The sequence below is a fragment of the Haliotis asinina genome, chromosome 3 (assembly GCF_037392515.1).
Source record: "Haliotis asinina isolate JCU_RB_2024 chromosome 3, JCU_Hal_asi_v2, whole genome shotgun sequence".
NCBI lineage: Eukaryota > Metazoa > Mollusca > Gastropoda > Lepetellida > Haliotidae > Haliotis > Haliotis asinina.
The window spans coordinates 2,273,908-2,418,086 of record NC_090282.1 but is presented as its reverse complement, the minus strand read 5'-3'; the positions used below and the strand labels follow the sequence as shown (position 1 = coordinate 2,418,086).

The window sequence follows — 144,179 nt, the reverse complement described above, 5'->3', positions numbered from 1 at the left end:
CTACCCGCTCATTGTAGGATGATAAAAGTGGTGACAAAAATAGCTGTTGAGTTCATGTCACCGAAGCATGAAATGTATTCATGATTATATGTAACCGGGGTGGTTTGGTATTTACCACCCAGGCATAGATATCTCCATGCAGTACAATACCAATGACGCTTCTTTGGCCGATACATGTTAGGCTTAACGATAAATGCCACAATCATATACAATCAATACAATCATTATCGGCTACCCAACTCATGGAGTAGATGTGTGTGTGTGTGTGTGTGTGTGTGTGTGTGTGTGTGTGTGTGTGTGTGTGTGTGTGTGTGTGTGTGTGTGTGTGTGTGTGTGTGTGTGTGTGTGTGTGTGTGTGTGTGTGTGTGTGTGTGTGTGTGTGTGTGTGTGTGTGTGTGTGTGTGTGTGTGTGTGTGTGTGTGTGTACTTCCCAACAAAAGTTTAGATACACTAGTGTAAATGTATCGATTCACTTCAGGCAGTTGTTCCAAACTAGATTGTACACTATATCCAACACTGTCAAAAGGTACTGATTATATATGAACTGATGTGCTGTAATTCGTAACGTTGGAGGATTATTGTCATGAGCTCAATAAATGATGAAACCTGAAGTACAACATGAAAACTGAATACAATATGAAACCTGAAATACAATATGAAAACTGAATACAACATGAAAGAACCCAAATCGAGTGTATGATCGATTCCTGCTGTTCGACGTCACAGACATCAGGAATTATGTCGGCCACATCTGAACATCAACATATACAAAATCAACACTGTGTAACGCAACATATGTCATTTGGGATTTCACTTTCTTATTAGAGTACAAATTCTAGAACTTTTTTCGGCTGAGTCCCATCCAGGATTCGAACCCGCACCCTCAGAGTCAGGCACCTAATCGCCAGCGCACAAAGTCAGCCGCCTAGCCCGCTCAGCCACCGCGATTTTCCACAAAAATGAAAGTCGGACAACTGGTAGTCTAGACTGCGTACTTTGTGTACCCCTCTGGTGAGGGTAAATTGGCACGGCTCCCACGGCCGAAAGCTATGATTACACGATGCCATTTAGAAAGTGGTCAAATGCAACATATGTCATATTTGGGATTTCACTTTCTTGGTAAAGTACAAATTCTAGTACTTTTTGGTTGAGTCCCATGCGGGATTCGAACCCGCAGAGGGGTACACGGAGTACGCACTTTACACTTTCATTTTTGTGGAAGTCGCGGTGGCTGAGCGGGCTAGGCGGCTGACTTTCTAAACGGCGTCGTGTAATTAACACTATGTGACGTTCTACAGCAGTATATTATCACTGTACTGTACATACAGTATCTGTTCTAATATCGGTTTACATCATACATGCAAAGTAAGGTGCATTAATTTACAGAAACAGATGTCTGAAATATATGTACTCATTATGCTTACCTACACAATTATCTATTTTAAGCTAGATAACATCTTCGTGAGAATGCTATTTAAGATTACCTGCAATACATTTACAAGTAGACCTACTAAGTAGACCTAGTGATAGTCCGTTTTCAGATAGCTAATTTGGTGTATATCTACCACACATAGCATGAAACATGTTTTAAAGGAAGCTAAGAAATAGTACATACACACTAAAGATGAAGTCATAACATACACAATCCAAGTATAAACTAACCTGCCGTATGCTCTTGTGAACGATTACCAGTGACCAGACAGACTGATGTGAAATCGGAAGCTGACCCACATACCACCCTGCAATAGAGACACTCGATCACGTAAGCGCAAGAGTGACTCTGTTTTCGTGAAAGTGAAGCAGGTTAGATTGAGTAGTGGAACTGCGGCTAGACTATATTGTGTGAACGTTAGTGAACACGAGATTGAGAGTTGGTTATCCAAATGAGAATGATGCACAAGTACACCTCACCTGCACTACAGTTGGTAGTGTTGCCTTATCATGGAAAATGACGGAGAGATTGTTCCTTAACTACCTTTAGTATTTTAGACAAGACCCGGAGGCAAGCGCTAAAGGTCCACGTACATTTACACACCAGAACAAAAGACGTGAACGAACACATTCAGTGTACAGGAGACTGTGAAAAAAATATCCTCTGAAAAAATGCCTAGGAAATACGGTCCTCTAGAAAAACGTCCTACTTTTATCTTTTTTATGACAAACGTGTCTGCATCTTGATGGAGACAGTTATTGTTTATCAGAGGTACATTGCCGATGGTGTCCGGAGTGAATACAGTCCTTACTGTTTTTTGTTCCTTCTGGGGCCATTCGATGGTTCGCCACACAGATGGGTGATGGTGACCAAGTTAAAGAACTTGGGCCCCAATGATAATTATTACTGAATTAATAACAAAATATACAGAAAATATACACTCGTAACACCCCTCACATACATTGTTGGATTTTGGGTCACCTGCTATGGTACCTCATGACTTTTTGTCGGTACTTTACCAAGGGCTGGCTTTTTAACGGAGGACTTTTTCCTCTAATCCATGGGACTAATCCGTGTTGCTCGGCGATTATGAACAAAAAGCCTTTATCTCTGTAACCCATTAGATTCACATCGATATCTGCACACATCCTTTTACTGCAAGTACATATGAGAAAGCATGACAACATGAAAGCCCAAATACACACATATACTAATACTATTACTGTCAGGCTGTAGTGCTTCAAATGCAGTGTTTGCTGTAAGGAAAGTCAGTTACAACTGGTATCTGCAAGACCAAGACAAGAAGTCCTCTGTTAAGCTCTACCTACTTGTGCTTTAAACTAGTATATATCAAAACTCTCCTGTCACTATGTGGAAACTGAACGGGAATAGGGAGTCTCGGCTATTAGCTGAGGGTATCAATCATTTTCCTAAGCTCTGTAACATGAGTTGATAAAGTACAAAAGAATGGTTTGATAAAGAACATACAAATAGCATGGTACGGTGAAGGACACACAAATGGTATAGCGTACTGCCCAGGCCCGTTTTGATGTATTTATTCCTGTCAGAACGAGGTAATCATCAGTCAATTACTAGTCAATCTGCGTGTCAAAACAAAGTCATTTAATGGAGATGCATGTTAGTCCGACACATGAACCCGGAAACCAGACATACAGTTACTGGTGAGCTGAAGAAGGTAATGCCACACAAGACCCCATGTGAACTGCAATAACGCTCTCTCAATCCATATGTCACTATCACACATATTTCATAATATATAGTTATTTTACACAGGTCGAGTGGTGTAGAACGTCATAATTTCAAATAGATTCATACTCATTATCTTCCGCGTTTTTCATCTTACCGACGGAATACCTGGATGTCAATCAATTTTGGCGTCCCTTCAACTTTCAACTTACTTATAGTGAAATACTGCTCGAAGTGACGTTTTGCCAAATCATTACCAACTTTCTCAGTGAATAATACACGTCTACTGTTTTTCTCATATCCCTTGCAACTGCAAGCCCAAGATTCTCATAAATGTGCTAAGCAAGGAATAGTACTCAATTACATCTATGACAACCAGTAATTTTCATCCCATTTCTTAACTTACAGAAAAAAATGTCTGTACAATAGAAATCAGTCGTGTATGTTGAACGAGTTCATGTATCTTGGTTATTGAGTGAATTAACGAAACAAGCTTACACATCTCAAAGACAAAAATAGGAACGTAATAGTATGTTAATCAGTGCATGATCTTTCAGTTTCTTCCGTTAAGAAGATATATCACATTGAAATATTCCCCTTCGGCATTTAAAATGTTCTGTCCTGTCCACTTCGTGCCTGACCGTATATACTGACACCTGGTGTATTGAACTACTACCTGTGAATGTTTAGTGTATGCTAACGTGTGATGTTGTGTATCCTGGACTGAAACTGTGGTATTCTTTGATGAAAGCATCATAGCCCCGTCGGGGCTTTTCAGACTTAGAGGAAATAAGCAAGATAGTTTCCAGAGAAAGGCACAAACCCCTTTTGCTTCTTTCGGAAACATGGGCATCTTACAATGGCACGGTCTCTTATTGTTTGTTTTTCAACTTTCAATTTGCTTTATTTCAACCACACTGGAACAAAATGTCGCTTGGGAGACTGTCGAAACCAGTAAAGCGGAAACTCTGACCTTGCTGTCTACCTTCTGCAAATATGTTTGATATCGTGCACAACAATCAGAAAAAGTGACTTTTGTTAACTGGAACCTTCGTTGCCTTAAACCTATACAATGCGTTGCTGCCAAATTCAGCTTAAACATGCTGAGGCGACAATTTGAAAATCTTCTCGTTTAGACTGAAACGTTTTTATTTGGTGATTTTGGTAGCTCCCTAAAGACACAATGTCACACAATTTCGACAATATGTTTGCTTATTGTATACATATTAGGTCTTTGCACTCACTTTAGCTTCCTGTTGATGCAATGACAGGTGATTATCCCTTAGGACGTGCCCGAAATCGCTAACTGAAAGGTCGAGGCGAACACCTTCCAAACAGATCGCACTTGCCATATATAATTTGTAAACAATTGTTGCATACATTGAATACCGTCGGAAGCGGGGTTGTCGGTGTTTGTGGAACTGTTTTAATCATATATTGTGCATAGGGTATTCGTAAAGATGGCTCCGAGGGACATAACTATATAGGATTCCCTTGAAATAATGCCCGGTCGGCAGGGGGTCGCTAGTCGATTTAATGCAACGTTCCAAGAATCCATTCGAACGTTTTCATTTTGTAACCTCAGCTATGTTTATGTTTTTGTTCGCATGAAACACACATCTGTTTGTAACTATCATGGAAAGGATGGAAAAGAAATCTCCCGAACAGAAACAAAATTAACTTAATGACCCCACAGCCAAGCCAGAGTTCTGTCCTGGCAAAATTATGTGATGACCGATGACTGCTGAGAGTTTCAGATCTGCTGACAGGTGCCATGTCATGGAACAATAACCGAGCACACAAGCAGATCACAATCCCAAGTTCGGGATTTATGTGTTTTAGACCTGATTATATTACCTTAGACGTCAATGTCAGCTCATTTTCTTGAGTTATAGGCTTTGATTTCAGGTATGCCTCGGGAGGAGCACGAGTGCCTTGTGAAGCAATTTTCTTATTGACTTATCTCTCTATTTGTGACGTACATATCTTGAGCTGACAGGCTTTCTCTGTGATTGCATAGATCCATGCACAGTGAACATTCTTCATCTTACTGATACCGGCATTCTGCATGCTGCGTAAGCAAATACTTTTAACTTACTGGAACTCAGTTTTGTTTATCAATTTCATGAAACTGTATATTCTCCAGAACATGTTTGCTCGAGCACAATGTCAGTATCAATAATAAAATCCCAAACTCTGTCAAAGTTCTGTCTTGTTAGTAACATCTGAGAAACACGAAAGAATGTTCGTAATAACATTGTTTAAGTAGGAGTTGCAAGATGTGCGTTGGAGAAGATGAAACGAGGCATGCTGCAGTGTGTACTTAACTTGATTGAATAGAATAGTCCAAATGTGCGTTGAAAGTACTGGTCCATATATAGTATTCCCAAATGTTACTGAGGAAGTTGTTTCGTCAAACATCTATGTAAGCTATAGACGGGTTACTTAAAAGAATATGTTCAGATATGATTCTCTTTCAGTCTACGTGTATTTTCTGTACTTTGTGCGACTCCTTGCCCGACTATACACGACTTATTCCAGTTTTGTGATTTTCCTGCCATGTCACTTATTGCCATTTAAAGTTTTCACGTGTCCTAGGTTCCTCCAAACCGCAAATGATAATTGCATTAGACGCTGGGAAGTAATGTAACAGATGAGAATTTATACCTACAAAATGATGCATTATACCTATCAAGTGGGACATTACACCAACCATGTCAGAATTTATACCTACAAAACGATATATTATACGTATCAAGTGAGACATTATACCTACCCGGTGAGACATATTACACCTACCAAGTGATCCATAATCAATGAAGTCAAGCACCCTATTTTGACACGTTGGTAAATCCCCTTGAGGTTCAGCGTTAATTATCACAATGCGAATGGCCCCCATTTCCATCTATATTGTCTCCCAGAAGACACGTCTACCTATCTGTTGCAGCTGAGTGCCCAGAATTCCTATTTACACGGCACAGTTGTCCCTCTCTGCGACAGAAAGAGTAAGACCACGACGAAATGAAAGATCGCTTGCATTTGGAACTCAAACAAGTATGTTTCGAAAAACCATCGTAAGTTACGCTCAATAAAGTGTATAAGAAATCTCCTTTGAAGCAGTAAAAAATATATAACACAGACAAGTCTAAAATATTCAATAGGATACTGAGCAAACAATGACTCAGTTACAATGAATCATAATACATATTCCTAGTACAAAGTAGTTGAGTCACAAATCAAAGGTAATGGGTCACAAACACAAAATATTCTCACCGGAATCTTGGTATTATAGTGACACCTGATATACTAAATGAAGCTTGTTTCCAATGAGAGAGCAGATGCTTGTTGATAGATAGGGGCACACAACTTCAGTATAATTCCTAGTGTAAGTCGGCGAACGTGTTGGGAACGTTCGAGCAAAACGTAGCTGCATCGTCATTCACTTTACCGATAGGTGGAAGACAATAAGAACAAATTGCAAAAACAAACAAACAAACAAACAAAAAAACACTCACTCGTAACAGTTTCCACAAGTACTGCACACAATAGAAAGTAGCTTCGCTGGAAAAGAGATAAAATAGCGTAAAAAATATATGTCAAATAAAAGAAGAAAAAAAAAGAAAAGAAAAAAGGACACAAAGATAGGTGTATGATATATAACAGTACCAATACAGCTGTATGCAGGGTGTCATTCCTGATTTTGCCATTTTCAAGTAATTCCCTGTCTGTCCTACAGTTGTAGTGTGGTTGATTCAAGTCAGGGTTTGAATTAGAACTTGATCATGTTGCGTTTATGTAGAGCGTTTACAGTCACCTGTGGAAAACTGGCAGCTGGAAACGTGCAGGGTCTAATTCATTACTTGATTCAGAGTTTGTGTTCTGCAGAGTAAGGAAGAGGAGCCACTGAACTTCAGATAAGGACACGTCGGCCCGGTTTAGGGCGTTCCAGGTTAAGGACAAGAGCACAGGATCAGTCGATCCCAAACTGGGCTGGATAAATGGAGTTCAAATAGCTGAACAAATTACGGAAAAACTTTCATCAACTGACTGCTTCACTGCGATAGCTCATGGGTTAGACATGCAACTCGCCTCCCCCGTCGATGGCCGAATGTGCTACCCCAAACAGGCGTCAAAGATGTACACCGCGTCGAAGTCGTTTTGATCATTGCTGGTCAGACGTTATGCTTCCAGATGAACTGTGATCAACGTAACGTTGGCATCATAAGCCGTGTCGTATTTGACGACACCGAAAGAAACATCAAGCCAATGTAAACATCAAGCCGATGTAAATATCAAGCCAATATAAACCTAAAACATGATATATTTGGCGGTTGATTATTAAATGTATATTGTGAAGTTTATCATCTGCTATATAAATTAAATAGGCCTGTTGACCAAATGACTAATGTATGCTATAAAACACTATGTTCAAGTATTATGTAACTACAATTCCAGAATTCATAGAGTGAGTGAGTTAAAATGTATAGTCATGTCGGCAATATTTCAGCCATATCATGACTAAAACAAGTTGTAAATTCACCATAAATACATGTAAATAATAAAACCTGTCGAAAAAGGGCAGTAAAACAAACTAGACTATCGCAGTATTTGAGAAGTGAAATCAGCAACAGATTCAGAAAAGCACACGATGTTTGGTGATTTTATAACGACAGTTTCACAAAGTACGTTTGTATTATATCATTACTCCAGGGATAATTGATACAGCGATATATTGTACACGGTATTTATATTCCCCTAAACAATAGCAACTGCTGTTCGGAGGATTAACGTTCAAGAATCATTTACAGACAATAAAATGAAAGCTTTCTTTTTTTTGTCATACCTTTGCATTCCCACAGACCACACATTCTAGAGGTTAGGTGATATCTTAGTATCAAAACTGTCAAGAATGTCGTTAATGCAATATATGGAACAAATCCGCAGGAACAAATTAAATTTGATGTAAAGAACAAAAATGGTGTGAAAGTTGTATCACTGGGTTCCTGAATGTGATGAATGTCAGGGGATTTCCGCCGTTTCCATTTCATAAATTATGAGGCCGCCAAAACACTGCTGTCAGCATTACGTGTGGGTTGTTTCAACAGGATATAACACTCAAATATATATCTGCGTCTACTCTTTTGTCATTGAAAGGCCACATTTCGTGTTTTACAAGTATTACCTTCAATGAACCCAGTAACCTTAATTTTCCCTGTATTTACATCAAGATCCCGGAAATAAAATTATGCGTCTAATTATAGATCATACATCAGCTAGAACTAAAACAAAGGAACAAAGTGATAAATGAATAAAACTGAAGGGCAACAATAACTATCAGCAAGACTCTATGACACGAAGGATATCTTCAAACTGTACAGAACGACAAACACACACATTGTATGTATATATCGTGAGACTTTAACAAAATCAAAATCGTTATTGCTTAATCTCAGTACTTAACTAAGGTGTCCTGCTGAAGGTATCTAGCCCAGTCAATATTAGTCATTTAAGCCCTTTTCTGTTTAGACGTGCTCATTAACAAGTTTAAGTTTGATTGGTGATTCATCTTTGCTGTCGTCCTTTCGGTCACAACCACAGCTCAACTTTGATCTGCATGCGGAAAATGCAGTTTTTCGTGCTCCCGACCGAATACGAGATAATTAATCCCAAATCGAACTTGCTACCTCCAGTCTTAGCTAATTACTTTCCCATGTGTTCTCTTTGGCTATAATTGTTTTCGGATTAACATGAAATTCCAAGTAAATTTTTAAGGACATCAATTAGAACGACCGTTCAAAATGTCTAGGTAATTTGTCACCGCCCCTTGATATACAGCAGCACTCCGTCTGTTTTACAGTGTGTCCCTTTTATCCTCTCGCGATGAATTGTGGTCAGTTTTTCTTATCAATGTGTTTGAAGGGAATGAAATGAAGATGCATTGGGGCGAATGGGACACAGAGGCACACAATGTCATGTCACTGGGATGAATGTTAGTACTTGTACAAATATCAGGTGTGTGAACTTGATATGCATGCAAAAAGCGAGTTCACTGCGCACAAAGTGCACGTGCGACGAGCGATACGTAACATAAAATTTCATGCAAAGTGATTTGCTACTAGTTTATCTAGGAATTTGTACATAAGGAAAACCTACACCAAGTTTACTGAAGAAAACGTCCAAGTGAAAGTTGGAGGTGTCGTATTCTTACAAAGAGAATGCATCCCATGGACACAAACTGCTCTTCCCTTGTGGATGATCTGTAAAGTCATAAACGTGAATTGGAAGTTTATGCTGAACAGTAACTGGCTAAAAGCCATATCGATGTATAGAGGGTCGGACATCACTGTACGATGAATCCTATCTCCTGCATGATGAATACTCTACTCTGTGACATGAACCGTCCACTGTGTGCCATGGATCCTCTATTGCGTGTCTTGAATCGTCTGATACGAGCCACGAATCTTCTGTTCTGCACGGTGGCTTTTCTAGTATGTAAGACAACTCTCTGTGCCAAGACTCCACTGTTCTGAAAAGTATCTTGCGCAAAATGAGACCCTCTTGTCCGTGATGTTATTTTGAGGTTATTTGTGGTGTTACGGATTGGATCCTAATTTGAAACTAATGCAGTAGGGAAATGGAAATCAGTCGCACTGTGAGACTAAGAAATATCAAATAAGGTGACATAACTACTGAACTATCAACATGACTAGGTTTATAGTGTAAAACAAATCATTAACAGTGTAATACAGTTACAGTACAAAATGTAGTCTCAGAACACATTCGAAGACAATGTTGTAAAAAGTCAGTGATAATCTACTATTCACCCCTACAACAACAACAACAAAACCCGAGCTTCCAACGTTTACCAAGGCAGCGTATCCATGGTGTAGCAATCATCCCACACAAAGTTTTCTTGCAACTTGAGACCCGAAAAGGTCCGGGGTAGAACAGGCCTTCAGCAACCCATACTGGCCATAAAAGGCGACTATTCTTGTCGTAAGAGGCGACGGATGGGCAGTTTAGTTGACTTGGTTGACACATGTCCCAATTGCACAGATCGATGCTCATGCTGCTCATAGCTGGATTGTCTGGTCCAGACTCAATTATTTACAGACCGCCGCCATGTAGCTGGAATATTGCAAAGGGCGGCGTAAAACTAAACTCACTCACTCTTGCAAATTGATGTCAAGTGAGATAGAGTTAGCTCCCTTCATACACTGTAAAAGAAGCCTCTATGGTATCTTTCGGTAATGTTCTCACTGTCAGCGGAGAGTAGGAGTACATTCCAAAAACAAAACCTGTGAAAGGTCTGAAGGTCTGAAATGAGTTCAGTCATTTTAGTCTGTAATCTGCATTCTTATAACTCGAGTTGTTAGAAGTACGTCACAAACACGACGAAAGCAATTGGATGATCACATGAGAGTGAGAAAAAGATAACAATTAAACATCCCTGAAGGCACTGAAATATGGTGACAATCGTAAGAACGAATAGAATCTAGGAGGAGAAATACAATACACATGTTAAAACAGCCCATAGTTAAATGTTTAGGGCAGAAAATCATTGTATCAATGTATATACCCCAGAAGAAAAAGTCGACGAACTATTATAAACTATGTTCATAAGTTGCTTTTACGTTGTTGTGAGAGTGTACGATAACTGTGTGCCAAGGTTAATACTGTCAGTATACTGACGACAAAAGTTTCTTTGCGAAAACAAATCTATGTTTCAAGAAACGGAAACACGCAACACAACGTGCATCATCACTGCACCTACGGGTTTATGTATGCGCGGAGTGGAATACGCATGATGATTGAAAACAAGGCCAACATAAAGCAGGGTACGGATTTAAGAATCTCACAGACTGTCTTCTGATCTAAAAGCATCTGAGGCTTGCCACAATTAAATCAATTGCTGGAGGTTGTGGAAAAGATATGAAACTGGCCTCGGGGGCAGAATAGTGCACCTGAACATTTCCCATGTATGTCGTACACTATTTGATTCAGTTACATCAAATGCGAAGAGATGATGTGAGCACATAACTAGGTATCTCTGTTTGTAAAGATAGACTAAGTTGGATAAAGCTCGGGCATTATGTATCTTCAACTGATATTGCGCTCTTCAACAGTCGTCCATGGTGTTAAATTTTGGAAATGCTCCTGCTTTAATCACCGACCAGAAGACTTCGAAGATGATAGACGATTAAAAATGTTTGATCAAAAAGTAGAGGCATCGGTCGTGAGAGGATCGAGAACAGTTTGATTGAAGGAGACCCTTATTTGTTGGCTTGTGGCACTTAACCAATGGATGAGTTTGGGATTTACCTCTATCATCTGGGAACTAAGCAACCGTCCAAGCAGGAGAAGCATCCAACGCCCACTCATCCAAAGACGACTGCATGTGTCATGTGACCAGGTGGTAACTTTGGTTTTCCAATATATACTTTGTCTCTCCATCACAATACTCAGTCTCGACCATCCTCAGAAACACATTCAATTTGGTGAAAAGGGCAAGGCATAGCGTGGACAAATGAAACGGACAAACCACTGATTGGAATCAGTCGTGTGAAGTGCCCACAGAACCACAGCTCACAAATGACCACTGATCTGCTTTGGGTATTGCATAAGTGTATCTGCACAGACCATCGTGAATGACGCCGCGTGATAACGAGGCACTTGAGTGTACATCGTCTTTGTTGTCTCCTTGCTATCTCTAAGTACCCGTATCAACCAGAGACTGTGTCGTTTCAACTAACGTATCACCCGACGATATTCTTTCAATTTGTTCAGTTTGTAAGTCGTAAAAAGCAGTTTGGCCAGAGAATGTGACGAAACGCATGTCTTTGGACGTTACATTTTATGCCCGGATGTGTATGCCAGAGTTGATAAAAATACAGTAAAGCTTAATATTGCTCTTATTCTATGCGTCATATATAATATGACCGTATTGTATGATTAAACGGACTAAAGAATTAAACATGGCTCAAAGAAAATAATGCTAAATACTGTCTTGTCAGTTGATAATACCGTACGATTTCCTGTCCTGCTCGGTAAATGTCGGTGCGTACAACAGGCAACACCTTTACACTGTCAACACGTCCTTGTGGGCATTTACCCGTTTTATGAGCTCTGTGACAGCAATAAAGATTCAAATATAATCACATGGCCCTTTATAATGTCAACAGTTGCAATAAAAGGATATACTGAAAACCTGCTGTTTTTGAGCGCTTGTTTGTCTCGCTGATACAACTCTTCTTCAATTACCATCTATTTGGAGAATGTTAATTTGCTCTTTGCGTTTTTGAAATTGTCTGTTGTATCGGTCTGTTATTCATAATACTGATCAATTAGATATACCTGGTTTACGGTATCAATGCCAACTAGATATATATTGTTTTTGTTTTATGGTATCCATGCCGACAAGATATATGTGGTTTACGATATCCATGCCAACTCGATATATGTGGTTCACTGAATCTATACCAAGTAGACATATGAGGTTTACGATGTTTTTAATAACCGAACACTAACTACACGTCGTGAACAAGTGTAGACACTGTATCCGTTACAGCATTACCCGTGAAATTGTTCAGCAGGAAATAGTCAAGGTTAGTGAACTTCCTGTTTGTTGATGACGCAGCTATAAAGGCATGGTGGTTGAAATGCTGCTTCCGCCAGGATACTAGGATGAAGGACGACGTGTGCTATTGAAGGATCAACTTGTTGGCATCAGTGTTGGAATCTGTTGTCATAGCTATGACGTCGTGCTTGACTTATATGACAGGGCATATGGATGCCAGACTGTTTATGTGAAGATGAGTAGATGCTGTCACAGGTAATTATAAGCATACACAGTTCGTGCGTAGTCAGTGTGTTTTCGAGGTAAGTTCCCAGTGCATGTTTAGCTGAGAATGTATGTTGCGCTCATGTAAGCAGTGCCAAGCCTTGCAAGTGTCGCGGTAGTGTTCATGGGCTCATTTACTAAGATATAACTGGTGTTTATATCTTGTTATATAACACTTCTCCATAGATCCAAGTGTAATTGTCCATTACGTAAAGTCGCAAACGCCACAATCACAACAGTATCATACATGGCCTGACTTAAACCGATACTAGAAGTTAGTATCCCTACTGTGTGAGTTATATGGGCGTCCGTTTAGGGCAAGCATCACCTTCAGTGTGTACTGTATGGTTGTTCTTTTAGGGCAACCGTCACAAGCAGTGTTATACTATATAGGTGTCCATTTAGGGCAAACATCACACTCAGGGTTATACTGTAAGTGTGTGTTTTAGGGCAAACATCACCTCCAAGTGCAATGCGTACTATAACGTCATTGTGGGGCCACCGTAACCTTGACTGCACATGATAGGGGTGGTTCTATCTTGCTTGTATTGTGAAGGCAATCATCAAATCATCGTTGCATATGTGAGTGCAAGGGTTCTCAGCAATGCACCGTAGACGTAAATGAAGTAAAGGTAGACAGAAGCGTCAATATAGCTGCAGGTACGGTAAAGATGGAAGACACCTCACTATAGCTGCAGGTACACTAAAGATGGACAGACACGCCACTACATAGATGGAGGAACAGCAAAGATGGACAGACACGTCACTACATAGATGCAGGAACAGTAAAGATGGAAGACACCTCACTATAGCTGCAGGTACACTAAAGATGGACAGACACGCCACTACATAGATGAAGGAACAGCAAAGATGCACAGACACGTCACTACATAGATGCAGGAACAGTAAAGGTGGACAGACACCTCACTATAGCTGCAGGTACACTAAAGATGGACAGACACGCCACTACATAGATGAAGGAACAGCAAAGAAGCACAGACACGTCACTACATAGATGCAGGAACAGTAAAGGTGGACAGACGCGTCACTATAGCTGCAGGTACACTAAAGATGGACAGACACGCCACTACATAGATGAAGGAACAGCAAAGATGGACAGACACGTCACTACATAGATGCAGGAACAGTAAAGGTGGACAGACGCGTCACTATAGCTGCAGGTACACTAAAGATGGACAGACACGCCACTACATAGATGAAGGAACAGCAAAGATGCACAGACACGTCACTACATAGATGCAGGAACAGTAAAGGTGGACAGACGCGTCACTATAGCTGCAGGTACACTAAAGATGGACAGACACGCCACTACATAGATGAAGGAACAGCAAAGATGCACAGACACGTCACTACATAGATGCAGGAACAGTAAAGGTGGACAGACACCTCACTATAGCTGCAGGTACACTAAAGATGGCCAGACACGCCACTACATAGATGAAGGAACAGCAAAGATGCACAGACACGTCACTACATAGATGCAGGAACAGTAAAGGTGGACAGACGCGTCACTATAGCTGCAGGTACACTAAAGATGGACAGACACGCCACTACATAGATGAAGGAACAGCAAAGATGCACAGACACGTCACTACATAGATGCAGGAACAGTAAAGGTGGACAGACGCGTCACTATAGCTGCAGGTACACTAAAGATGGACAGACACGCCACTACATAGATGAAGGAACAGCAAAGATGGACAGACACGTCACTACATAGATGCAGGAACAGTAAAGGTGGACAGACGCGTCACTATAGCTGCAGGTACAGCAAATAAATTACGATGCAGGTTCACAACAACATGAGACATATTTTGCGTTGTACAGGATTTAGGTGCTTCACTGCTTAAAATGATTTAATAGATCCAACTCTCTTGTTGTTGTTGCCTTGTTGTGATTATGTCACTGTGACACAGAGTATCTGTAACAACTCTGACCAGTGTGTTAAGTGCTGCTGCTTTGAAATTCATTACTCATGCCTCAATATTAAAATATGTTGTCATTCGGACAGCTTTAATGTTGTCATCAGTGTGGATTACTGACACGAATATCCTGTTTTGATTATATGTAGTCCGCGATCTAAAAGCATGTTAGAAAATGCATGTTGAATATGTATGAGGTTTCGTTATCAATGCAGCTCGATATGAGCCGAGCAGCGCTCTAGTTTCCATAATTCACTCTCCGTTGATTAATGGAGTGAATGCCTGGCAGTTATTCAGATGGAATATAGCTCCATTGAAATAACAGGTCTGCTTGTAAGAGGCGAACACAGGAATGTGTGTTGTTACCTGTGTGGAAAACTGAATTTCATAGGATCATATAATATCGCCCCGATATATTTGAACACTTATTCGGTTGTATGCGTTTACACTTTCACGCATAATGAAAAATGTAAAGTTGATTATCATTACAAGTTGATCAATTACACATTGAATCCTTCATATTCCGGTTCACATGCTGACATCGAATAGGTTTGTGCAACTTTCTCACATTGCCACATCGGGAGCACCCTACTCATCTCCTCTTAGAAATCAATAGAGAGGCTATATCCAGTCCCCACTACTTCCGGGGAGATTGGCCCTGTCATGCCCCAGCTCAGCCCCAATTACCGAAAGGTTGCTGTAGGTTCTGTAATCAGCGATGTGTTCACTCATGGTCGGGATGGCTAGTGCGAGAATCATTGCAAATACTGCCTGCTAAAGGACCTCATGATGTATCGGGGAATCCACAGTTATTACTAACCAGCTGAATGTTTCCGCACATAAATATTTGGTATCATAAATATGGGGTGATTCAGTTCAGTTACATCAGATCGTTTGAAACCGTTCCCAAAACATTGCTATGGAAGCTTATTTTTAATCAGTCAGTGGCAATCACACTGGGCTAGATTTGATTTAGTTTCTGTACAACACCACCAGGGACCAGTCATTCACAATTGCGTTCTTGACTTCCGGGGATAGGAAGCCGTCATTGAATTAAATCAAACGTCTTTTCCATTGAGTCCTCGGGGGTTTAGTTTGATGCTACCGTCTGTTTTTTGCTGTCAGGTCCCAATTTATCTATACAGAGCCTTGTCATGACACATTTTATCTTCACTCTGTAGTGTATTCAGTCTAATTTAAGACTACATTATATTTGATGGAGATCATTCTACCCTGTTGTTCAACGGAGGAACATGCGCTCGCAACGTATGCATGAAACAAATAACAACATCAACAAACAGTGAATATTGATGTTTCAAAATACGTGTTCATTGTTTCTTACACTGAAACTGAGAGGCTCAAAATATGTGTGGAAATAGGTGTGCCATTTTACATTTCACGTTATCGTTTTCCATCGAAAACAGGTCGGAATGGGTATCTAGCTGAACAAGGCTCCTGTCTAGTTCCGATGCAAAATATATCCGGAGTGAAATTACTTATGGAATAAGATGTTCAGAAGAACACGATGTCTACTGCCATACATAATCCGAAATATGTGCAACGGTTTTGATGTTCACCTGTTTATAGAAGTATAGAGTCTGGAATAGACAGAATAGTGATCAACATATTTACACTAGCCCACGCACCTGGGAACCAATGCCATGTGTTGACCAACACAGCCAGTCTGACCACCCAATCACTCTTGTGACACAGCATGAGTTGCAGAACGCCAATTCTAACCAGGATCAGCCCGGGTTTCTTGTTATGTGGTAACGTTACACAATATATATATATATATTGGAAATAAAGAATCTCTATCTATTCTACCAGTGACTGACGTTCACAAAACAATTGCTTGTTCAATGAAGTAACACAAGTAACTTCCTGGCCTATGATTTCTCACCTGTCGTTCTTTGTGACAATTATCCGGCCTACGATTCCTCACCAGTCACTCCACGTGACAGCTATCAGGCCTACGATTCCTCTACGTGACAACTGTCTGGCCTAGGATTCCTCACCTGTCACGCTACACGACAACTGTCTGGCCTAGGATTCCTCTCCTGTCACGCTACACGACAATTGTCTGGCCTAGGATTCCTCTCCTGTCACGCTATACGACAACTGTCTGGCCAAGGATACCTCTCCTGTCACGCTACATGACAACTGTCTGGTCTATGATTACTCTTCTGTCACACTACATGACAACTGTCTGGCCTAGGATTCCTCTCCTGTCACGCTACATGACAACTGTCTGGCCTAGGATTCCTCTCCTGTCACGCTACATGACAACTGTCTGGCCTAGGATTCCTCTCCTGCCACGTTACACGACAACTGTCTGACCTAGGATTCCTCTCCTGTCACTCTACACGACAACTGTCTGGCCTAGGATTTCTCTCCTGTCACGCTACATGACAACTGTCTGGCCTAGGATTCCTCTCCTGCCACGTTACACGACAACTGTCTGACCTAGGATTCCTCTCCTGTCACTCTACACGACAACTGTCTGGTCTAGGATTCCTCTCCTGTCACGCTACATGACAACTCTCTGGCCTAGGATTCCTCTCCTGTCACTCAACACGACAACTGTCTGACCTAGGATTCCTCTCCTGTCACTCTACACGACAACTGTCTGGCCTAGGATTCCTCTCCTGTCACGCTATATGACAACTATCTGGCCTAGGATTCCTCTTCTGTCGTACTATGTGAAAACAATCGGGCCTATGATTCCCCTCCTATCACTCCTCGTGACAGCTATCTAGCATATGATTTCTCACCTGTCACTCTACGTGGCAACTTTCTGGACTAAGACTGCTGCCCTATGGTTTTTCTTCTGTCGCTCGACGTGACAACTTTCTGGCCTATGATTTCTCACCTGTCAACCTACGTGACAAATATTTGGCTTACGATTCCTCTCCTGTCACTCTACGTGACAACTTTCTGGCCTATGGTCCCATTTGACCGTTGAGAACTGTCACTTTACTAGCAACAAATAAGACATCTGTTGGACCGGAATCAGGATTATCGATACGCATCAGTACAATGAGTGGAATCCAACTGAACGTGGAAAGCACCTGAATTGTCCCACTGAATGTTAACTTAATGACTAGAAAACGTCCTTCTAAACGTGGGTCACCTCTAGCGTCGTGGGGAAATTTGTGCGTTGTGCATTCAGCAACATCAAGCTAGCTATACTAGTAGTTATACTGAAATGATGTATTCAAAACTGTATTCATACATGACATGTGCTAAATCTCAGTCAACTCAATCAACTGTCACCATTCAAGAAAGGTTTCGGTTTTGTCGATTGTACTGCTACAGTCAATTTAATTCACATGTATATAATAAAATAAATAATAAAAACCCAAACCTGTCCATTTCCAAGAAACAATAGTAATTTTCAAATTTCATTCAATATTGAGATGGTAGATGCGGGTCAATAATACAGCCAGGTGCTGGATAATCATCAGCTGCGTCATTATTAGGTTGGTTCCTACTAGAGACAATACACATGAGTGAGTGAGTGGGTACCGGTGTTTTTGGATGGACACATTGGTCATGGTTTTGCAACTTGAGGCATGGGTTAAGGGTGGATGATGTTGGCGTCAAGAACTTTGCTGAAGCCTACGAGTATTGGATGTTCCCATGATCATCGGATCATAGTAGTGTAAACGCTGATATAGACATCTTAGAGCATTCAGTGACTGGCATCTTCCCCAGGACAAGTGTGTGACTGACGGACAGCCAATTCCAGCAGAATACGACATGGGGCACATGATGCTGTCACATCTATCAAGTTGACGAATGACTTTTGACTTTTGTGGCCTTGCCAAGGTCCTGTTAAAAATTGATCTTGTTGAAGCTACTCTCTGGGATCAATAATAGAAGTGAATTACTTTGTTAACGGCCATCTCGCGATACTGCTCGCCTTCAACGTTGACACATCTACATATCTTGTGATAGAACCTGTTTTGAAATTATGCCTCCACGAACTCCGCTTGAACGCCTAGATCTTGTTCGCACAGATGGGATTGTTGGCTGGCTGTCGCAGGATGACGCATAAATAGATATGGTACTATTCCTGTTACACTCTGTGAAATATTGGCTAAGAATGGCTTATATCACATTTATCATTTATATCGACGCAAAGGTGTATGATTTTGTCGACCTCTGTATAGCACGAGACTTGGAAATATCTTTGTCAACAAATTAGACAATACATGTTCCATAAACACATAAGTAATAGTGCAATGAGCTAACTGTTGCTATAGTAACCTGACACTTCTCACAAACCATATTCCTGTTTGTATAACACCAGAGCTCTAAAGTATCCGAGTGTATCAACCCCTGACGTATGGGTGTATGTGAACTGAGTGAACAAGGTTGTGACGTCATAGTCATACAACACCAGGATGAATGTGGAAGGTATCATGTCTGTAATAATTAGAACATTAGAGTAATTAGAGTGTGTTTCTATCGTGGGATTCAAACTCAGTGTCAGCGGATCAGTGGACGAGTAAAGGACTTCGAATTCATTCGACATCCTGAAATAGTGTTCTATTATACTTCCTGGAAGTAGTTTTGCTGCGTTTGTACTCAGCGCAATTAACAGGCGTGATAGTGTTGCATAGTGAACATTTACTGACCCACATCAGTGCCAGATGAACTATTTGAAACACGTTTCCACTGCAGTTTGTTTCACATAACTGGCTCGCAAGATATCGATTTTCTGGGATACATACAGTAAGTTACATTCTTCTGTCTGGCAATGCTGACCTGAAAGTTCGATCCATGATCCTATAGCCAGCAAGATGATTAACCAACAGTTTCACAAGACCTGTGTTAAGCAGTTGGGGAGAAACGGCGACAGGACACGTAAACGCCGTATAACGTATGTGTAGTTGTATCACTATATAATAAGTAGGCTTCCTAGTCTAGTGGGTAGGTCGTCGTCACAGAGAAGGAAGGGTCGTTGGTTTGATCTCCTGCCACGATTCAGAAAGAGCCGTTAACACCTTGTACTCTTTGTTGCCCTACCTTGTTATTTTGAGGTTATGCCGCATAGACGTGTTGACATGCAGTACTGGTACTGCATTCATCGTTTCTACGGCCGTGTACATAGTCAAGAACACACACATACAAGGACCTGCATATTAGTGCAATACTCCTGGACGCAACATTTCATCATTATTTGATATTACGCATCAGAGACCGTCACTATTTTCAAATCATACACGCTGTTTAAGTACTGTTAGGTAAGCCGTAACATTACCCAGTGTGTACACTATCGTGAGCACCGGTCACATCTTACACGATCCACTGGTTTGAATCCCTGTAGGTAACGGAGATATAGCGGCAGTTGTTGTCCCCGTGTTCGTGACATGGAAATAACATACTCAGTTTATCTTCCATCATGCTTGTAGCTTGTAAGATTGTAAGATGTACATCACAGTCACAATACTATGACCCCAAGAGAATACGTCAGTCACCAAACAGAGACGTATCAGACTACAATATGTGACCGGTGCATATATATACTGGAAACGGCAGTCTTCGCTCCATTCGGTGATATAGGGCACAAGGTATACAAACATGATACAAACTGATATCCTCGCTTAACAATATAGACATATCGTTCATTATCTCGTTTCAGTGTATAAATCACAGTTGTATTTGCGCATCTGTTTGTGTGCTGGGTATTGTTAAAATTCCACTTTAGATTTAAGAACGGTTACGAACCAATACTTTACGCTTGGGGTTGTATAATATATTGTTATATCTGAAACTAGCTATAGAGACAGAATCATTGGTACGAATGTAACCAGAGGACATGCTGATATGCACCTGCGTGATGTGAAGCCACAAACACCCAGCTGAAGGTTCACATCGGCCGGTACACAGGGAAATCATTCCCAAGTACATACTAACACTGGCCGGCCCTGAATTATTCTAAAGATAACGGTACTTATTATCAGCTTGCAGACAGTTGACGTGATCGTCATGTGGATCACCATTCATGTTACTGACGTTAACACTGACACCCATAATACAAGTGTCATTTGGAATGGCACAGTTTGAATAAAATGAAGCTTCTATGATAGGGAACCTGGGCTGTAAGCCCATTTGGCCACGAGGATTCAGGGACGACATCGATACCAGCTACTGAAAACTGGCCACGACTGCTGTTTCGATAGTGGCTACTAACGACGTTTCAAGACTACTGTTTCGACAACAGCTACTGAAAACAAACGTTTCGAAGATTGGCCACGTCTAATGTTTCGATGGTACCTACTGAAGACTGATCAAGACTAACGTTTAGATAGCGTCTAGTGAAGAATGGCCACGACTAATGTTTCGATAGCAGCTGCACTAGGGTCTCCATTGCCGTTCCCAATACTTTAAGCCAGCAATGGCTGTGTGCATTTGTCATCACTTCGCTGTATTTCTTTATCCATTACAAAACAGATAACCACCTCGTGAGTCAATGATATTCTCGCAGGTGAACACATCGCTTAGCAGTCGTCGTAAGTACTGGAGCAAAAGTGGTATTATGGTCAGTAAATAATACGGAGGGACGATTCAGGTTAAAACCACCGTATTCCTATGGGATGCAATCGGTTTGTCCCGTTGAAAGATGAATAATGAAACACGTCCCTCTCCTCATAGTGAGCAGTCAATTAAATGATGGATTACGGAAGTGTTAATGCATTGAGTGGTAATTCCGACACTCAAGTGACTGAAAACAGACAGAAGAACAAGCGACAGCACACATTACGCCCACAGTATGCACAGACATGCAACAATTACTGTGCAAAGAAATGTGCATTTTCCGATGCTCTACCTAGCTATGATATAATGGCAGCAATAATGTATCGTACAGGAATAGAACAAAACTGCCTATCCACTATTTTCAAATAGTCTTGGGTATACTTGTAAGAACCGCTGAAATCCATAAATCAGCGGTTTTTGCCCAAGGGATCGTGCGCACAGAACTCCAATCTCAGTGAGGTGTAGCGCCGGATATATGCCGTTACATGCGTATCAGGGCTTGGAGTAGGGCTGCCGCTAATAGTATACGTTGTTAGATATCTGTCAGTCTTCACGTGAAGATTGATACTGAAGAGTTGACATTGATGCATTACTTTGCATCTTGATGACCTATTGCAGAGAGGAAAACACCCCGCATTGTTGTGCCTGGTGCAGTAATGCACACGTTTAGCATTCAGACGGTTGCTCAAGACGGACGTCTATATGTGCTGCCTTGTACACATTGTACCCATTGTATCAGACTGGGCGGGGCACTATCTTGTGCCTTTTGAGTGGTTAGTGGTCATATATCCCATGGTCACTCAGAAATTGTATATATTTTGACATATCGTTGTGGCTATCCATCTCAGTTACTAATCTTCCAGCAATGATTAATATTCGAGAGAAGCAAGCAAAAAACGATAATTGTTTCATACTGCTCTGCGAAACCATCTGATATACATACTGAGATCATTGCAGAGTGTTCAGAATAATGAGTATTATCGCTGTTGCATGTAATGCAACGCATGCTAATCGTGTGGGCACTCCCCCCCTTCTACAAACATTCAATAACCACGTACAGTTACCATCGAATAACGACAAACGTCCTGAGTTATGCCGTTTCTAACGTGACTTCACTGGACCCTACCTCACAATATGATTTCGGTGACGTTTACAGTGCCCCCGGATGACCAATCCACAGTTGTGTGTCAAATGGTATCGTCCCCAGTGTGCACGTGCTTTTGTATCTAGTCGGACATGTCTTCCCCTGTAAACATGTAAACCTGTAACCTTGTTACCCTGTAACCTGTAACGCTGTAGTAAACCTGTAAACCTGAAACCCCGTAACCCTGTAACGATAAACCTGTAACCCTGTAAGTCCGTAACCCTGTAACCCTCTAAACCTATAAACCTGTAAACCTGTAAACCTGTAAACCTGTGACCCACAAAGAGGAGTAAATGATGATGCATGTGTCGGTGTCAGAGGAATGTCTTGTGTTACATTATATTGTGTTTGTAGAGTGGCATTATCTATTGTACCAACACAAGGTTAAGTTCGTCGTTATGCTAGGCATTTATACGCACTGACTGGTATAAGAAGACAGCAGTAATCATTTCCAGTAATAGGATATGCTCAGAATATCCATTTCATTCTTTCCAAAGAATCAAAATCGTGGTACAGCATTAGTCACAGATTTCACTCCAAGCTGCACCAAACGTGTCCAGATCGACTGAGTTATGAACCTACGCTCAATCACCTGGTGCCGAACAGCTACTTCCTGTCACCCGTCACAAACATGTGCAAGTCAGCTATTCACGATAAAAGCAAGACGGTGATACAGCTGACTTTGGTTCCGATTCATCACGCACGGTTTTGTCCGTCACATATGCATGTCCTGTACAGACCTCCACGAAAGAATCAGATGTGGTAGTGGCTTCAGCCATTGGTCAGAAATAATCTTTTGACGCTGTTTTCTATCTGCTTAGAAAGCGTAACCAGAACTGTCTACTGTTACATGTAGACCTCAAAGATTGGACTACTGCTACGTTGCTCAACAAGAAGGATACCATAGACAATCGTTGAGTAAAGTTGTTTTTTTGTCACTGTTAATGTTAATGTATATCTCTAAAGTTTGAACAAGGCATTTAGCTGTGCAGTGTTGATGTTGACATCCAATTTCAGCTTCTACTGACATGTGCTTTGACATATTGTCAGAAACATTTGGATTTGAAACAATACGGCTACCACATTCTGTACTCAGTACCCGATAGTCCATGCAAGAACGCCGGTACTGAAATGTCTCAGTATGAAATGAAACATATCTCCAGATACATTTGACATTGCAAATCAAAGAAGAAAGAAGAAAAGGAGTTTTGGGAATCAGTACTAATGCCATTATTAGTGGTATTAACAAAGAGCTTCCTTGACAGTATTCGTGTACATGGTAAGTCTTTGAGACAGGGTTTTATAGAACGTTTCATGGACCCAGCAATAGTCTCTCTTTGTACATGTATTTATGGGGCATTGGAATCAATTGCAGAAGAGATATGGAAATATACTGATGCGTGGAATTTTTCTTTACGTGTCATAGTGGTCTTTTTATGTGGCAATATTTATCTAACACGCATACAACATTCTTTGATCATACGTAATGATCAAACGGGTAACGATGTGATGCTTAGGCTTTATGAAGATGTTTTTAGGCGCTGGCAATATTAATGGGAACAACATCCGAACTTAATATAGCGTAGATGAGAGCTCGCTGAGACAGTTTGTGCATTCTACAAATGGTTACGTCACGGATTTTCTGAACTCACTTTGAAAGACAAGAGGATCCTCCTGTATATGCCTTTTAAACTTTTAAAGTTGTGATCCCAACTGATAAAACACTGCTTGTGAGGAGTTCGCCATTTCTTTTGTATCTGGCGATAGTTGTTCTCGTCAACAAGAGATAAGCCTTCTGTGATTATCAAGATGTTGGTAGCAGTAGGGTGATCCTTGAAGCCTGAAGTAGTGGCACTTGCATCAGAAGTTGACACGACTTCTGCAAGACGTCCCTATATTTGTACAACTTGGATTTAATAGTACTGGTACAGGGAGAAGAAAGGGTTGGTGTTTCTTGAGATCTGAGAAACGATGGGACTTTGGGGACCCGATTTAAACCCACGGAGTCTCATATAATTAGACCAGTGTTTAAAGTACAATGGTTTATGTCATACACCGAAGGTTTGGACTCCTAGTTTCCTTTGTGTACCAGGGCGTGTCGCCACTGTGCCATTTGTCACAAAGCTGGTGTCTGTGTAAGTGTAACAACACGTCTTCAAGTACTAATTATTAGACAGTGTAGAGGAGGATCGCTGTTTAATGTACGCGAAACGCTGGGTAATTCCCATTATAAGCCCCGCGAGGGAGGGCCTTCAAGTTTATGGTACTAGTTCCCTGATACTTTATGTGTCAGCCTGCAAACCATCAGTTCCCTTACTAACCATTTATCTTCGCGTGGCTTATCACTTCATCGAGGAGAGGACGGCTTCTCTGGTAGACACAGAATTCAGTCTAGCATCGAGCCTAGATTTGTATCATGTCTCTGACCTATTGCCCTCTACTGCATGACTGGCATGTGAGGTTTCTAATTAAAATTTTACATTACGTTTACACTTTGACTAGAGCGGTATATGACCAGACAATGAGTATGCACTCGCCATTTGCTATATATAAAACTGTTTGACATTCAAGGACGCTACTTTGACAAGTCTCTGATTAAAATTAGGTCTGGCGTCTGACCACGAGGCTTTAGCTAAAGTATTGTGTAATTTAAAAATCGAACAATGCTATTGATTTTCCGTGAGAATTCTCCAAATGCTGTTTCGCACTTTCAAGTCTGTTCTCAACATACAGATGTCGGTTTTGTTGAAGAAGGAATGAGACCGCAGCTTGGATCCCATCATGTTTGTTAAGACAGATTCAGCTTACTTTCTCGTAAAATCGTACTCACTCACTGAGCAGTTTTTACCACATGTTTTGGAACATGTAGATGTCTGTTTCCATCTATACATGAAACAGTAATAACGAACATATCTATGAGAATTCACCGGCTGGCACATGAGCCCTCATGGAACCTATGGGGCAGAGACAGAGCACCAATGCGATTATTGCTCAAGCCTCACCATTCAGTGCTATACAGCGGATATTGGTCAGACTTCAGCGATAGCTGAAAACACTTACCAATACAAAATTTCTTTTTCGTTAAGTCTAACGGATCCATGAAAATATGGAGCAACCATTCTTAATGGTTACACCTTACCTGAAACATTCTGGCATGCTGCAGACACTGTATGATCTGCCCAGCTAAACTAACCCACAAAGACCATACAACTGTTCATTGTATCCAGATCTATTCCAAGCAGAACTATCCACATGGTATTTTTACAAGATTTTTCCAACCATTACGATTCACAACGTCATACCTTCATGATATTTCTTTCCTGCTCTTTTTGGGCCACGGCATTCACGATGTTCGCTAAGTTTTCATTCGGGATATGGGGACATGTCTGCATGTGACACATCAGTGACAAAAATATTGTTGGATTCCCTGTTTATGCTTGGTCCATATGTCTCCTTGATTATTAGGATGAACACATCCTTCTTCATGTTTGTTTGTTCTTCCCGAACACCATATTTGATAGACAGTCATAAATACATACTTCTGAAGACGTCGCTATCGCATAAGGGACTCTCTCCCTTAGATTCCTTTGATCATTGAGGGGATTTATTCGCTTTTAGATTATTGACTAATAATGCTATTGCCATGATATTTGCTAAACGAATTACACGAGAATGTTATTCAAGAATCTTACTGGAATGTGCATAGTGTGTGTTGTAGCATGAATTTTAGTACTAACCTTATCACTGATGGTTTTGACTAGGACACTCTCAATAGCGCTTTCTGGGTACACATAACGTCAACATCAAACATTAGGTTGTTTCTTGCGTGCTCAAGTAAAGAGGACAGGAATGGCTTTGAACACGTCTTTAAGGCTAGTGATATCTCGCAGTTTACTCGCAGCGTCAGGTTACATACATAGTTATGTTATTTTGTTCCCGATTTCCTGTCGTAAATGATGATTTCTTTTCATCTATGTTGCGTTCCTCTCATGGACGTGTTGCCTCACAGGAGTATCTATTTTCGGTCCATCATAGTCTGTAAACAGGACTTCGCCGTCATTTCATGCATCTTAGGACTCCAAAGTATCAAGTTCGATTTCTATCCAACATATGTCATATTTGGGATTTCACTTTCTTAGTAAAGTACAAATGCTAGTACTTTTTTCGGTTGAGTCCCATCCGGGATTCGAACCCGCACCCTCAGAGTCAGGCACCTAATCGCCAGCACACAAAGTCAGCCGCCTAGCCCGCTCAGCCACCGCGACTTCCGCTGAGCGGGCTAGGCGGCTGACTTTGTATGCTGGCGATTAGGTGCCTGACTCTGAGGGTGCGGGTTCGAATCCCGGATGGGACTCAACCGAAAAAAGTACTAGCATTTGTACTTTACTAAGAAAGTGAAATCCCAAATATGACATATGTTGCATTTGACCACTTTCTAAATGGCATCGTGTAATCATCGATTTCTATCGCCTCTATTTCTATTTCGCCTTCTATTTATACGAGCGACTATTAACACAGGTAATAACTTCAAGCAACATTCTTACAAATGGACAATATTGTAAGTCACGTTTACATGAAGAAAACATATTCAATCATTTGTAGTGATGATTTGATGAACTGTCGTTTCCAGACTGATTACGGTTGTGTTACATCACTGGAACAGACGAAAAACAGACGTGTTTAAGTCTGTCAAGGGACATCTATAGTCCTCTTGACAGCAAAACCATGGAGCCAGGTGAGGGACGTATCTTCGCCAAGGGCATAGAAATAGGATCACATTAATGTGCAGTTCTGTGTTCTTGCTTCAGTTGAGATCAAACTTCACTTTCACTGAAGCTTCCAGGCATATTATATGTCATCCGACCACTGCTTTGTGAAACACAATTTCACAATGTCGATTAAAACTTTTGACATAGTTTTTGTACACATGGACTTCAAGGTTCAGTATCAGTTATTTAACCATAAGTGTAGTATTCTCTGTTAAGAAGAGTTATTACTACAAGTCCAATTCACTTTCAATGTGCAGTTCGTTAAAAGATACCTTTGCCCACTCACGCCTCAGGCTGCCTGGAGGTGGATTCAGACACTCACGCGATGACCATTCTTGAAAGTGGCCAAATGCAACATATGTCATATTTGGGATTTCACTTTCTCAGTAAAGAACAAATTCTAGTACTTTTTGGCAGAGTCCCTGAGAAAGTGAAATCCCAAATATGACATATGTTGCATTTGACCACTTTCTAAAATAGCTTCGTGTAATCATAGCTATCGTCTGTGTGAGCCGTGGCAATTGACACTTATCAGAGGGGTACTCAAAGTACGCAGTCTAGACTACCAGTTGTCCGGCTTTCATTTTGTGGAAGTCGTGGTGGCTGAGCTGGCTAGGCGGCTGACTTTGTGTGCTGGTGGTAAGGTTCCTGACTCTGAAGGTGCGGGTTCGAATCCCGAATGGAACTCAACCAAAAAAGTACTAGAATTTGTACTTTAGTAAGAAAGTGAAATCCCGAATATGACATACTGCAGCATCAATGTTATAATTCCATCTAAACTCGTGATTATTCTACTGTTCAGAAATGTCACCGACAGAATGTCAGTAAAAGGAAAGCAAGTGTTCAATGTACTTAGTACAAAGTAGATGTGACTTCTTGCAGATCTTGTGTCTATCCTGGCTGATATAGCCTGAGAAGACCACAGAGCAAGAGGCGGCATGGAGTAGCAGCACACAGTATCGTGCATCGTTTTCCCCGCACACCCATTGAAAGTACGCGACCGGCTCCTCTGGGGGTGTCGGTCAAGAGACAGGTGGGTATACAAAAAGAGTACTCTAAACCTAGCCTTTAATGGCCTTTTTTGCAAGACTTGTTCTTAGTCTATATCGTCCACTGCTTAGGATATTAGACCTGCCAGGCGTTCAAATCTCACATTTCTCTTTGTCTGCAATTAACGGTGGCCGTATATATAAGAATTGGTCTGAACTATAGTTTCACCATGTGTCAGAGCGTGCACCTAACTCTGTTCCCCAGGCTCCTTAACTGACATGATTTGTTAACGGCTATTTGTCGGAAAACCTGCCATTAAAATGACTTATTAATTTCCGTCAAAACTGTTATGATCGATGTTTTTATTACCTCAAGTCGTGAAGATTAAAGTATATTTATTGAGCGTAAATAGCTGAAATGTATACCGTCCGTCTGCTTGAATGGATTGCCTATCACTGTCAATGTTGCAGATACACGCCACACCAGGATATGTTCATTGTCAGCCAAGTGAAAACGTCAGATCGGCTAACATGGAATTCATCTCTCCTGTCTAAATATCAATCCTCTGGCAATCCATAGACATTCATGACAGCAACATAGACCAGACTACCAGGGAAAGAATTAATAAATACCACAATATTGTTAAAATCCAAGCCTGTTGTTTTCATTTCTTTAGCTCAGCAATTTAAAGATTTTATTCTCCCACGAGGTATGGTTTGTTGGCATGAGAAGCCGCAAGCGCATCTGAGTCGGTTGTACAGCCGACTGACGACGTTAAGAGTGGAGCTGATCAATACTACAATCGGAATGGCTAACTCACTCTGACTTTGTAGTAAAAGACAAGACATGGTGCTCAATGTATGACCTGTAAGTCACGAAAGTTAGTTGTTGTGGCACAGGGAATGTTTGTCTTGCGTGTGACTGCAATGGATGCTTGGAAGGCAACACAGAAGTACTGGACATAACCATCAAGACGAAATGTCATCTGGACTCGTGTGTTCTAAAGTCTGAAACACGCAATGTAGTTACAGGTAAACAAATAAACAAGAACAATGTTCGCTGCATTATTGGCGGACAGGTATGGCCTGAATATATGTAAGTATCCTTCAAACGGCTTCATTGTTTACGCAGAGTATGATGAACGTTGTAAAAACATTAACGGAAATTGAGTGCCCTTTGAAGCAGGACTTGCATTTCTTGAGAATAAATACTGTGACGTTAAAATTAACATTGTGCTTCTATCAATAAGCCCCGTTACGAGGTGAAAATACTCCTGTCTCATTACAGAGTCAGGGTGCCGACTTGTTTATAAAGAATTCAATACATGTTATTGTGCTGGAGATTAAAACAGGATGCGACCGTGGGGAAGCGGAATAACGAAAATACACTTGTGCTACTGACCGTTAGATTCCTGTAAACATCCCGAGCTCCACTCAGAATATCTGAATAATAAGACGACTCCTTTGTATATTCTGATTGGTTTCGATCCTTTGAAAATATCACATTAACAGTTCATATTATTTGAAATAATCGTAACATGAATCTTTCCTAGTCTCATCACATTGCCATAACATCGTTATGTTTGCTTGAAAGATGCCTTTGTCTGTTGACTGGAAGTTCAAGGCTGAAAAACACAGACATCTGTCCTAGGGAACAGAGAAAAGGTAACACGTGGATTTAGACATTTGAACTGTTTATTTATAAAACAAACACAACTGATCGTCCCAGGTTGTATGTACAACAGTCTGAGTGATACATCGAATATTGGGACAGATAAAGTAGGAAACTCAGCTACATTCAACCCTCGTTTAAACGGACTCTGGAACACCGGATCAATACCGTTTGGAAGGTCTTAAGGTATGTTTAAAGATATCATGATATTACCAGGTGTATGGTGTCCTTTAATCCTGACTCTTGTCTTTCTTAACCATTTTACTACAGAAATATACTAGTTTGCTTCCTCTGCTTTTCCGGCACTTTGTATTCTTATCATCAATATCTCAACATAGTGTTTTCCTATTCTACGAAACTGTATTCGTATCCTGCAATATTGTATAGCTAATCTGAAACATTGTATTACTATGAAACATTTGTTTCGTTGTTATTGTCTGAATTAAATGCAGATACCCGTGAAATACTTCATTCAATCAAATCTTAATAACATTAAGTGGAAAATGATAACTTGAATAACACATCAAGAAAGTGTATTTGTACAGAAGCAGATAGGGATCAAAGCATGACCACAAGAGATCAGATTGTGAAACATTCTCTAATCACATAGTGTTATCTGTCAGTATTCCTATATGAATGTGACGCCATTTATATCAGTTAGTAATACATAGCCTGCAACTTCGGCGTTTTGAAGAAGAGTAAGGCACGTTTCTAGTGTCAGCAATATATATACACATTTACCCAAAAGTACTAAATGTCAAGGCCATCAATATTGCGCCCATTTACTGGTGAACAAATGCATTAATATTCATTGAGAAGTGTGGGAACATCTGACTGGGAAAATGTTGGTCGTGTTCACGAAGCCTCTATGTTTTACAGGAAGATGACAGTTGTGTCTACAGATAGCAAGAAATTATGTCTGAATATTTAAAAACCCAAACAGATTTGGGCAAAACTGATACAAGATATTTTAAACAGTTTGAAAAGGAGCAACGTAAAGCTTCTGGGGTCCTGATTATATCATCTCAGTGAAGCAGGTTCCACAAAGACTTACTTACTGTAACAGCTTGACTATTAAGGTACGAAACATGTACATATTACATTATGTCTGTATTACTGTGAGATAACATGTATGTACTGCTCTATGTCTGTATTACTGGAAGCTAACATGTATGTACTGCTCTTTGTCTGTATTACTGTAAGATGACATGTATGTACTGCTCTATGTCTGTATTACTGTAAGATAACATGTATGTACTGCTCTATGTCTGTATTACTGGAAGCTAACATGTATGTACTGCTCTTTGTCTGTATTACTGTAAGATGACATGTATGTACTGCTCTATGTCTGTATTACTGTAAGATAACATGTATGTAATGCTCTATGTCTGTATTACTGTAAGATAACATGTATGTACTGCTCTATGTCTGTATTACTGTAAGATAACATATATGTACTGCTCTACGTCTGGATTACTGTAAGATAACATGTATGTACTGCTCTATGTCTGTATTACTGTAAGATAACATGTATGTACTGCTTTATGTGTGTATTACTGTAAGATAACATGTATGTACTGCTCTTTGTCTGTATTACTGTCAGATAACATGTATGTAATGCTCTATGTCTGTATTACTGTAAGATAACATGTATGTTCTGCTCTATGTCTGTATTACTGTACGATAACATGTATGTAATGCTCTATGTCTGTATTACTGTAAGATAACATGTATGTACTTCTGTATGTCTGTATTACTGTAAGATAACATGTACTTTTCTATGTCTGTATTACTGTAGGATAACGCGTATGTCCTAAATTATGTCTGTTGTACTGTACAGTAGCATGAATGAGTAACAGCAACAATGTGGACATTGTTGTCATATTGCATATACATCATATATAGCATATACTCTATCATATCGGACCCGTGAAGGTCCCGGGGTAGAACAGGCCTTCAGCAACCCATGCTTGCCATAAAAGGTGACTATGCTTGTCGTAAGAGGCGACTAACGGGATCGGGTGGTCAGACTAGCTGACTTGGTTGACACATGTCATCGCTTCCCCATTGCGCAGATCGATGCTCATGTTGTTGATCACTGGATTGTCTGGTCCAGACTCGATTATTTACAGACCGTCGCCTTATGGCTGGAATATTGCTAAGTGCGACGTAAAACTAAACTCACTCACTCACTCACTATCATATCGTGTATGTCATACAGCCAGATTCTCTTTACATCCCTTTTAGGTATTGAAGCAAATGATTCTACAGCAACATGAGCTACAACATGTCTGTAATACTGTATCATACCGTGTATGTGTCATTGTAGTAATCGATAATAATATCGATATTATACAGGGCATCATGTATCGGTTACTCTATTACATCATGTTGACTATACATATTGTCAATGTGCTGTATGATATTATGTATGCAGTTTGTATAAATGCTTATGGCTATCGAGCGTGTACAGTAACACTGCTTATCTGGCTGTCCATGTGTCGTCAGTGTGTTTACTTTTGTAGAATACACTGCATGTATTAGAAGGATAGTGTTAATGTCTGCCATACCGTGTAGACTATATCGTGTACATATGTGCTACTTAAATACATCACCGACACGTACATTTAAGATATTGTTTAACGTTTATATTCCAGGGTGATTTGACCTATAAAGTACACTTCTTGTAGATAGATGGTACCACACAGAGTCATGGAAGAACAACTCTCACGCACCAGGATAAGCTGCAAACAAAGCGATGTGCAATTTAGTACACCCACAAAAAACTCCACTCTCACATGAAACACTCGTATACACTTTGCTGGGTTCATATGCTGGAGGAACTCCATAAATACATGACAGATCTACAATGTGCAATAGCCAATTATAGACATTAATCTTCGTTGAGTCATAAAGCAATGAACTGCAAGCCATAATTGTAATTTCAACTGCATAAGCCCAATTCAGCTGTCCGATACACGTAACAAATTGCCAGGTGTGGGACAGGATCTATACTTAGATACTTAAAATGGCATTTTGTTCCTGATTAAAATGGCATGGCCGAGGGTTTCGCTCTTACTGTATATGATGCCGGGTAGGACCACACATAAGTTCAAGCCTATATGAATAGTGTAGAACTATCGGTGACAGATGAATACCTGTACGTGAACGTGTCGAGCGAGCTGTCTGGTTGCGGTAGGTCTAGGAACGGTCACTCTGGAAATGTTAATAAAATAATGAAGAAAGATTCATGTGTGAACACATTTTAGCACATTCTTTTGATTGCTTCAAGAATCAATAGGAATATTCAATAGTACCGATTGTATATGTTCATGGTTTTACTTCAAATCTTATGCTCTTGACTTAGATGACGTATACGGCTGCATTCATACATGACCACAGCTGTGAAGATATTGTTCAAAATGGTATAGAACCAAGATGTACATCATCGATTTGGCACCACCCTAAGACAGAATTACCGGTAGACACAAGCTGACACCGGTGGTTTGCCACCACCCTAAGACAGAATTACCGGTAAACACAAGCTGACACCGGTGGTTTGGCACCACCCTAAGACAGAATTACCGGTAGACACAAGCTGACACCGGTGGTGTGGCACCACCCTAAGACAGAATTACCGGTAGACACAAGCTCACACCGGTGGTATATGATGTTTGAGTTTTGAACATGATGGTTGGATTTGTTCTCATCAGTGCACATATCACTCGACAAGATATAGTGATCAACAGTAGGAAAATGTCAGTGACGAATATTAACTGCTGAAATAGGCTGACGGAACAACAAACGTATGTATTTAAGATGTCATGCAAATATATCTGGTCTACATGAGCTGACATACCATTATGTCGGGAAGTGATCACGTTGTGCATCAAGGCCGAGGAACTGTTCGACTTCCCGAACACATGAGGAAGGTTCTGCATGGTGTCTTTTCGTTTCCCGATCACAGGAGGAAGAAACTTTAACTTCTCGGGGACAGAAGGATGGTGTAGCACGTCGTGGTGTCCTTGCCCGAGAACAGGGATGATGTATAACTATGGTCGCTCGTCTCACGGGTACAGAAGGATGTTGTATTTCGACGTGGTGTCCCTGGCCGACTACAGGAGGATGTTGTATTACGACGTGGTGTCCCTGGCCGACTACAGGAGGATGTTGTATCAACACGTAGAGTCCCTGGCCGACTGCAGAAAGCTGTTGTACCAGGGCGTGGCACACTTACTGGGCTTGTGGGGAGGTTTTCCTTCTCGTGCACGGTTGAATGGTGTTTTGGCTGGAGATGATGTACCATGTGTCATTCGTCGATGTTGACATGAATAAACTTTGACTTGATGACGTGAGAGAGTACAATATCCCTCAATCAGAACTCTCTTCATGCTACTGATGGAGGGGAGAGCTAGGTGGATGAATTGTTCAACGAGTCCTACAGCCCAAAACTGAAGGTATATACTGACAACAACAGTTCTTCTGGTCCCATTAATGTTTCTAACGTCACTGAGCGACGACTGACTGAAAATGAGGTATCGAATGCTGATGTGCTTATATATATATATGATAGGGATGAATAAATACTAGGGACAATGATGTGAAAATATATTCAGGTCCATGTCTTTGATATCGATGAGAACTCTTACTCCCATGTGCTCTCACTTTCGGCACACTCGTGTTGGAGTTATCCCGTTTAATCCATTCAAAATATCACAAACACAAAGGTTAGAATGACGGTGAGGAAAGACGGAGTAGTGGCGTCGTCAAGTTCGTCACCTTGGACACCAGACACATATTTTAAAAACTGTCAAAACAAGCATGAGAATTAAAAATGTAAAATTGTGGGAAGAATAAGTCCCATTGTTGGAGCTAGTTGCTCCACTTGTAGAATTTTTCGGATCTGTACCTGAAACAGAAACAGCGAATATGAAAACACTCCCCCATCAGCGTGTACATTCACAAGGCAGCTTTAATATAAATTTAAACAAACGATCGTCTTATAATTAAAATTAGAATATTTACGTGATAACATTAATAGTACGACTATACTGCATGGATGAACCAACACGTGGAACATTAACATGCACGTCTGTTGAAATGTTTTCACCAGGTTTAGATACAACCGTACGAACTTTATACGGCCTAACATATCTTACACCTACCTCTTTTCCAGTTGGAAGTATCGGCTGAAAATGAATAAACTCAATATTAATAGAAATGAAACTAAGGCTGTTGATTATTTCATAAGATAGTGAATGAGATTGTTTCAACGCCGCTTTAGGTGACCTTGACGAAATGCTCACGTCGCCATCATTCTCTGTGTGTGCTCCCTGCTTGTGAGTCAGTTCGTACAAGGACTTATGACCACTGTTTTGTGGCATTTAATGTATTGGAGGTATGCCAATTACAACACAGCGTTTTTGAGGAAATAACTGTTTTTGTAAACACAATGTTGCTTTATACATGTGTTGATGGAGTAACGAAACAATCATGCCTTTCCTTACTTTTTAATACGTTGACTCTCGCACTTGTAATCTGGAGATCAGACGTCCGGCAAACGTACATTCCAGCATCCTCTAGAGTGGCGTCCTTTATCTCCAGAATGCTTACAATTGTCCTAGTTGTCAACGAAACAAACTTCCGGATATACACCTTATTTGCATATTGGGTTAAAAGTTTATTCCCATTTTTGAACCAGTCCAGATCATCGGGTGGGTGGTCCTTGCCTGTAGCATTGCACATGAGAAGGATTGTGTCCCCTTTCTCTACAAACGGTTTACCTGTAATTTGTATATCTGAAAGTAAATGTACAGATAGAAAACAGAGGAGTTCATGGCGTTATTTTTCCTTGACAAACTAAATAGATGATTGAAACAAACATGTTTTTGCAGCATAGCTTTTAAGTGAGAAAGCAAACGTTAATAGGACGAAAGTGGCAAATACAAATCATGATTCACAGTCACGCATGTGATAGAAAATACGGCATTTGACGGCCAAATAGAACAACCCTTGAGTTACACATTTAACGTATCGATGACGTGATATATAATGTGAAATGTTTTTGCACTGACCGTTTTTCACTTGAGCCATCTTTTACACTTTGCTTTGTCCATCAGTGGTCACATATCGGGGACAATGCTTACAGTAATAGACATTTCTAATGGGCAGTGGCTTTGTTGATATTATGTACCTCACAGGGTCAGTCACCTACGAATGCCTTGAAATCATTGACCTTACAACGAACAACAGAGACTCCTTTTGAACAAGTAAACATGTCAAAGATTTATACTACAACCGCTCTCATCGCTAGCTAGAATAGATAGTGACGCGGTATGAGATATGAATCTAACAATAGGATCTTGATAAAAGACACAAATCACGGAAATGTCAGTCATGGAAACTCTATGACTCATAAAGCGAAGATAAGCAAACCAACCAGATAAACTATTACCCATTAGCAACCGTCTACTGGAGGAGCAAAGACGTTGATCATTTACTATGTTGAACTAAAGCGGATGGTGAAGTGTTGATGAAAAGAAAGCGCGCGACAAATGTCGACGGAGTGTTCTTCTTCACAAGGGCACTGTGAATGGTTGCAATATGTGGCTGAAGATACGAGCGTCTGTCTCATCTACCGTATTGTGGACAATGTCCCTGGGGACAACCGTGAACTGGTTTCAGGTTGCCTTGCCTTTACAAGTATCGACGGGTGCCACCGATCCGGCACGGTACGAACACGTTTTCGTTACCACCAATATTTCGTAATGAGTGACTGTTGTTTTAAGCCAATTCAGACATCTTGCAACTATTCATGGCAATATCAGTGATCCATAAACACATTCTCATCATAGAGTAGGAACTGTCCATCAGCGTTCTTGTGACTTCGGGGTAGTACTGCGTTCATGTACCTGCAGCAGGTTCCAAGTTGAAACAGCAACAAACAACAATATTTCGGTCATCTTAGACTCACACTGTTTTGATGCTGTATCGGAATGACATTTTACGATGTATTACAAAATATATATTCAGTAAAGTGACAAATTACGAATACAACAGATACATATGCATTACAAGACTAATGCATTACAGCGATGTTTGACAAGCACATCAAGCCACGATAGAAACTAGTAACAGGGAAAGACCTCGTGGGAATCCATCGAACTTTCAAAGTTCAGAAACTATTGAATGAAATAATGTTCTATGACGTTTCGCTATCGATAACGAAATCAAGGTGATGTTTTTTTCTCCAACTACAAAACGCAATGCCACACTTACACACAGACGCAGTGAAGCACATAGTGACGATGCACAGCAGTTGCAAGAACAGCAAGCACGGAAGAATGTGATTCACCGTGATAAGAAAACTATGTTTGACTGATTGCAAATATGATTTATGCGAAACCCCGAATGCCATGCAACAGAAAGAGAAGTTTCAACACGACACTGATGAATTACCGTAAAGATCACCCAGAATTATCCCAGGCCTCCCCGACAGATCTGTAAATGTTGGTTTCAGAGCGCATTGGTATTAGCCAGCGGGAACATTTTAGGCAGTGAGTAATAGGAATCACCTAAAACGTTTTAATATGAGTGTGGAAAGTTGGAAATGTCAACACACAGATAAGCCCAGGGATTACATATGGACAACTGAAGTGATAACGAGGTAGCGGTGAAGTTAAGACATTGGATAAAAACAGTCAACTGACGGAACCATTTCTGCTTCACGAACACACAGTGTTGCGTCAACGTGCCACTGTGTAGCATATACTAAGTTGAACATGACACAGCTACAATAATGTGTCATGACATGACACAGCTACAATAATGTGTCATGTTGTAGACCACAGGGCAATGCGTCATTGTGTAGCATATACTAAGTTGAACATGACACAGCTACAATAATGTGTCATGTTGTAGACCACAGGGCAACGCGTCATTGTGTAGCATATACTAAGTTGAACATGACACAGCTACAATAATGTGTCATGTTGTAGACCACAGGGCAACGCGTCATTGTGTAGCATATACTAAGTTGAACATGACACAGCTACAATAATGTGTCATGTTGTAGACCACAGGGCAACGCGTCATTGTGTAGCATATACTAAGTTGAACATGACACAGCTACAATAATGTGTCATGTTGTAGACCACAGGGCAACGCGTCATTGTGTAGCAGATAATATGTTGAACATGACACTTCTACAGGAATGTGTCATAGTGTAGTGTAGACCATAGCGAAGATGGTGCAGTTACGTCAACAAGTCATTGTGTAGGATGTACACTGTTGAACATGACACAGCTACAGTATTGTGTCATAGTGTAGACCATAGCGCAAATGATGCAGTGATGACAATGTGCTGTTGTGTAGTATAAGCCACGTTGAAGATCATATTTCTACAGCAACACGTAATAGTGTAATAGATGCTATATTAACGATGCTGTTGTCACGGCAACTTGCCATAGTGAAGTATATACCACGCTGAGGTTCATATTCATATTCTAGTAAATGCTGTTCTGTTTGTTTTACAAGACACCAATCAATATCCTACGTGTATGCAGGTACACTGCCTGGTGAACACTACTAACAAATAAAGCAGGTGTTTTCCACAGCACACGGGTAGGTGACGTGGAGGTCATGCGGATCTGCTATACGTGTACCTACCTAACGATGTTTTTATCGTCCGGCGCTCTGAAATATAGAGATGAAACAAGCTAGTTACTGGTACCCGTATACAAAACAAAGCAGAGATGCACGGCATGTTTGGACTAGACAATGATTTGACGTTTAGACGTAAGTTATTATAGTGGATATGTTACCATATACGTAAGTAGTATTGAAGTTCGTCAACAAATTGCAAGCACATATTTTCATTCATGTTGAACCCAACACTGTGCTAAATGTGGTGACCAGCTCTCTAAATCAGTGACAGAATGTTTTCATTAATGAAATGAGACTAAAGAAACAAATGTTACCTTAAAATACTCACCTCTAACAATCAGTAAGATATGTGATCTTAAATGTCGAACCTTTGATGGAACCTGACATTCGTAAATACCCGCATCGTCCAGCTGCACCTTCTCAATGACCAGATGCCATTTTGTCGAGCCTTTAGGGTGGCGTATGCTAAATCTATTATCGTCTATAAACGTAAGAGTCCCCACTGTCAGAGGACTGGACTCGGCGGCCCTTCGCCAGCTCACCTGTAAGGACAATATACATACTTGAAGAAGGCGACATTAGTTAGTTTTGTCTGCCTGTGGCAGATTACATATACCCTGAAGTGAAAAGGTAAGTCAAAAGGAGCACATACAGTGATTGGCCACAAGTGAGTTGTCTTTAGTGAAATGTCCATAGACTTAATTGATTAGAAGCCATTATATTTTGATATCTTGTGTTACGGTTAATGATTTGTCGTGACAAATGGTACAAGAAATCCCCTCAGAACCAGCAAAATATAACACTGGCATGACAAGGTCTAAAATATCCAATATTATGTATTGACAAGAAAGCAAGATACGAAGACTCACAACAGAGGTTTCTAGAACAATGCACCTGAATCAAATCTAAAGAAATGGGCCACAAACGTAATATCAACGCACCAAAGCTTCGGTTTTCAGTGAAACAGTTTTGCCAAATGTTACAGCGAGCCCTTGTTAACGTCGGTTGAACGTTGATAAAGTGGCAGACAGATGGATGTAGGCCGAATGATGACACAACTCCAGGAAAGCTCGGTGTGTAATTCAGTGTGTGTGTCGTCAACACAACAACTAGCCTTATATATGTACAGTCACAGATCCTTGAGCATTCCAGCGAAATAAGGAACCCTCACGATCGCCAAGTCAAAACACACCAAAGGGAGGTAAGTCTAAAGCGTTACCTTAAAGATGTGCCGCTAAAATACTATTACCGTGATATGAAATGTGACCCATAATAACTATCACTCTAATTTCTAAACACTGTGACCCAATAATAACTATCACTCTAATTTCTAAACACTGTGACCCAATAATAACTATCACTTAATCAATAATACTACAAATAACAGAAAAAAACACACTTTCGTAGCACTTGCAAACATCTTGGAAATCATCTTGAGCTACGTGTACATATATTTTCTTTGCTCCTACAGGTGATTAGTTATCGAATAACACGTGAGTAAGCACCATGTATAAGGACAACTTTTAATCTATCCCAAAGACAACCATGTTAAACTTGATTGTTATGTCTATTATATATTGTTTAAATAGATGCAGTTTTCTTAATACTCATCGGAAGTTTGAATGGAACTGATGTGTGTGTAGCTGAGATGGTTTCCCAGCTGGGAGACACGAATTGAAAGCAATTCGACCGACACTAAACTTATTAAACGTATCCTTGCAAGAGTTAACTAACATGCAAGTCTACGGAAATTTCACTAATGATGAATCACTTATGTCCAACTGCTGTAGCTAGTCTTGTTGACCTGTGCATCGAGGCTCACAAGAATCACTGGAATGCCTGATTTATATCTGCGGGATGACGTCAGATAAATGGAATAAACAACACGCAACGCATTTGATATGCACATTGAATGACATCAAATAGAGATAAGGGGTGCTTCTGATTCACGGGATAAAACTAACACACATATCAAGAGATATCCACTAGTCGTGTTATTACTCGAAAATTATTATATTTCTTCAATTACAAGAAACTAAATTTAACGATACAACATTAGGGAAATGCTTTTCCTCCGAAACTTAAAATTGGTTGAAATGTAATAACAACAAAATCCCTCCCTCTGTAAGGTAAAATACGCCACAACGGCAAAAAACCATCTCATGTCACTACTTGATCTGATAAACAAATTCTTAACATCTTCAGAACATCAGGAGCACCACGTTTTGGAAGATATTTTTCTCGACAATGAGAGGAACGATCAAATAAACCATTAATCTTCTGTAAATCCCGACAAACACTGCCATTTTCTTTACATGTAGACTGATAAATTTGGCTCTTTGTACATTCTTTATTAACACTGCAACGTTCCCATTCAACGGCATCTCGTCTGTAGAATCGACGCGATGTTGTTTTACCATCACAGCCTGCTTGTTTTCTCCTCCAGTCTTATTAACCCTTGTTACCTTACACCGTTAAAATTCAAAATGGTTCCTGCTATTCCAGGCTATGATAGCCATTTAATACGACTTCTTTTTATGTTTTAGGAAAATCAAAGGCTGCAATTCTATGTCACTGGGTAATATGGACATTGTCTTAACGCTGAGTCTGCTTGATGGCCCCCGCATCTTCAAGAACTATGCTAAATGACAAGATGAGATTACAGGCACCTAATGCACACATCTCAAGTGATTCCTCGCTTCCTCAAACCAGATCCCCTGTGAGTTATGTAAGAACGAATTAACATCATTGACACTCGGTAATGTAAATTGGCTCTTCAGTGTTCAGATCATGAGACAACAAGGATCAAATCCCAAATTGTTGTTATTCAATTTGTCTGCATGCGTTTGAGACAAACCTGGTAATCAAGCAAAATACACCACAGCTTTAGAATAATGCAAATGTATAGTTCATTATCTCGATGCTACTGAACGACACAAATTACCATCTCGAGATCTGTAACACAAATTATAATCATAGGATTTGCCAATTAAGGACTGATTTTCTTGAGGAAATTATTATACTGTAATACGTATGTGTCAATAGTAAATTATTGGATTTACTGAACACTTTTCAGATCTACGATGCCCTGATTACGGCATCCAGCTAATATTCTTTTAATGAAGCGATGTAACAGCGCTAGACGTTGCTGCCATTATGAACTGTTCCAAAAAGAGCTCTTTCTTGTGGGGGTTTTGGCATTTCCACCGCGAGTCAAGTATTCAATGGAATTCCGGCAAGATCTGCACCGTGTCTGACCAGCATTCAGTTGAATTGTGTAGTGATCATTACGAGCTCCTCCCAACATTCTTCACGGAGTCTCGGGGGAAGCATTAGGGTTCAGTTGTGTTAATTTGAGTTGCAGTGTTACTCTGTTAGTTATAATGCAGTTCTTGTCTGCGGTGCTAGCACGCTGTCAGCAAGTTTTTGTCAAGCACCTTTGTTCCCTCACTTCCAGAGTGTCGTAAAGGAGAAGTTAAACACACCCAAGAGGTGTTACTTCCACATGATGTGCTTCAACATTGAGATGCGGAAATAAGGCAATTTCGTTGGAAAAAAGACACATGACGGTGATAGCCCCGGTTTCATATGTATGAATTCGTTTCCACAAAGTTTGAATGAAGATTTTGTGTGGTTGATTTTGCTTCATTATTATTACCTACTTCTTGTGGCAGGAAGCAAATATGAAGTTCGGAATACACGAGATAACATAAACAAAAGATTACAAACGACGAACTCATCTATTAATGCATAAAAATGTTTAGTCAAATCCATGTCTGTCCGTGGCTATCGTAGTGTCTACACCGTCCTGTATAAGTGTTCCTATATGACTCGTGTGTATGGTCACAGATCACCCGCATACAGGTAACGTGTTTTCCTTTCGTTTTGTGCTCACAAATACACCAGCATATAAATACACAAACCACGTGATGTGTGTATGACCACATGGGTACATTCCTTTGTATGGCAAGGGTTTAAATGAGCAACACACGTGTATACACTTACCTGTAAGACTAGTGTATGTGTGTCACACACACTGTATCAGCACGTGACCACACCTGTATAAACACCCATATCACTGCACAAATCACACACATTGTATCAATACATGATCACACCTTTACAAGTACCTGTGGCACTGCCAGAATCACACATATTATTTCAGCTCAAGGTCACACATGCACAAGCATCTATATTACTGCTTGAATTACACATATTGTGACAGCACATGACCATGCCTGCACAAACACCTATATGACTGACTCTATCACACATATTGTGTCAGCACATGATCACATCTGTACAAGCACCTGTGGCACGGCAAGAATCACACATATTGTATCAGCATATGGTCAAACCTGTACATACGCTGATATGACTGCTTGAATCACACTTATTTTGTGTAGCACATGATCACACCCAATTTATTCCGGGAGGTGTGTGTGTGTGTGTGTGTATCATCAAATCTGTACACATGTTCAGTTAATTTAATTTACACATGACAGAGGGGGAGTCACTTACTTTGTAACTTTGCGCATTAATTGGGTGTGTGGGTGTGTGGTCACGTACATTGCACATACAGCTCAGTACAAATCATCGTCTCTTCCCTTAACCATGAACGGTCCCTAGGTAGATTCTCAGTGCAATAGTACGTGACCATTGCTGTTTGTTGGGGTGGTGGGGAGGATGTGCTACCTAACAGGAATAACAAATCGGTTCCAGGTTAAATAGGGGAAGTATCGTTGACTCAAGTGTAGGATTTCTTGCAGCCGACATAAAATACCATTAGAACTTCAAAAGAGAAATGAAATGAACAATCAGTTTCCAAGTGTATCTACGCTTATGTTTTCGACACAACCACTCAGTTCGGAGGAGGACCACACTTGAAATCCTACTCACCCTCGACATTTGCCAGCTGTTGAGATGCCCTGTGATGCATGCACATGGGAGCGACATAAACACTGGTGAAATGTGTTACATTAGCAATATGTTACTCTCTGAAAACAAACCATTACCGCTTTGGTTTACAAAGAAAACAATCCTTCGCAGGTGCAATTAAACAAGCTGGTGTAGATTTCCAAGAACTGGCAATTGTCGTTTCTCACCAGAAACAAAATGTACGATGCAGAAAGATCATGTCACATCATATTGGCAACGTCACATTCTATTATCCTGTCAAATATAATCACCGTTGTCAAACTTTGAAGGGACTTATTATTGCAAAAGTGTCACAGGATTTGGAACAAATATCTCACTCATTAAAAATGTACATGTTGTATAAGCAATTATTCCTTCTGTCAAGAATGTGACAAAGCAAGATATAATATTTATTCACTTACGTCTAGGTAAAGGTTGTTAGTTGTACATACATCTTTGAACCAGAGTGATCAATTCTGGCTGGGGTTCAAGAATCTCGTATAGTATCAAAGTCTTTCATTCACAACTTATTACGAGCATTGGGTACATTACACAAACACAGATGGCATGTTTCAATACTACTGAAACCATATACTTAGTAACAAAACTCCACAGCTGAAAACTTGACAAAAATGTCAAAGAGTGTCGTGTACGTAATGCGTATGCCTGAATCAACAACTCTTGTTGTCCGTTGAGGATGGTGCTCTCGCACATGCTGCTGATAGCTGCTTATGAATGATACCTGCTACAGCGGCTGTGGCTGAAACATAACCCCAGCCATATTTACACAGTCGGAGTTAGCTCCCGTTGAACTAAATAAACCTACAGGTATTTCTTCACTTGTTCGAACTTATTTTGGGTTGACTGCCGACAGAAGTGACTAATTCCACAACCTCAGGATTCTTATCGTAACAAAACAGGTTTCAAAGGCCAAAGTAAATAAATACCCATCACTCTTTATCGCCGTTGACCTATGCTTGTGGCACAGCATTGCCATATAGCGTGTATGCATTTCGTTATGATATTTAAATTCATAAGCCAGCAGAATATAGTTCACCTTATTCTTATAACGTCCCTGTATTTGTTATGGGTGATGATAGCTTCAGTTTCAGCATTACATATGAAAGTGATGTCGGAAAAACGTTGGTGCTTATCAGAGGAGCTATTGTATTGCATCATTGTCGGGAGACATAGGCGACATGATAGAAAAATGGCATTTCTAAAAGCTTTTTCCTGTTGGTTTAACGACCTTCATTATACATATCCATCTTGTTCATTCTTTTATGCCAAATATTCTATTACAGCTGCCTGTTCAAGCGATACACTGTCACTTCAGTGTGTGTTTTTATCTTGTAGAACAACGTTTTCCGGTTATTTTTCAACTGATTGATAACAGACCGTGACACACTATGGAGGAAAATGTAGATTGTTTTCACTATTTTACGTAGGCGGCTTTCAAGTAAAATTGCTTTGTGGCCCCGACTTGGGCGTTTACAGATGCCATTTACAGTCTACCTTCAGACATAAGTCGTTACTGTGAACATATATGGACTGTGGAAGTCCACGTAGTTATGTCGGTACATAACAAAACAGGTCCATCCACATCGGCCTCCGGACATGACTGGCTAACTGTTGTCCCATGCATCGATTGTCTGCCTTCGTCTGCATCAGTGCATCACCATCATTTGAAAGAGTCTGCCAGACTACTCACATTGTAAACAAACTCTCACTGTGAATGTCAACATTCTGGGGAGTTAAAAATTTATATTTGTGACCCTACAAAGATATGAAATAATGCACGACGCCTGTTCAGCAACTGTTTACAGTCATTGGCATGAAGCAAACTGACGTGTTAGTGACACAATGATGCACTGTGCAGTTCCTTTACTTTACCTACGCCGTCTCATGCATGATACTACGTACCTTACCACGTCAAAGTGACCTTACGTTAAAGTGTTTCAGTCGATTTCTGAACTTTTTGTAACGTAACTCGATTCAAACATTTGAAAAAGTTGTAATTGATTCATCATGTATGACTTCTTTGAGTGGCATATTTAGAAGTTGGAAGTCAGATAGAAAACGTACATAGATGGATGACAACGTCTTTATTTCTCAAGCTCAAAGTTTCGATACAGGTTCTGGTATCGTTCGCAAGTATAATACTCTAAATATTGGATAGCTGTACACGTTATATCACAGGAAAAAGGCAAAAATTCTTCAGAAGAATTCCATTTCCTTCCCAACACACAATTATGATTGGAAGCCATACTGACCTCAATCCATGTGGGGATTACATAAACTAAATGACAGTGTAGCACTTAAAGATGGAGTACCAGGCGCTGCGCCACGTTGTGAGATATTCCATGTAGTTTTTGATAGCGAGCCTTTGAAACGTCTTTTCAAAAGTGCTGGAACGACTTTGATTAACAGTTTGTCTGATCGACGTCGCAAATCATAAGAGTTAATATTGCAATTTCTTTAATCTGCTTCTAAGTCAACTGCGATTACATCTGACGTAATAAGTTAATTGAAAATTACTGGAAAAAATATATCTTGAGGATGAAAACATAAATGTGCCACTTCCTGATAGCTACATGTTTACCTTTGAGGAACATCTACAAATGCTGTGTCCTTTAATATTAGTTTTAAAGATTAATTCTAATACTAGTTAGATGAATGTTGATGCTTTTCACCAAGCAAACTTTAAAATATAAAAGGTTAGCTAGGTCCATATTCCAGCTGAAAAATACACATTTGGGAGAAAATAATTCTATGACGTATGTGCTCTTATTTTAAATTTAATTACAGATAGCAACTGCTTATTTGGAATGAAACAGAAGCGTGTTGCTTGATATACATATTCGGTAACCAAATAAGGCCGGTGTTGAGCTCTATAGTACATGTAGTAGCGGCGATATAATTGGTTTCGAGTTACATTCGTACCGTTTGTTCAGAACATGAATGTTCTAAAGGATTCCGATTGTAACACGCTTGTTGTTTGCGTATTTAGATATGATTTTAGCAACCATGGTACACAAAGTGCGTTATCAGACTTTACAGTAGTGAAATCGCCGTCTTTGTTGAATCACTGTTGGCCGACCTTGCTAACTTGTGTTTGCCTGCGATTAGTTGCTTTACACTAAGAGTTGGGGTTTTATTCCCGGACCGAAATAACATTGTACGCGAATGCGAACTTTACTGAGAAATTGTAACTCTAAATATAACACTTCTTATCTTGTTTTGGAACATCCGGTCTGATCTTTGCTGGCCCATTCCTAAATTACCTACAACTACGTTGCCGTTTAAACCCAAATATATATGTTGGGATAGTCAAGTCATACTATTCAACCGAGTAGAGATATGTGTTTGTATTCATATGTGTTCACTTTCCAAAAGGCATGGTGCATTTAGATGAAGGTCGTGTTCCCCGACTCAGTGATTCTGTTAGAACGAAGTGACGTGTTTTCAACTTCTCGAAGTCACAAATGGTAAGTGTAAGTGATGGACCTTAAAGGTACGTAGAATTCCAAAGGTTGTAAGAATGCGGGTGAATGGAAAATTTACACAGCCGTTCACAAAACCTGAAATATCTGTGATGAAAACGAGAAAGACTTTCACTTCCCACACACCTCTTTAAAGTGTTTCGTTATAGCTGTGTATGCAAACATAAACTTTATATTAACTAACTATAAGCTTTGTAGCAAGGGATGTTTTCAAGGAATGCTTTTGGAATGATAACATATGCAGACATATTCCAATTGGTGTTGTTATGTGTTATTTGTGGTTCTCAACCCAGGTTTCTAACTCTCTTTATGGATTCATCCTGTGAACTTCAAGATAATTAACGCACACTGAATATGAACGCATTCAAGAAGGTTCCCCAGACAAGTCCAGAACCCTAGCATGCGATTGTCTGAAACAGGTTTCTCGGTTTCATCTGTCTACAACAGGAGCGTGCTACTAACGATGGTTTATAGAAATAAACACCGGGTTTCCAATGAATGTTGAAGTCAGCCCCAGTAGGAGACGACACAGACAGAGTCGTCCTGGTCTGACAGTAACATGACGGATACAGACAGCCACTGCCATCTTTTTATATGAACCTGTCACCTGTGGCTGGGACTTACACACTTACAATATCACTTGTCATCGGCATGGTAAAAATGTACACTGCGTGAAGGGTGAAACTGAAACACACGGTTTTTGTCAAGGAGTATAAACACAGTTTTGTTTTGAACAAAATTGCCAATATATTCCTTTATGAAACACGGCACGGATCGTCATGGCAGAAGTGCAAATGTCATGTACGGAGGGAGGTATCTTTTCCGGTAAAATGTGTCGATATTTGGTTTTAAAAACTTGCCAGTCATCCGCCGTGCATGTAGGAAAATGTCAATCGTGGAATTAGGTTAATATAAATCGTTTATTTGACTGGAATGAAGTCAACAGTGAAAGGTATTTTCCTAGTAGAGAATGTTTCTTTATTGCTCGACAGCATCTTAATTTAAAGGGTGAACGACTCCTTACAAAATCAGCAGCGAGGAGGCCAAACTAAACAGTGGCGCAGTTAAATGTATAAAGAAAACACACGATTTACGCTCAAATAACTACAATGTGATAACTAAGCGCAGATGCACAGTGACTTCATCCATCATTTGTGGTTACTTTTCCTATCACACCTGAATTATGACCGGTACCGGCATCCGGGTGTGACACACGATTACACTGTGTTAACGTATGTTCCAAACTCAAACGCGTTTGCTTACTGACACAACAGGAGCTATGTAAACAAGCAGTATCAACATTTTGAAATGATATTTTTAATTCCCTGTGGAATGTAACTGATACAGAGAAGGCCTTTGACAGGAACATTTAAAACACGATTATTCAAAAGATAAATATAATGTTTTTCAACGGATTACTAATTTGCAAACGTAGTACCATAACTGGAAATTGGAAACGTATTTGCGGGTATTTGTTGCAGGGTACTGTACAATTAAACATGTGTGCAATCTGTATAGCATGTATGTGTTTTGACGTTCAACATCGGCTTTCAACAGGTTTTCAGCCATATCGCGAATGTCGAGGAATCCCTCAGATGGACGAGACATGATCAGATCTGTAGCTGGTACTTTATCTATATTTATGTATAGAGAGAGTTTTATGACAAACCAAAGGTCGTGGTCTGTAACCACACTTGAAACGGTAAAAGACTATTAAAATCTTAGATGATTGCAATTTAGTGAAATGTACACCTCTGATGTATTGAAGCTTATCAACTTTTGAGGGTTCGAATTTCAATTTGTTAACAGTTTATATGCACAAAGAACTTAATTAAGTTCCCCAGTATTTCTGCATTGATAGATTTTCAACTAGTACATAACACCTCTGGTGGAGGCCAGGATGGTCAAACATGAGTTTTTTATGACCAAAAGATCCTTTTCTTATGGCAAACAACACGATTGGAATCCCTGTAGAATTTATTGGTGAATGTGAACATTCAAAATGCCACTTTGCATGTCTCACACGACTCAGGGTCAATACCAAGGTAACCTCCATATTGCAGCCAGCACTTTGCTCCTCGTAATCCCTGTTAGCCTCCTGATCCTCTGAAGGGGTAGAGCAGGTGATGGTACGGGGAACAGAAACCCATGCTTGTCATAAAAAGGCGACTCAGCTCGTGGTATGAGGCGACTAACGGGATCGAGTGGTCACATATCATCGGTTTCCATTTGGGCAAATCGATTATTTACAAACCGCTACCTAATAGCTGGAATATTGCTGAGTGCGGTGTAAAGTTAAACTCACTCGCTCACTCTCTAAAGGGGTAGACTAAGCCATTTGTCGTGTAAAGCGGTTCCCATTTGGGCCAGGTTCTGTTCGGAGAAGATCCCTTTCTTACACACAACGACCAGTCATGTCCCGAGAGAGATCATATGCAATACCAGCCAGCATGCTTGTGGAGCTGGATGTATCCGGCATAACGCGTGTGATGTATCCGGCATGACGCGTGTGAGGCTTAATACCTAAATGTAAATCGTGTGTCTTAAACCTATCCACCCCACGTATACATACACGTCCAGTGTGAATGGCTGTACCAGTGTGTCATGGGGGATTAAACCTATCCACCCCACGTATACATACACGTCCAGTGTGAATGGCTGTACCGGTGTGTCATGGGGGATTAAACCTATCCACTCCACGTATACATACACGTCCAGTGTGAATGCCTGTACCAGTGTGTCATGGGGGATTAAACCCATCCACCCCACGTACACATACACGTCCAGTGTGAATGGCTGTACCAGTGTGTCATGGGGGATTAAACCCATCCACCCCACGTACACATACACGTCCAGTGTGAATGGCTGTACCAGTGTGTCATGGGGGATTAAACCTATCCACCCCACGTACACATACACGTCCAGTGTGAATGGCTGTACCAGTGTGTCATGGGGGATTAAACCTATCCACCCCACGTACACATACACGTCCAGTGTGAATGGCTGTACCAGTGTGTCATGGGGGATTAAACCTATCCACCTCACGTAGACATACACGTCCAGTGTGAATGGCTGTACCAGTGTGTCATGGGGGATTAAAGCCATCCACCCCACGTAGACATACACGTCCAGTGTGAATGGCTGTACCAGTGTGTCATGGGGGATTAACGTATTGTCGTCCTGTAATAAAGTATTCATTCAGGTCAAAGTAGGCTGGTTTTATCTTTTGTAATCTGACGTATTTTGTCGTGGCTGGTAAGCCTGTTAGTTCCATGGTACGGAGATGTGGACATGGCGACTATACCTCAACACAAGTGCATTACTCTGCTCATTACTGGCGCCCAATGTCAATAGCGTGCCACACTTCATTCACATCTCCAGAAATAACGGGATATCACTTTGATCCACAACTCGTGAAAACGTGTAAATTTCAGAACTTGCGCAATTATGGAGTGATTTAATTGGGAAATGCATCTTTCCCTGGACTACCTGCAAGTGACGTCCCAGTATCCACGGTGGGATGAGTATTGACATGCGATGGTGGCAAGAAGAGCGCTGCAACGACCGGGAACAACATGGGATCATTAATTTGTAAATGGCTTACACAGACACGTCAGATTAGATTAAATGTCACACATCGTTATGCAATATCATCACACCAGCATTCTGTGATGCCGAGTGGTTTCTTTTTAATTATAAGACATGGTTTAGATCTGCAAAATCAAACAGCGTCCTGCTACATTCTTACTTACAGTTTCAATCGCCTTTCCAATGATGGTAAAACGGACAAATTCTGAATAATAGAACCATTCATCAACTCATGATGACACACAAATTGACTGGCTAATCCTCCATATGACCGAGTTCACATACAAGCAGAGGAAACATAGAGAGGGCATGGACTGCTCTAACGTTTCTAGAATTAAGATTTGGGGCGAGCTAAGATTCGTACCAACTATCATCTGGGGCAAGTACATCTTCACATTTGGTTTGAAAATGACACAAACTCAGGCTGCTCCTCATGTCATCAGATCGGAGTGACTGTGGCAACAGAATAACTTTGACCCACAACAGCACCTAAGACTAATGAAAGGTGCGGCTTAAACCTTTTTATAATACATATGTCTTGGTTTAAAGACAAAAGTATTTATAGATAGATCTACTTCCGACTTCATTGTTCTTGTGTATCCCACAATGATGTATTTACACGTACATAATGGATGCTTTCCATCTGTTCAACTACGTTTAAATATCACCATAGCTATTACTGTGAAAAAGCACAACAACAAACAAACACCACACACAGGAAAGTGAAAAACGCACACAAAAAGCCGTTAATTAAAAAACACCACAGCTAACCGAAGGCGTGACGGAACATGTTTAAAATATTGAAGCTTCGGTATGTCAGACAGATTGTGATGCATATCATTTTCAAGGGGTAACCCAAAAATAGAAGACAACTTGTAGAAGCTAAATTTAACATTATAATCGATGTTGTGCACGGGCGAGAGGGTATATGTTGCACGCGATTAGCTTATACCGACGTAAACCGAAATTACCGGCTACAGATAATGCATTGTGCCTTGGCCCAGGCTCCAATACATACAGATACCCTTGCTTCTCATTAGAAAGAAGTTACTCTTTGCAGGTTTCGTAATACATATCGTAGACTAACAACCATACTAATTACCATATATGTAAGTACGCCCACCTGGGAAGCTCTAACATAATACACACAGGAAGACGGGGACTCTGTAGGGGAACGATCATACCAGCAAAGTGGTGTACTTGGCACGGGGCATGAGAAGAAACAATGATACTAGGAATTGTGGCAAGGCCCCCAGCCAACACAAGCAAATATAATATCCATTATTCGCTTGTTAAGACGTTTAAAATCACCCCGCGTCTCTACATTGTAATAAAACATGTGAACATATGTAATAAACCTGAGCAAACTGCATTGTTGCAAAACTAATTGGAATATTTTTCCCAAACTGGCATCATGGATATTTTGACTAGAACAATTTGTCTTTCCGACATTGGTAAAGTATGTGTTTCAATATGAACGTGTCCCATCTTTTGTGATGTACAGAACAGGTTCATGTATTTGCAGCTTATGTCAGACGTGTGCAAAAATACTTTCACAAGGCTGAGTTTCCGCATGTGCCTGTCGTACGTCATCGGTGATGTAGCGCAACTTCATATGTTGGAGTCAAGGCGGAAACGGTCAATACAACCACTGCTGGAGAGTGTAAATCTGACTTTGTTGGTTGTAAAAATTGTATTCTAATAACTCTATTTAATATATTGACTGAGGTTATTGATATGTGTGTGTGTATTGATTACTGTTCCATGGAAACTGATACAAGCCAGAACTTATGGCCTTTGTGTTAAATGTGGTAATAACGTCCTCACTCATCCTGGAAGTCCTGCGTCACACGGACCTACATTCGGAGCAAATCGACAAGCAGTGTCTCCAGGAAATACTATGATCGGAAGCTATCCTATAATATGCTCCCCGTAAGTAAACACAGTCTTTTATATTCTTCTGCAGGCGGTCAGAATTGCCCAGTGTGATTGTCTACGCCCTTAAAAGGAAGCTGAAAGGTCTCTGGAAACAATAATAGCCATCTATGGTGCAAGCCAAAGGTCTATGAAGTGTTTACAATGACTGCGAACGCCGGATGAAGGCAAGCACCAAGGTTCCCGAAGCATTGATCCTGGATGCTTTGCAATAGCGCAAAGCAATTGGATAGCGGCTGGTAAACCTCATAGAGGGACTTTACATGAAATGTAAAAACATCCCTATAAAATTCTCTGAATATACATTTTTTTATTCATTAGACTGACGTAAAATTCCATGCACGTGCATGCTGATCACATCAGACAACAGTGATATTGTATTGCGGCGTATGTCCATTGCGATAATTCTAACATCAAACAGGGATAGTCGGACAGTTTGCCGACGTCTACAAACCAGAGTGTAATGACTTAGGACTCACTGAATGAAATATTTGTGGCGGTAAATGAGGAGTGAATATGCATCAAAGACTGTAGGGCTTCACAAATGTGGCTTAGTGAGGCAGGGTCTGGTGATGTGGTAGAGCCCTGTAGAATGCCCTGATCAATACACGGTGTCGGACATCCGTAAATTAAAGTTTCTGTAGATTTAATGAGAGTCTGATTAGACCACATGCTAGCTGGTAGCCGAAATCGAAATCGAATGGAAATGTCGCAAAACTCATTACTTTCAAACGAAACAGACTGATCTAATGTAAATTATGCTGAGTTCTCAGAGAAGAGGGCTGGATATAAATGTAACAGGTAATGAATTAGGACTGGGAAATAATACGTCAAGCAGTAAAACCTTTTTCTGAACTTACAACATGCGTGAGTTATGTAAACACCTAACACATTTGTCTACATCCCTGTACGATAGTGTACAAAAACTGCACCATATCGTCCAGTGTCTCTCCATTACTTGTTTTACGTTCTATATGAATCATAATGAACTCATCACAACCTATGAGTCATCAGTGACGAAGTCAACAATAGACATGACTCAAAAATGAGTTCAGTAGTTTCCTGACAACTACCACTAGAAGTCAGGCGATGGCCGACTGGAGACACTAGCAGCCATTGGCATTTGGTATAAGATGAAAATTCAAAAGATATTCAAGAATAAAATACATTAGTAGTGGAGTATGTATATATCTCGATTACAGACATGTCTCAGTGCTATTGAGGATGCTGCGCATGCTCACCTGTAACCGAATGCGGGACTTATTTGTTTGGGACGCTGCGTGCTTGCTTACAATGCTGAGCTTGCGGCGTAAATCGACGACGGAACCAGTTCAGCCTGAGCCCTGTGGCCACTGGGTCCAGCGGCAGCTCATCACACTCAAGGCCAGGCTCGTGTGTATCCCTATGTTGTCCCAATATCGAGGTTTCAACTTGTAACTGCATGTGTCGTATTAAACATACCTATATACTCTCTCTCAAGTCAACCCATGCAGCCACGAAGATGCATGTTGCGTATTTTCCATCTCACTTGTCAAAGTTCCAGATGTTTCATATTCTCGGGCGAACAGCCTGTGATGATTTAATTCACCTTGGCGTTTGATGCTGATACAACACGTCTTCAAATCGTAAATGATCAAATGAAATCGTTGTTCACGAGGATGATGTGGTACACGTGGCTGTTTGATTATACTTCAGTCTCACTGGACTAGTTTGGTGGTTAGGAGCATACGTTGTAAGGATTGTAATCCCCGGAGACGCCATTACCCCGACATGTTTATACCGTCAACATTTTTACTTTGTATAGAAACAGATGAAAATGAAAGTTGCAGGATAAGGAAAACCCTTATGATAGTAATGCAGAACTACTTTTTGGCCGGGAGACTCCATAAAAAGAATGTGATATGGCTTTGTGCATGACCAAACTGCGAGTTAAGCAATTTGTTAGGCGAATGAACTAGACTAAGTACAGCGGAATATAATGACTACCGGGCAAATATCAACTTACGGAAATGTCAATATTAGGATCGATTAAGTCCGTTGACAAAACTGATTTCTGACCAGGCTGAATGTAGAGTCCTCTTTTCGGAGCTCCCCTATAACGAGGAGAGCAATTCGCTTCATCGATGTAGCAGTAGTGTCTATTGAGTGGGCGCCAAGGGGCGTAGCAGAAAACCAGTGTGAAAGCAAAGGGGATTCTTTAGAAGGCGCCGAAAGGCACTTCGATTTGAGAGTCGGGAAAAATCCAAACGCAATTCAACTGAAAATTATCTACAATGACGTTTCAATTACAAGACTCACATGTTCTTCTCAACTAACTGATGGTGGTCCTGAGACATGTTATTATAGTGTTCTGAATACCTTCAATTTTGGGATTTTACACCATTGCACAATTTGTGTGATCTGATTTTAAAGACAAACCAGACTACAACCGATGCCTACAAATGTCAACTGTAGTTCGGCCTGATTAGGCGAGGACGGATAAATTGATTATATGAAGGTATATTCCCGAAAGATATTTAAGAATGTAACAGATCATAAACTCACCCGCAAAAGACAATATACAAACAGTTACCAGTTCTCAAATTTTAAAGAAATATTTTTGTAGGGAAATTATGCACTGGAATTTGTCGCCCCAACGTCGAAATACAATACCTGCAGTGAAAAGCATGTGCAAGTCGTGAATATAACGTTGAACCGGTAAAGTGTATAAACCATGATTTGGTGCATGTGTCAGAGTTTCACATGCACTGAGGGTATAACGGTTGCAGACGGGTTATACATATCACCACAGATATGTCACGACCATCACCAGTTGAACGTGAGGGGGCCATAGGTTTGCTCCAGATAGGTCAGCGACGTTGCACCTGGGAAATCGTTTCCTGACGATAACCTTATCTGAGGCGATTTCCCTTAATCACTGTGTCAATCAAAGTGGTGGACATACAGGGTACTAAAGTGATTGTAGTGAACATTTATTGTGTGTAATGCAGAACCTGCTTATCCTCTGGAAACCGATTTTCAGGACCCTCAGCGAACATGTGCATGCCTGACGCCATTCTGTAGCATGTGTGTGATTTTTAGCTCGGGTTGAGTAAAACTGTTGTTAAGGCCACTGTATTACGTATGTGTGTCTAGGTACCCTGGGCCAATGATAATGACCTATTGCAACCTTGTATACTTTCTTTTGCCGGTAAGATTATTTAGGAACACCTGTGCTTCATATAGTTACTAATTTAAAAAGATGGAAGAGCGGGCTTTGTACTTCCTTGCGTACTATTCGATAACAGAAGACGTACGGTTGGTTGGTGGAATACTAGTGACAGAAGCAGTGATTAGTAATTACATGACATTTATACTGTACCTCACGAATGAAAGCTGAGGTCACAAGAACCAATTGGATTGCCAGCGTGTTTACAGGTCTTTAATGTATTGGTGGTGAGCTCAGGCGCATCTGCAAGGACAGGTGTTGAATATTCAAGGCATATCTAGGGACGATTCTTCATGTCATTCGCATTTTTTGTCTGTGGGTAAACCCGTTTTTGAGCGTCTTGCTCAACAGCGAGGACGGTTATCATCCTGGTTTCCAATCTATCCTATTTATCTCCTTTACATGCATGACACTAAATCTGTTGCCAATATTGACTACTACACTGAAACATATTCACGATATCGGGTCCTTCGATGACACTGGCATATCCATTAGCCTTGACTAATGCAACAGTCTTTATCTTCCATGTGTCAAGATAGACGTAGGACCAGTCAGTTTACTTGACCATCTCTTGGAAGGTCAGGCCTATACCTTCTTTAGTCTGCAGGTTTCAGGTAGAAGGACTATCAAGGACAAATCTACATGTGTAGGCTTAAGGAAATCCAAAGTCAAAGCAGCAAATGCTTACGCTGTGTCCGTCCTTTCGTATTGTCACTGTGCTGTAGAATAGTCTAAACAAGAAATTTAGGGTACTGACACCCTCACAAGAAGACTCATGTCAGACAATAGATCTCACCACTCCCGCACTTCCCCCAGTAGTTCTTATCTGTAGTTAGAGTGGGAGGGGCTGGTTCGATTTACGTTATTTATGCTTTTTCAAAATTTTATTGTGTGCTTTTGCATGGATTTTGTCGTGACAATTTATCGTTTTGAAAGAGATGGGTCTCTGAATCGCACTATTGAGTCCTTCCCCTGGATGCAGTCGGCTTCCCAGAACAGTGCATCAGAAAGACCTCTGTTGATCAAGAGAATGACCAGACAAACATACACTCGTGTAAACGTGCACAATAAAATAAAGGAAAACAAGCCCGGTTGTTCACGTCAATTGTCAGTGGCTGGACCATCGTGACAACAGTTTCTCTGATACCACTGAATTTGAATGTAATAGTCAGAGATCACATTGAAAGTCAATGTAGGGTCTGTAGGGTCTCTGGTCTCCATTGATACAAACCCTGGTAGTAATCGTAAAGACATCCTCGAAGTTTGTTTACATTTTTCGATTTTTCGAGCCCGCAGGGTACAGGAAACCTCGAAGGCCCATGAGCCCGTGGGCCCCGAGGGACCAGTAAACAACGTATTTATCTTATAAACACCTGAATTTTAATTTTGAAGTGTTTGAAGCATTTCTGTTGAATGCTATGCGAATCGCCATTTTGCAGTCGACACAAGGTAAACAGATTTAGAGTTATATCCCCTGCCATCGATTTTCAATCGCAAAATATCGATAATGTCCGTGCTTGATACGCAATTCAATGCTATTCGAGATAAACAAAGTACTACCATGAAGCACCAGAAGTGTTCGGAATTCCCAGCGGTGTACATGTACATTGAAAATAATACATCGCCTATAAGCGGGGTACATTGAAAATAATAGAATAACGCTTAGCTAATCAGAAACCGACATTCATGTGTTAGGTAAGATAAACATTCATGTACACATCCATATTCACTCACTCACACAGACACAGTCATACATTGCCCTAACAATACAAGCGTCTTTCAACAACTTACTCTCTTAACATCATTCTATAGGACATTTCAGACCAAGTCTAATGTAGAACCTCACTCGTAAATACAACGAATGTAAGTATTGAGACATTATCCAACCTGAACACGCTACACATCAAACACATTAATATCGAGTTCTAACTTGCTTTCTACGAAAGGTTAAATCGCTAATTGCCATACTCTCTCATCTGTTTGCCTCTGTTACGAAGTAAAGGTGACTTTTAAGATTAATAGCCCCTGGGAGTACACATCACACGAGTCTGAGACATTAAATTTCCGTCTGAAATGAAAATATACCCACAAGCTATTCTACATCCGATCCGGGCCTTACTTAGCCATTTAGATAAACTGACTCGTTAGACTGACGCTCTTGTGGGATAAATGTTTCAGAATTCCTTTAACGGTACACACATGGCAGTTGGATTTTTAGATGTTATTTCTGTTATTCACGTGAACATTTTTAGGGAACAGTTAACACCTACTGGTGTCTAGCGTGTAGTTTAAAACCTGCCACACACACCCTGTTGTCGAATAAACCAATGGCACGTTCCTTTTTCACACGAATGCTCCTCAAAATGCAATGCCGATGATAGAATTCCATCTATATTGAGATCATTGCAGTTTCATTTTCTGTCACTGCCGTGTCAAGTTGTGGAAACTCATTTACATGTCAAACATAAATCGTTTTGAAAACTTTACTTAGATTTTATAAGAAAATAATAGAACAGCGCTGAGCCAATCAGAAAGCGACATTCATGTGTGAGGTAAGATAATTCTTCTTGTAATCTCGATGCAGCAACGTATGACAGACGTATGACGCATGCTGCTGTCTGTCCTATATACATATACAGTATCCCTAGGACACAGAAACAATCGTGTTCGCTCAAAAACCTGTTTCTATGTGTAGTGTACACTGTATTATAAGTATTGTATCATGCTGACACTTGACAAGGACATTTGGGAATGACTTACAATGCCAAATTATTTCCTATTGCAATGCATTCGTTTAATCACCTACAGTTAAGCAACAGATTATAGTTAATCATTCAATGGTTAGAAAGTCTGTATATAAAATGAAATCCTTTGTGTCATTTGGACCACATGATAGAATAAAATTGATTGAGTGAGCTTCATTAAACCCCTCTTTGTAAGTCCTTCGGTTATATGACGAAATGTCCACCTCATAAAGGAGGGGGTGTAATGTGGATTTTAGACCTTACCAGTTTGGTGAGAGCCATTAGTACTTGGAAACCAAGAAGCATAATCAGGCCGGATCCACGACTGGTTCTCTGGCACGCTCGAGGGACAGAGATCTGCGCAGGGATTTGCGGCGAGTCAGACGGTGCGATATGAAACGTGCTGTTGTGATCTGATCCCTTACACTGACCAGTCGAAATCGATCATTCACCAAAGCACTTGCACACTTTATAATGCATTGTGTTCAATTTTGTTCACATCATGTGATGAACATCTTCCGATAACTGGAAAATTGTATAGACATGTCTTACATAATTAGGTCGACTTTAAGTATAGGACATGATCAGAACCCATCACAATACCACAACTCACAACTATTGGAAACTTGTATATCTTTAAAGTCGATTTACAAAGCTTCCACTGTACATCTAGAGAACCTTTCTGCTTACATTCTCATCCCTTAAGTGCATCACTTCTAAATGCCACTTATGAATCTGTCAAAAGGCAATGTAGACATTACTCCGGTTGCACATCCCTGTCTGCCAACCCTTATCCAGCTATATAACCAACTGGTGGTAATGACATAATTAAAGAATAGCCAAAGAGGCACTACAGGAAATATGCCTGAATTGAAATATCGTTCCTAGTGCCGCGCCTTGGTGGGGCACTGACTGGTATTTTAACGAGGGCATATTTTCATAATGCAATTTAAACAGACAAAACACGTAATAAAAACCACCCAGAGACAGGCCATGTGACCCCAAACAGCTGATTCGTATTCATACGCATATTAAACCTAACGTCTCCAACATAACTACGCTATGGCAAATAACAACTCATAAAATCGCTTAAAATACAACAAAAATATCTTTTATGGAATAATATCTCAACATTTTGTTCTGTGGAAGGCGTTTACAGTCACGCCACTGACCCCAGTAGAGTACGGCAATTTCAAGGATAACTCTTGTCGGAATCCCAGTCAATGGGCCTTTACTGAGAAGGAGGTCAAATCATTGCTTATTGAGGTCAAATCCACAGTTATGTCATGGGGACAAGAACACAGGTGTAGCGTCTCGCTTGAGACTTTCCATCCACTTATGAATCCTACTGAACCATAACCTTGAAAAGTACAGTCGCTAGGTTTTTGTTGTGCCCAGGGAACGCCATAAGACGGACAACCAGAGCCGCAAGAAGCCTTTGAACACGACGTATCTAAACCTTTGTGGTTCCCATTCTAGTCCTAGTGCAATTTTCAAATCATATCCAATGCATCTTTATATATTAGGTTCACGTGTGTGTATCAGCTAGCTAGTTGTATATTTAGTTTACATGTTGCTTTCTGTAAGCAGGATTAGAATGTGTACAGACTGCACAGGTTTGTCTATACACCCATGTCAACTACCCAAGAGTACTGAGATGTGTGAGGAGTACATAAGTGAGCTTGGTTCGACGTTCGTGAGACAAAAGAAGATGACAACTCATGGACAACGAGGAAATATTATGCCTCACACCTTCTCCAAAGGTTGCTCTGTTTTCAATTCCACAGAGCACAATATTGTTCAGGGAAGAACAGAACAGGATGATATGACAGGATGATACCTCGACACGATGGTACAAAAACAACACAACTGAAGAACAAACAATGAGGCAGAGCGGAGCTGCAATACATTTTTTGAAACAGGACATCACATTGTCTGCCTATTATACGATGTCCTTTAGTTCTGGTGAAATACAGTTGAACAGCATAGCACGGGTTTGTACACCAAACTGATTACTGGCATGTGCACTTACATATAGTAGTTATACCTACGCAACCCGACTCTTTGATCAATCAACCGCATCAACAGGGACACATATAACCTGATATACTGTCTCTAGGGACTATTCATGCTAATAGAAGTAGGTGTCTTTTGTAAAGAATACAACAATGAAAGGGTCTAAACTACCAATGAAACTAGAAATAGTACAATTAACGAAGGGTGTCGAACTGTGCATAGCACGTACTTAGCCTGCCGTACAGTAGTCACGTCAAGCTAGGGGGATCGAACAGTACCCCCTCTGACTCTCCTCGGTCTCACAGGGGTCACCGGTACGACAAAATGGGAGCAATATTCATATCCACATTTCACGCTTACGTAATTTCTATTGACTCTTTTGTATCCAATTACGCAGCAATACAAAATCACTGAATTGTTAAAAAACGACGACTGATGGGATTTCCATGGTAACGTTCGGTTTACATTAACCTACACTGTGTGGTCGTTTTTATTATCTCGAATTACTCTTGAAGCAAGTTGGCAGGACGATGCACATCCACGTAAATAAGCTCGATGGAACAGACATGTCACACTCTTGAGTCTATATCTACATGCTGTATTATATCGAAAGGGTTTAAAGGGTTCACTTCAAATATTGGTTTGTGTCTGTGTGGCCACGGAGAAGCATTGCATAAATTCAGTCACTGCCTGTGGGTGGAAACCGCAAATATAACACACTATTAAGAGTCTATTGATTTTGCATCTTATGAGAGATTCTGTTAGATGAAGCGAAAAGTGGGCACATAAATAATCTGTGAACTGAATCTTCATATAGACACATGAGCATTCCTGATGTTTTGTGGGACAGAAACACACAATGAGGGTTTAATGCCATTAGTAAACAGCCGCAATTATCAACTGCCCTCGAGTAAGTCCAGCCATAAGAAGTACACGTTCACTTCGGTATTGGAACAACATGGCTTGATGCACAAGAACAACCTACGAGGGAGTGTTTATGCTTTGCCTCGCATTTACAATTATTCTTTCATTACAGCGACGTGTAAACTTCAGACATTGCAACTAAATTGCAAATTGAACCTGGAATGTAGAATTAGTTCTAGAGGCTTTGATACACCTCCGCCATAGTTGCAGGAGCATACGAAATTCATGTTGTGAGGAAATTATAACTCAGCACTATGGTTGGTTTAAATGACTTGCCATAAACCAGCGTCCTCGCATATGGAGAGGAGACACTCACTAACATCACATCAAGTGCGGATCCATCATTATCAAATAGCAGTGCAAGTGAGTATCTGTCATGTGTTACGAGAGTGTATTTTCTGTAAATTGTATTATTAATTAAGTAATAATTATTATTTGGGTGACAGTGGTTAAAGTGTTTTAAGTGATAATGCCGTGTTGTCGTCTCGGAAACACACAGATTCACTGGACTACATATCTGCCAATCACCGTTAACGCTTGACCTACATAACCGATGCCTGATCGCTCGCTGTGTTACATTCTGCATAACTGTTTCTCACTCTCACATCAAGATTTCGGTGAGTTTACATTATATTGTGGCCCATTACTTTAGAATTGACTCTGCTGTGTTGTACATCAAACCTCACTTGTGAATCTGTAATTTTTTGGCCTTTGTTTTCTCAATATTAAGGATCATTGAAAATATCAATCCTGTCAGTGTTATATTGTGCTGGTTCTGTGGGGATTTCTCACACATTTGGTACATTACTCTATGCCTGTCGTGTTGGTGAGACAGTTTTGTAATGGGATCAAATGTTTGTTGTTTTTCAAGAAGTGCAACTTAATTTGATATTCAGTTCAGCACTTTACAAACACTGGGTAAGCTGGTAAAACGCCAGGCTAGTGATCCAGCGAGACTGAGGTGTGGGCATCGAGCCCACCTGTGACCGGGTGTAAAAACCTTGGAGTCAACTTTGTGAGTGCAGACAATTTCCCTGTTGTCACAACCCTTAGTGTACAGTACACAATCATGTGCACGTACAAGAACCCACTAATCCGTTGGCATATGACCAGATGGTGGCCACATGAACACATGCAAATACCTACTTGCGGGTAAAGCTACGTACAGAACACTTGAACAAAGTATTGAGACTGTGTGTCCCAGTCCACCCAGCTGCGAATTGGGTGCCTAGTTGGACGCCCAATGATGGAGGGAAACAAATACAAGTGAGTACAAATACTTTGAGCAAGCACTAGTTGTATGGGTGTGTACGCCATATGAATATCCTGTAATAAAACGTATTCCATGAGTTTTCTGCCTTAACCGCATTCATCCGGAGGATCACCACAGACTAGCCTGTCCAAAGTCGCCAGGGTCCATTTGTCCTAAAGTTTGTTAGTGTACAGTCAACTGTTGTTAAGGCGTATAGTTTAAGCACAGTTCATGACACGGTCAGCTGGTCACAGAGCACTTGTGGGATTTTGTCATTTATCCTGGAGTAGGTAAGTAATAAACTAAGTAACAGATCATTATTCAACTTAATCTTAATGTTATCTGATATTTCATTCTTTGTGTATTATAGACATGATTTGAAATGTATCATGCCAGTTTCTTTTGGTGATATGTAAAAGAATATGTTTGTATAAATTTAGGAATGTCTTGAACATGACCTTAGCATAATGATGAGTCAGTGTAATTGACACATGTTAACAATTATACTATTCTGTAAATAGTTACATTAATAGGTCATATTCATGATTGATATTGTATATCAGCATACACTTACGTTTGTCTAATGAAAGGTTTATAAAGTATAGTTTCGGGGTTTAAATGTTTGAATGATGTCGTAATTAATATAACGGCCCCACGTGTCTGTTCATATTTTGATCCAGTTCCAGTTTCTGTTATAATACTTCAGTTGAGTCCATCCCACTGAGCTAGTAGTGTTATGAAACACAAATAAATAATAATAAATAGAATGAATTGAAATGTCAATCTATGCTCACAACATGTTGTGTAAATGACTTCAAACAGTAAGACTTTACAGCAGTTGGACAGTCTGTGTTGAAAAAGAGTTTGACCCATGAGAGCTGTTGTTAGTGATGAGTAATGTACTTCACACCGAGAATGTGTATCCCCATCAGATGTACGGCAATGTCCATCTGGGAAGTGATTTCATTACGCCAGTAATTTCACACGACACACATCATACCATCTTCTCTCTCAACATTAGAAGTTTTCCTGTGAAATATTTTTTGCAGCAGAGGACTATACGCTGCGGATTGTAACCCACTAGCTGGCGTTGAGTGGCTTAAAGAAAAATGACAGCAAGTGTGAAAAGCCGTTATGGTAAATTACTTCCCTATGCTACTGAATGAAAGAAACCTTTGACGCTACTTAGGTCCTAATCGAAACGCAAAATACCCATCAATACATCCGGAGCCAGTCGCTTCTTCTTACTTCGCGAATGTGCCAGAACTTTTACTTATACATAGACGGGAGGGAAAAGTCACACGCATACACACCAACATGTCAAAAAAGACAACTACGAATATATCTGCTAGGCCCCTTGGGACGAAATAAAACCGTAGTTAGGATTCTGGTCATATAAGGAAGCCGACCAACACGAATTGGCTTTTACGGCGCTGCGAAGGTTGGAACTTCACTCGTGTCAACTCCATCAGTTTCCTGGATCGAATCAACTTAAGTCATAAGCATTATGAAGCCGAACGTGTCTCCGGGTTCCTGTAATGGTGCTATTGATTGGTCCTGGTCACAGAAGGCAGCTATATTCACGTTCCCTTGACCGTTCTGGCTACCAATTAGAAATCAATCGAGACAAAAATTGTTTTCTGTCTGAGAGACATTACTTTTAATATCTGAGTGTACGCGTGGAATAGGATTTCATGTAATTGTATGACCACTGAATGGTCAGACACAAGGTTGTGACCAGATGATGGCTAAACTTAGTATGCGGACCAGTTACCATCTTGTCTTGGTGCCAAGGGTGATGGCCCGTCTGAAGAGTGTGAAGAGCAGAAACCCAAACAACACAAGTCATGCAGGGAACATGCGTGATGCCACTAGTCGACATCTGTTTGTATAAATATATATATTAAATTGTATCGAAAACAAAGACAAGAATTATAGTAATATGACTAGGAACAGTACAAAACATATCATGTGTTGGTACCAGCAGTATCACTGGCGGGACTATGACACTATGTCTATACAGATATGAACCAATACCATCTCAGTTGTCATGATCGATGTTAAAGCAAGGTAAATTTCTAGATGTATTCCACTGAATGGTGTACATGTTTGCAGCCATATCATTTATGTGGATATATAGAGCTGCAGCCGTTATGTCAACCCATAGAGTGTCTGCATAGAAAGGTGGCACGAATATTGTATTAAGTGACAATTGCTAGAATTTATTCACAATAATGACAATCAACATTATTGTATTACTGATTCACATCTAGGTCTCGTTAAGTCAAAACGTCGAAGATATTGGCATTTATCGGTACACACACACACACGCAACACACACACATATATACACACAACATACACACACACACACACACACACACTGACTTCCAAACTTCACTGTAAACATAAATATGCAAGTATATCGCTCGCCTAATTACATTATTTTCATGGTCCTGTATGATTCCACACTAGCCAGTACGACAAATGGTGAAACTCATTAAACATAATCCCCTCTCTGGCTTCAGGTCTTGCCATGCCAGGAAATTTATTTATTCGTAAGATATTCATTTCACAAAGCCGGGAAGCGTTTTAACATTGTGAAAACAAAACCTGCAGTGAATGTATGTCTTAAGTGCGACAGATTCCCGAGATCCAGTCACGTTCAGCAACACTTTTCAACAAATTAGCCCGCAGAAGTCTCTACTATCCAGTGTGCAATTTGACGTTATTAGATGTTTACTACGTGTGTAAGATGCTGTAATCAGGTAACTATGAATCAGACACAATTTCAGTTTGCCCAACCCCTATACCATGGCACAGAACAAGACACTAACGGCCACAGCTTCTCGTTGCATGACATCTTTTCAAACAAAACCTGATTCAAATCAACTTATGTTAGCATCTATAGTTAAAAAGTGCGAGCTGTTTGCCCGAGTTTATAAGCCTGGAAACCTCGCCTTTAAGTCTAGACATATTAGCAAACCAACATTTCAATAGATTATCAATCAACGAAAATAGCTGCTCCATTTGCATTGGCAGATCTTATTATTGAGGTGATAAACACCAGGGTTATCTTATTCACCACAGCCTGTCACATAGTGACATTTTGAAATACTTCATGTTCATTTTCAGGTGATATTTGCAACATCTGTCTGATGTTTATGAACCTCAATCATCATGGGAAAAACCGTTACATGTTGTTCAGTTTGGTTTAGGCCGTTCTAAAGCACTTTGATATAGCTATTTTTCGGTGTGACTGAGACGTATTGGGTGTGATATATCCAAGACACAGGTAGGACACAGACTGTTGTTATACCCATGCATGAATGTACACAGGCATATGCAACCGGTGTCTCTTGTCGCTCTATGACCAATGGTAGCTGGTTGTGGAGCTTGGGGCTAACGTGGAGTTTTCATTTTAACCGTACAGTTATAGCTTTAAAAGCAAGCAAAACCCGATGGGAGACGTAGGGAAACCACTTGTACTGTTTTCGCTCCACTGTTATATATCATCTTATTATGTTGCACAAACCTCTTGTGGGTGACTGCATATTTCATGACCACCGTCTCGGCACATTCTTTCTTCATGAATATGGTTGCGAAGATGATCACTGACCAACCAACATGTTCCCAGAAGGGTGTTACCAGTTCAAGGACGAGCACCATGGATGCTACACTGCTTTGGGTGTGAACAGGGCTCCAACTGCAGACATGTAGTTTCATGACCTTACGGCCTCGTTGGCACATTACCGCAACATCAAGCTCTATAAGTGGCTGGCTATGACTACTTTGCAGATCACATCTCGACCTTGGTGGGCGTTACTAGATTACATTTTAAATCCGTCACCTTGATCATATCTTCTTAAACGACAACAATCTCGTGACATCGTCCTGATGATTTCACAGCTCCGACCGCACGTTCAGTTTGTACCCTGCGTAACAATCCCAGAAGATTCAGACAACGATTAGCTTTCCTACAGGTATTTAATAGTTGATGGGGAATAATCCTCTAGCCGATACATCCGAGAGAGTTTATTTCCTGCTAACAAGGTATAATGACACCTTTTCGTTAATCTTTCGTTGGCAATGAGACACTCTCAATATTTATAACACAATAAAGCTGGCCGGTATCAGGGTCAATATTGTCTTTAGCTAATGACCGGTTGGGTAGAGACGTTGCAGTGGGTGCCGGTATACGGGATAAGGGATGGCGAGTCAATACACTGTCAATCACCCAAACATTAACGGAAGATAAATGCGGGCTATCTGGAAAAGCTTGGTTTGGGTGTTTACCCAAGCTCACAGCTTGATTGATGAACGCCGATGCCGATTTTCAGATTTTAGTAGAACGTCAAAATGGTTTACATTGCATACGGTTTCACTTGTGAAAGTTTTGACACCACTGGCCCATGTAGCATCTTGCACGAATTCAGCGCGTGGTATAATGATTGATATCCCTTTTTGACATTCACAGTGATGCTAAACACTTATATTCATTGCAGAACACAGCCTGTGATACAACCTTCAACGCTCCTGCATAGCTTTCTGCAACGTGTACTTAAACATCTAGCACTGTTGACAGGCTGAACATTTACATTTGGTTTCTCATTAAGAAGGAAGATATTAATCTTTTCCGCTTTTTGAGTTTTTGAAAAGCTTGGAAATTTGTTGTCTTATACTGGCAGAAAACCAAGCTTGGTCTGTGTTCAGTGTTCCCATCGTATATATTGACTCAATGAGGTAATCTGGTTGATGCCATCACACAGTGACGTCACAAGCACTGGCCACTGGTGTCGTGTTTTGTTGTTATTTGTGTTGCTGGAAATGCTGATCCGGACACGTTGATTTGGTAATGTTTTTTTTTTAAATTGCGATGTTTGTCAGTGATACATTTCATCATCAAAACCGGAACTCGAGGGAAGGAACTTGCATCACAATGTGTTGCAGAAGAATCATAGATTACCTAAGCGGCCAATCTCTCAGTTACTGAAGCTAGTCATTGCACGTTCTACTCACAGGAATCTGAGAGTTTAGGGTTACAAACTGAACAAGTTGGAAGAATGACATGGGATGTTAATCCTAATTACCCGAGTGTCATTTGGGATTAAAATATAGCCACACTTGACAGAAAAAAATCGCTCGACACGAATCCTTCCTCGTATTGGTGTTTGTATTGACACGTTCATCAGCAGGGGTACATCATTTTCTCTATTAAGAAGGACGCTGCTTGTTACCTCACACCAAGAGCAGTTCAACAATGCTACTCACGGGAAAGCGGAGAGGCTTCAATACGTCTGTGATGAATCCATTTACATTGCACAGTGATACTTTTCCAGCAAGCTAAATCGCTCATACCTATACAGGGAATACACATAAATATAATCACAATAACCTGGACTATAACTTGAACATAACTCTAAGACATTGAAAGTCCAGAGGTATAATGATTGTTATGATTCTGGTATTTGTTGTAAATACATGTTTACTACATCAGGACAAACATCACACGCTGAAGATGTGTGTATTTTTTTAAAACATCATAGAAAAGTCATAATGCTTACTTTAGAATTACAACACGCTATTAACAACAGATAGCTTATCGGTATTTTCCTGCTACCAATAGTATTACTGCAACAAACATATCTAATTAGAAGCTGTTGTTTACATGTGATATTTATCACGCTTTGATAAATGACTGAGATATCACTGAAAGCTGCTGCGAGAAATGATTCATTGTATATAAATAATGCAAATATATTTTATTAGCTTGTCATGACCTTGTGTTTTATTCTGTGTTGTAAATATACCTATCATCGTACGTAAGCAGTGGTGTTGGTAATATTTATTACCCTTCTGAGTCAAGAATCATATGAATTCTTCTAGAAGGATTCTGGACTAATCACACTCTGGGACTTGTGTCCAGATGTTATTACCAGGCATGTACATGTCCCCATCATATCAAACTACATCAGGACCAACGGCTGTGTGAAGTCCAGTGTGTTACCCTAAATATCCAGCCTAGGCTGGCACGTTTGGCAACTGTTATTGCTTAGTGAATGTCTACTTTGGGAATCTATAAATTAAAAACTAGTCAAACACATATTGCCCATAAAAGGTTAGCAAACATATCAGCATGGCCATTTTTGTCTCATTATCTTGACGAGAGAAGAATGTGCATGGAGACCTAATATCTTTGCAGTCATAGTCGAATCTATTACCCGTGTTCCTCGAGACCAAATTTACCAAACAGAAATATAAATATTGCAGGTTTGAGACCTTGCCTTTTACAGGACTATAGATCACAGACGGTGTATGCACATGTTTGTGCACCTGTCTGCAGCCTAGCTGCCACCCTTCTATATAACAAGTGTTTACATCCTGTCATGCCGTCTGTCCTTCGACCCCAAGATAGTGACATCACCATAGATGTGGTCGCCCACGCCACAGGTGCATGTTGTCAGTGAATCTCGCTATTCAGCGTGTACACGGAAGTATGGCGCTTCTAACTTACCTTCTTTTCCCCGAGATTCTCCACTGCACACTTTAACACTGCTGTTTGTCCAACTCGATACGTGTAGTTACTAGGGTTAGGTAGAAAACGAGGCAGCGGATCGCTGGGGTCTTCGTCGAAGTAGGTGTCTTGGAAGGCTGCGAAAGAGAACGGTAAACCTGGTTATAATCAAATACTTACATATCATGCACACGCACACGCACACGCACACACACTAGCACATACGCACGTATACTTAATGTTAAAAGAGATCAATAGAATCTTGTCAAGACCATGATGAACTCAACTCCAAGATTTTCGTGACTCAATTATAGAGGCACCCGATACTGTCACGATTTATATCCCTAGTAGGTCAAGCACAAATCAAATTAAATTAACATCTTGATTACAAAGATGAGGAAAAATCTGCGATATTTGTTTTCTCTAAAGAATAAAAGTTTAATCCATATGACTAATTCATTTGAAGGTTTAGAGGTCAGATAGGTACAAACTGCTTATACGGCAAGTGCAGTGGAAGCTGTCCATACCGGCACTCATCGGATTTGAAGAATTAATCCAGTTTAGACAACGTGCCGGATTGGTGAAGAGCTAATGATAAATTAACAAGCCACGGACTGTCGGTTTGAGAGATTCCTCTGTATTGCTTCCACTGTATTGCATAGTGTTGCTTGATTGTCAGCAATGTTTAGCATCTACATACACCTCACACATTTAACCAAGCACGGCTGGGAACATCCAGGTTAGAATGTTTTTTGTTCATCAGCAACCTATGGTTGTTGAAAGAGACGACAATCTGAATCGGTTGGTCAGCCACTCTCCCTTGGTGCATTTAATGCTTAAACCAACATCACTCACTGGATTGTCTGGTCAGACTATCGATTAATTACAGACGCCGTCATAGCTGGGATATTGCTGAGAGCAAGCCAACAAACAAATCTTTTACAATGCCATCAACTTTTCGCTAATTACCTGTTGCAATTATTTTGGCTTTTTTCAACACGATAAAGTAAGTTCTCTCTAAGCTTTTCGTACATAGATAACACTAGTGCGTCCAATCGGAAGTTACCAGTAGCGGAACGGAATGTCAGACAGATACAGCTGTTTTGAAACTGTCTCCCATCAAAAGTTGAGATTTCCACACAGTCTTTTTTACACTAGGGAGACAGGTCATTTGTAAAATTCTTTTATATCTGTTCAAGCCCATTTGATAGCACTCATGTCTTGCAAATCTTACTATCGACCGAAGTCTTCACATCAGTCGACAAATTCTTCCTGAACCGGAAGAAGTGATGCGAAATTGACTTTTATAGTCACTTACCTCCCTTGCCTGTTGTTGCCTTATTTCGTCTGTGCGGGGCCATTTATTAACGTTTGGTGCCTGGAACACACTGACTGAGACACAAACTCGATACGTTTTTATCTTTGCTAATTAAAAACGGATCGGTCTCCAAGAGACCAATCATAACACTACACAGTTCATGTTCGCTTAAGTGTATTGAGGGCATGTTTCAGGGATCAACATCATTCGATCCATGGATATTTTACTGCACTCAAGTCAGGCAGTTTATGTACTTTTACAAAACATGTCAAATGGCTTCGGTTTTAGTTTACTCATGTACGCTTGTTCTTAAAATACATTCATTTACTACTTTAGCATCCTTGTAGACCTAACTTAAGGACAAACTACCTAGAAAGGTTTTAACGATAATATTGGTTTCTCCAGCATATACCTCGTATCGTAAGTTGGAGCAAGGCTTGGTCACTTAATTGACAGCTCATGTCCGGGAAACCTAATTGGTTTTCTTGTGTAGTCTGAGGTTGGATACCATTGGAAATCTATCAAATGCACCGTTTATGAACAGTCGGGGGATGACATTGCTATGCAAATCTCTTGTGAAGAGAATTTTATAAAATAGGCAGTAGAATCACGTTGGCATCATATGTCGGCGCCCGAGTGAGGACAAATGCTTGTTTGCCACAGACATATATACGAATGAGAATATCCTAAATGACGCCTTCACATGACAAATGCCAACAATTGCGGCCAATCGTGCATGAGGACATGAGCCGAGTGTGGGCAGAACGACCTCGTCACTGACACAGGAAGTTGTGCTGCACAACTTATCAGTGCCGTTTTAAGAATATATTTTTCAGAGTGCCAATCGCCCTCATAATCGAAACTTAATTTGTCAGCGTGAAACAACAGACATGAAGAACGATGACTATCAGTTAATCATTTCAGAGGCTGACGTAACTGTTGCAGGATAGCACCTTTGTTGACAAGATGTATTCACACACGCTGAGACAAAATATCGACATACAGATGGTGATGTAAAAACAGCTGCTGCAGTTGTGCTGTATCAAATGCCCCCTATTTATCCACCTGAATCTTTTCACAATCGAAACCTTGAATACAGACCGTTCTGTCTTGATCCCAATGTTCTGATCCAAGCATCCTGTGCCAAGAAAGACGAGGGTACAACCTACTGTTTGATGTGCTTGTCTCGCCTCGTCTCTCCTGGCCCGGACTCACAATAGTATAGTGGTCTTGCAGGCAGGAAATAAACAGCATATTGAATTCAACGTTGAAATAGTTCATTTTCCCATCATGACCCCTAGATTCGCCGCTGTTGCATTGGTCATGCTTTACACAGACACGATAACCTATTGCACAAACTATTTCTAGCCAGAAAAGAAATCGATTATATATTTTCAAAGAAAAAATATCAACTTGGTGTATGTTCGTGCGTAACAAGACAACGATTTCACTCCACCACCAGAGACTTTATATGTTGTAAACAGTATTTTTAAAGATCACTCAAATACCAATTGCCCTATCCATCCATCCATCCATCCATCCATCCATCCATCCATGTATACACATCAGTGACTAAGCTGAACGTTTAGTCAAAATAGCAATGCGAACTGGAAACAAACTTGGAAAACATCCAAATAATATTTGACACAAGCACACAGATGATACCAATCTGTATTGCCTTTCGGGTTAACATGTCGAGTGTCTTTCATGTATCACACAGACTTTGATATTTAGACATGGCTCATTTGATCTTGCGTGGAGATACTTTCATCACGTTTTGATAGGAATGGCTTTACAATTCCCACTGCAAGAGGCTGCGGCGGAAGCCTACCAGGTGTATTGACCAGTATCAATGAAATGAACATAATAAAACTGTCTGTTCCGATATCCGTCAGTTCAAATGGCCATCAGTTCTCCATCTAGCGATGTATTGATCCTGTCAGGACTTCACCATATATTGTGTGAACACGATCACTTCCGTAAGAAACGTTAATTGCTACAAATGTTTATATTTCGCATCAACGCTGTAACCAACTTGAATCATACAACAGGGTGCCGTAACGGCTGCTTCAGATATTTAATGCGTTTTAACATTACCTGCTGTATAGATTTTACATTTCCTATCGTATAGATTTTAACACTACCTATTGTGTAGAGTTTAACATTGCCTATTGAATCAGCTCTGCTGGAATGTACTTGACATGAACCTATGTAGGATACAGGTGTGAGTCCTCAGCTGCTGGCCATACACGCACTTTATTAACCGATAGTAGGGAATGTCTGGACAAAGGAAACTGACAGTGGGTGTGTTTAATGTGTAACATTGTGATTATATAGACATGCTTCAGCGCCATGACACTTTGCACTTGTCATGTGACTTGTAACCAACGGCGTTCAGCAGTTGAGCTCTGTCTTATCACAGTGACAATACGGTTCACGGAACACCTAAGTTTTACACATCAAGACGTGTATCAACACTATAACAACATATGGTATGGGTTTTTAAAAAATATTATTTACAACACGACGTTTCTGGGTTATTTCTTGCCCTTTTATCAGGTGAATTCTCTTTGTTATGCTACTGTAAAACTTCTAATTGCCCATCAAGCATTTGAATCAACACTATACTTGTGAAAATCAAATTTGGAATATATATTATTACATGTAAACAGTACGTACGCATTCTCCGTTTGCAACATCGGGGCATTTCACAGACTCGTCAATGATTCATACAGATATTTCGTGGAAAACAACTTCCAAAACTATCATATCTTTTCACTGGTGTTTGATCGGCAGATGCCCTTTCACAGATGTTATACTAGATTTCACTCACTCGCAACGTCAGCGTTACAACACAAATGACATACAGATCAGGTTAATGATTAACTGGGAGGGTATGTGTTCTTCCAACTAATGGCTCTTCTATAATGCTAGTCGTCTTTCCTCCCCGTTTAGTTAAACATGAATGAACCACTCAGGCGCTACACTCTCCTTATGTCCTTAGCATTTATTATTCTGGGTAGGCTGGCAACACGTACCGTATTTTAAAGTTGATATGTTCGAACTATCGAGCTACGCTGTGCGGGCATACATTCTCTCCTGTAGCACGTAGGCGACCTGGGAATAGAGCTACGGACCTTACCTCTACAATCAAAATACCACTAGTACTGTGTTGTATGAGTGAACTTGTTGCTTGCAATTTAATCTGTATAATTCAGTATTTTCGCCAAGTGCACATTTAGACCTAATTATAAAATATCAATCATTTGAATATTAATGCACATTCTCTTGTTATGCATTTTGTGAACGCGTTTGTGTGTCGACGGAGGGATTATTACTGCAAATAAAATTCTACCAAACAGGTGAGTGTGAGTGTGTGTTTTACTAGACAACATTGGACAGACAGAGTAGAATCAGAGTAGAAATAGGATTACTTGTTGTGATGGCATTCAATGTTGCAACCCATCAAGAGGTTCATAATACCGACTGCTGCTTCACAACTTGACTAAACCGACGTAATTAGGATGGTTGCTTTGTTGTTTACCACCGCACTCGGCAATCCTCCAGCTATATGACGACCTTCTGTAAATAAACGAGTCTGGACCAGATAATCCAATGGTCAACATCATGAGCATCGATCACCGCAATGAGGATACAGCTTGACCACCCAATCCCTTTAGGCTCCCCTTACAAGCATGGATTACTGAACTGTGGCCCGGATCTTCACGGATGACTAACGTAACGAGGTGAAACTTCACAAGGTACTAGGCTGATGTGGCCAAAAGCCGTAAGCTTAATATATAGGGCTATACCGTCCCCATGTGCCATTTTGATCAACTTCAGCGTTCATCTACTAGTAACTGACGTTCCGACCATACGCGAACAAATATGACCATTACTGGTGGGATTTGGCCACACCGCAGAGTTTCTGCGGACCATTAGACAGTCTGGGCAGGGCATGGTGGAGGGGTCATTCTAGATAAAATTCCATCAAACAAACAACAACAACAACATAAATATAAAAAAGCATCGATCGGCATGTTGTATCTTTCGCATAATCGTGTTATTAAAACGTAATCCATTTACGAGAAACCACAATGATGAGTCTGGAAGCAGTGGCCCTAAAAACCAAAGGAAAATTCATCCAATGATCGGTCCCTTGTGAGTTGTCTTCGTTGTGGAAGATTATGGCTTGGCGTGTTGAGCAAAGAAGCTGCTATTATTTGACATAACAGAAAAAGGTGTCAGCTTGCCCTCTCTACGGCTCTGTTAATCAAACCTTACATTCAGAAGTCATACCATCTACGTCATAATTAAACAAAGCCTGGCCTTGCGTTTTCCACTGTTTTCTTTTTCATCTTTGAATTCGTTGGGCAATTAGTGAAAAACAAAGATCGCCATTTTTACAGTTTACTGTATCCTCCCTCTTGCTGGGTTGGAGGAACATGCAAACAGCAAGGATAGTCTGATCCGCATACTAACTGTCACATACCGACAATTGTGAGCGACACTATCAATCGTTTACAATCAGTTCTTCACTCCAAAATGCCAGCTGTGTGTTTGTAGATGACCGGGTAACAGATAACAAGTGATGTCGAGCTGTCAGGCACTTTTCGGCGCTTGTTCGATGGGATTGTTGCAAAGAGAAGACCATGGGAAGTACAGTGTGAAGAAGTGCTACTGCTCCTCCACAGGGCGGATGGGTTAATGTCAGAATCAATGCCTAATGAATGAAACTCTCCCACTGTGACACGGGAGGTAGGGCGCCAAGTCTCAAAGAATATTGATTCTTGTGAGAAAAAATACTGCAAGAGGCAGATATTGAAAGGTCTTTCAATTTTCATTTTGCCCGGAACACACTTGATAGCTCCTGTGTGTTTTTCCAATACAACGACATGAGATAAACCCTTCTGATGATGACGACCCTCCCGAGTGGCGGGCGCGTACTGCCAAGACAATATATCACTTGGAATAAAGAGTGAGAAGGAAACGAGAGCAGTTTACCATTTACTAACTTGCACCGCACAGGGGGAACTCCTGGTGCAAATTCCCAACACCTGTACATGAAAGTCAAAGGTAAATAAACAAACATCAAACCAGCCGTTTATATGTAATTGCTCTATACCGATCAGTAGAATACCGAAGCATGAATCGAGTTCACCCCAAGGCACTGAACATGACGCGTGGTTAGCAAACCGTTATATTTTCTCCAGTGCCAACACATTACGCATTTCTCCTGGATATGTTCCATCAATCCAATCATCCCTCAGCTGAGTAGAAAGGTCACAACTGGATATCTACAAACCATTCTTTCCGTTTTTAACGTAGAAAGTAAGTTTCAACTGGAAATCGAATTGCCCCCAGCAACGCATACAACTGTTACTTTTTTCATCGACGCAATGTGCCATTCGCAGGAACTCTTGAATTGATGCTTTCAAATAAAACTGGCTGCTTATTGCAAAATCAGACCATTAATCTATTAGCAATTTGGCAATAACTTCACGGAGACGTTTTAAGCTGGGAAAACTAAGCTAATTTACACATTAAATTTGATTCCAGTATTGCTATTTCCTTGGACGTTTCGGCTTGAGTATTAACCTCAATCACATTTGGCTTTTGTAAGGGAAAATGTACACGTAAATCGTCTAGCGGACTAGGCAGCCGTGAGGGGTTTTCCGGTAACGCCGTAGACCTACATTACCTTATCATATACGATTTAAAACCCAGATATATGATCACGGTTATGAGATTAAGTAGACGCTATATCAGTCAGTGGGCATTATTTAATCACGTTTGTCAATGGAAAGGAGGGTCTCTCTTTCGTTATGGACACCGCTGGCACGAGGTCTATAATCAAATATCCACTATATTGGCCGTTGTGATGTATGTCTACCCTGCTCCCTCGACCCCCCTGCTAAAACGTTGGTCTTGCCTCTTGAAGCTATATTGGAGCGTCCTCAATTAATCGTTTATATTCCCGAATGATGACGAAACGGAGAACATGATCAGTCCAAGAGCGAATCCTTATTCGTGTCTAATTTGGCCTGCGTCTGCAACTCTTACCCTCTGATGTACCAGGGTGGTTAAAGGACAGCCTCTGCGAGGATGATTCAATTGACGAATGAGCAACTGGGCAAGTGACTTTGAACTTTGAAGAGAGATTGATAGAAACTGCAGCTCGATGTCAGCAAGCTATTTGCCTGTTAACTTTTGATCTGACTGGTGGCAGTACTTTCCGCGGTGCTGCTAGATTAGTCCACGTGACGCAATGCTCTTATAAATGCAGGGGAAAATATTTGATGATGTTATGCACTTAATGCTTCTGTATGATGCGTTGCAACAACAATTAGTGATTCGCTTTGACTTGACTCTTTTTAATGAGATTAGATTTCAGCTTTCATCACCAAGAGACCTACTTTATAACTTTCGCGTCAATGTGCACACAGTATGCGTATTAACGCATGGTCTTTGCATTGAAATTGTATTGTTAAATTCGATAAGTGCAGAAATTGTATCGTTAAATTCGATAAGTGCAGAAATTGTATCGTTAAATTCGATAAGTGCAGGGCGACAGAGGTAGACTGGACTATTGCAACACCCACACCTACATCAACACCTACTGTAGTATCTGTTACTCCCCGGAGACCTGACATAATCACATGGGGTCTGTCCTCGTCTGTTCCTCTTTGGCAGGTCTCCATGTGATAATAAGCGCATCCACTCCTCACACCACACGCCTTTATCCTTCATTGCCACAGGGTGCACATCCCTTGGCATTACAGATGCTCAAACAACTAAATCCCCTATCACATAGTTACAGCATGAATAGATGCAGACACCGGGGGTGATTATTTCTCCGAGAAGATGAGGTGCTCGCGTTGACGACGTTGATGTAGTCACTATCAACAAGGACAAATTAACAATCGATCAAGCAAACTTGCCCCTTTTGGACTTATGCGACTTGGAGTTACAATATCATCATTACAATGTTCCAGTATATTTGTCTATAACTCTCTAATCAGATGACACTTATTGGTGAGGACTGATTTTACGGTGTGATCGTAATCTACTATGGCGAATCTACTATACTACGGTTGGTCTCAGATTGTCGAAGTATTGAACTGCTTGACATCGAACAATCTTCCATATAACGACAATAAAGAATTGAATATTCATGATCATGGTTTGAGAGCGTGGAGGACTATATTTAGTCTCTGTAATAACAGAACTGCTTTCCACGACAATTATCTGAACAATATTGTGAGATCAGAGATTAATGTAACGATCACTTTCAATCCTGCTTTGATTATCAGCCGTGGCGGGACATGCAATCCATTTATGTTACCCGTTTTAATCAGTGGAAAAGGGCAAGTAAAAAGTTATTGCAGAAAAAAATGTTCAAACGATAGCTGTAAATTGTATAATATTCAATAAATTAGCCGTAGATTCTAAACTTGTGCCAAGTATAAATATGTAATCGATTGCTGGTATATTGTTGCATGTATTTTCACATGCGCTGTATTCTGAACCACCTAGACAACGTCCCTGGTGTGGAAACCTCTTTACTGGGAGTGGGCTCGGCGAGATCTCATTGATGGTTTTGTTATCTGGGGTGTTAGCTTTCTTGGATCGTAGGAAATCAATTAAAACGGTAAAAAGAGGACGTGATTGATTTGTGGACTCGCCTTGCAACTCACATCGAAGTGATAACGTGTCAAGACATGGCTGCCATACGTGTGAGTCAGGTTTAATGCTACAAGCCAGGATGTCCCATTCGTGGACTCCGTGTGCTTGTTACCTCCTGGATAAAACATACCTACGCATGACGGGAATGGTGCTAGTAACCCAGGGCCATAACCAGGGTTATCGTCCTTTCCATTATCACCGGATCCTGCTAGGAGCCCCATACCTCTACCCACCTAAACAAAGGAGACATATCCACCGTTATAGGCATCGTTCAATATTATATAAGTGTCACATACTGTGATGAAGATGTACAAATGTATGGTGATAAATATCAATTTTATTTCAGTCACCTAGCAGTTTGAAAACTAGTAAGTACAGTTTTATATTCTAGCAATATCACTACAGGGAACTCCAGAAATGGGACCACGTTAGGAATCGATCCTGTGTCGTCGGCATATTGAGCGGCCACCTTAACCACAAGGCTACACCGTCACCCTTGGAGCGACATAATGCTATACAATCCCGCACGTTACAGAGTACGGTCGTGACAATCAACCACACAGCGTCTTCAACTCAAATACACACCATATTCATGCAAGCCAAGTTTTGTCGTGCTCAAATGATTGATTTAATAATAAATACATAGACTGTTACATTATATGCAAGAGTGAATCAACATAAAATTTAATGATAAAGGCCTTTGTGAAGTTTTTCACAGTCCACTCGGATTCAGCTTATAAAAGCGGTATAACATTGGCGATAAAAGTGCTGCGTTTTCAATTTTAACTTTCTAGCATAGATTCGATACAAGTTTAAATTGAATTTGAAACTTTAATCGGTTACGAAATCTATAAATTATTCTAAAAGGTTTAAATCCATTCCGCCCTACAGCACACACGCGTATTTATGTTTGGAGTCCTCATGAAGGGAGTCACGACTTGCAAGTTTTCACCAGCCGAAGTCAGTGGATGTGCCGGTGTGCGTGCTCGCCTCTTGTGCCGCGATATGGCTTAAATCATTTCTCAGTCAATAGGAGGCAATAAACCTACCTGGTGCAATACTTTGTGAACTATGGTTTGAAGAGCAACCATAAACAAAATAAAGCGATCATTCAGTTAAGGTCAAATTGTAGATGAACTGTACGCGCTGTTAGCTGCTCGTGGACAGTGGCACTTCCTCGAGGTAACACTATTAGTTAGAATTTTACCATGCATTCACTGTGTTCTTCGAGGCTGTTCTCCCCACAACACGACACTTCTTTCATATTCAGTATATCGTGAATGTCAATATCTTAAAGAACCCGTCGGACGGGTACAACAGAACGTTCTAAAACTGTGCTACGATGATTCTAAAATATCAAATCATGGTCCAGTTTGATAGAACTGTCTGTTGATATAAATTGTCTTGACACGAAAAAGAGCCTCCATTCTGTTGCTGTCTCAAGTGCATGTAAGATGTTTCCCTTTTTGGACACTGCAGTGTCCACACTAGTAACTGTCTGATAATATTCACGGTTTCAAGTGTATTCTTGTTTGTATCTTCTTTGTTCATTGTTATTGGAAATTGACACTGACAATAAAAAAAAATAACTGTTTCTGTTGTCTGCGGTTTCAAAACAAAAGATGTGTACAAGAAATAAAGTCATTGATGCCGTCAAACAATATCGTGATCCATTTTGATTCACAATTCTTACGTTTCCACCATCAACTGTTCCTTATTCGGAAACAGTAAGCTGCACTCACCCTGACAGCATCACGCAATGTATTCACTGCATATTGTAGGCGCAAATACCTATTTTCTGTGACTGCGACATTGGGCACGGGGAATGAGATCTTTACCTCCACGGCTACTCTGGTGTACTGTTATCGGTCACCATGCAGTAAAGAAGCAAACAGCAACATGACAGAAAATCCGTGCTAAAGATATTTTCTCATATCCGAGAAAATATGTTCTTCGACTTTTTAGAATTTGTCCTGACTTTTTCTAGGCTACAACAGCACAGAACAATGGACGCATAGGTCACGTGACAACTGGCGTTAAAATGGGATCGAGGATGGCTAAAAAGAGTAACCAAAACATTACGATTCAGAAGTATGTCGATAAAGTGTACAATCCCACAGTTGTCGAATGCGATACCCAAGTGTCGTGCGAGTAATGGGGAACGAGACTATTGAGGCAAGACTAGCCAGTGCATGGGAGGTCATTTGAAGACTGTAAAGGGTGTTTCAAACACCTGCAAGGACTGTTCTTAGTGAATAGAAACGGCAGAATCTTGGAAGGCTTTTGGCGCAGAATAGAATACACAGTTTAATGTTATTCAAGGGTATAATTTGGTCGGATGATAAGTGCTTCTCTATTTCTCTGTCTGCCTCCAGGCCTTTCAATCTTTTCTCAGGATGGCGTTTATATTTTTATTTTCCTTTCACTAGCCTTAACTTCTATTGTTAACCAAGAGAATATAAACCATTTTTAATTTCCACATTACAGACTCAACAAATTCTGTGGACGTCATAAAACAGGAATTCGGATTTAATGTCCTTTCGATGTGTAAACTCGAGAAACTTTCGCGTTCATCTTTATAATTTGTGGGACCTACCGACTTTTATACCCCACATGAACGAGGGATACAGATCGATTAGGAATGAAAACACTCGTACCACATTACTCTGTGCTAACATGTTGAAAATAGTCTGTAAATGCTGGGTGTTATGACGTGTTAGGCTCATCATAAAGGCAAATCAGCCAACAGTATATATTGATGGTTTAATACACTCGTCTCAGCGTGGATATGTAGGGAAATTGTCTTTACAGCACGAGCAACAGCACTCTTGGGGAGGAGCACGAGTGAACCCCGAGATAACACAACTGGCACGACGTAGCAGGGGATGACGACAGTGGCGATGGTAATGAAGTGATCACTCACGACACTTAAGATTCGTGGCTTGGTGGATCGACATTGTAATCTCTCATCATTGAGTAATTCCAGCCATGATGCCTGTCGAGATGGCAATCTGGACAAAGGGCGGACGTGGAGCTCTGTCTACCCCTCCTTGGCCTCTTCTGTCTATATGCAGATGCATTCGTCAAGACGGTGTGGTAAACAAGAAATGGACAGTTTCGAAAGATCTTTCTAGTTCTTGGTCAACGTGCTGCAATTCCACTTGACCTCTCGCGACACATTTCGCCTCATTACGATATTCTAACTCGGGGAAAGCTTTCAGTGTGAATAGTGTTAGCTCGGCAATTTGTGTCTCCCACAGCGTAAGGAATACCATGAAAACTGATGGACCTAGCACCAACCGTATGGATAGATTATAGTTCCGCATCCGCTGTACCAATATGTGTCACATATAAATGTCGATGAGAGCCCTACCCCAAAAAGTGTATAGTAAAGTAAATTTAAATCTGCATTTCACAGTATCCGCTCTCTATTCTCGCCAGACATTCATCATACAAACACAGAATAGAAATTACACCAGGTCCACACATGCAATTAAGTATGCAATAAATATTTATTAGTAGTGCTGCCACATTATCGTGATTGTTCTATTTTCATTGCTCAAGGGTCACGTGAATACTGCGAACAATATTTTTTGGGCGAACAGATGTCAGTAATGAAAAGTTTGACACGGAATGTACTTTTTCCATGAGTAACATATGTAGTTGCCAATTTAACACCATAAAAATCCTCCTCCTCACCTGATAAATGGTCGTATGCAACGATGCCCTTGCAATTCATTCAGCAAAGTAATAGGCGATTAGAGCAAACCATCCTCAAAGATTAATATTTATCATTCTATCATATTTAGGAAAAAAACATTGCATATAGTCTATCGTCATCAAAGGCTCGCTGACCTTTTAATTTTGTGGCAAAATATCGCTCTCAGGAAGGCCTTACTAACGACTTGCCGAAGATTAAACACAGTCTCAAAATCCCTTAATGTACGTTAATCACTTTACAGAATATCGATCGAAATAACTGTGAAAATGGAACATGCGAAAAATATGATGTTATGTTGTTTTCTTCATGCGTAGGTTGTTGAGCAGATGACGAGAAAGTGAGGGTGACCTTTTGTATTATAACATAAGCGGTATTTGAGTATAGACTGTAACAGGTTTCCTTCCATGCGTCACGCTCTTCTTGTTCTGAGAACTGTACGATAGCACGGCTGAACAGAACGTTTGTTTGCTTGCAAAACTGTGTATGTCAGGTGCGGACACACCGTTTTGAGAAAAGCGGGAGGACGCTATTGAGAAAAGCTGAGCAGTGCACACATACTAGTTTCAAAGGTCATATAACTAAATTTCAGGACAAAGGGGATGCGCCCCTCTGGATCCGCCTTCCGCCTCTGTATATAAAGTTCATCAGTGCAGTAACTGTAGGGCTACAGAGACCTTGATTTAAGGTCGCAGTGTGATAATGGCTATTTCACATGATGAGATTCTGTATTCACCTGAAGAACAGTAAGACACTATAACATTATAACATTTATACTCCACATCTAAAGTTCATGTCAGTTTATCTGCACTCTACACCATCATATGACACATCCTCCGCCCGCACGACCCTAGCATTTCCCTGCCTGTTGAGATAAATGACAACGCTGAAATTGTTTCTCTCTCTAAGAATAATTGTCATAGAACATACTGGCATATGGTACCAACAACAGCTTAAAAAATATCCTTGCATTTATCAAACCTCCTATTTCACGATGTCTCGAACAACGCAATACTAGATATTTGTCAGAGAGCTGAGATGAAGCCCATAGTAACCTCTCTATCCTGTTGGAACAGATGCGTCTGTGTATTGCTTGACATTTTACGACCTGAACACGAGTCTGCTGCAGGCAAACAAACAATATAATGACACCAAAAAATTGATATGAATGTTGAGGTAAAGCGAGTGTCGTATTTCTGAGCTTTACGGCGGTATGAAACACGATCCCAGTATGAAATCAAAGGAGTCTGATACAGGCTCAGTGTATAAGAAGAAAGCAATTGATAAATACAAGCTGCCAACTGTAGTCCGAAATTATTTTTGATACCCTTTCATAGAGTGCCAAAAATCTGCTTAGCACTCCCTGGAGCTCCATATCGTAATCGTTATTAAATTATTCTAAGGAGGACTGCATATGTGCATTGACAAGTAGTCTTTGTAACATTTAAATATACAATATTAGGTATATCGTAGACAGTAATTTTGATACATTGATCATTACTCCAGCATATCATGAATTTCATTATTCATATTTCATCATGAAATGGACAAAAAGAGATAATTTCATCCAACAGAAAGGTCTCTCGACACTTAGTCACTTCATCGATAAGTTTCCGTAATCAAGAGTCATCAGTGTCAGGAAATCAAGGAGTACATTAAAACTAACTTTCGTAGTGATGGCGTGCGATACCTCAGTTGTGTAAAATTCACAAAATGTAGGCGTTTGTGTGAGGGAAATTCATCACAATGATCTACATATACAGCGTATATTACCGTTCCAAAACATCCTGACGTCATAATAGATGCAGCACCTTGCATTCGTCCCCACGGTGGACTGGAATGACCTTTCTTAATATTATCAGCCAAATACATCGCTGTACAAATTGTGTCGTAAATGCTTGGAACATAACATGTATTTGGGGACCATACAGCCACAGTATACGTGCGTTTTGAATATGAAAGGATGATGCTGTCTTGTCCAGTTTTGCTACACGACGACCCAATTGTGTTACTCCTGTGTTTAGTCACATCAACAAATTCATTAGTGTCCAAGAGCAGTTTTCTTGACGGAAATAATTATTTTGTTTGTAATTTTTAATGTTAATGCCGGTGAGGTACTGTCCCTGTCCTATTTGGGGAAAAAAAAACAAACAGTGAATGATTCAGATTATAAAATACGAAACAACTGTCACACACATGCATACCCCCCAAACTTAATAGTCATATTAAGCAGGTGTATATCACCTACAACGTCGATATAAGATTTCTCTCGGCTTTAATTCATATATTCACACTTGACCAATAATATAAAAGGTATTCATAATAATTATTATTATATCAAAATTTATAATTATATTACAATAATGATATCACAGTATAAAAGGTAGCCATGGCTGGACTTTTGTAGTGGAAAGAATAGAAAATTCACTAATCTGAAATCATTCAACTGGAGTCTTGAAATAGTGGCATTGCATCCACTGTGAATAAAATATATTTAGTTCACATGAATCAGTCTACATCTGCTTTTCTATTTTCAATTCATATTAAAAAGCTTGGGAGATACGCTCACCTTTCCTAATTTGCATTTATGAATATAAAACTTTAAAAGAATAACAATCAGATAAAACGCCCTATCAGTTGTTACAGTTTAGGCCAAATAAAATGAGTTTTGCTCATGATTAACTAGTGATTACAGCTATTAGCTATCAGAAGTAGCTTATATGAAAAAGCCTTCACTTCATGAACAGAGATGCAAACTACTTTCGTGATCATAATTACAGAAACTGCTCAAAGGACTCTCGGCCTTATCAGTATAAGTTTTTTAACCCGTCTGTGCTCAAACATAAAGGAAGTACATAACATTATCACCATGGAGATCACCAATGGTATGTAATGTATCTAACAGTTTCTTTTCCTAATATGTTTGTTTTGTTTTGGATAAAAATGGATAAACATAGAGGATAACGCGATTGTGCTTTTGGGACCTGAATTAGGAATAAAAGTATTTAGCGATCTAAATACACATAGTGTTTATTCCTTATACTGAGGGGCAGTGGGGTAGCCTTGTGGTTAAAGCAGTCGCCCGTCATTCGGTTCGATTCCCCCACACGGATGCAATATGTGAAAACCATTTGTGGTGTTCCCAGCCGTGATATTGCTGGAATATTGCTGGAACATTGCTGGAATATTGCTAAAAGCGGCGAACAAATAAACACACACTCCTAATGCAGAGCCACCCAAAATACGTGTGTAATAACCGTTGTATATATAAGGTAACTTTTACTTCATAATTTGAAAACAAATGCGATTTCAGTTGCCACAAGTCGTATAACTGAATTCCGTCTAATGTACACAAGCTCGGTGACACAATTTGTATTGATCACTCATTTGTCTGCTTTAGGTCATGTAGTTCCCAATACGTTTTTATGTTAATACGGGTATTCTCAACACATCGCCAACAAACTTTTGTACAACTTCAGAAACAGTCACTTAAGCTTTTAAAAACAAATACACTTTAATGTTTGCCTGACATTCTCCACCTCCACACCTCTCCTGATGCTTGTGCCATCTGCTCGCTAACACTGTCGGTCGGGGAACTGGTGACTCGGTGTCTTTGTACGCCTAGGAATTTGGCCTGATGACGCACCCCATCTTTCATTAACAGACATGAATTTTCTAGGATCAATGCACTGACAGTACCGAAACCACGACCGTCATTCCGAACACGATCGCCGCTAGATGGACGTGACCCTATGTTTATTTACACTGCAGTCCCTAAAATCTGCAATGATAGCCGTATGCGATCACAACGGATACCCAAAATACCCATTGGCTCTATCCTTCCCGCCGAGAACGCTGTCCATGGTATTATAACAGTTGCAGCTTGGTGACAAACCAAGACCCGACTTTAGTATGATAAAAAGGTAGCTGTACGGCGTCACTATGACAGTGCCTTTAGAATTGGATGTTTAGTATATTATTACTAAATTTGAATTAACATAAACTGAGTCTACGTTCAAGTGGATTTCCTGCAAAATGTGCCCTAACTAAATGTTGAAATATAAGCAGGCATGTACAGCTTACACGTACGTTTATTGCGTTTCTCCCTCAGAGTTAAATGTTGGGAACATGACATCGCTGCTGATGACTCTGCTTCCATATCTGGACTGTTTTGATTAGCTTCAGTCGTGTACCGACTGTAGTGACACTATATGCGAAAGCCCTCTTGGATTAAACCAAAAGTCACTCAATTCCTCACATATTGCCTAAAGAAAACTCAGAACAACTTCTACCGAAGATAAGACAGTGAAAGACTTTTTTAATTCTCACACATGTAATACTTGTTCAGATTTTCCTGTAACACTACTAAAGTAATTATAGTAGCATTAAGTCCTTGCTGCAGCCTGCAAAATATATAATGTGTCTCTCTGATAGGTCTTTGCTAAGAGCCTTATGTAAATTTAGAATATCTCTTCATGATTTTAATATTTTCAACATACGTAGAAACAAAAATGAGCAGGTATACAAATCACTCTGTTTACAGTATGATCTCAACGTTATGGAAGACGAATTTCACTTTCTGTTTATTTGTGAAAAGTATCATGATCTGAGATTAAAATATCTCCCAAGCCTATCCAATGTAAAGCACTATTCAATGAAACTCATGCGTAATACGTTAAACACAAATAATGAGGATACCTTACGAGCTCTCGCCATTTTACTTAAAAATCAATGGAAATAGAAATATTGCTGTATTGTTTACCACATGACATGTGTTCTGTCAAATATAATTGTATTCTAGGCTATGACGCCGAAATACTCAATAAATGTGTATATAAAGTGGACCGGTTTCTTTAAAAGTGTACATAAATGAAGGAAACACACATTTTTTAATTAACTTTGCCATTACTATTTCCGTTTTCATTCTTAACCAGATTTTGAAATCAGACAAATTCGATATTTGCGTACTTACACACACACATACAGTTGCATATATTATGATATGTGCGCATTTTAATGCAAGAGGAAAAGCTGTTTACGCAATTACCAGATATATCTGCTACAAGGAGAGCCCGATACTCAGTTCTTTCTGTATCACTGTGTCACCAATATTAGCATGTGACTCCAAACAAATAGTCGTGATGATATCATATGTTTGCAGATAGGGTTACAGTTGAACTCGGACTCGGAAACACCTGTTAGACTTTTTTCAGGACATGTCACATACACAGTATTCACTCAGATAACCTTTTCAACTGTACTGATCAGAATAAGTAGAAGGTTACGATGTATAACTACCAAAGACACATAAACATAGACAGCCAGACATGAGACACACATAGATCAGAACCTAAGTATACAATGTTTAGAGGGCCGTCCTGCTGAAGCGATAAAACACACCTATACATACATATATATATAGATATATACACAGTTATTTTTGTATTGAGTGACTAATTGTCCGACTGACACTCCCCGCTCAGACGCTGAAGCTGATGATTTGTTACACCTTTACAGACACGCGGTGCCTCTTCTGTGATTGTCCATCGTGGAAAGTGTTCCTTCATTAGAGTCTATAAATACGCATGGCGGAGCAGTATCAACCACTTGCAATTCAAGTAGCGATTACCATGTTTTTGTACTCACGTTACAACCCAACCTGCTGACTGATATACACGTTACCGATTTCATTAAGGGATGCAGATTTTATAATGCCATTCTTCTGTCTGTACCTGGCCAACACGTACTTTGAACATCATCCTGAACGAGTGAACAACACATCAACAGGCGCAGACTGACACCGTAAAACAGGCAGGGTTATATTTCCCATCACTAGGAAGTAACTTAACCAGTCTACTTAAAGCTCGACAGTTGTTGATGGATTGAATACAACATGGCATTTAAGCACATATGCACATACACATGTAACTCCTCGACCTGCTGGAGAAGTCGGTGTCAGCTGTTGTAAGGTTTCAAGAGGTATTGTGCACGCGGTATTTCTTAATATGGTTGGAAAGGTGTTTACTGAAGAAAAACGCAATGTTTTTTAAACTTCCTTGCGGTTTTCTTTGTTTTTGTTGTAAGAAACACAAATAAAACGGTCTCTATTATCGCTGTAAGGTGTCCCATTAAAATCGTGCTTCGAGAAATGTTTTAAAAAACTAATTAACAGGAGATGTAGACGGGTTGTGATAAAACTTAACGGAAAGCAGAATGTGACAACAACAACCGCTCCCTCAAATGCTATCGTCTAGTTTTGCAGCAGAGTCTAATTTCGAATAATTTCATCGGAAGTCATATTTCCCACCGACACATACTATATGAACAAGACTTAATTTGCATAGGTGTATTTGGAGCCGAGACATTTCTGTTGGAAATCCATTAACCCCATTGGGATGCTCATAGATAACAGTTAGTACATGTCTGATCAGCTCCCCTCCATCTGTCGGCCAGCTAACTGTATCACCACACAGCACTGGATCAAACGAACAAATCAGTAGAAATCGTTTTCGCGCTTGCAGCTGTGCCGTAATGTTCTCCTATTGTGATGACGCTCTTCGTGGCCATAGGTCACAACGTGCATTGTAAAGACCACCAGCAAATTAACTCCTTGAACATAATACGTATGTGAGATTTGGTCAGCGGACTAATACCACGTGGAATGCTGGAGTAATGGTCCCATGTGTAATTATGACCGATGACTCAATAAATAGTATTTACAATTCCCTCAACAACTACATGAAAAATGGAATTCCAAGTTTTCTGGAACCTCATAGCATTTGTAATGTCTCCAAAGGCATAACTTCAAAGTAATATTGAACAAAGGTTGACGATCACTTCCTTTCTTGTTCAATCGCATTGAAAGCCAGAAGCCGACCCAAGGCAATATATTGCATAATGTCAATCCTAAATCGCTAAGTCATTCATTGAGGAGTATAAAGAATGGTTTAGATCAACTCTACAAAACACTCTTCAACATGTAATCCCTGATACTTTGACAGATGTTGTTTACTTTTCCTTTGATGACGGCTGTGTTACAGAGCCCAAAGAAAGCAGACAGATATATTAGCCTGTGGGAAACTAGTATACTAGCCCTGTTACCTCTCTGAAAACTACAGCTCGTAGAGAATCAGCATTCTTTATATCTCTGGTAACTACCCTCATCAGTGGCGACGTGATACGGCGTGTCCCGGTGGCAGTACCACACACGTGTCCTTATGACAGGGCGCAACAGAATCACAACAGTGAGAGTTTGTTAGTATTTATCGTCGCATCGACAATATTGCAGCCCCAATGACGAAGAACAGAATAAACAGAATAACACAATAAATAGGGGTTTTAGATTGCCAACAACTGAAGGTAGATCACCATACAAGAGACCATGGACTTACACCATCCCTTAGCTATTAGCAATTTTGAAAGATTTAGTCATACATTGAAATATACACATATGCTACGACTAAAAGAGTGGGAAGTTTTAATTTACTTTGAAGTTTTTGGGACCTACGTATCGTATAGCCACTAACAATCTTAGTTTATTATTCAAACTTTTAATAATAAAATATTATCTACAAATTTGTATTTACAAATCAGTTAACAACACTAATTCCTTGAAAGATGCAGTAAGTAAATGAGAACTGTTATTTGTAAGACAACTCCTTCAAAGATATGAAACATTTATAGAACATTCAACAGTCAAGCAAGACATGACTGACCGTGATTCTTTCATCACAGGGGATGCAAAACGGAGAATCCTCACCTTTCAGGAGATGTTCATGGGCATATTTTGTATGGTCAAAAACGACATAGTCGCATAGAGTCTTTGAAGGGTCATGTAGAAGTGAGAAGTGATACACATAGAGAGATTTTTATGGGTGACAACTTCTTCATTGTGAAGAGTCACGACGTTTCGAAGTATGCTCTTGCTTCTTCATATTCTCTGAACATAGTCGCATGATGAACCCTTCAAATCTGGACAGGCCAAATTCAATTCTTTTAAAAATGCAATAATTAAATGAGAACTTACATTACTAAAAATGTCCTTCATAGTTCTTGATTTAAAATAATTGTCCCTTGTGATGGAATATTCAACACAGTCAAGCAAGACATGCTTGACCGTGATTATTTCATCACAAGGGGCGCAGCAACCATGTCACATCTACAAGATGATATAATGAACGTATATATCACCTGTAGAGATCTCATCATAGGTCGTGCTGTTTTAAACATAACATATTGTTACATATTGTAACATGAATGTGCCGATCTCTCTGTGTGTTGATCTCTCTCTGTGGACACTGCATGCACTTAAACATCGCTCTAACAAATCATGCATCGGAGTGGAATTTACTGACAATGTGAGATTACATCAGGCAAGTACAAAATGTATTCCAATGCCCAATATTTGGATAAGCTTTCGCCTGTAGTTCATATCTATGGACACCAATTAAGGTGGATTCTGTAAAAGACAAACATTGACACGATTAGCTCGATTTTTTCAAAACGCCCAAGTCAGAACAAGATATTGCACAAGACCGTTGATCAATGTAAATTTGCATTCACTTTGGCTGCACAGAGACTGCTAATGGTGATAGTGGGTACACACTCGCTTAATGATATGCTATGAATGACATGTTCAGGAATATCGGGGCTATCATGGGAGTCACGACGTTTCGAAGTATGCTCTTGCTTCTTCATATTCTCTGAACATAGTCGCATGATGAACCCTTCAAATCTGGACAGGCCACCAGAGTATAAGAGTTAAGTGTAGCATAGTCAGGTCACCTTCAGATAAATGTATTGATGACGCCGTTTCGAGTGATCGTTTGCATCAGTAAGAACGTAAAGACTAACTGCAATGGAAACTGGAAAGTCAGTTCGTTTCACGTATTCCATTATGTAAACAAGAAGTGTGGTTGTCATGATGTTGTTGTGGTCGACTCTCTCCTGCCGAATGTTTGTGATGCTGATGGTGTTGTGGTCCACACTCTCCTGTCGAATGTTTGTGGTGCTGATGGTGTTGTGGTCCACTACCTCCTGTGGTACTGATGGTGTTGTGGTCCACTACCTCCTGTCGAATGTTTGTGGTAACCATGGTGTTGTGGTCCACTACCTCCTGTCGAATGTTTGTGGTACTGATGGTGTTGTGATCCACTACCTCCTGTCGAATGTTTGTGGTGCTGATGGTGTTGTGGCTCACTACCTCCTGTGGTGCTGATGGTGTTGTGGCTCACTACCTCCTGTGGTACTGATGGTGTTGTGGTCCACTACCTCCTGTCGAATGTTTGTGGTGCTGATGGTGTTGTGGCTCACTACCTCCTGTGGTACTGATGGTGTTGTGGTCCACTACCTCCTGTCGAATGTTTGTGGTAACCATGGTGTTGTGGTCCACTACCTCCTGCCGAATGTTTGTGGTAACCATGGTGTTGTGGTCCACTACCTCCTGTCGAATGTTTGTGGTGCTGATGGTGTTGTGGCTCACTACCTCCTGTGGTGCTGATGGTGTTGTGGCTCACTACCTCCTGTGGTACTGATGGTGTTGTGGTCCACTACCTCCTGTGGTACTGATGGTGTTGTGGTCCACTACCTCCTGTGGTACTGATGGTGTTGTGGCTCACTACCTCCTGTGGTACTGATGGTGTTGTGGTCCACTACCTCCTGTGGTACTGATGGTGTTGTGGTCAGTACGTGACTATGTTATGTTTAAGATATGAGTAACCGAGTCCAAACAGTACGATTGGTTAGGCCACAAGTCGACCTAACATTAAGTACATTTAAAAAATTAGAAACTAATGAACTACAATACAAAAAAGAATATAATCAGTTGAAACATAAATATTGCGGTTATAAATCCTTATTTACAGATTGGTCTAAGGACGGTGGCGCAGTGGCTTGTGCTACTGTCATTGGATCCAGAACAATATATTGTAGATTACCAGACAATAGTTCTATTTTTACAGCTGAAGCTAACGCCATATTAACAGCCCTTAAATATATCCAAAGACATCCTAAACATAAACAGTACATAATCTATTCAGACTCTCTTTCTTGCCTTCAGGCTATTAAAAACCTGTCATGTAACCATCCACTTTTAATAGAAAATATTGAACTTTATAACTATCTTGCGACTGGCCAATACGACATCGTCTTCTATTGGTTACCCAGCCATGTTGGAATCTCTGGTAACACATTGGCTGACCTTGCTGCTAAGGCAACGCTCAACAAATCTGTATCACCACTTCTTATTCCTTACAGTGATTATAAAGCCACCATTAGATCTTACATTCGTGATCTGATGCAGAAGAAGTGGGACACCCAAGTAGGTATCAATAAATTACATGCAATAAAACCATTTGTTGGTTACACCTACTTGGGATGTCGGTCCAGATTTGAAGAGGTCATTATACGACGATGTCGTATTGGCCACACTAGGTATACGCATGAATATCTTTTGAAAGGTGAGGATCCTCCGTTCTGCGCCCCTTGTGATGAAATAATCACGGTCAAGCATGTCTTGCTTGACTGTGTTGAATATTCCATCACAAGGGACAATTATTTTAAATCAAGAACTATGAAGGACATTTTTAGTAATGTAAGTTCTCATTTAATTATTGCATTTTTAAAAGAATTGAATTTATTGACTGACATGTAAATAAATAAGTATTTTATGATTGGAAGTTGAATTAGCAACTAAGATTGTTAGTGGCTGTATCCTCGAAGGGGGTTGAAGTACCGTAAAATTATTGTCCTCCTGAGAGGGTACGTAAGTCCCAAAACGATTTAAGTCAGATTCAATCTTCCACTTTTTTAATCGTACAATATGTGTCATTTTAATTTGTGGCTAATCTAGCATACAGTCGCCAACAGCTGAGGGGATGGTGTAAAGCCAACCAGGGACCGTGCAGGTAGCAGAGGTACTGTAAGTCCCCATGGTCCCTGGTGTGGTGATCTACCCTCTGTTGTTGGCGATCCGTGGCCTGTTTTTATGTTGTACTGTCCAAATAGTCATACTATAATTTTGTAAGTTTCCACGCTAGTTTTAATGCTAACTGTGATAATCTAGTGGTTTTACTGTCCTTCGTATACAGGGTGTTCATAATATGCATATATATTCTTTTTTGTCATGTATGTTCTCGTCACGATATGGCTGCAATATTGCCGATGTGACGTTAAATATTAACTCACTCACTCACCCAAACAGTACGTGTCGGTCCAACAACACCTTGACTGTTGTTGACCTTGTTGGCTGTTATTGAGTGACTTATAGTTCAATACGTCGCGGTGTAACTTCCAACTTCCTCTGAGATAAATAGGTGTTACGTTTATAAGCACGTCGTGATTGAGACAACACATATATGTCCATGTACAAGTACCGGGTGCAAAGACATTACAAGGAAGTTACAAAACTAAATGCCAAAGTTAAGGAAGCTATGAAGATGGCCATATATCAAAGCTCCAAAGCTTTCATAGAGAGTTACAGCGGTCCTCAAGAAGTAATATATTAGCTGGCATCCCACCCTATCTCATACAGGAGTGACACGACAATCATATATGATGTACCTCTGCGTATCACCCACACACCATCCTACTTGCGTTATATAACTATAGAAAAGACTGACATGATTCGAACGGAAATACAAAATACTATGGAAAACACTGCATTCAATACTGCAATTAATTCAGTCTTCAAATGGTGTCAAGAAAAGATTTATGTATGATCAATACAGATGATTACAGCAACCATGTCACATCTACAAGATGATATAATGAACGTATATATCACCTGTAGAGATCTCATCATAGGTCGTGCTGTTTTAAACATAACATATTGTTACATATTGTAACATGAATGTGCCGATCTCTCTGTGTGTTGATCTCTCTCTGTGGACACTGCATGCACTTAAACATCGCTCTAACAAATCATGCATCGGAGTGGAATTTACTGACAATGTGAGATTACATCAGGCAAGTACAAAATGTATTCCAATGCCCAATATTTGGATAAGCTTTCGCCTGTAGTTCATATCTATGGACACCAATTAAGGTGGATTCTGTAAAAGACAAACATTGACACGATTAGCTCGATTTTTTCAAAACGCCCAAGTCAGAACAAGATATTGCACAAGACCGTTGATCAATGTAAATTTGCATTCACTTTGGCTGCACAGAGACTGCTAATGGTGATAGTGGGTACACACTCGCTTAATGATATGCTATGAATGACATGTTCAGGAATATCGGGGCTATCATGGGACACTTCGTCTCTCCACTGCCTTCACGAAATACGTTAACTAATATCCAGAACTACAATACCACGAGTTGCCTAAAGCTCTGCTTCGATTTAGAGGTTGAATAGAAGATAAAACTAAGCAAACACAAGCGCCTGAACAGTCAAGATAGCCACAGAATGTTTACGTGATAGACGTGATTCAACTGCAGGCACTGTCTAGTCTGTTGCTGAAACAAACGCAGCGGATGTGCAGACATCCCACTGTAAACCTTAGTTTAGTATAGTTAGTATGGAGAGAGTTACGTACTGGCTTGTGATGTCGATGTTTTAAAATAACCTGATCGTTATCAGAACGGCTTTTGTAAAGAACGTTTGTTTTATGTGTACTTCATCTAATTGCTATTTACTTGGCACGTTGAACAATAGTCCACCAATGTCTGTTGTCGATTAATCGGTGCATCATGTCTCAAATCTATTGTGATATCTAACATGGACCCATGAGCTACCATTGTGATATCTAACTTGGACCCATGAGCTACCACTGTGATATCTAGCATGGACCCATGAGCTACCATTGTGATATCTAACTTGGACCCATGAGCTACCACTGTGATATCTAGCATGGACCCATGAGCTACCACTGTGATATCTAACTTGGACCCATGAGCTACCACTGTGATATCTAGCATGGACCCATGAGCTACCACTGTGATATCTAGCATGGACCCATGAGCTACCACTGTGATATCTAGCATGGACCCATGAGCTACCACTGTGATATCTAGCATGGACCCATGAGCTACCACTGTGATATCTAACTTGGACCCATGAGCTACCACTGTGATATCTAGCATGGACCCATGAGCTACCACTGTGATATCTAGCATGGACCCATGAGCTACCACTGTGATATCTACCTTGGACCCATGAGCTACCACTGTGATATCTAGCATGGACCCATGAGCTACTCTTACTTCATCAGAAGCTGGCGGAGATGAGATGCTACAAATAACTGTCCAATCAAATTATACTAATTATACTATTTAATTATACTATTGGAGAACAGATTCTGTATATTTATCTTAACAAAATGCTAAACAGTGCTTTCTGAATTTTCGTGACTGCACATTGTCCAACAGCTCATTCTGCGACTTCGGCGCATTAACACCAAGAAATTATATCGATTGTCTACATATAAGCTCTTCTACGGTGTAGAAATCATTCGAAACTCATTGTCTGTAATGGATATCCTTGTGTTTAGTTGAATAGAGAGCAGCAAGCTGGTACAGTCTGGCCGTAACGTTACTTGGTAGTACGATGTAAGCGAGGTTGTGATATTATATATGCACTGGACGCCATGGTGCGGACACCTGTCACAGTTGGGACTGTGTTGTATGTGGGTATGGCTATTGAAAGGGGTTTCACGCTTATATTGTCACGCCGTTCTTCTTCGACCGGTTTGTCCGATCTGCTTGTCCAAGTAGCCACATAAGATAATAAGATAATCCCTAATCGACGCATCAGCAATCACTGGCACAACCCGTTAGTGAATTTTCATTGGATCGTTTTGTTAAAATATCACGCCTTTCGGCTTGATAAGTTATAATATACTTTTCAGTCATGCACGATTACGGAGTCATAAAAACGTGCATCATATTATCGGCTTAATGATGACTTAGTTGAGCATAAAAGTATTTTAGGCATATTTTTATTTGATTTTGATGTCATGTTACCTTTTGTAATCTTTTCCTAGTTTTCACATTCATATTTCGGGCTAGTGAATTGTTTTGTGGGCTAGCAACTATATCGCACACTGCGCATCGGCAACCAAAAGAAGTTCAAACATTTACGTGTACAATAGGTCGATGTGTTCTAATTTTGAACAGCTGCTTTGCCTGTGAATGTGTTCATGAACGATGTCGCTTCTTTGTCGCACTTTTTCCTATTAATAGAAGGTAAGATGGATTAACTATATACTTTGACAAAAACAGAGGTTTGAGAAATTTAATGAATGTATTTGTTATGGAATCAGCCTGCCATGAGTGCATGCGCCCATCATTGATAATCTTATGCATTATGAAACTAGCCATAATCACGACACTATCTGGACATTATCAAAGATATTGATCTCACAAACACACACTGGTTGTCATGGTGCTGACAGATATCTTGTATAATACCACTTTTTCATCCAAAACAAAGTAGCGAACGAAATAGACAAGAGCAAATTCACAAACTGACAAGTTCTTTATTGCAATGCACCGTTATCAAGCAAATATATTTTACATCTTCACTGAAACATCGCCGTGTCTATCGCAACTGGGAAGTTGTCAACCCATAAATATGTTCCTCTTCATCATGCCAGCTTAAATGCCACTTAAAGAAGTTGTGAAAAATACTCAAAATGAACTAAAATGAACTTCTAAATATTTACTCAATCACATAACTTTGTATTTAAATCCGTTTAACTTATGTCTGTTATATATCATAGGTCCAAGGCTGGATTACACCCAGTTGGTGAATGTACATAATGATGTTTCAGATATAAAGAAACCCGGCCGCTACAACCCATTGCAAAAAGTACTTACTATTACTTATGCTCTTTTAAATGAAACACAGAAATCGTAAGGCACACATGAGAGAAATGCAGTGTCTCTAATAGATCCCAGAACGGGCGGTAAGCGTAATAGCACCTGACTAGTGGTGCACAAGAGGACTAAATCTCCTTGATTGTACGTCTGAGGCGCACAATGCAAACTTTGTTGCAGTTCTTCCCCATGTTTTACTGGCACAGTGACGTTAATTACTTCTCTACATGCCAGGGCATGTCCCTACTCTGGCTGCACGGTAAGATCATTAGCTTGAGATAGCCCGACATGCAGCGTCATAAACACTATATCAGGTGAACGTGCTGCGGGGATTTGCCGCTACCACTTTTGATCTTCAGACTCGATTTTAACTAACGGTTATTTCAAAAGTAAGTACTTGTCAACATCTAGATGATGCGTCCATGGCAGAGAATATACTTGTCAGTGTAGAGAGCTGACATATAATGTTGGTTCTTCCCCAAATAAGTCTTCAAGTAATTCGTTAAACATCGTGTTTTCAATAGTGCAGGGTTTCGCGAAAACGTGATTTTTTTCACGAACTCGAACAAATTGACACCTCTTTATTCATGCCCGAACAGTGACAAACTGAAAACAAGAGATAACTGCGGCAAAAGAATCTTGCATTTGGAGGATATATATATTCTTATGCATGGGAAATGCTTGCCTCATATGAGTCATCTTCCTCGGCAGTCAGCGGTGCAAGACCTCAAATATTCCTTAGCGTCAAGACTCCGACGCTAACACCATAGGAGCCCATAGTGATCTTAAAGAATGTACTAATATCTTGTACCGTTCATTTTTTTTTCTCCAGACGAAACCTCATTTTTCACTTGAAACCTGGTTGTGTCGTCAGTGCTCATCTCCTGCAACACCATACACAAGCAATCATTGCTGAGTCTGCAGCTCTAGGAAACCTCCGCTAAACCCCCACAGCACCGTTTATCACATCAGTGGTACCCGTTTACTTAAACACAATGGCCAGTGCGCAACGGATCTAAACACAATAAATCCTTTAGCATTAGGATGTCAGATGGGAGTTCAAGGGGGTGTCCCCAGTCGCACAATTGGTAAATTGCAGTAAGGCAGGATATCACTATGTTCCTGCGACGTGAACAGAGAGTTTTCAATTCTCCGCTGTCACGTTTGTGTGCGCTCCGTTTACACTGAACTGTTTGTGTTTTCAGTTGTAGATTTTGTCTCCATTACCTAGATGAGTTCTATCAACACAACACGATGTGCGCCCAGTCAGTGATAACTTAAATCAACAGTGCATTCCGGAATTAAGAAACAATGAATGTTTATAGACCCTGCACAAAAGGGACATCCTATCCACCAATACAAGCTCATGTCGACTGGGTAATATTTATTTTTCTTGAAACCTCTGTGGATAACAATACTTGGAGATAATTTTACCTGTCCCTCTACACGAAAAACCTCAAACCAGCGTTTTGTTACCATTATGCTTATATCGTTTACAATATCGTTCACGCATGTGTTTGAATATATAGCTCATTATACCCCACATTCTTAAACAGAAGGCATTTTTATGTTTTAATTGCTAAATTAATGAACGTGACTTCTAATAGATCCGTACTTTCCCACACACGTAAGTGCGTTAACCATGACTGTCGTGCGATCAGGTAAACTGTGAAAGTTATTATATTATTGATGGAACCATAAGGGGTAGTTGCAGAAGACAGTTCCCTATGTTGATACCATCGTTTAAACGTTTGTTGAGCAAGCATTGTGAAGTTAGAGTTTGTTGTAGCGGATAGCGTTAAAGATTGGTGTTTCCGTGTCCATGTGCTTGCCTGTTTAACTTGTTCATGACACATGCATTAACTGATTTGTAGCTAAGGTTCCTGTGTAAAACAAGCAGGATATATACATTTGCATCGATTTTGTAATGTATAATGTGACCAGTAACACAGTTTGCAATGAATGAATTACACAAATCGTAACACAAATGTGTTTATAACGGTTTGGAAAATAATGATGTGCTACCCATCGATAATTCCGACTCACTACATGTTGACGATGAACTTCTCCACTAGCATGGGCGAGCCAACTGAAAATCCGAAGCAGATGAATTGCACTAGGATCATGCATCAGATTGCTGGAACGCTCCTGCACTGAACGCCTTGGTTATACAATATGTGTGTCCTTACACGCTCACTTCGAAAAACGGAAAGAGATGTGGGCTTACTAAAGCGTAGGGCAAAACACCATGGCCACTGGCAGCAACACAAGATAAATTTCACTTTCTGCCTCACATCATTATCGTTTTTGCTGCATTATATGTTTAAACTAGCAAAACGATGATCATCACATAATATTCTTTTTATAGCGCTCTTTAGCCTTGAACAGGCCCCTAGAATATGTGTAGTAAATAAGCGTTCTACACGATTTCATCATTAGATCAAGGGCTCTATTTGGACGACCTTGTCAATTGAATTCACAAAACAAACGGATCGTTTTGAAAAAAGACTATAGTGAGTGAGTTTTAGTTTTACACTGCACTCAGCAATATTCCAGACACATGGCGGCGGTCTGTAAATCGAGTCTGGACCAAACAATCCAGTGATTTAGAAATACACACTCCTATGGTCAGTTTCTGAATGTGTGATGATCCAGTTCAGTTACTTACTGACCATCACGGATAATGTTTATGTACATGAGACACCATGGAAGTCAAAGTTTGAAAGTTACGCTTTTTCTGTTCATACATTGAACTGTCTCTGTGCAAAAACATATATTTCGATACGCCGGCTATCAACTAACTGATTTGTTGAGACGTTTCGGTGTTGCTTTGTGTCAATGTTTGCAGATGCCACAGCACGGGCATGGTTAATCTGCGATGACACGGCTGCAGATTACAATACACGACCATTAACAGCCTTATACGATGTATATGTTGCTCCCGTGGCGATGCCATATCCACAGCTTTTCAAGATCACATACCACTAATTACGAAATATGTAATGTGTGATCTGATATCTTGCAGGTCGTTCCATGACACATACGTTTTTCCATAACATGACAGGAAATATTTGCCAGTCTTTACAGTAAAGTATATAATCGTGTGTCACGTGACCCGAAGCTTTCAACGCAATAACTTGCACACCCCGCGCGAAAAACTCCCTGCTTCCTTCTCTACATCATTAGAGAGTGATATTGGTTCCATGTCAGACAGTGGTATTAATTACATATGAGTGTCATAACTGCATATTTTATGACTGAGAGAGAACAAAGTATCAGGGCTGAATTCAGTTATTCCAGCTGCAGTCTGCCTCGAGAAGAGAAGAATAAAATGCTGATTCATTTAGCCATCAATCAGGTAAATGCGAGCATCACATCAACTGTACTCGATGTAGTACTGTATATCAACTGCATCTAGACAGCGGCTCCCAGCTGTGAGGTAGCTTGCTTTTGTGAATGTATAATAGAGGGAGAGGAGACTGAATGTCAAGCCATTCAACACAGGGAATCATGAAGGCAGCCTCTCTCACTGGCCTCACAGGCAGTATGACCTGAGACATCTGATGGAGTCATTAACACGTGGAGGTCAGCTAGGAGGTCCTCGAGACCAAGCTCAGTGGACCTTTCTATTTCGCTTAAGTATCATGCAAATTTATATCAACTACAGGATAACTTATCTTCAAAATCCCATCGACGTAAGTGCCTGGAAGTGAAGCAAGATTTAGTTGGCTCATTGTGAATGAGCTTGGGAGCATCCGAAGTTTTGTGTACGCTGCTTGTCAGCTAGAGAAGCTGGGCCACTTAAGTCGTGTCAGGGACGATCAGCAGAGATATCTTGCCAAATGTTTACGTAGTCACTGGAACCAGCTAACAGAAGGGATGATGATTAACGGTGGTGGATTGGGAAAATGGACTAACCAATCATTAGTTGTCTGCAGACACATTCTCTGTGCCTCGAAACTAATTTTAAAAACCTTCCAAATATGTTGAATTTTGTTTGATCTATCAGGCTTGTCACTACACATGTTGATGGTAGTTCTAAATGGTCTAACTATATGATACGCATTTTAACACTTGAATGCTTTATGACACCTTTTAATATTCTTGAACGCACGTTCTGTAGTACATGGTTGCTGTGCTGTCGAGATGTATGCAGTAGTTGCCACGGTGGAAACTAAAGAACTATGCAAACATGATTTCCATGTAACTTGTGATATTGATGGAGGCTGGAGCAGTCGTCGTATTGGCTCAGTAGTGTGTGTGTGTGTGCGTGTGTGTGTGTGTGTGTGTGTGTGTGTGTGTGTGTGTGTATTGTGCAAGTGCACTTGCTGAACACTGTAAAACAAACCTGGACCAATCTATGGATATCGTCCCATTTTAGGACGCACATTTGCAGTGTAAAACAGTACGGAAAAACTCGTCTATTGGTAAAATGACACGCCATTTCTTTCATTGCTTGCCAAAAGAAACTTGCGCACAAAATTAGATGTAAATCTAAGACCCTCGCATAAATGGGTCAGTGAAAAGGCTACATTCAGGGATCAATGATATTTGATACATTTGTTTCCAAAAACTCACAATTTCGAATGTACACCATAGTACTGACCTCACATAATTTACAAAGAACTGCAACAAGTTATCAGGCACTAAATGTGGGGAGCGTAATCGCCCACTGATTGGGTTTGTGTGTGTGTATGTGCGTGTGTGTGTGTAGGTGTGAGTGTAAATGGGTGTGTGTGCGTACGTGCGCGCGCGTGAATTATGCCTGTAGGATTGATAATGAACATACATGTCGTTATCACGTTAACATGACCTTTCTGGTTTATGTCTACATAGTCATGCCTCCCATAGTTGGCACACACTGCAAGTCAATACAGAATGGAAAAGAAAGACTCATCTATGAAATGGCGAGACCCGTACAGTATTCATCATTAAAGTACTGGTCCGAAACTAACATCGAGCGATGCATCAACAGCAGGGCAGGTCAAATGAGGCAATCATTCAGATCCAGCCACGAATGCTCCCAGAACAACACTATATGCTAGTCATCAATGAACTATCATTTGTCTTTCTTTATAGAAACATTTTTCAACAAAGCAGTTTCGTACATCCATCACGTTGGAAGTTGGAAGTGAGAATATATGATCAATCACAGACACGAGTGCTCTGTTATTACAACGAATGAAGAGAAGGTGTTGGAGTATTGTTGCTATTAATTTGCTTTGAAGAACAATTTACTTTTTAGACGTTAGCATGAACCTTAGGCGTCATAAATATTATCAAATGACGTTGAAGTAATATAACACACATTTAGACGAAGCGTATTTGTTCGTAACACAACATATGTGTATAAGTGAAACATCTGACTATAATGTCATGTTTTGCATGACTAGACTGGTTCCACACTTGTCATGTCAACTTACAGTTCGTTATTTTCAACATGATATATTAAAGCGAGGAAACGATTACTCGAAGATCACGGGTAAACCTTTGACCCGTGGCCTCATTCATACCTTGTATCTTCCGGCTGCATCTTAACTGCGAGACACTTTAAATCTGTGTTACCTGTCACATGAAATTGAAAATTGAATATTGAAGCATAATTCTAGTTTTTACAATAATGATAATCCAGATTAGGTATAACTCATAGAATTGTGTTCACGAAGCTATGGCGGTGTTCTTTAATGTTTAACTGCATGGAGTCATGTGTCAACATCATCTCTTTTCCAGTCTCATCAAAAGACGAAATTGGATACCAGGGATGAAATTGTGAAATATGTGATTAGTCATCTGCTGGCGGTGCTGTGGCATTTATTAAAAGCGTAGTTTATCGATTTGAACTATGCTGTTTGTAATTCTTATTAATCTGTTTTCGAACAATTAAAGAGGCTAATGAAATCTGTGCTGAATTCATCATTCAGGTCACGTGTGCAGAAGATGTTGAGCACACTGCACATTCAAATAAGTTCAGTTTTGCCATCTTGAATTTTCCCCAAACTACATGAAAAACGTGTAGAAATGAAATTCGGGATTTTCTCACTGGAGCGATTTGGAGAGACACATTTTGGCTGAGAAATAGGCATCCCCAGAGGCATTAATGTTACCCCGTTACCAGTTACCCCGTTACCAGTTACCCCGTTACCCCGTTACCAGTTACCCCATTACCAGTTACCCCGTTACCAGTTACCCTGTTACCAGTTACCCCGTTATCCCGTTACCAGTTACCCCGTTATTCCTTTACCAGTTACCCCGTTATCCCGTTACCAGTTACCCCGTTATCCCGTTACCCCTTACCTTATAGTTTACGTATAAGGTGAATTTCTGTTAGGATGTTAAAAGGTCAGTAATACGAGAACCAAAAAAAAAGACTTAAGGACATATCAGATATCGGTTATCAGATATCGTTCAATAAGCGTCCGATAATTTGCCCATGTAAAGAAACCAGAGACTTTTCACAACACTGTATGACAGAAATGGATTGACCTCAACTTTCCAATAGTGTCCCTTCATAGCAATATTCAAAAAGTTTTCATTTTTGGTGTTTACACTTCAGAACTTTGAGATGAAATGTTTCTGTGGCTTTTACAGATTGATGACGATTGGCGATAGGCTTTGTAAGGTTTAAGATGGATGCCTCCAACTGGAAAGGATACGCCATCCTTTCGCGAACGTCTGGTAACATCACTATATGATTCATGACACAATCCTGCTCAGAAGCTGTTTGATCAATGTTACAACATTTACAGCCCCAGTAAACCTTTAAAGGCGATGGTTGGAACCTGTAAAACCTCAACCAAAGGTCTAACAAGGCTGGGCTGGATGCCAAATAAACAAAAAAACAGGAACAACAGAGTACGCGTCCAAACATGACTACATACCTCGTTCGTCACCACTCACAATATTCTTGAAACACTTCGTTGAAATGGCCAAACAAGGATTGGTTGGCTCGGAAATTGTACACTGTAGTGAGTTTGATTTCATGATGCATGGCTGTGGACGGAGTACACCGGACAAGTAACATGTTAGAATATGTTCTCGTGTGTCCATGTCGATATGGCAAGTCTTTGAATTCTGAATGATGATGCCAAAAACCATCAGGTCGTTTACAGTTGTGGTATAAAGAGAATTTATGCTATAATACCAAACATGATTATGTAAATATTGACATTTTTGGCTGCTGCCACAGATGGAAGTGGTGTAGATGTCATTAAACAACTGTCTAGGATGAACGTGCAGCTGCAGAAGACACCTTGACAGCATGTTTATAGTCTGTTCCTGCAACTTCACTCTGCGTCTTGTACACCACAGTTCACGACTAAACAAGCCAGGTTTTATTTTCGTTGGAGATGGAAAGAACATAACGTGGTAAACACTTTTTTCCGTGTAAACATATTTCACATATTTTGAAGGCTTCTCGAGGTAAAGGAAGGTTCAATGGAAGGTTCAATGGAAGGTTCAATGGAAGGTTCATTGAATACATGCGAGACTAACTGTGTGCTCCGTGGGTCTGTCATGGCGCGGTATCACGATCAGCAGACGGTCTATGAATAATAAACACACGGTAGCACTCATTGTGCTTACCCTAATTCCCCTGGCTCGTTAGGACATGATATGATTCAGGTGCCGATAATCGAGTACATTGCCTTTTGAAGTTGACGAAACTCAGTCGTTGGCTTATTTTGGTGATGATACCACACATGCACACACATGTATACGAGATTTGTGACAGGCTGAGCATAGGTAAGAGTCTTTACACAATGACTACTGAACCGGATTGTGGAATATTGAACAATCCCTGACTGGTTCAAATGCAAACAGCTGTGTGATGTTCACAAAACGACCAAAGGCAAAACGACGCACTGGACTATCACGATATTTTGTTTAAAGCTAGGGATTTTGTCTCGTGTCACCATCAAGGTGATAGACATGTTTGTACACAGGATGAGATCTGAAAAGAATAAACATTTAGAAATTCACGCATTCGACTAAAGTCTCAAAAAGATTACATATTCAGGCCTAACATCGCGACCGTAAAATGGCTACTTTCCAGTTTTCCCGCATCGCCAAAGGTAATAACGGAAAAACAGTTATAATCGATAGCGTGAAAATGTATACCATCGTTAACGGTGAGTGATTGAGTTAATATTTAACGTCACACCATCGTTAACAGACAAGATTCAACCCCCAGTGTAACGACAGAGTAGAAGCTGGAAAACTGTGAACATAAAACGTCAGTGAAAATAAAACCCCACCGACTATTCACAGAAACAGATTCAACTTAGTATCAAAATCTGTGAAAATCAATGGACTGAAAAGTATTCACGACAAGGGTAGGCACTTGTCCTACTGGCAGAATCTAAATCCTGGGACCCAGTTCTTGTAGTACAGATATTACCGAGGCTACTCTAAACACTACCTCAAAGAGGCACCCAATTCAATCGTGTGAACATATACGTCATGTACGTCTAATGCAGTGGTACATAGTTAAACTTCCGAAACGATTCAATGAAACAAATTTTGACGGCATAATCGGATTTATTCTGTAAAGTGCCTGTCGTCACTGATAGGGGGTTCGATTAAGAGAGAACAATCCCCCAGCTGTCACAGAGTAAGCAACTACAGACACATTGTGTTGGGATGTTGGTCTGAGACAACTTCCAATCACTCAGCTGAGCTGTGGAGGTGTTTTCGAATTTTGTGATCTCAAACAAGTCAGTTGTGTGTGTCTGTGAAGAGCTTCTACCAACGACGTTCTCCCCGATCATGTCAATAGACATGATAGCTGCTTCAGTTAACCGCCTGACAACTTCGAGATCAGTCCTCAGTGAGTATAACGTGTGGAACGTCTGAAGCCTCGGGGAGAGCAGGATGGAAACTGGTATGTTAGTGTCGTCGTACCAGAGAATCTCAGGTTGGAGCTGGTTTGTGACAAAATACCTCATGACACCCGGATGTTGGTTGACGTATCCACAGCGATCACCCAGGGGCGTTGTGGCTACATGATAGAAGGTAATAAAAAATACGATCATGAAAGTTTAAACAGATGCTCCTCATGATAGTGTAAGCATATTCTGCCATCGATTCACTGAGTGCTGGGAACACATAATCATTTTTTCTTGTACCCAGAACTGACAAGGACGCTCAGTTTCTGCTTTTGTATAATTAATTCTAGAGTTTTAGCGTGGGGAATATGACTATACGCGTTGAGTATCACTATCCCACATTGAAACTGTCACTCTGTCACGAGGGAAAACACCATCTTCTGATCAACGATGTATTTGGTTCGAAATAGATCTCTCCAACTCTATTTCCAAAGGTCCAAGACAATTGTCAAATATCAAAGTAACATATGTCGCTGAAGATATGCTGTCGGTTTAACATGATTTACCCATCTGGACTAGGAATACAGGAAACCAGTAAGACAGCCATATCTGTTCCTCATCAAGATCGATGCATAAATATCCGAGAGACAAAAAACTCCCCAAGAGGCAAAAGTGATGACTTCAACTTTCCAATGGTTATCGTTCGTTTCATGTGGAGCAATATCCCAACACATCCATCTCACATTTCACAAACCTTGACGTGCAATCAAGCATTCTCTTTATGCCTAAATTTCAAAGAGTGTCATATGACTATTGATCAAAGCCTGTTTCATTAAGATGACAGCACCGTGTGTTTCAATTAAGCTTTCCAAAAAGTCTTATTTTAGAGATGCGGAGAACCTACTAAATATTCACTCATCACTGTTGTAATGTTGGCCCTATTTTGGATATGTGTCTATTGTTTCATTGTTTCATGTGTCTGTCCTCTGTAATGAGTGACCAGACCGAGCTGGCTGCTCTCACCTTTTCGTGGACAACATAACTTGCACGGAATGGTACAATCGAGTCTCCTTTAGGGTGAGATTTCTTGTGAAATATGGGAAGGTCCTTATCGAAGTAATTCCACTCTTTTATCAACTGGTCAGATGGACATGTTGAGACTACAGATCATCAAATATCATAAATCACTATACAGACAACTACAAAGAACAAGGTCGTACATGCACAGGGGCTTCCGGATATTTTGTGGGATTCATCTCATGCAATACGGGAATGCTGATTTCTTAAAATTTGTGAAGTGGAGTTATTTCGACAAACAAAGCGAATAAAAGCTAGAGAATGACCACCCGCAAGAACATTATATTTCCGCAAACTTTTCTGACTCTGTAAAACATGTCAGTCTGAACATGACTTCACAAGTGACAAAATACCTTGTTACTCTAACACCTGATGACAAACACATCTATGGAATTAAGGTGTGTAGGCACCATACAAGGGACATTAAATAACAATTTATATTCACTATCATTGCTCCTGCACACGTCAGAACTATGGACCGATTATCTGAGTGACTGGGGTCATCCTGACGTCCAGAATATAATTGCAGGAAGGCCTGAGTGGCCTCGGTGAATAATGCAGATTTAAAATAATTTCAAATTGATATCAATGTGAAAGTTTTATACAACAAATCAGATCAGAATTGCAACTGGGTGGTTATTTACATCAAACAAGAAGGCAAATTTCCCGCCTCCTTCACAATAATGTATTTTGGCATTCTTTTTAAGAGGCAGAGGAAATGTTTCCCACATCTTCGACCTAATACATATATTTAGGTAAGTGAGTAAGGATGTCTATCTGTTATCTACTCACAAAACAAGATCAGTGACGTGCACGTGACCTTCAATTTCATTATAACTTTACCTTAAAGTGCTACGCTTCTTCATTCAAATATCCCTGGGGTCTTTATGTTTCAGAAGAACAGTAATTGACATTTCGGGGAAATGTATATTCATTCGTAGAAAAGGAGAAGTGGATTCCGAACCAAATTTGTCATCGTGTCGTTAAACTGACTTTCATTAACTCTGAGGACGAGCAATGATCAATTTTGCAACCATTGTTCGAAACAGACAATAATGGATGTAATCAACCTGAAATGCGAGTAATATTTCTTTTGTTCGTTACCTGTGACCTATATTCAGACTACGTTAATGTAGCTGACCTACTTAACCCATATTTTATTACGAATTTAAAGGGAGCATGGTCTCGTGGTTACATATGGTAGATAAACGTAATGTGGTACGACACCTCGCGTGACGGTATCTACTTCAACACATATTGCTGGTAATCTAACGAATCTGTATGAGATATACTATCATACGATTATTTCTTAAAACAATTCAAGGTATGACTGAGTCAAGCTTTACCAGTACATTAAACATGAATCACACTTAGCACACCGTCTGGATGATTGCACAACAAGCCGCCCAATGTTGAATTAAGCGTGACTGAATTTCAGAGCTGTGCTAGTACAGGCTTGGAACCAACGACCAATCTATTGTGTTATCTGGTTAAAAGGAAAAGAAAGAAGACGACGAAGAAGAAAACAACCCACACACACTGGTCTGGTGCCTCGTTAACTAACTGGTATCCCCACTCTTCACGTCGTATTAGGTGGACTACGGACCCCGAGACTCTAAACATACAGAACATGTAGACTTGCGCTCGTGATGGATGTGACGTCCTCAGACTGGACTTCATGACATAGAGTCAAGGTGTAGGCTGTAGACGAGAAAGATGAATCGCTATGCGCTGAAATTGGCAGTGGTTCAGGCATCAGGTCGCCAGTGGTAATAGGTCCACCACACGACGTGAAGGCATAGCATGACACTATACGTTCGTTGACTGACAATTACCCGTTGAAATTGCTCATGAAAGTATTGTCGTTTTCCTCGCGCAGTAGGACGCTTCCGAGAAATGAGCTGATGGAAGCAATGGGAGCTTCAAGGTTTAACCTGCCGTCCACACGGAAACCACGCATATGACCACAGTTCAACATTGAGCTGTGATTAAATGGGCACTTTGGCTCGTAACTGATACTTTACATTGATTCCAATGCACCGGCCATGTTGTCCGAAGGCAGCCAGCGTCTCTGGACTTGTGCCGTTGCAGGTCTCGCCTCCATAGAGGTCGACTTCATCCGACCATGCACTCCAAAGGTTCTTGGCTGCTCAGTTTCCAGAACAGACATCGCGCATCTACGTGATAAAATCGATATACCGCTTAAAGAACAGAAAGCACCACACTTTGAGGTAGGGTTCTTAATACAGAGTAAGTAAACGAACGATATAAAATTTGGGTTTCAGTTGAAATATACAACCGCCTACAAAGGTTGTGGCAAATAGGGCTGCCATTTACCAGTTGTTTCAACATGAAATAATTTTCAATCATGTATAATCATTTTGCACACACACAAACACACACACAAACACACACACACACATACACACACACGCACGCACGCACAAACAAACACACTTGGAAACTGTAAGACTGTAAACTTCTGTGGAAATTACATGAATGGAGAACTGAAAAAATAACCAGGGGTCAAAAGAAGTACTAGTATTTTGCCAGTAGAATAAAAGCGTGCGCAGGATCGTACGATGAACTCGGTAACAGAAATGTGTCCTAATCACGGGGAGGGTTTCAGATCCTCCCGCGCCTGCTCCTCCATCAGTTATCAGCACCAAACTTTTCAAAGTCTTGAAGAATTTTCAGCTTCAGAATTTCGTAATTAAAATTATATTGAATTTGACAAAGGATTCTGAAAAACGTACAGGTCATTACAGTCCATTTCTTGAAGTTTAAACCACTGACTGTAGTTACAGGAAGTCAATGCTGTGTCACGTGTTCTTCAGCTATGTCCGCCATTCAAATACTACACACTGCCAGGCGTGCTGATCGAATAACACAGTTCATTATTCACCCCATTTTTCAATTCTCCTATACGAATTTGTTGAGTCACAGTTAGGTCAAATCATGGTGGTTGTAGTGGCTACACGGTGCAATGGCAGCAGATGAACATCACATATACCCTGATGTCCCTGTCGCTTACCGCGCTGCAGGTGATGTTGTGTTCGTCCTTATACAAACTGTACTGCTGGGTTAGTGAACGCTGGCCCTGTCGGTCACAACGTGCTGCTCCTTGCTTCATTGTGAGCTGGACACCGGTATCATCCCGAGCACCAGATGGAGCTCAATACCACACTTATCTCATCGCAACATTGATCTACAAAATTGATACATTAAAGTCCCAAACTCACTGCCGGACTGTAGAGCAACTACATCTTTTGAAGACATGTCTGGTCTCAAGTGTGAAACCTCCTCCACAACAGTGTACTTAACACCGATCGATTCGCTTGGGGAATCTGTAACGATTTCTGTATGCCTGGTCAATGGCAGCCGTTTACATGCAATGGGCCTTGCGTAAGTAATACTCTACCAATTACCACTCAATTCATGGACTGAACTCGACAACATGATGGTAAATGCTGATTGGGGCCCAGATTGGATCTCTTTAGTAATTACTGTATTTACCATTGCACAAATCTAACAACGTTGTTTATTGTGATTACCAAATATAACTGACAATGGGATGAAATCTTGTCATCATGACTGATCAGGTCAAAGATCAGGCTACCAACTGTAGACAGTGAAACCCGTTCAGTGAACGACAGTGAAACCCGTTCAGTGAACGACAGTGAAACCCGTTCCAAAGTGTGGTTTATGTTTAGCCAGAGATATATACCATGCAATCACTTCGTTGAGCAAGAACATAGTATTTCTCTACTTTATATGAGACATGCTGATGAGGCGATATGTAATTATCACTGACTCATGTGATGGATGTGAATGTAAAGTTTAGTTTTTTATAGCATATTCCAGCATGATTACGCCAGGTGTGTTTCAAACTGACGTAACAGATTGTACGTATACTTATATGTGGAATCAATGACGATATCGATGTGACAAATGAACCACAGCACGCAGCATGATGTGTGGTAAGGTGCGATCTGCTGAATAAGAAAATACTGGAACAGAACACGTCAGACCACTACCATCCCATCAATCATCAGAACCACCTCAGCAGGAATCGGTACCATCCCAGCAACCAGTAGTACCTACCTATAAAGCCACCCCTCAAGAACACCACTACATTCAACTTTAAAATAATTCCTGTTAGCGACTTATAAAACAAGAGTCATCAGAAGATGGCATTTCCCCCGGCCCCCACATATTTGAAAGGACAAATCATCTGACAGCTTTTTTAGACTAAGTTAGAATTGTTTCCATGGAATTCATGAAAAATATAAATGCCATGTATATGTAAACAGCAAAAGGAACCACTTCAAGACCTGTCTCATATATCTGCCAAGATTTGTTGAAAGATATCAAACGGTTTTCGAGTTGTGCTCCTGAAACGAAGCCCATCCCTCCATTTTGAGGTTCAGTCCGAAATGTTTCCATGGAAACCGAGAAAAAAAATAAACCCCTGTAAATCCCAAAATGCACCACTTTGGGGTCTGCCTCAAATATCTGCCAAGTTTTACTGACAGATATTAGATAGTTTTCGAGTTCTGCTCCGGAAACGAGGCCCATTCCTCCATTTTGAGACTCCATGGAAACCGAAAATCCAAACACATATTGTATTGACAATAAGGCAGCAACATGCATCTACGTGCCTATAACATACAATTTGATTTAAAACATTTGCGAATTACGACAAAAATACACTGCACAAAGCACATCTCTTGAAAGGTATCTAATAAAGCTTTGTTACCTCTGAAAATGCCATAGATGTACCTTCTTACTGCATACATTTCCATTCAAACCACAGTGGGAGTCACGTGGGTTCCTACTCATGGCAACAGTGAATCAGCATATACATACATGCTTTCCTAAAGAATTAATGAGTGATGATATAATTAACATAAACAAATATAACAAGAATTCTTTCAGTTTGTAGTTATTTCTGCTTCCACGTTGAGGTGTGGTTTCCTTTGGCCCACAATGTATAGACCGCTGTCTGAGCTTGCTTGTGTTGTGGTGGACCCTGCTGCCGTCATCTCAGCAGATATCTCTGACAACACCCACCCTGGTGTGGAGTATTCCGAACACGACACTGCCTGTCCACCAGGAAGAAGAGTTTCGCTCATTCCTATTATCATATCAAGAAGTTGAAACACAGGATGTGTTACTGACATAAACATCAGCTACATCAGAACTTCCTCTGTGGCGTAGAGATAAATATTGCATCTAATTAGATGCCTTCCAGATGACCTTTGTATCACATGGCACTGTAGCTAAAACAGACTAGTCTAAATACACCAGACAATGACATAATAAGATGTCCTCTGCTATTAAATGCTGGCCCTATTCTCGACGGCAGCTCGCTCAGATGATGAAAGACAGACTCGAGATAACATCCATGTAAATAAATCATGTCACGAATATATTTTACATATGATAATTAAAGAAACCCCAGCGCCTCTCCTGATAAGCAGGGCCACACTACCCTCCGTCATATACGGGCCGTCTTTACAGGCTTATCCACCATGACGGGTTTGGTAGTAGAGGTCGCCGAATGTGTCAGACATTGCTAACGTAATCCAAGGTTAGCGGAGATCTTGGCACGAGTTGTTACAGCTTACTGACACCTTCAAACATACGAGTTAAATAATGTGCCGTCATTCAAACTCCTCGCGCTACTTATTCCATAATGTTATGTTAGGGAGCGCGATATGAGCTTTTCATAACGTACGGTATAGGGCTAATTTGCGTTTAATGAACACACAAGTACATTAATGTGGAGTTACAGTATTACATGCGCAGTGCAAATACAAATGCCCCAGCTCCTCCTGTTTTCATTTTGTGGACTTGTTACTTGCAAAATTCCAATGTTTCTCTTTTAACAGAAGGTTTAATGACACACGGTTTAAAAACGTACCTTCGTGTATTTGAAAGCGAATATCATAATTACGTACTTATTACGTGCCTTCATCGAAAGGCACCTCATCTACAAGTACACGATACCAAAACACACAAAGTACCGTATCCATACTGTTCGGCGTAAAATTGAATGTCAAAAATAATAATACGTGGAATGTACAATATGATGATGTCAATGACCAAATACCACGGGAGTGTTGTTATTACAGCTGGGCGTGCACAGTCCACCCAGTACCGTGATTCTATTATCGCTATGCACTACTGCTGCCCTGGGCACAACCTTCATAATGCAGTCTTATTCACATGGTTGTACGTGGTTCCTGTGGCCACTATGTCTTCATAAAAAAAGTAATTAATGTAAAATGGCACACACCTACTTCTGGTGCAGCCTTGGCCACTTCCTACAGTAGCCGTGTGAGATTTTCAGGTTAATATGTTCTGCGTTAAAGCTCTGTCGACTTCCATTCTACCGTGACAGTGATGTTAAAAACTGTTTATTTCAACGCATCATTTACGGAACATGTTAAAAAGAATGTCGTTCTATTCTCGTGGTAGGCTGAAACGCGGTACGTGACGCAGTACAGAGATAGGCTATAGGGTTAAAAGTAACAGAAGATTGGGTAAAAGGGCTGAGGTAATGCAGAGAACGTAATACTGAGGCAATACGCTGGAACACCGTGGGGTGCATTTACACACTTATTAATCACACAGGAATACCATGGTTTGCACTTGCATACTTATTCAATGCATTGAAATACTATGAGATGCAGTAGCATCGGAATACCGTGGGTGTGCTCCCATACCTGGACAATATATCAGAATATCATGGGGTGACCTAACAAATTTACTCGTTTGTCCAGTAGGGAACACCCTGGCGTGACGGACAAATGCTCACCTAATAAATCCACGAGTAAGACAGATTCGAAGACCAATTTTATAGGGCACAGCTTAAACAAATAGATACACAACAAAGCTGAAAACATAATATTAATGCCACTAGAAGTGTGCTGAGATAACAATAGACTGGACTTTCTCGTTGATAACATCGGGGTAGGATATTTGGTTGGGACATTTAAACAAGGAGATCGCATTGCAATGGACAACTATTGTGCTCCTCTTCTGCTTCCTTATACATCTGAATTGGACTGTCTGCTCGAGGAGGCAAAATCCAAACAATGGCAGTCATGTAGTGGATATTTCCAGATTTGACGCAACATTGATAACATCGATCAATGTCCGTCCGATACCATTTCTGGTTTACAATGCGTTCTCGGTTTTTTTATTTATGTGATTATATGGCTAGTCTCTACTGAGGGTCACCACAAGTTGTACAAGATCCGCTCACCGTTTCGTTAAACACTTGGCATCATCACAACTTGATAGTGATTCACGAGCACTAGATTTATTGCAATCGTACGATCGAGTCTGTGTTGGCAAAGATTATCTATGTATGTGATTATGTCCACTGTTGTCAGCACTAGCAGAGATCACGGACATCCAGGTATTCATGCACGAGGCTGCAGTGCAGATACTCACGGTGATCACGATGATTGTTGCTGCTGGCCTATAACTCGTATTGAATGGTATTGAAGTAATGACTGCATTGTTGAAATACAATATTTCAGGCCAGAATCGGTTATACAGTTGGCACGAAATTGACACTATTACAGACGTGGTATTTGTCACTAAAGTGTATGATCAACACCGGTGTCGTCACTATGTGTCTGTTCTTACGTACATTTAACGGAGCCATTGACGGAAAGGATGTTTGCCGCTTCCATGTTCACAACAGAACATGCTATCAAACGTATTCCTTAGTCTGCATGCCCGCATTTTGTTCGTGGTTGTCTCGTCAGAATGCGCAGCGACTGCAAATACTGCAGACAAAGAAGCCCTTACGTCACCAAATGTGCCATGTTTTCAGTGATAAACACGCTGACACATTGCTGTTTACAGTAGTGCACAAGAAAGCGTCCTGTGTCTTGTCATTCAAACAATACATGTTACGTACCAGAAACGGGGAAACAATGTTGTCTCGTAACTCGCAACTGGCAAGTCTTTGGGAAGTAGTCTAGAAACGATAATCAATAGCGTAATGATTTAGTCTCATCACCATTCTTTAACTCTATGGTAAAGGATTCCCGTGTTGTTGTATTAAACGTGTCATAGTTGGTGTATCGAGCACATGCTTGAAGCGTTTAATCGCATCTTTTTTACATTAAGAGCTGAAGTCAGTTGCGCAAGTACACAAAGACAGGCACATGCAATCGCCACAACATATCTGTGTTAGAGTTAGATACCTCTCAGGCATAAGGGTGCTGACATTTACCTGGTGTCCATTACTGTGTCATGAGTGGGTGTCTGTGATGCCGCAGGCCCTACTCTGTCTCTTGCAAGTCTTCATACAATAAGAGTCATCGCACAAGTCATGCATGCTTCTATCTTCGTCACGATGTGCACACAAAAGAAAACAACTGTTAGTGAGTCGTACATGATGAGGCAGCAGAAGGGCAGATGTCCACTCCTGGAAATCCTCACACTGTCACTCAGATCTCGGACATGAGGTATTACACGGACCAACTACAGTGTTGTACATGATGAGGCAACAGAAGGGTACGTGTCCACTGGGACTACAGCACCTTTCCACTGATCGATGTAACGTTGTTATATCTAGCCTATCTCAGTGTGCATATTTTCACCAGCCACTATTCATATCACCAGAGGTACCTCAGAATGCAGTTCCAATTATCGCAATATTACAGGTATCTTTAGGCTATATTTCAGTTACGAATTATAGCACCTCTTTGACCCCAGACAGTTTTATGAGTGCTGTGTTTCCCATTCTGTAATTTACCTCTATCTGCATGAAATGCACGAAACACCAGTGCAGTCCCAGTAGTGGAGATGTAACTGCTGGGTGCTTATTGCGTATACATTGTAATCTGTAACTTGTATATTGTACTCGTAGACCCCACACGGACAACGCATAGCATCAACACGTCCCTTTAGGCACGTTAATCAGAACAGGAGAAGCTTCAACAACTAGATGCAGATCCAACTTTTATAATATTCCATGCAGGGCGTTGTGTCCACAACCATTCCAATGTCATCATACGTTTACTAGATGTCAGAGACTGAAAGATATATCTCACACAAGGGATGACATATACATTATTGAAAGAGGGAAACGGAAAGGATTCCTATGTTGCAGGACTCAGCGACTGCATGTGATGATGTTTGTACATTTCGAGAACCCAGCTGGGATCAAAGTCCATTCTATCCAGTTATGTATTTTGTTATTCTACAAAAGGAAACAAAATAAACACATGATGTCAATTAAGTCCTTAGACTATCTCGAATATTTGATATAACATTAATTTTATAGCCGCTAGCAGCACATCCCATTCTTGTGATGAACGTAAATGTGAGCACAGAATTATGCTACATTTCATGTGATCGTCAGTCATTTCATATTCGATACCAAGCATGGAATACCTGACCTGTTCCCTCTTGCAATTGCAAATTGAGCATGGAATGAAAACTGAACAAGTACCGATTCTGATTTTCACGCGCGTGTGCGTCATTACTTCATGTTTTAAAGAGGTACATTCAATACATGAGATACGATTAAGTATGTCGTAATGAAATGAATATGGTTTAATTGGATTGGTAATAAGCATTGCCCGACGTAATTGGCTGAAATAGATTGTAGTTCACGGAAAATGACCTGGGATGCACAATAAGAACAGATGTTGGATACTGACCTGAAGGATGATACATTTTATTCCAGTTTTATGTCATGGATATATAATCCCCAGTACATTCAAAATATATTGAAATACACCGATTATGACATTAGATGTGTCTCCAAATAATACACTGTACTAGTGTCCAAATATGACACTACACAAGAGAAACACCAAATTTAATATGTTATCCCTAATGTTTACAAAAGTTAATTAAACTTCATTCAGTTACACAATACACGGTCACCAAAGTGTGAGTGCTCTCATCCAAGCCAGAAACCGAAGTGAACGATACTTGAGGATAGTAATGTGTATCTACTGAAGTGTGACATCAGAATCATCCTCTCTTTTCATACTTACAATATTCACATTTAAATTTTACTTTTAAAGAAAACTAAACGCAAAATCACTAATGATCGGCACTGGTGGAGACATAGATTTTGTTCAGTCAAGAGTAGCATTTTCATAAAGGATGTATTAATTTTGACATGAGTTACGGACCTTCACAAGCAACGTGATGATGTCCATCACATACCTCAAGAACCAGTTTCATATTACGTCAGCCATGATGCTATCACATAAAAGTGGCTATTGAGGAACTGACTGTATCCCGGCTGCCATTAACACAATGCCTTCGTGGGAGCATGGCACGGAGGTCGGGGTTACGAGAGTTTCTGTTTGACGCACCTGTCAACACTGTCAGCAATATAATGTTGTTTTGGGTTCATGTTGGTGGCAAGTGATATAAAGCGATGACGTTCACTACCTTCGGCCACGATCTGGGCTTGTCTGGTTGAGCTATATCTCGAAGGGTCGAGGGATACCTTGGACACTTGTCAGGAGGAGTCGTACTTCACCATGACATTTGGTTCCTCTGTGTGGCGTTCACACCATCGGGGGTCAGTAGGTCAATTGAACAAAACTCTATCAAGCATCAATAATGGAATGAAATAGTGTTCGTGTAAGATCTACAGCAAACCCTTTCGACATCAAGACGAGGAAACACATTCGGAAATGGGAGAACAATCTCAAATGGACAGAGACAGAACAAGAATGGAAAACCATACATGACATACCCTTCCGAAAGCATGCAAACAGCAAACTACAATGGTTTCATTGATGTAATGGATGCAGCATCATTTACAGAATACTACCCACGAAAGGCCTCCTACATAAATGAAATATACGGACAATAATAAATGTAACTTATTTAAAACTGACACTGAATCAATAACACACCTCATATGCGAATGTACAAGATCCATGTCCGGAGAGAATTAGAAGAACAGATCAAAGACAAACAGGAATAAAACGAAGTTTCACCAAGCAATATATCATTTTTGGCTATTATGAAAAGCGAAATGATGTAAATCTGATTTTAAAAAGAACTAAAATCAATATTTTTAAATGCAAACTATCGAAACGACCACCACATGTCCAATATATTAAAAAGTATTTAATATAGACGCATATATCTGATCCTTAACTGGTCAATATGTCACTGCCTATTTACTCGAACAATATATCTCCCGTAAAAGCCAAGACTTTCAGCTACTGTGATTAGATATTAAGTGTATTGAGGTATAAACTATAAGCTGATTGTAAAACATGTACCGATGAAAAGAAATACAGTTATTAAAAAAAGATCTATAGCGTACCGTTAACATCGGGTGAGATCACCAATTGTCCGAGATTTAGAGAGCATTGTCCATATTCCATCTGTTCAGTCCATCAGAGTTTGTATGTCAGCCTATCTATCAGAGTTAGTGAATGTTTAAGCCTGTTTTGACATGACGTGTTTCACTGGTGTTGATGTTTTATGTCATTATTTTGTATTTCATACATTTATAGAACATCAGCGCTCGTGAATAACATGAAGGAAGTAATGACGCCATGAACACACGACGGATGCTATGTCGTTTTACCACATTGGATGTAGTGTCGTAAATTACATTGAACCAAACTAACATGATGAGAAACCTTGAGCTGACTCGAGTATTGCTATCATGGGGATTTACAAATGTTCCTTACCACATCAAACATAATTAACATTTGAACAATTCCAGATAAGCAGACGCATTTGTGGAGCGTTTCAACCATAGTGCCATACAGAATGTAGCCAAGGCAGCAATCCTGTTATCTGTCGCATTGTAATAGACGTATTTGTGTTCAGGCAATTATTGGAGCCATAAACACGACGAGCAGTTGTTCAAGAGATTAGTATATGCAGCTTGGTGGGGAGGTACAAGCATCATGACAAACGACAGCTAGACTCCATATTTCATCTTCTTCACCAACCGTTGGGGGTGTAAGCCTGCTGCGCTTAGTAGGAGCAATTAGCGCCAACATGGCGCTATCAAGGAGTGATCCGGTACCGTACCACGCCCCCGTCAGCAATCACATGCATATGCTGTTAGGCAGGCATTGATGGATATCAGATATGGTTACCGGTTACGCAGGTTGTGTTATACAAAGCGTGATGTGGCTCATGTCGCGCAGTAAGAACGAGAAGATAAGCATGCATCAAGGAAAGAACACACTGCATCAGTATCTGTAATGTCACACGTGGCCAATGACAATTTACGAGGCCCATCATGCAGTTTGTTATATTGTTTAACGCCGCACAAAGCATTATATAAAATGATGAAAGTGCCTGCGACAAAATGCCGAACAAGCTACAAAAATGCCAATACGTTTAGTGGATGTTCATGACAATGTAACGATGCTTAATGTGCAGACAGGAGGCTCAAGACAAACACGATATTACGACATCATGTAAGTGACATTCAAGACATCAGCACAATATCTCGGCAAAACTCAACTTCCTGGCCATCTTTAAATATCAGTCGAGGATGCCAGTATTCAAAAGTTCAGTGAAACATGCAATCATATGAAACATCCAGGAGGAAAACGCCATTGTGATTTGGACGTACGTGCAGCGCCGAACAGAGACGTGATTGTGACGGAATATGACGAAAAGCAATTACTTCTCTCCACTTGTGTCGAACATGAGGCATATCGGAGGTTTTGGGTGCCAAAGGAATACGTGTCTAAAACTGTGTCTGAGACTCGTACTTTTTTATCCCCGGCAGGAGCCATGGTTTATCTGAAAGAGTTCTTGTGACTGTGTGGACGTCTCGGACGCTCTCTAATGACATGTTCACAAACAATCTGTTTGCTTCAGCTCGTGGCGGCAGACCGGTGTTTTGACAAAGCAGTAGCAAAGGACAACTCGTGAAGCTGTATTGAATAATGCACTCTTACATTTTTGCCTTCTTCATGTAAAGTTTTTATGCAGCAGGTTTAAAACATAGACACCCTTGGTTTACACTCAATGGATCCAAGCAGAAAGTAGCCATTTGATCAGCAGTGTGGCAAAATTCCATTCCCACAGGTCGTGAAGAAAGAAAATTATTAACTCTAGAGATACCACCATTTACTTTGTATCGACTGAAGGCTCTTTTAAAACACATCAGAAATACCTGGAGAATACGCTGATATTATTACTGCACGCCTGTTGCGCGTAATGTGTATCAACTACTTTTCTCTATTCGATTACTCTCAGAACACTGATTCAGTAAGAATGCTTCGGGTGGGTCAAACGTTTCTGATCCGTTCCGTAATCCCATGGTGTGATTCTATGTAATTACCCAGACCTGTTCTAAGAGGGGACTAACCGGATCAGGGGTCTGACTTGTATGACTTCGTATCCTGAGATAGATCAATATTCATGATGTCAGTCACTGAGATTGTCTGATCCAGATTCGATTGGTTACAGTGCGTTGACAAACGCACAAACAACACAGAAAATCAAGCGATAGAGAATCCAACAAACAGCAGAGACACAACCATCATCATCGGGACCACACTGGAAACACCGTTTGTTTATAGTAAAATATACTGTTGACGCATAACATGCACTGGCAATTCAACACAATGATTGGCATGGCATTCCCAGGACAGAACATCACTGTAAAGGACATCTGTAGTCACAATTCAAACACGTTTGAAAATATATACACTGATATGTTGTTTTCAAAATGGCCCCAGTGCAACAGGTGTGTGCTTTCTTTTGTACGTCAGTCTGTGTGTCCAAATCCAGAATAAACGCCATGAAAGGGGACAATGGTAAGGGTTCCATAAAGTGAAAATCCAGCCACAAAACAGTACTCCAATTTTCACGACGCTTTCACAGGAAACGTGGCGATATCGTGTAATGTATACAATGATATATTGGTTAAATATGTAAAGCGTGCAAACCTTCCATCCTTGCTTAAAGGTTCAGCCCACAGTAATGACTACGACCTTCTTGTGTGCCACCTTCTGCATAAAATAGTAGTTCATTATAATACACGACCAGTGGCGTTTTACACAGGGTTATCAATACACAGTTTTGACATATCTAAATAAACATGGTAGTCTAGGAACACAAGACTAAGGACATGGTATAATTAAGACAATACACTTCCGGAAGAAAATGACGCACGTTCTTATGTCTGTGGTTTAGGATACAGACCATATTATAGATGTGGCAAAGAAACGTTTTACTCATGCTTCTCAGATGAATTGTAAAGGGCGTATCTGGACGGCCCCGTGTAAACCATGGGCGTGAAAGAGAGAGAGGTAGGTCAAATATCGTAAGGACGTTGTATGTACATCGTGAGGCTGAAGAACGAGGGGCGAAGAGGGGGCAAAGAGGTGGGGGTATATGTCGTAAGCAGAAACATCAGGGAACATCAATGATTCTTGGAACGGTTGACGAACGCAGGAAATGGTAAATTCCTGGGGGAAATCTCAGGTAGTGATCTTGACACAAAGAAACAAATCATTTACAGTGTGCAACGGAGAATGACATTTGATGTCATGCTTGACGAAGACTTATCAAAGTGTTTACCCTCTTGTGTAATGCACATTGTGTTGTTCCGCTCGTACGTGGACAGCATTATAATGAAGAAGAATATGTATCATGTAGCAATATTTGCGCTCGAAAGCTTCAGTTATTGGACGATTTGAGGAGATGGGAATAAGGAATTTACTGTTGTAAAGTTGGCCATTATGTGACACTGAAACCTGTTTCCAGAGCCGAGCCAACTGTTTGTGCATAGACGTGAGTCCTAGAATGTTGTTATAGGTGGACTGGTGAATATGAACACCCGTATAAGAACAGGAGATAATGTACATAGGTACAGTGTATAATGACAGGATGACCACGGGGAAATCATGGTGGAACACGTGGAAATGTCAGGGTAATAGAATTTCTACAATCAGATGGGAATTGAGGAGGATCAATTGGGAACTGAAGGAAGACAAGATGTGAATTATCAACTGAATCATTATATGTCGTGGTGATTGTGAATCAGTTTAAAGTTAAATACTTTGACAGCAGCTATCGCATATATTCCATCTGTTATGTCGGGATGTGGTGCAGGCAGTGTTGTACCACATTCCATCTATTCAGTCCATCAGAGTGTGTATGTCTGCCTGTCTACCAGGGTTAATACATCCTCATAGTGCTTCATGTTCTCTGAGATCGAATTACAGGAAGGAACGTTACAATGGCACAGACTTGATAGCATGTCAATATTTATCACCACGTGAATAGCAGTAAATAGCATTTCAGCATAGCATCAAGCACGCTTGGAATTGACGTGCATCTGTAGAGGCTAGTGACATATAACGTTATAAGAATTACGCTTCTCGGAGCCTTATATAAAACAACATATGTACGTCGAATAGAAATTACATTAATTAATCACTGAGATGAACAAACCAAATGCCTATTGTATCGTCCCTGTTGTATATTCAGTGAACGTATGTCAGTCAGTTGTAACGTTATTGGTCCCACAATGTTCATGGATGATCCCCTGTATGGCCGACCTGGAGTAAGTACCCCCTGACTGTCTGCTGGGAAGTGTTTTGTTTGTCCACTGTCTGGCTCACACTGGGCTGTCTGTATCGTCATTACTCACGGGCCGATAACGTGCAGCTGAGAGCGTTATAATATAATTTACTATGTTTTTTAGTACAGAGAAAGATATATGATCGCTATCCTTACAACATTTATTAGATAGTCAATGGCCAGGATGTTCATTTACAAGATTTATTAACACATCATTGATTACTGGTGCGTTTTGTAAGAAGCCAGCTGAGCGAATGAATTGGAAATAGATGCTTCAGTCCCGATACCGATATATTTCCATGAATAGGTAACATCTATCTTCTCTGTGTGTGTGTGTGCATGTATGTGTGTGAGAGGGACTGTGAGCGTATGTGTGTGAGTGTATTGTAAAATTGAATCATTATTACTAGCTTATTTAAACCATGCATTCATCCTAAATGGGATTCATGCCTATGGATAATTTTATGTTCAGTCCGAGTACTTTGCCAACGCCAGTGTAATTGTTTTGGATCCAAGTTGTGCGTATAGATCTGGACAAAGGGTCGTTCCATTCACAACATTTGCATGTACATGTAATCCGTTCTACCAGGAAAGTTTTGTGCAAGTTCTTTTTATGATCACCACGTGAACATAGTCAAGGTAAAATTCAAACTTCAGCGAGTCATGTCAGTGGGGTGGTGTACGTTTCAGTGACTGGAAGTTGTTATATGACATTGTTCTATCTTGAATTAAGCAGTTTTTTTAACATGGGTCGTCTGTGACGGGAAGAACGACAACTTGCAGCTGATGTATTGGATGTTGGAGTATGACGGAGCTTTTTGGCACGAACGTTCCATCTTTCACAGACAGTAATACCCAGACTGCGGTCACGTTATCTAAGGAAAAATAATTTTGATGATTGACGTAGACCTGGCGAACCAAGGGTGACAACTGCCGCACAAGAAGTGGCGACCGTGTTATGAAGTCGTGGACGCGAATAGTAGATGAGTTTCTCAGAGCTACAGGGTGAGTGTGCAGATGATAGATGATTCGTAGTCGGCTTCTCAGTCTGCATGCCTCAAGCCTACCTGTTATCACATATCTGACATCGCTGATGTCATCAGAGTGTGGCTTAGCTTAAAGGAACGTTTTCATGTCGTCAACCTTAAACAGGATACCATGGTGTCAATACAGCCTCGACTTTTCACTTATCGAACATGTCTGGAATCTTCTGGGATGGTTCGTACGGCGCGATGGAATATTCATTACAACTTGAACGTAATGTGAAAAAAAATCTTTTACATGTACTTTTCATACATATGTGAGTCTCGATTCTACATCAGTTCAGTGAATAAGACGTTGTTATATGGGACAGTATAGCTATGGCACTTCTGTCTCTATTACAATAATATTGTGTTTTCGTACAGACATACCCCTATATAAGACGTTCAATGTTCAGCTGCTGTTCCCCTCTCCTCCCTCACGTGACACGTGGAGACATGGCATTGACATCAGGGGCAGATACATTCCTATATACGAGTGACAAGCATGACAGCAGTTCCTCTTGCATTGCAGGTGGCAAGGTATATTGCGGTGAAACAACAAGCCTCTGTGGTGGCACATGTTACGTAACACACATGCCTCCTTTCACCAAGTGTTCCTAACCATTCTTCCCCTGTAATTGCCTCCATGCCTTGCAACCCATTAGTACTGAATGTACGTGGTTTTGCCATAGTGTGTGCAAGATGAATGTCTTCTATCGATACCTACTTGGCTTTAGCGTCACATGATAAGTGTCCTCACTTTATTAACGTGACAACAGCAAAAAGAGTGCGTTGATTCAATGCTTCAACGAGAACGCCTTGTGATTTATGATGAACACTCAGCGGTGGATAGGCGCATCCCCTGAATATAATAGTTGAACAAAGACTATCAGTTATCAATATTCATAGTGTTTCCGCCACGTTAGCACTTTCTACCACTACTTCCCTCTAAATTGTCTCCAACGTTTGATGGAATATGCATAATTTAGCAACAATTTTAAACGAAGCAGGTTAAAAGGTATTCAGTATTCGGTCTCGTGTTTTCCCACGAGTTACTCTAGACTACAAAACCGTGAATCTTTAAACGATGCACTACAAACTGTCAGAGCTTCATCATTTTACTAGATAGAAAAAACCAGCGAGACCTTAGCTAATTTACATTCCGATACTGTGTGTTAGCATCCCCAAGTATGTATGACACATTTGGTACAGTCCTGAACTGACCCATGTTGTTGTAGTGGTCAAGAAAGGCCAGTTTGTAAAAGATATATTGGCGGCTCAAATAGCTAGGTTAGCGATCACACTATACCGCTGACAATACGTCTATTGCAGACCTTGCATACCTCTACAGCACTGACTAAAATTCCTCATCAGCTGAACTACCTTTGCTCTGTGAGAAGTTGGAATTATTTTCATCTTTAATATATTAGGCAATACATGAAATGAAAATATACCAATGACTCCATCCAAAATTCGATTTGATGGGAGACACAAACACATACCTTGCGTACATCCTGTGTGTTTATATGTCTGTGTGTCCGTAGACCAACGGTTGTGCATATTAGTATCCAAACAGACACTACTAATTAATCCGCAACTTCAAGTGCAATTAATGTAAATGATAATAAAGTCATGTATTTATTCACAGTGGTATGAGCCAGAGATCAACATACAGGTTTATAACAGAGATCCGTTTATCTGGAGTACGTGAAAACATAAAGTGCGTACTTCAGATGATGTCATGTTGTGTTCGATCTTGTCTCACAGTTTAGTTTTGTCCGATTGCTACAGGATGAGCCAACATTAATGCAATCACAAGAACATACCTATATAAACCAATATATTACTTACTCCATTGCAATATGGCAGCGTTATTGCTGATGTATTGCAAAACTCCCTCACGAATGCATGTTTAAAAAAACCTTGCTTAAAACAGGTCGAATTCCGACTAAATTGTCAGAATGTGTGTATGAATAACTATAGCGTGTTGAAAACCTCATATGTTCTGGGATGGAGGGTCGCCCTCAAACACACTTCAAGAAGGTGTTGTCAAACCAAAGATATCAGACACACACTGTGGTGGTGTGACATTCTTGAATGTGTGTACACAACCTCTGGCGTGGCGTGGCGTGGCGTGGCGTGGCGTGTCGTCCTCACACACACGGAGAACCAGATAGCTGTCAATACTGCTCAAGATGGGGCCTATGGTTATTGACTTGGGAAAATTGATCTGAAGACGTGATCATTATACAGCATATCAATATGCCGCAGCAGTGACCTCACGGACATAACGGACGCAAACACCATATCGTCGATCTTGCCTGTTACAGGGATACCTGATCTCCACGTTTATAATCAGCTATTAAATATTGTTTGTGCTGTTAAAGGATGTGAGTAATTTACGATGAACGATTCAGCACAAAGTCCTAGTAGCTTTGGTCGGGTCCAAGAGTCCAGTCGAAAATTACGCACATCAAAAGTGTAATAATTGTCCGTGATGCTGCAAGAAATATTCCAGTTCACAGTCCAGGAGATTTCCTGCAGGCCCCTCTGGCTGACCTCCAGACGCTTCGTGGACAGGTGGCCCTGGTTTGGAAGACGTGCGTGCCTTCTTTGCATAACGGGTGATATATTGCATTAGGCCTTCGATAACATGCATTGGAACATTGATAGATACTTTACTGACATGCATGCAACATGCGTTTTTCAAATATACTGCTGTCGCTCAGAAGTTCGAATTACGGTATATTGCTTGTTTGTTGTTTTAACTCAGCACCAACTTTCCAACAGTATGACGGTGGTCGGTATATAAATTACTCTGGCCAAGCCAAGCCACTGACAACCATATTAACGTAACTCTGATACACTGATATGAAACAGGCAAGCAAGTACGTCTGCCCAGCCCACCACCGTTAGCTGCCTCTTACGAATTGCATGGGAAACTGAAGCTGACTTATTCTTCAGGAGAGAGAGAGAGAGAGAGAGAGAGAGAGAGAGAGAGACAGAGAGAGAGAGACAGAGAGAGAGAGAGAGAGAGAGGCGGTACCATTCATCAGCTGTAGGCACCTTACATTCATTCTGGGAATAGAGATTTACTAAACACGTCAGATATTTCGCTTTCGCTTTCGAAACAACGAGTTGTAAGATAAATGGTATCTGACAGACACGAGTACAATGATGTATTTTTTACACACCATGAAGTCGCAACATTTTATGGTCGAACAGATTCAAATGCCATTTTTTTCTCATCGTAGCTGCGCAAAAATACAGAACACAGCGTTATGCATGAATGACGTCACTTGGCTTCCTACTCACTATTCACCCCGCCAGATGACCCTCCACCAAACGTTTCTGTAACATCTTTATCGAGGCAATAGCGATGATGCAAATAGATAATATCACAGAAAAATAATGCAACACTCTAAAAAGATGATGTTACCATATGAATGTGGATGATTTTAATTCTTGCAAGTATGAAATATTTGAACGTGTGACACCATCGTTATCGTTTGGTGGTTGTCGTCATCGGAAGTTTGTTTTTATATCTCTGCACTGGTGTGCCAGTTTACGTTCAATGTTATCCCATCTAAAGGAGCCTACACTACTGAGTGTGTGTTAGTATGTGTAACTCGTGTGCCTGAATGTGACAATGCTGAGGACACGTTCACTACCAATGGGGAACTACTTTTCTTCGCCAGGGTGCAGCCTGGGAAACTTTTACAGAGTTGACGTTATGAAATGAGAATTGATTACATCCTGTATGTTATAAAGACACGAACATCGCATTATCATGCGTCGGAGGAATATCTTCAAAGCAATGACCTGTGTGGTGAATTAACTGTCCCCGTACATTTTCGACTGAATATAAAGGATGCGTGTCTGGATCCGCATTCACCAAACCCTGCAAACGTTCCTTGTTGTCCATTGTTTCAACGAATATGTTTTGGTTCTGATTGCCATGATTAAATTTGATAACAATGGATTCACATAGTATTTCGGAGCTGGAAGTGGATCTTTATCGAAACAAATTATCATGTTGATCAGTGTGAATGTCATCTTCATCAATTTATCAAAGAAAGAGTGAGGCAAATGGAACTCCCAATGGACAGGCACTTACGTTGTGGTGTCAGGTATTTTTGTAAGACGATACAGATGACGATACAGATCGCATATCATCAGTAAAAGTTCAATGTTGCACAAATGAAATATTCGAAGGAAATCCCTAGCTTTATCTCTAACGGGGAGGTTCACATAATTCTTTACACAGGTATCACCGACTGTCGAGTCATTTAGAATTCATGATTAGAAGCAAATGTTTAAGTAAAGGGAATTAGAAAGTCACTCGATTCCTGTTATATCTATTCTTCATATGTTTCATAGTATAAAGATCTGTTGATGTTGCAATCGGGAAAATCAAGGTTTAAATTAGGGGCACGAATAACACATTTCTGTTCGATTGAAGCACGAGTAACGTATCAATGAATTTTAATCAGGAAAGTAGTCCGTCATAACTTGACCTAAGACCGTCACCTTGGAGTAAGCAATCACGGGATTAGAGATGAATCTCACACATGTGTGATACCAGTTTTCTCACATGGTTGTCTCATCCACGGGTGTGTAAGAAGGCGATATATCGACAAGTTTGGCACGGTGGCTTGGTTGGGAGACTGTCATTGTACCGAGAGCGTGTGGAGCGATACTCGTGATATGAACCGCTGACTAAAAACCTCGACCACATAAACTGGCATTAAACAACAAGCAACGGTAACAGCATAGCGAACATAGCTTGACAACAAGTGGTAGCTCAATACAAAAGCGACAAATCCCCATACCCACATGACACGGTTATGATCCGGAAAATAACATGAACATGTGTTCAAGAATTTGCGAAAACGCTACATCGATTGCACCCTCTAATGACACATGCAGGTCAGTTGTTCGCCAATTTTACCACAAGTTTGGAACTGTCCTTTAAATGCACACGTCAAAACAAAGTAAAAACTTATGTGAAGCTCATTGCATGTTACCATCCGTAACCGTAACCTTTGAGCGAAAAAAATGAATTTGTGGAATAAAGCTTTAAATCCTGGTAGAAAGTGGTGTCCACCCGCCCTGGATTTCCAGGAATATTGCTAAACGCGGCATAAAACTAAACTCATTCCCTCAGTAACTCAGTAGAAAGAGAATGTTCAAGTTTTTGTACATCAAAATGTGTAAACTGTAGACACCAAGGCGGGACCTACAACTGTGCTGCTCAATATGTCGGGGAAAAGGCAACAGTTGGAAACTCCCATTTGTCATATTTGAGGTGACATTTTCTGTCGCTCTGAATATTCATATAAGCTATATATGACTAAACCAAGCTGTCTCTCTGTTTTGTCTTCAACTGGGTAAAGTAGTGCCACAGCCGTGGTAACTGACCGTTATTGAAATCTATCAGTTCGTACAATGTCATATATCTAGCGTAACTTAAAACTGACGCGTTCAGTTTGCATAAAGTGACAGATAAGCAAAAAGGGAGGCACCACTGGTGCCTTTATATCTGAAATGTTTCAACTAAACTGCTCGTCATTGCATATAAATTACATGTACGTTACAACTGATAAGACATGTACGTACAGTATATCATCTTAGGAGCTAGGAGCAAGTGGTTGTATGAGCAATATTTTATTTCAGGAGCCAAGGTCAGGTGGCTGTATGCACAGTATATCGTCTCAGGAGCTAGGAGCAGGTGGCCTTATGCACAATATACCTTTGCAGTAGCTAGGAACAGGTGGTTGTTTGCACAACATATCATCGCAAGGACTAGGATCAGGTGGTTGTATGCACAATTATCATCGCAGCAGCTAGAATCAGGTGGCTGTATGCACAATATATCATCGCAAGAGCTGGGATCAGTTGACTGTACGCACAATTATCACCGCAGCAGCTAGGATCAGGTGGCTGTATGCACAATATATCATCGCAAGAGCTGGGATCAGTTGACTGTACGCACAATTATCATCGCAGCACCTAGGATCAGGTGGCTGTATGCACAATATATCATCACATGAGCTGGGATCAGGTGGTTGTATGCGCAATGGATCTTTTCAGGAGGTAGGATCAGGTGACTGTATGCACAATTATCATCGCTGGAGCCAGGAGCAGGTGGCTGTATGCACATTTTATCATCACATGAGCTGGGATCAGGTGGTTGTATGCGCAATGGATCTTTTCAGGAGGTAGGATCAGGTGACTGTATGCACAGTTATCATCGCTGGAGCCAGGAGCAGGTGGCTATATGCACATTTTATCATCACATGAGCTGGGATCAGGTGGTTGTATGCGCAATGGATCTTTTCAGGAGCTAGGATCAGGTGACTGTATGCACAATTATCATCGCACGAGCTAGAAGCAGGTAGCTATATGCACATTTTGTCATCACCTGAGCTGGGATCAGGTGGTTGTAAGCGCACTATATCATCGCAAGGACTAGGATCAGGTGGTTGTATGCACAAATATCATCGCAGCAGCTAGGATCAGGTGGCTGTATGCGCAATATATCTTTTCAGGAGGTAGGATCTGGTGACTGTATGCATAATTATCACCCCAAGAGCTCGGGTCAGGTGGCTATATGCACAATATACCATCGCAGGAGCTATTAGCAGGGGATGTATGCGCAATATGTCATCGCAAGAGTTAGAAGCAGGTGGCTGTATGCTCAATATATCATCACAGGAGCTGGGATCAAGTGGTTGTATGCGCAATGTATGTCTTCAGGAGCTAGGGGCAGTTGATTGTAGGCACAAAATATCATCTAAAGGACTGGGATAAGGTGTGGTGTGCACGATATAGCACGGACTAGGACCAGGTGCAATGGCTGTATTCACAATGCATCACTGTCACTGGTACATATGCAGACCTAGTGTATGCAGCATTTAATCGTTTATGTGCTTCACGCACGGAACACACGTTTGTGTCGAACACAGAGACGTTTCCTGGACCCTGGGAAAGCGCTTCGAACAATTTATATTGTTGCCAGGAAAGGGCGTCTATCAAACTATGACTCAATAAGCACAGAGTGTGCGGTGTCGTATTCAGCTTTCATGCTGATATATGGGGCATTAACGAAATGCAAGTATCATTAGTATCAAATCATTTAATTTCTCTTTATCACCAACCTCATCAAACATTTTGAATCATTAGTATATATGCGAGGTCAGACAGTTAATCTAGAACAGTTGTGATCTGTGAACACAGGTAGTTATTGAAAATCATTTTCACAGCTAATTTAAAATGAATTTGAAGACATTGCTGCAGGTAGAAAACGAGTTCTCACGGAAATAGTTAATCTACCTCTGCCAAAATCAACTTCTGTATTCTATTACAACCTGTCCTGATTCAGCAATGCACTCTGGCTTCTCAAAAATATATCACATGACAGATTATAAATGGGTAATGAATAGAATAGAATAATGTCTTAATGATGCATATGGTGAATGAATCAGTGCACCTAGTATTCATTTAGTGTTGCTAAGTTATGAGATACACAACAATAATACCATTTGCTCCTATGGTATAATAATATATAATAATATATATTAATTATGCGTAAAAAAATCGATCTTTCCTATTTCGAGTTTGTGTAATCATTTCAATCAGTTGCTGAGAACGTTAATTACATACAGATATCTATTTTCTGTTTCATACAGAGCTTGTATAGAGTTCTAACTGCATGACTTCCCACGAGATATCATCACATATTTCTTCCAACAAAGTCCATATTCGCATACACATCCACGGGATATCAATCATAAAATACAACGGTACCACATGGTTTATTAATATTTTTCTGAATAGTTCATACGCTACTCTCATTTCCTGGTGTAAGTGACATTGGTATACCATATATGTTGATGTGGTCACACTTGAGTGTCAGCTGATAACAGCACAGCTCGCAACAGCTGGAGCTACCCATCTGGACGTAAAAGTGGTAGACAGTAACCGATAGGCTGTCCAGCAATTACGACCTCAGTAGCTCAGGGAATATTTCGTAACTATAAGTGCCACTGCCTGAGAGCATACCACATACGGTAAACGGTTATAAGAAAAGTCTTGTTTGCTCCACATGCTACGTTTAAAATAGGAAAAGGTCGCTGTGACATGTTGTAAAGATCCTATACCGTTGTAACGCCGAAAACACAGTGTTTGCTTGCAAATGATGAGTAACAAATATGCATATATACACAATTAATAACTGAAAGCGTTTTACACGAACGATTACAGGAGTCACTGCCAAAACAATTTGTTTGGAAAAGCAAATATAAAATATGTAATAATTGTTTTTCATTTTTGAAATTTGGTAACTGATTGTTTTCTTTAAAATATTGCGTATGGAATTATATTTCCTCAGTTCCGTCCACATCGTTTCCTCAGTTACGTCAGCCAGCGATCAAATTCATTTCGCCCCCCAGGCTTCCATGAGACACTGTGTACTGCGCTCTGGCCAGGGAAACTGCGATATACACACACATAAGGCAGAAGGCATGATTTCTCAGTACCTTTAGCAAGTACTGGATACTGTACTTACCTAACACATGATATTTCGAAATATCTTAAAACATTTTGCATTCGTATTGCTTTCTGCCAAATAAGTTGAAGACCAAAGACAACATTCCCAAACTACACGTGAAATAGAAGTCTGGGACGTGAGACTAGCGTCACACATCATCGGTAATATTTGAGCCAAACTATACATTAAAACGAATACATTTATTGCAACATAAACTCCTGTCGTAAACTGGCAGAAAAATACTAGACTGTTGCATGCTTTGACTTCAAATTAAGATACAAATAGATCACTGAATATATATCTATTTCCTGGCCATAACGGAATATTCATTACCTAGTGAAATCATGGGTTTGGTGCTGATAAACCTAGAACCGATAACATAACGAGCCTAGGATTCGAACCCAGCACCATAGATTCCTGTCAAAAGGTAGCGCCTCCAAATATGATTATAACTAAGGGGTTCGATTGGGCAGAATGATGTATGCTATTTTATGAGTACAACAGTCCGCTATATAACGTGACAGTTTCCATAGCATATGCGGTTCGATAGAGTTTTCAGAAAACAGGTGATCATCCGCTCTGCTTGTGATTGCTAATGAACAGGAACTGACCTTTTGTTATGTGTGGGTGGAGCACACGAAGTTTCTGATACATAGAAGGGAATCAATAAAATGCTGGAACCATTCCAGGTGAGAGTCTTCGAACACTTCTGGTCAAATAGTAAATGGAATGTGCTCCCTCCTTCTTGGGAACTTTTCTGATTTTTGTCAAATAATGCATGTGGCTCTACCAGGAATAATGGCACAGTTGTTTGAAGCATCTGTTACAAGGAGGGGTGTTTCCACGTACACCTCCCCGTGCAGCAGCAGTATTGTGGAAGTAATCAAGCACTACCGTACAAAAGCAATACGTGTAATGAAATGTTGTTAACGTGATTGTCGGTCCCAAGACTCATCTGTCGTCGATTGATTGCCGTATAAAGAGTCTCCACGGACGCACAACAATCTGCCTTTCAGCGCTATTAGTTATTCAAGAATAAAGTGGTGCTCATCAGATGCATGCGCACGCCCAGATATTCCGTGGACATCCTGGCACTTCGTGTTGTACAGTAACGACAACAGTGTTAACAAGTGAGGTACTTATAGGAAGACGGAGCGGATTAATTTTTTTTATTTTGACACAGCATCGGTACCGCAGGTTCTCTTTTTACAACCTCCGTTTGAATAAGTCACGAAGAGACATCTCTTTATTATATTATTTCCTTTTGTTCCCTCATTTCATCACATTGTTTGACGACCCTTCTAACATCATTTGTATACGTACGTCTAAATTAGGATACCGTTAACAAAAGAACACATCACATGGCTGTTACCCAATTGGCAACCTACAAAACATTTAGAAGCAGTAAAATGATACTGTTGTTCCCCAATACCATTATTGTTAATACTGATACAAAATGAAATAATGCTGCTCAATAACTGAACAAGGTGTGTCTAGTTGATGACTATATGTCAGCTATATTTATTGCGGTATTCCTTGTATTCTGGGGTGTGAAGATGTGTCTCTATACTGCCATGTCGTTCCCCTCGACTCCCTTAAAGTGCATAGACACGCCTCTACATATATACCACCACATTGACAACAGTGTACGAAGGCCATACCTCAACCATCGATGTACATCGCTGTGAAATGACTGTATCAAACCTATGTCTGAACCATCGATGTACATCGCTGTGAAGTGACTGTATCAAACCTATATCTGAACCATCGATGTACATCGCTGTGAAATGACTGTATCAAACCTATATCTGAACCATCGATGTACATCGCTGTGAAGTGACTGTATCAAACCTATATCTGAACCATCGATGTACATCGCTGTGAAATGACTGTATCAAACCTATACCTCAACCATCGATGTACATCGCTGTGAAGTGACTGTATCAAACCTATACCTCAACCATCGATGTACATCGCTGTGAAATGACTGTATCAAACCTATATCTGAACCATCGATGTACATCGCTGTGAAGTGACTGTATCAAACCTATATCTGAACCATCGATGTACATCGCTGTGAAATGACTGTATCAAACCTATACCTCAACCATCGATGTACATCGCTGTGAAGTGACTGTATCAAACCTATATCTGAACCATCGATGTACATCGCTGTGAAGTGACTGTATCAAACCTATACCTCAACCATCGATGTACATCGCTGTGAAATGACTGTATCAAACCTATACCTCAACCATCGATGTACATCGCTGTGAAGTGACTGTATCAAACCTATATCTGAACCATCGATGTACATCGCTGTGAAGTGACTGTATCAAACCTATATCTGAACCATCGATGTACATCGTTGTGAAGTGACTGTATCAAACCTATACCTCAACCATCGATGTACATCGCTGTGAAGTGACTGTATCAAACCTATACCTCAACCATCGATGTACATCGCTGTGAAATGACTGTATCAAACCTATATCTGAACCATCGATGTACATCGCTGTGAAGTGACTGTATCAAACCTATACCTCAACCATCGATGTACATCGCTGTGAAATGACTGTATCAAACCTATACCTCAACCATCGATGTACATCGCTGTGAAGTGACTGTATCAAACCTATACCTCAACCATCGATGTACATCGCTGTGAAATGACTGTATCAAACCTATACCTCAACCATCGATGTACATCGCTGTGAAGTGACTGTATCAAACCTATATCTGAACCATCGATGTACATCGCTGTGAAGTGACTGTATCAAACCTATATCTGAACCATCGATGTACATCGTTGTGAAGTGACTGTATCAAACCTATACCTCAACCATCGATGTACATCGCTGTGAAGTGACTGTATCAAACCTATACCTCAACCATCGATGTACATCGCTGTGAAATGACTGTATCAAACCTATATCTGAACCATCGATGTACATCGCTGTGAAGTGACTGTATCAAACCTATACCTCAACCATCGATGTACATCGCTGTGAAATGACTGTATCAAACCTATACCTCAACCATCGATGTAAATCGCTGTGAAATGACTGTATCAAACCTATACCTCAACCATCGATGTACATGGCTGTGAAATGACTGCATCAAACCTATACCTCAACCATCGATGTACATCGCTGTGAAATGACTGTATCAAACCTATATGTGAACCATCGATGTACATCGCTGTGAAGTGACTGTATCAAACCTATACCTCAACCATCGATGTACATCGCTGTGAAATGACTGTATCAAACCTATACCTCAACCATCGATGTACATCGCTGTGAAATGACTGTATCAAACCTATATCTGAACCATCGATGTACATCGCTGTGAAGTGACTGTATCAAACCTATACCTCAACCATCGATGTACATCGCTGTGAAATGACTGTATCAAACCTATATCTGAACCATCGATGTACATCGCTGTGAAGTGACTGTATCAAACCTACACCTCAACCATCGATGTACATCGCTGTGAAATGACTGTATCAAACCTATATCTGAACCATCGATGTACATCGCTGTGAAGTGACTGTATCAAACCTACATCTGAACCATCGATGTACATCGCTGTGAAGTGACTGTATCAAACCTATATCTGAACCATCGATGTACATCGCTGTGAAATGACTGTATCAAACCTATATCTGAACCATCGATGTACATCGCTGTGAAGTGACTGTATCAAACCTATATCTGAACCATCGATGTACATCGCTGTGAAATGACTGTATCAAACCTATATCTGAACCATCGATGTACATCGCTGTGAAATGACTGTATCAAACCTATACCTCAACCATCGATGTACATCGCTGTGAAATGACTGTATCAAACCTATACCTCAACCATCGATGTACATCGCTGTGAAGTGACTGTATCAAACCTATACCTCAACCATCGATGTACATCGCTGTGAAATGACTGTATCAAACCTATACCTCAACCATCGATGTACATCGCTGTGAAATGACTGTATCAAACCTATACCTCAACCATCGATGTACATCGCTGTGAAGTGACTGTATCAAACCTATATCTGAACCATCGATGTACATCGCTCTGAAATGACTGCATCAAACCTATATCTGAACCATCGATGTACATCGTTGTGAAATGACTGTATCAAACCTATATCTGAACCATCGATGTACATCGCTGTGAAATGACTGTATCAAACCTATATCTGAACCATTGATGTACATCGCTGTGAAATGACTGTATCAAACCTATATCTGAACCATCGATGTACATTGTTATGAAATGACTGTATCAAACCTATATCTGAACCATCGATGTACATCGCTGTGAAGTGACTGTATCAAACCTATATCTAAACCATCGATGTACATCGCTGTGAAATGACTGTATCAAGGCTATCTCTGAACCATCGATGTGCATCGCTCTGTAGTGACTGTATCAAGGCTGTCTCTGAACTATCGATGTACGTCGCTGTGAAGTGACTGTACCAATCCTATATCTGAACCATCGGTGCACATGGCTGTGAAGTGACTGTATCAAGGCTATCTCTGAACCATCGATATACATCGCTCTGAAGTGACTGTACCAATCCTATATCTGAACCATCGATGTACATCGCTGTGAAGTGAATGTATCAAAGCTATCTCTGAACCATCGATGTACATGGCTGTGAAGTGACTGTATCAAACCTATATCTGAACCATCGATGTACATCGCTCTGAAGTGACTGTATCAAACCAATATCTGAACCATCGATGTACATCGCTCTGAAGTGACTGTATCAAACCAATATCTGAACCATCGATGTACATGGCTGTGAAGTGACTTTATCAAACCTATATCTGAACCATCGATGTACATCGCTGTGAAGTCACTGTATGTGAACTACCTAAGTAGAGACACAGAGCGTACTCTGTAGCTAAACTATCAATGAACATCGATGTGGAGTCAACATATCTAGGTGGTTATGTTTGAACTATCGATGTTCATCGTAGTCATTGTCCTTCATCTAGGCCATGTTGAAGTGTATACCAGGGTGTGTAATCACTATATCTAGTTACTACCTCTGAATCAATGTTTCATAAATGATAAAATCTCCTTGTTTGCATCGCCATGTCACATTTTGGGTCATTGCGTGAAACAGTCCTGCTTCACAACCTGTGCTTACTAAAACATGGGACATGAATCGCAAGCCACATGAGATGGAAGGCACCACTGTATGTAAAAGCTGTATAGAATAAGGTGTTGGTAGGAAACAACGAAAGGAGAACCAGATAAACAATATTGTCTCTTTGACTTGTTCAAACCATAGTTACATAGATATCAAATTATATTTATTTAAATGGACATAGTTTGAAAAAATGTGCTCATTTCTGCCTGTTAGTGGACTAAGATGAGAGAACTGTTTGGTACAAACGTTATGTTGGACAAGTGAAATGTATACTATACTTTTCTGGGAAAAGCATTCTGATTGGTCGTGTCTGCAGATGGTGGCTTAAGAGAGGAAGAAGGCGTTTGGGGGCGGGATTGTTTCTTGGGCAGTTCCGGACAAAGACAGGTAGGTAGCTATCGTCAAAGCTGTTCTGGGAAGTCAATACGCGCTAAGCCATATTGGCCGGAATGTAAAGGTGTAATGGAGAAATGTGAGGAAAAAAAGCCTTACTGTCGGAGGTGTTCCATTTCGTCATCACCTACAACACAGCTCTAACGATTCCAGAAACAATCAGGGCGAAGACGACACTGAGTTACTGAACAATGACATATACCTTACGTCAAGTGTCGAAACTCTACACTTAACATCATTCTCATCGACAGACTCATCGACATTCATGGTCGAATACTTATCTGTAGATAAACCTAAATAAGGGCATTAATGTGTTATTAGGGTCGCCCAGGGTGTGAAGTTGATTTGAAATGTGACAAGTGACATATGATTGACAGTGATAATAACACCATACATGGAGCATTGACCTCAGCCGCCCGACGATCTAGAGGGTGTTGATTGCATCCAACACTTCTAGGTGACATTTGGCGCACATGTAATTTGCGGGATAATTTCCGGTTCTGTTAGCTATCTTGATGGTTCAAATAGTCAGAGCTGACTGAAAGAAATACTGTTTTCAGTATCTATAAATATATAAATATATGTAGATACAAACTGCAAGATATTCCCGAACACGCCGAGGGTTGTTTATTTAGCAAAGACAGTTCTCGTTGTAAACATTCATCAGAAAAAAAAACTTTACATTTTCAAAAACACATTCCTAAATATCTACACATTCTTGCAGCGGCATTCAAAGTTTTTTTTATAAATCGTTTGGTCACCCCAAGAAATCAATTCCAAATTCAAGGCTGCAGTTCCAATAATTGCATTAGCATATATTATCACGAACCCATAGTGATACTGCAGGGGCAGCGTCTACAAGTTGTAGCTGAGAGCTGACAGATACCGACAAAATACTGGAAAAAGAAGCACAATGGAGATCAGAATGGTACAATATGCGTTCGTGCAACTGTGGAGCGTAAATGCACATGTTCAATAATGCATGATTTGAGTGATCAACGCCGTCTAATGCCGACTGGTCTCGCAGTTCCCTTTGAAATCTCTCAAATACACGGCTTAATGAAACTGCCCTCCTTAATGGGATACTTTTCTGTTACGTGTAAAATGTTAATAAACGGGAGCGACATCGTGGGACACAATAGCTAGGTCGATGCCGCACCTTTAAGTAGAGAATGTGCATTGATATATCTGAGGAAAAGTCGATAAGTCGCTCCCCATGTGTCGCTCATATTCCACACCTAACCCCGAATCTATTGCTCAAATGAGAATTCCCTAGGTTCGAGTAAACTCTATTATCTTACAGCGTTAGAATAAAGCCCTTAGTGTAATCTCTGTGCTGTTTTAATTGGACACCAGAAACCTTCCGACAAATAAAGCATTTAGATTTTGTAACACCTGCATTGCAATTTGCTACTGGGTGAATTTGTTTTGCTCAGGGGACAAAAATTCATAACCACAACGCCTGAATTAAATTTCCACAGGAATCAAGACGTCTTATTATCAAATCTTAGACTCGAGAGTAAGACACAGATCTGATGATAAAAAAAATATTAAAAGGCGCCATTCAATGAAAGCAGTTTTCTGGTCGGTGTGAGGGTTTGATGGAGTTTCTCTGTCACTTCCACTGATGATGAATTTTGTTTCCACGTTGATTTACCGTGGAAAACTCACAGGTGGCAAAGAATAGATATGTATTCAGCACAGATCTACGATGAACTGCTTCCTGTGGTTGGGTGTGTACACGTGTGTTAACCAAGCCACTTCCTTACCTACATGGGAAACAAAACAACATCACTGACAAACATGCTTTTATCAGCCATCGTCAAAGTAGACAAGACGTTTTAAGGAAATGATGATGAACTAAGAACTGAAATGTCAGCCTGCACACTTACCTGTAGTCATTCCGAGAATAAACAAGGGGACAATGGTGTACAAATCCTCAAACATATTGAACTTTAGTTATGAATACGTTTTCAAAACACTGAAACTATCGTAAATCCACACTCGATGTAAGCATCGTTGAGTATATCCAGTGTTTTAGCGCTCCCATTGCTTGCCGTGTGCTCTTCTCACGTGTGTTCTACTTTCTCCCAGTTCCATGGAATTGTCTTCCTCACTCCATGCTACACTGTCAGCCAAACGACGAGGAGTTTGGTGTGTACTAGCAACTTTACAGGTGCTTGCTGCTCGCTCCGAGGCAGACACGCGGAAGCTTTAGAACGAAGCCCTGATGTCCCCTCCGCAATGCCAGATGTATTGCTATTTCACTGGTGTGGCTTAATCGTGGAAATATCGAACGATTGAATGAACTAGCGTTAGGGAACTCGTGTGTCGAGTTCTGTTTAATACTCCATGTGAAGCCTAGCATGCATCGCAGGCCGTATGCACAGTCGTAGTCACCTCGTTCATATCTGCGCTAGCGGTAGGGGCAGATGGAGAACAAGGATATATCACACATTCTTTATTCTGCCTCCTCATTCCACTTATGTATAATGTACACACGGATTGTTTGCTCCAAGAGGTGCTTCATTATTGAAATGAATTAAGGATGAAACCATTTGCACGTTTGACTTGACTTAACGGCTCACTGAACTGAGGTGTCCTGGCGGCCCATCTGAAGTACCACGTGGAAAGTGTTGTGCAGACAGGCAACAGTGGCCTGTTTTAACCAATCAACGTCTTAGTCTTCTTATGGTATCTTTGGCTTTTAGTGCTTTCGCTGGGTTGATGGTTATGACAATCGAGTTGTTTAACCAGGCCAGCCGAAAATAGTGATTGTATGAATCTTCTTTAGAAAACGGTTTCGGGTTTGTGTGCCATCTACCTATGACGTTTGACATTTCATGGTATGTACTTTATGGTATACCAATGTTTAGTCTCTGAACATATATAATTTTGGTTGTAACAAACAAACCCATTTTAATTGAAAAGGAGACCCAGGGAGACCAGAGATTCAGAACCTGAGAAAATTTAGACTTGATTCATATAAGGATTTAGCATTGCAGAGAATACTTGGCTTTAGGCAAAATAATGTGGTTCAGGGACTGTGAGACAGACACACATTGAAACACATTCACACGGCTGTATGTTGAATAAAATCGGTTTAAGATATGATTGTTTTATACACCAGTAGGTGCAGATATCAATGCCAGATGCAATAACGGTTGCTACATGCTCAACGTCCAGCTAAGTAACAGTTTTCATTTGATACTGTAGCGCCTGTTATTAGGTCAACGTCCCGTCATTTTACGTTTGAATGACGTGCCTACAGGTTTGTTCTGTAGATCATCTCACAGCGAATGATATGCGATATATGTGCGCCAATCGTGTTTTTCGTTTCATATAAATGCCATAGGGTCTTCAATATTTTGTTTTGTCATCAGTATCCATCAAATATTAAATAATCATACAACAGATTGTGAGTTCCACTTTTTATGTCACGTGACACATGACGCCTTTTGCATTATGTTTGTTCAGGTGGTATCACTTGTTGATTTCATCGTTCAGTAGCTATTTACAGTATTTTTGTGACACACACACATATACATGTGTGTGGTGTGGCAAGTGTTGAGACCGTTGTTCAGGGTATATACGTCCCAGGTAGCACCCTCACGTTTACCTAACCCTCACCAAACGTCACCATTTACATTGACTAACATTGTTGGTTCAACGTTGGTTCATAGAACGATTGCCCAACAAAATGTTCGACCAAGAGAGATCAAGTACAAAGTAACGGATGCTCGGGGAGTGCGTCCACCTACTGCAGTGAGCAATGGTCACTTTTTCAATATCAAACGTCAGTCTTGGCCATCCTCAGAAAAACGTTCCAGCAAAACAGTTGTGAATCTCATATGAACTGACCAACAATCAGTGATGTCACGTGTCCCATAATGTACAGAATGGTCACAAGGGAAACTAGGTACCATCCTAATAAGGTTAAATGAGTTGCACACAACAAGCATAATGAGCCTGGATGGATACACATTTGACAGGACGCAGCCGTGGTTGTTGACCAGGATCATCATATATCTCATTAACCATTTTAGAGCCCAGATGTAATGAGTTCCGATCATATTACGTCTGTCCCGACTTCCAGAAAACATCTGTCATCATTTCAATTCACATGATTACATTATTTTTGTATACAGATTGATTAAATATATTGAAGTTTTTAGTTGCCCATCGTCTGTCTATATGTGTAACGCGACAGATATATGAGTTTGTTCATTAAATGTGCTGGTGGTGTACACTATTTCAGGTACATTCATCGTTTATTAGGTGATGTTATTATAACTTGCATTACTCTGATGATTAGTTAGGTTAGATATTTAGTTAGACAAAGACTGTGATATCTAGTTAGATCAAGACTGCGATAATTCGCTAGACCAAGACTTTGATATTTAGTTAGACCAAGACTGTGTTAGTTAGAGCAAAACTGTGACTTTCTTCTTATATCACGACATGTTTGTGTGACGCAGTTCGTTAAAGTGACCGTCACGATGACGAAACCGTTAATTGGGCTATGGTGATGACAAACTGACGACCATAATCTGACAGATTGCAGCTTACATTCCGCGGATCCAATGATGTAAATGGAAACAATTCATGCAACGTAAACCTCTCGTCCCCTTGGTATATAATGTTAACAACAGTGATCGAATTTGGAAGCGACTGTATTCAGATGCGTCACGTTCTCTTGTGTGAATATATCCTCAGAAAATACACAGCTAATGCTGGTCGTATGGCGGGACGTTGTATATAAACTTCCAAGCGTATTGCAACTGTATTCATGCCATGTACATGCGTGCTCCCTCTGTTCTTTTATCAAACAGAACAGTCAATTTCTCCTACATCAGGGGATGGGTTAAGTACCGTCATTTCATCAATAGCTCCTTTGTAATATATTCAGGACGTTTGAAAATAAACGTCTCGCTAATACATTTGTTATGGTGTGACATTTAAACAGCCTGACTTTTTGTATGAAAGATAAAAGACACATGATGGAGAACCATTCATTCGATACTTTCACTGATTGGTTGGTTTTCCCTGCAAGCCATCTCGAGATCTGAGACTTGAAAGGATCAAAGTTGAGCCCTGGGAGCTGATATTGCGCTTCAATTGGTAAGTCTGATTGATTTGTTTGATAGTGTTAAAGACCAAAGTCAGCGGCAAGGTGATCGTCCCCAGGTGTCTGAGACGTGGACCTGACCACCATGGTGTCTCCGCTCGGGTCAGATAGGGTAGTTATTTTAGGCTAGGAAATTCCAGATTCCAGGCCCCGTGTGAAATCTTTGATTCGTGACTGTGTAAGAAGAGGTGATGGAACCTGCTGTAAATGTTTTGGTTTTTTTTATTTCTACATGAGTTGGCACTTCTTCCAGGAAAGGTTAATGAAAAGCTTGACATTAACATCAACACAACCTAGACCATCATTTCGCATCATGCTGTCATTATTTGTGTTTATAGGAAAAATATTACCCAGTGAATGTATTCTTGCGATGTGTTATGTATTTCCTATTGCAGAAAAGTACATTTCTTCTGAAATGTTATGTGCATTTGGCATGCAGTAATCATCTGCAGCCTGAACTATCGATCCCTTGTAATAAGCTGCACACGCTTGCCGTCCCCTCCGTGGAATCATGTCCCGAAATACCGGGATTAAAAGCACGAGGCACTGTGTGAAGGCAACAGTGACTGCAGGGTGTAGGTTTAATGTGCAACAGATGTCCCTTGATAATAAAAGTACGTTTACAAATATTTACCCAACGTAGAGAGTTACGTAGATTTGTTGTGTTATGAGCAAGAAGATTTATGATTTGAAGGACATGATTTATTATGACTGTTCAGTTCTTTGTCTTTGAATAAGATATGGCCACAGTTCACGTGATTATTTCATTTTGAAGCACGAATAACAATCTGTCTTGTGTCACGTGATACACATCATGTCAGGTTCGGTTATTGTCTATATGACGCCATGTTCTTGTCATGTCACGGTGTAAATTGCCTTCGACAGGTGTCTAACACGACATTTGTAAATCTCGTCAGTGGACGACAGAAACAAAACACGAATCAAACCCAATACTTTTATTCACATATTGTCCATGCTGAATACATTTTTTTTCACAATAATTGACAGAATAAGCAGATTCGCATTCACTGAAAATGGAGCAAGCCACAGCTCAGAATAGAATCTAGATACATTTCCAGCCGGCCAACTCCTAGTCCCCAGTTTTCGATAGCAAAGCGGGTCAATCCAGCTGCGTCTGACATGGCCTTTAGGGTATACAGTACTGGTCATCTCATCGCACGAAACGAGCAAATAAGAACGTTAATCTCTAACCGTACATTCGGAAATCTTCGCGTAAAGGTTACGTAATGGCGTATCAAAGAGAAATCAAACAATATAAAGTCTTGTGAAACTTTACTGAAACAATCGCTGGATAGGGGATGCAAATTGGTTGGATGTGAATCAGTTCTTGTATGCTGAACATGAAAGACGAGAGTAGACCGGCCGGCCGGCAGATGACACTAGGTGTCTATCTTTGCTTATATAGGGATGCCTTGCTTCATCCAGGGGGACGCGGGGATGATGTAGACGGCGGCAACCGCTGGAGTTCTTTCTTCCAGTGCAATGATTCGAAAGCTCGAGAAATCCACATGGGTTGCATGAGGGGGATTTGCGGTCGTAAATCCATGTAATATTAGGATGTGTTGATAAG

At 40.5% G+C, this 144,179-nt stretch overlaps 1 protein-coding gene across 1 annotated transcript; it reads right to left on the bottom strand.

Moving 5' to 3' along the window:
- Positions 1-32,190: 32,190 nt before the first annotated feature.
- On the bottom strand, positions 32,191-139,742 carry LOC137279149 (zwei Ig domain protein zig-8-like). The gene is made up of 9 exons (XM_067811626.1): positions 139,353-139,742; positions 69,309-69,445; positions 39,036-39,249; positions 38,711-38,737; positions 35,551-35,841; positions 35,209-35,232; positions 33,903-34,952; positions 33,202-33,259; positions 32,191-32,787 (listed from the first exon to the last, which is right to left on the bottom strand). Exons 1-7 carry the CDS (start codon positions 139,405-139,407, stop codon positions 34,819-34,821), a joined length of 882 nt encoding a protein of 293 aa, XP_067667727.1. The 5' UTR covers positions 139,408-139,742; the 3' UTR covers positions 32,191-32,787; positions 33,202-33,259; positions 33,903-34,818.
- Positions 139,743-144,179: the final 4,437 nt, after the last annotated feature.

Bases quoted from the DNA above. Each gene is read 5' to 3' on its own strand.
- LOC137279149 (XM_067811626.1), bottom strand. From the start codon at position 139,407: ATGTTTGAGGATTTGTACACCATTGTCCCCTTGTTTATTCTCGGAATG. The intron at 38,738-39,035 runs GTGAGTATTTTA...TCTATATTTCAG, and splicing joins TATCTTACTGATTGTTAGAG to AGCGCCGGACGATAAAAACA. The intron at 35,842-38,710 runs GTAGGTACACGT...ATTTACTTTCAG, and splicing joins GACGATAAAAACATCGTTAG to ATATACAAATTACAGGTAAA.